Here is a 144,179-nt window from a genome sequence, read left to right as displayed (position 1 = left end):
CGTCAAAAATCATGAAAAAAAGTCATAGTATAGCATGTCGTCCAAAATCATGAAAAAAGGTCACAGTATAGCATGTCGTCCAAAAGTATGAAAAAAAGTCATAGTAAAGCATGTCGTCAAAAATCATGAAAAAAGTCATAGTATAGCATGTCATCAAAAATCATGAAAAAAAGTCATAGTATAGCATGTCGTCCCAAATCATGAAAAAAAGTCATAGTATAGCATGTCGTCCAAAAGTATGAAAAAAAGTCCTAGTATAGCATGTCGTTACAAATCATGAAAAAAAGTCATAGTATAGCATGTCATCAAAAATCATGAAAAAAAGTCATAGTATAGCATGTCGTCCCAAATCATGAAAAAAAGTCATAGTATAGCATGTCGTCAAAAATCATGAAAAAAAGTCATAGTATAGCATGTCGTCAAAAATCATGAAAAAAAGTCATAGTATAGCATGTCGTCCAAAAGTATGAAAAAAAGTCATAGTATAGCATGTCGTCAAAAATCATGAAAAAAAGTCATAGTATAGCATGTCGTCCAAAAGTATGAAAAAAAGTCATAGTATAGCATGTCGTCCCAAATCATGAAAAGTCATAGTATAGCATGTCGTCCAAAAATCATGAAAAAAAGTCATAGTATAGCATGTCGTCCAAAAGCATGAAAAAAAGTCATAGTATAGTATGTCGTTACAAAATCATGAAAAAAAGTCATAGTATAGCATGTCGTCCAAAACCATGAAAAAAAGTCATAGTATAGTATGTCGTTACAAAATCATGAAAAAAAGTCATAGTATAGCATGTCGTCCAAAAATCATGAAAAAAAGTCATAGTATAGCATGTCGTCCAAAATCATGAAAAAAAGTCATAGTATAGTATGTCGTTACAAAATCATGAAAAAAGTCATCGTATAGCATGTTGTCCAAAATCATGAATAAAAGTCATAGTATAGCATGTCGTCCAAAAGTATGAAAAAAAGTCCTAGTATAGCATGTCGTTACAAATCATGAAAAAAGTCATAGTATAGCATGTCGTCCAAAATCATGAAAAAAGGTCATAGTATAGTATGTGGTCCAAAATCATGAAAAAAAGTCATAGTATAGCATGTCGTCAGAAATCATGAAAAAAAGTCAGTATAGCATGTCGTCCAAAATCATGAAAAAAGGTCATAGTATAGTATGTGGTCCAAAATCATGAAAAAAATTAATATTATATCATGTAGTAAGAAATCATGAAAAAAAGTCAGTATAGCATGTCGTCCAAAATCATGAAAAAAGGTCATAGTATAGTATGTGGTCCAAAATCATGAAAAAAAAGTCATAGTATAGCATGTCGTCAAAAATCATGAAAAAAAGTCATAGTATAGCATGTCGTCCAAAATCATGAAAAAAGGTCATAGTATAGCATGTCGTCCAAAACTCATGAATAAACGTCACAGTATAGCATGTCGTCCAAAATCATGAAAAAAAGTCATAGTATAGCATGTCGTCCAAAAGTATGAAAAAAAGTCATAGTAAAGCATGTCATCAAAAATCATGAAAAAAAGTCATAGTATAGCATGTCGTCCAAAAGTATGAAAAAAAGTCATAGTAAAGCATGTCATCAAAAATCATGAAAAAAAGTCATAGTATAGCATGTCGTCCAAAAGTATGAAAAAAAGTCATAGTATAGCATGTGGTCCAAAATCATGAAAAAAAGTCATAGTATAGCATGTCGTCCAAAATCATGAAAAAAAGTCATAGTATAGCATGTCGTCCAAAATCATGAAAAAAAGGTCATAGTATAGCATGTCGTCCAAAACTCATGAATAAACGTCACAGTATAGCATGTCGTCCAAAATCATGAAAAAAAGTCATAGTATAGCATGTCGTCCAAAAGTATGAAAAAAAGTCATAGTAAAGCATGTCATCAAAAATCATGAAAAAAAGTCATAGTATAGCATGTCGTCCAAAAGTATGAAAAAAAGTCATAGTATAGCATGTCGTCCAAAAGTATGAAAAAAAGTCATAGTAAAGCATGTCATCAAAAATCATGAAAAAAGGTCATAGTATAGCATGTCATCAAAAATCATGAAAAAAGTCATAGTATAGCATGTCGTCCAAAAGTATGAAAAAAAGTCATAGTATAGCATGTCGTCCAAAAGTATGAAAAAAAGTCCTAGTATAGCATGTCGTCCCAAATCATGAAAAAAAGTCATAGTATAGCATGTCGTCCAAAAGTATGAAAAAAAGTCCTAGTATAGCATGTGGTCCAAAAGTATGAAAAAAAGTCATAGTATAGCATGTGGTCCAAAAGTATGAAAAAAAGTCCTAGTATAGCATGTGGTCCAAAAGTATGAAAAAAAGTCATAGTATAGCATGTGGTCCAAAAGTATGAAAAAAAGTCATAGTATAGCATGTCGTCCAAAAGTATGAAAAAAAGTCCTAGTATAGCATGTGGTCCAAAAGTATGAAAAAAAGTCCTAGTATAGCATGTGGTCCAAAAGTATGAAAAAAAGTCATAGTATAGCATGTCGTCCAAAAGTATGAAAAAAAGTCCTAGTATAGCATGTCGTCCCAAATCATGAAAAAAAGTCATAGTATAGTATGTGGTCCAAAATCATGAAAAAAAGTCATAGTATAGCATGTCGTCCAAAAGTATGAAAAAAAGTCCTAGTATAGCATGTCGTCCCAAATCATGAAAAAAAGTCATAGTATAGCATGTCGTCAAAAATCATGAAAAAAGTCATAGTATAGCATGTCGTCAAAAATCATGAAAAAAAGTCATAGTATAGCATGTGGTCAGAAATCATGAAAAAAAGTCATAGTATAGCATGTCGTCCCAAATCATGAAAAGTCATAGTATAGCATGTCGTCCAAAAATCATGAAAAAAAGTCATAGTATAGCATGTCGTCCAAAAGTATGAAAAAAAGTCATAGTATAGCATGTCGTCCCAAATCATGAAAAGTCATAGTATAGCATGTCGTCCAAAAATCATGAAAAAAAGTCATAGTATAGCATGTCGTCCAAAAGTATGAAAAAAAGTCATAGTATAGCATGTCGTCCAAAAGTATGAAAAAAAGTCATAGTATAGCATGTCGTCCCAAATCATGAAAAGTCATAGTATAGCATGTCGTCCAAAAATCATGAAAAAAAGTCATAGTATAGCATGTCGTCCAAAAGTATGAAAAAAAGTCATAGTATAGCATGTCGTCCCAAATCATGAAAAGTCATAGTATAGCATGTCGTCCAAAATCATGAAAAGTCATAGTATAGCATGTCGTCCAAAAATCATGAAAAAAAGTCATAGTATAGCATGTCGTCAGAAATCATGAAAAAAAGTCATAGTATAGCATGTCGTCCAAAAATCATGAAAAAAAGTCATAGTATAGCATGTCGTCCAAAATCATGAAAAGTCATAGTATAGCATGTCGTCCAAAAGTATGAAAAAAAGTCATAGTATAGCATGTCGTCCCAAATCATGAAAATACGTCATAGTATAGCATGTTGTCCAAAATCATGAAAAAAAGTCATAGTATAGCATGTCGTCCAAAACCATGAAAAAAAGTCATAGTATAGCATGTGGTCCAAAATTATGAAAAAAAGTCATAGTATAGCATGTCGTCCAAAATCATGAAAAAAAGTCATAGTATAGCATGTCGTCCAAAAGTATGAAAAAAAGTCATAGTATAGCATGTCGTCCCAAATCATGAAAAGTCATAGTATAGCATGTCGTCCAAAAATCATGAAAAAAAGTCATAGTATAGCATGTCGTCAGAAATCATGAAAAAAGGTCATAGTATAGCATGTCGTTACAAATCATGAAAAAAGTCATAGTATAGCATGTCGTCAGAAATCATGAAAAAAGGTCATAGTATAGCATGTCGTTACAAATCATGAAAAAAGTCATAGTATAGCATGTCGTCCAAAATCATGAAAAAAGGTCATAGTATAGCATGTCGTCAGAAATCATGAAAAAAAGTCATAGTATAGTATGTCGTCCAAAATCATGAAAAAAGTCATAGTATAGTATGTCGTCCAAAATCATGAAAAAAGGTCATAGTATAGTATGTGGTCCAAAATCATGAAAAAAGTCATAGTATAGCATGTGGTCCAAAATCATGAAAAAATGTCATAGTATAGCATGTCGTCCAAAATCATGAAAAAAGTCAGGATAGCATGTCGTCCAAAATCATGAAAAAAAGTCATAGTATAGCATGTCGTCCCAAATCATGAAAAAAAGTCCTAGTATAGCATGTCGTCCCAAATCATGAAAAAAAGTTATAGTATAGCATGTCGTCAGAAATCATGAATAAACGTCATAGTATAGCATGTCGTCCAAAATCATGAATAAAAGTCATAGTATAGCATGTCGTCCAAAAGTATGAAAAAAAGTCCTAGTATAGCATGTCGTTACAAATCATGAAAAAAGTCATAGTATAGCATGTCGTCAGAAATCATGAAAAAAAGTCATAGTATAGCATGTCGTCAAAAATCATGAAAAAAAGTCATAGTATATAGCATGTCGTCAGAAATCATGAAAAAAAGTCATAGTATAGCATGTCGTCCAAAATCATGAAAAAAAGTCATAGTATAGCATGTGGTCAGAAATCATGAAAAAAGGTCATAGTATAGCATGTCGTTACAAATCATGAAAAAAGTCATAGTATAGCATGTCGTCAGAAATCATGAAAAAAGGTCATAGTATAGCATGTCGTTACAAATCATGAAAAAAGTCATAGTATAGCATGTCGTCCAAAATCATGAAAAAAGGTCATAGTATAGCATGTCGTCAGAAATCATGAAAAAAAGTCACAGTATAGCATGTCGTCAGAAATCATGAAAAAAGGTCATAGTATAGCATGTCGTCCAAAAATCATGAAAAAAGTCATAGTATAGCATGTCGTCCAAAATCATGAAAAAAAGTCATAGTATAGCATGTCGTCCAAAATCATTAAAAAACATCATAGTATAGCATGTTGTTCCAAATCATGAAAAAAGTCACAGTATAGCATGTCGTCAGAAATCATGAAAAAAAGTCATAGTATAGCATGTCGTCCAAAATCATGAAGAAAGTCATAGTATAGCATGTCGTCAAAATCATGAAAAAGTCATAGTATAGCATGTCAAAATCATGAAAAAGTCAGGAGAGCATGTCGTCACAAATCATGAAAAAATGTCATAGTATAGCATGTCGTCCCAAATCATGAAAAAAAGTCAGGATAGCATGTCGTCCAAAATCATGAAAAAATGTCATAGTATAGCATGTCGTCCCAAATCATGAAAAAAAGTCATAGTATAGTATGTCGTCAGAAATCATGAATAAACGTCATAGTATAGCATGTCGTCCAAAATCATGAATAAAAGTCATAGTATAGCATGTCGTCCAAAATCATGAAAAAAGGTCATAGTATAGCATGTCGTCCAAAAGTATGAAAAAATGTCATAGTAAAGCATGTCGTCAAAAATCATGAAAAAAGTCATAGTATAGCATGTCGTCCAAAAACATGAAAAAAGTCATAGTATAGCATGTCGTCAAAAATCATGAAAAAAAGTCATAGTATAGCATGTCGTCCAAAATCATGAAAAAAGGTCATAGTATGGCATGTCGTCCAAAAGTATGAAAAAAAGTCATAGTATAGCATGTCATAAAAAATCATGAAAAAAAGTCATAGTATAGCATGTCGTCCCAAATCATGAAAAAAAGTCATAGTATAGCATGTCGTCCAAAAGTATGAAAAAAAGTCCTAGTATAGCATGTCGTTACAAATCATGAAAAAAAGTCATAGTATAGCATGTCGTCAAAAATCATGAAAAAAAGTCCTAGTATAGCATGCCGTCCAAAAGTATGAAAAAAAGTCATAGTATAGCATGTCGTCCCAAATCATGAAAAAATGTCATAGTATAGCATGTCGTCCAAAAACATGAAAAAAGTCATAGTATAGCATGTCGTCCAAAATCATGAAAAAAAGTCATAGTATAGCATGTCGTCCCAAATCATGAAAAAAAGTCAGGATAGCATGTCGTCCCAAATCATGAAAAAAAGTTATAGTATAGCATGTCGTCAGAAATCATGAATAAACGTCATAGTATAGCATGTCGTCCTAAATCATGAAAAAAGTCATAGTATAGCATGTCGTCAGAAATCATGAAAAAAAGTCAAAGTATAGCATGTCGTCCATAATCATAAAAAAACGTCATAGTATAGCATGTGGTCCAAAATCATGAAAAAAGTCACAGTATAGCATGTGGTCAGAAATCATGAAAAAAAGTCATAGTATAGCATGTGGTCCAAAATCATGAAAAAAGTCATAGTATAGCATATGGTCAGAAATCATGAAAAAAGTCATAGTATAGCATGTCGTCAGAAATCATGAAAAAAAGTCATAGTATAGCATGTCAGAAATCATGAAAAAGATCATAGTATAGCATGTCGTCAAAATCATGAAAAAGTCATAGTATAGCATGTGGTCCAAAATCATGAAAAAGTCATAGTATAGCATGTGGTCAGAAATCATGAAAAAAAGTCATAGTATAGCATGTCAGAAATCATGAAAAAAGTCATAGTATAGCATGTCGTTACAAATCATGAAAAAGGTCATAGTATAGCATGTCGTCCAAAACCATGAAAAAAAGTCATAGTATAGCATGTGGTCAGAAATCATGAAAAAAGGTCATAGTATAGCATGTCGTTACAAATCATGAAAAAAGTCATAGTATAGCATGTCGTCAGAAATCATGAAAAAAGGTCATAGTATAGCATGTCGTCAGAAATCATGAAAAAAGGTCATAGTATAGCATGTCGTTACAAATCATGAAAAAAGTCATAGTATAGCATGTGGTCCAAAATCATGAAAAAAGTCATAGTATAGCATGTGGTCAGAAATCATGAAAAAAGATCATAGTATAGCATGTGGTCAGAAATCATGAAAAAAAGTCATAGTATAGCATGTCGTCAGAAATCATGAAAAAAAGTCATAGTATAGCATGTCGTCCAAAATCATGAAAAAAAGTCATAGTATAGCATGTCGTCCAAAATCATGAAAAAAAGTCATAGTATAGCATGTGGTCCAAAATCATGAAAAAAGATCATAGTATAGCATGTGGTCAGAAATCATGAAAAAAAGTCATAGTATAGCATGTGGTCCAAAATCATGAAAAAAGATCATAGTATAGCATGTGGTCAGAAATCATGAAAAAAAGTCATAGTATAGCATGTCGTCAGAAATCATGAAAAAAAGTCATAGTATAGCATGTCGTCAGAAATCATGAAAAAAGATCATAGTATAGCATGTCGTCCAAAATCATGAAAAAAGTCATAGTATAGCATGTGGTCCAAAATCATGAAAAAAGTCATAGTATAGCATGTGGTCAGAAATCATGAAAAAAGTCATAGTATAGCATGTGGTCCAAAATCATGAAAAAAGTCATAGTATAGCATGTGGTCCAAAATCATGAAAAAAGTCATAGTATAGCATGTGGTCAGAAATCATGAAAAAAAGTCATAGTATAGCATGTCGTCCAAAATCATGAAAAAAGTCATAGTATAGCATGTGGTCCAAAATCATGAAAAAATGTCATAGTATAGCATGTCGTCAAAAATCATGAAAAAAGTCAGGATAGCATGTCGTCCAAAATCATGAAAAAAAGTCATAGTATAGCATGTCGTCCAAAATCATGAAAAAAGTCAGGATAGCATGTCGTCCAAAATCATGAAAAAAAGTCATAGTATAGCATGTCGTCCCAAATCATGAAAAAAAGTCCTAGTATAGCATGTCGTCCCAAATCATGAAAAAGTTATAGTATAGCATGTCGTCAGAAATCATGAATAAACGTCATAGTATAGCATGTCGTCCAAAATCATGAATAAAAGTCATAGTATAGCATGTCGTCAAAAATAATGAAAAAAAGTCATAGTATAGCATGTCGTTACAAATCATGAAAAAAGTCATAGTATAGCATGTCGTCAGAAATCATGAAAAAAAGTCATAGTATAGCATGTCGTCAAAAATCATGAAAAAAAGTCATAGTATATAGCATGTCGTCAGAAATCATGAAAAAAAGTCATAGTATAGCATGTCGTCCAAAATCATGAAAAAAAGTCATAGTATAGCATGTCGTCAGAAATCATGAAAAAAGGTCATAGTATAGCATGTCGTCAGAAATCATGAAGAAAGTCATAGTATAGCATGTCGTCAGAAATCATGAAAAAAGGTCATAGTATAGCATGTCGTTACAAATCATGAAAAAAGTCATAGTATAGCATGTCGTCCAAAATCATATAAAAAAGTCATAGTATAGCATGTCGTCCAAAATCATGAAAAGTAGTGATAGTATAGCATGTTGTTCAAAAATCATGAAAAAGTCATAGTATGGCACATCGTCCAAAATTATGAGAAAAAGTCATAGTATAGCATGTTGTTCAAAAATCATGAAAAAGTCATAGTATGGCACGTCGTCCAAAATTATGAGAAAAAGTCATAGTATAGCATGTCGTCCAAAATCATGAAAAAAAGTCATAGTATAGCATGTTGTTCAAAAATCATGAAAAAGTCATAGTATGGCACGTCGTCCAAACTCAAAAAAAAAGTTATTATAGCATGTCGTCAAAAATCATTAAAAAATGTCATAGTATAGCATGTCGTCCCAAATCATGAAAAAAAGTCAGGATAGCATGTCGTCCAAAATCATGAAAAAAAGTCATAGTATAGCATGTCGTCCAAAATCATGAAAAAAAGTAATAGTATAGCATGTCGTCCAAAATCATGAAAAAAAGTCATAGTATAGCATGTCGTCCAAAATCATGAATAAAAGTCATAGTATAGCATGTCGTCCAAAAGTATGAAAAAAAGTCCTAGTATAGCATGTCGTCAAAAATCATGAAAAAAGGTCATAGTATGGCATGTCGTCCAAAAGTATGAAAAAAAGTCATAGTATAGCATGTCATCAAAAATCATGAAAAAAAGTCATAGTATAGCATGTCGTCCCAAATCATGAAAAAAAGTCATAGTATAGCATGTCGTCAAAAATCATGAAAAAAAGTCCTAGTATAGCATGCCGTCCAAAAGTATGAAAAAAAGTCCTAGTATAGCATGTCGTCCCAAATCATGAAAAAATGTCATAGTATAGCATGTCGTCCAAAATCATGAAAAAAGTCAGGATAGCATGTCGTCCAAAATCATGAAAAAAAGTCATAGTATAGCATGTCGTCCCAAATCATGAAAAAAAGTCAGGATAGCATGTCGTCCCAAATCATGAAAAAGTTATAGTATAGCATGTCGTCAGAAATCATGAATAAACGCTCATAGTATAGCATGTCGTCAAAATCATGAATAAAAGTCATAGTATAGCATGTCGTCAAAAAGTATGAAAAAAAGTCCTAGTATAGCATGTCGTCAAAAATCATGAAAAAAAGTAATATTATATAGCATGTCAGAAATCATGAAAAATCGTCATAGTATAGCATGTCGTCCAAAATCATGAAAAAAGTCATAGTATAGCATGTCGTCCGAAATCAAGTAAAAACGTCATAGTATAGCATGTCGTTTGAAATTAAGTAAAAAGTCATAGTATAGCATGTCGTCCAAAATCATAAAAAACTTCAAATTGTAGCATGTCGTCCGAAATCAAGTAAAAACGTCATAGTATAGCATTTTGTCCAAAATCATGAAAAAAGTCATAGTATAGCATGTGGTCCAAAATCATGAAAAAAGGTCATAGTATAGCATGTCGTTACAAATCATGAAAAAAGTCATAGTATAGCATGTCGTCAGAAATCATGAAAAAGGTCATAGTATAGCATGTCGTTACAAATCATGAAAAAGTCATAGTATAGTATGTCCAAAATCATGAAAAAAGGTCATAGTATAGCATGTCGTCAGAAATCATGAAAAAAGTCATAGTATAGTATGTCGTCCAAAATCATGAAAAAAAGTCATAGTATAGCATGTCGTCCAAAATCATGAAAAAAAGTCATAGTATAGCATGTCGTCCAAAATCATGAAAAAAGATCATAGTATAGCATGTTGTTCCAAATCATGAAAAAAGTCACAGTATAGCATGTCGTCCAAAATCATGAAAAAATGTCATAGTATAGCATGTGGTCCAAAATCATGAAGAAAGTCATAGTATAGCATGTCGCCAAAATCCATTAAAAAAAGTCATAGTATAGCATGTCGTCCAAAATCATGTTACAAAAAGTCAGTATAGCATGTCGTCCAAAATCATGAAAAATGTCATAGTATAGCATGTCGTCCCAAATCATGAAAAAGTCAGGATAGCATTTCGTCCAAAATCATGAAAAATAGACATAATATAGCATGTCGTCCCAAATCATGAAAAAGTCAGGATAGCATGTCGTCCCAAATCATGAAAAAGTTATAGTATAGCATGTCGTCAGAAATCATGAATAAACGCTATAGTATAGCATGTCGTCCAAATCATGCAATAAAAGTCATAGTATAGCATGTCGTCCAAAAGTATGAAAAAAAGTCCTAGTATAGCATGTCGTCAAAAATCATGAAAAAAAGTCATAGTATAGCATGTCGTCAAAAATCATGAAAAAAAGTCATAGTATAGCATGTGGTCCAAAATCATGAAAAAAAGTCATAGTATAGCATGTCGTCCAAAATCATGAAAAAAGTCATAGTATAGCATGTCGTCCAAAATCATGAAAAAAGTCAGGATAGCATGTCGTCCAAAATCATGAAAAAATGTCATAGTATAGCATGTCGTCCCAAATCATGAAAAAAAGTCAGTATAGAATGTCTTCAAAAATCATTAAAAAATATCAAATTATATAATGTATTCACAAATCATGAAAAAAAGACAGGATAACATGTCGTCCCAAATCATGAAAAAGTTATAGTATAGCATGTTCAGAAATCATGAATAAACGTCATAGTATAGCATGTCGTCCAAAATCATGAATAAAAGTCATAGTATAGCATGTCGTCCAAAAGTATGAAAAAAAGTCCTAGTATAGCATGTCGTCAAAAATCATGAAAAAAAGTCATAGTATAGCATGTCGTCAAAAATCATGAAAAAAGGTCATAGTATAGCATGTCGTCCAAAGTATGAAAAAATGTCATAGTAAAGCATGTCTCAAAATCATGAAAAGTCATAGTATAGCATGTCGCCCAAAACCATGAAAAAAAGTCATAGTATAGCATGTCGTCAAAATCATGAAAAAATGTCATAGTATAGCATGTCGTCCAAAATCATGAAAAAAGGTCATAGTATGGCATGTCGTCCAAAAGTATGAAAAAAAGTCATAGTATAGCATGTCATCAAAAATCATGAAAAAAAGTCATAGTATAGCATGTCGTCAGAAATCATGAAAAAAAGTCATAGTATAGCATGTCGTCAAAAATCATGAAAAAAAGTCCTAGTATAGCATGCCGTCCAAAAGTATGAAAAAAAGTCCTAGTATAGCATGTCGTCCCAAATCATGAAAAAATGTCATAGTATAGCATGTCGTCCAAAATCATGAAAAAAGTCAGGATAGCATGTCGTCCAAAATCATGAAAAAAAGTCATAGTATAGCATGTCGTCCCAAATCATGAAAAAAAGTCAGGATAGCATGTCGTCCCAAATCATGAAAAAAAGTTATAGTATAGCATTTCGTCAGAAATCATGAATAAACGTCATAGTATAGCATGTCGTCCAAAATCATGAATAAAAGTCATAGTATAGCATGTCGTCCAAAAGTATGAAAAAAAGTCCTAGTATAGCATGTCGTCAAAAATCATGAAAAAAAGTCATAGTATAGCATGTCAGAAATCATGAAAAAAAGTCATAGTATAGCATGTCGTCCAAAATCATGAAAAAAAGTCATAGTATAGCATGTCGTCAGAAATCATGAAAAAAGGTCATAGTATAGCATGTCGTTACAAATCATGAAAAAAGTCATAGTATAGCATGTCGTCAAAAATCATGAAAAAAAGTCATAGTATATAGCATATGTCAGAAATCATGAAAAAAGTCATAGTATAGCATGTCGCCCAAAATCATGAAAAAAGTCATAGTATAGCATGTCGTCAGAAATCATGAAAAAAGGTCATAGTATAGCATGTCGTTACAAATCATGAAAAAAGTCATAGTATAGCATGTCGTCAGAAATCATGAAAAAAGGTCATAGTATAGCATGTCGTTACAAATCATGAAAAAAGTCATAGTATAGCATGTCGTCAAAAATCATGTAAAAAAAAGTCATAGTATAGCATGTCATCCAAAATCATGAAAAAATGTCATAGTATAGCATGTCGTCAAAAATCATGTAAAAAAAAGTCATAGTATAGCATGTCGTCAAAAATCATGTAAAAAAAAGTCATAGTATAGCATGTCGTCAAAAATCATGAAAAAAGATCATAGTATAGCATGTTGTTCCAAATCATGAAAAAAGTCACAGTATAGCATGTCGTCCAAAATCATGAAAAAATGTCATAGTATAGCATGTGGTCCAAAATCATGAAGAAAGTCATAGTATAGCATGTCGTCCAAAATCATGAAAAAAGTCATAGTATAGCATGTCGTCCAAAATCATGAAAAAAGTCAGGATAGCATGTCGTCCAAAATCATGAAAAAATGTCATAGTATAGCATGTCGTCCCAAATCATGAAAAAAAGTCAGGATAGCATGTCGTCCAAAATCATGAAAAAATGTCATAGTATAGCATGTCGTCCCAAATCATGAAAAAAGTCATAGTATAGCATGTCGTCCAAAATCATGAAAAAAGTCATAGTATAGCATGTCGTCAGAAATCATGAATAAACGTCATAGTATAGCATGTCGTCCAAAATCATGAATAAAAGTCATAGTATAGCATGTCGTCCAAAAGTATGAAAAAAAGTCCTAGTATAGCATGTCGTCAAAAATCATGAAAAAAAGTCATAGTATAGCATGTCGTCCAAAATCATGAAAAAAGGTCATAGTATAGCATGTCGTCCAAAAGTATGAAAAAATGTCATAGTAAAGCATGTCGTCAAAAATCATGAAAAAAGTCATAGTATAGCATGTCGTCCAAAATCATGAAAAAAAGTCATAGTATAGCATGTCGTCAAAAATCATGAAAAAAAGTCATAGTATAGCATGTCGTCCAAAATCATGAAAAAAGGTCATAGTATGGCATGTCGTCCAAAAGTATGAAAAAAAGTCATAGTATAGCATGTCATCAAAAATCATGAAAAAAAGTCATAGTATAGCATGTCGTCCCAAATCATGAAAAAAAGTCATAGTATAGCATGTCGTCCAAAAGTATGAAAAAAAGTCCTAGTATAGCATGTCGTTACAAATCATGAAAAAAAGTCATAGTATAGCATGTCATCAAAAATCATGAAAAAAAGTCATAGTATAGCATGTCATCAAAAATCATGAAAAAAAGTCATAGTATAGCATGTCGTCCAAAATCATGAAAAAAAGTCATAGTATAGCATGTCGTCCAAAATTATGAAAAAAAGTCATAGTATAGCATGTCGTTACAAATCATGAAAAAAAGTCATAGTATAGCATGTCATCAAAAATCATGAAAAAAAGTCATAGTATAGCATGTCGTCCCAAATCATGAAAAAAAGTCATAGTATAGCATGTCAAAAATCATGAAAAAGTCCTAGTATAGCATGCCGCCCAAAAGTATGAAAAAGTCCTAGTATAGCATGTCGTCCCAAATCATGAAAAATGTCATAGTATAGCATGTCAGTCAAAATCATGAAAAAAAGTCAGGATAGCATGTCGTCCAAAATCATGAAAAAATGTCATAGTATAGCATGTCGTCCCAAATCATGAAAAAAAGTCAGGATAGCATGTCGTCCCAAATCATGAAAAAAAGTTATAGTATAGCATGTCGTCAGAAATCATGAATAAACGTCATAGTATAGCATGTCGTCCAAAATCATGAATAAAAGTCATAGTATAGCATGTCGTCCAAAATAATGAAAAAAAGTCATAGTATAGCATGTCGTTACAAATCATGAAAAAAGTCATAGTATAGCATGTCGTCAGAAATCATGAAAAAAGGTCATAGTATAGCATGTCGTCAGAAATCATGAAAAAAGGTCATAGTATAGCATGTCGTCAGAAATCATGAAAAAAAGTCACAGTATAGCATGTCGTCAGAAATCATGAAAAAAGGTCATAGTATAGCATGTCAAAAACCATGAAAAAGTCATTGTTTAGCATGTCTTCCAAAATCATTAAAAAATGTCACAGTATAGCATGTCGTCCAAAAGTATGAAAAAAAGTCATAGTAAAGCATGTCGTCAAAAATCATGAAAAAAGTCATAGTATAGCATGTCATCAAAAATCATGAAAAAAAGTCATAGTATAGCATGTCGTCCCAAATCATGAAAAAAAGTCATAGTATAGCATGTCGTCCAAAAGTATGAAAAAAAGTCCTAGTATAGCATGTCGTTACAAATCATGAAAAAAAGTCATAGTATAGCATGTCATCAAAAATCATGAAAAAAAGTCATAGTATAGCATGTCGTCCCAAATCATGAAAAAAAGTCATAGTATAGCATGTCGTCAAAAATCATGAAAAAAGTCATAGTATAGCATGTCGTCAAAAATCATGAAAAAAAGTCATAGTATAGCATGTCGTCCAAAAGTATGAAAAAAAGTCCTAGTATAGCATGTCGTCCCAAATCATGAAAAGTCATAGTATAGCATGTCGTCCAAAATCATGAAAAAAGTCATAGTATAGCATGTCGTCCAAAACCATGAAAAAAGTCATAGTATAGCATGTCGTCCAAAATCATGAAAAAAGTCATAGTATAGCATGTCGTCCAAAATCATGAAAAAAGTCATAGTATAGCATGTCGTCCAAAAATCATGAAAAAAAGTCATAGTATAGCATGTCGTCCAAAAATCATGAAAAAAAGTCATAGTATAGCATGTCGTCCAAAATCATGAAAAAAAGTCATAGTATAGTATGTCGTTACAAAATCATGAAAAAAGTCATCGTATAGCATGTTGTCCAAAATCATGAATAAAAGTCATAGTATAGCATGTCGTCCAAAAGTATGAAAAAAAGTCCTAGTATAGCATGTCGTTACAAATCATGAAAAAAGTCATAGTATAGCATGTCGTCCAAAATCCTGAAAAAAGTCATACTATAGTATGTTGTCAAAAATCATGAAAAAAAAGTCATAGTATAGTATGTGGTCCAAAATCATGAAAAAAAGGTCATAGTATAGTATGTGGTCCAAAATCATGAAAAAAAAGTCATAGTATATTATGTCGTCCAAAATCATGAAAAAAAAGTCATAGTATAGCATGTCGCCCAAAATCATGAAATAAAGTCTTAGTATAGCATGTCGTCCAAAATCATGAAAAAAAAGTCATAGTATAGTATGTCGTCAAAAATCATGAAAAAAAGTCATAGTATAGCATGTCGTCCAAAATCATGAAAAAAAGTCATAGTATAGTATGTCGTTACAAAATCATGAAAAAAGTCATCGTATAGCATGTTGTCCAAAATCATGAATAAAAGTCATAGTATAGCATGTCGTCCAAAAGTATGAAAAAAAGTCCTAGTATAGCATGTCGTTACAAATCATGAAAAAAGTCATAGTATAGCATGTCGTCCAAAATCATGAAAAAAGGTCATAGTATAGCATGTCGTCAGAAATCATGAAAAAAAGTCAGTATAGCATGTCGTCCAAAATCATGAAAAAAGGTCATAGTATAGTATGTGGTCCAAAATCATGAAAAAAAGTCATAGTATAGCATGTCGTCAGAAATCATGAAAAAAAGTCAGTATAGCATGTCGTCCAAAATCATGAAAAAAGGTCATAGTATAGTATGTGGTCCAAAATCATGAAAAAAAAGTCATAGTATAGCATGTCGTCAAAAATCATGAAAAAAAGTCATAGTATAGCATGTGGTCCAAAAGTATGAAAAAAAGTCATAGTATAGCATGTCGTCCAAAAGTATGAAAAAAAGTCCTAGTATAGCATGTGGTCCAAAAGTATGAAAAAAAGTCATAGTATAGCATGTCGTCCAAAAGTATGAAAAAAAGTCATAGTATAGCATGTCGTCCAAAATCATGAAAAAAGTCATAGTATAGCATGTCGTCAAAAATCATGAAAAAAAGTCATAGTATAGCATGTCATCAAAAATCATGAAAAAAAGTCATAGTATAGCATGTCGTCCAAAATCATGAAAAAAGTCATAGTATAGCATGTCGTCCAAAATCATGAAAAAAGTCATAGTATAGCATGTCGTCAAAAATCATGAAAAAAAGTCATAGTATAGCATGTCGTCATAAATCATGAAAAAAAGTCATAGTATAGCATGTCGTCCAAAATCATGAAAAAAAGTCATAGTATAGCATGTCGTCATAAATCATGAAAAAAGTCATAGTATAGCATGTCGTCATAAATCATGAAAAAAAGTCATAGTATAGCATGTCGTCCCAAATCATGAAAAAAGTCATAGTATAGCATGTCATCAAAAATCATGAAAAGTCATAGTATAGCATGTCGTCCAAAAACATGAAAAAACGTCATAGTATAGCATGTCGTCAAAAGTATGAAAAAGTCATAGTATAGCATGTCGTCCCAAATCATTAAAAGTCATAGTATAGCATGTCGTCAAAAATCATGAAAAAAAGTCATAGTATAGCATGTCGTCATAAATCATGAAAAAAAGTCATAGTATAGCATGTCGTCCCAAATCATGAAAAGTCATAGTATAGCATGTCGTCCAAAAATCATGAAAAAAAGTCATAGTATAGCATGTCGTCAGAAATCATGAAAAAAAGTCATAGTATAGCATGTCGTCCCAAATCATGAAAAGTCATAGTATAGCATGTCGTCCAAAAATCATGAAAAAAAGTCATAGTATAGCATGTCGTCCAAAAGTATGAAAAAAAGTCATAGTATAGCATGTCGTCCCAAATCATGAAAAGTCATAGTATAGCATGTCGTCAAAAATCATGAAAAAAAGTCATAGTATAGCATGTCGTCCAAAAGTATGAAAAAAAGTCATAGTATAGCATGTGGTCCAAAAGTATGAAAAAAAGTCATAGTATAGCATGTCGTCCAAAAATCATGAAAAAAAGTCATAGTATAGCATGTCGTCCAAAAGTATGAAAAAAAGTCATAGTATAGCATGTCGTCCCAAATCATGAAAAGTCATAGTATAGCATGTCGTCCAAAAATCATGAAAAGTGATAGTATATAATGTCGTCAAAATGTATGAAAAAAAGAAATATTATAGAATTTAGTCCAAAAGTATGAAAAAAAGTCATAGTATAGCATGTCGTCCCAAATCATGAAAAGTCATAGTATAGCATGTCGCCCAAAAATCATCAAAAAGTCATAGTATAGCATGTCGTCCAAAAGTATGAAAAAAAGTCATAGTATAGCATGTCGTCCCAAATCATGAAAAGTCATAGTATAGCATGTCGTCCAAAAATCATGAAAAAAAGTCATAGTATAGCATGTCGTCCAAAAATCATGAAAAAAAGTCATAGTATAGCATGTCGTCCAAAAGTATGAAAAAAAGTCATAGTATAGCATGTCGTCCCAAATCATGAAAAGTCATAGTATAGCATGTCGTCCAAAAATCATGAAAAAAAGTCATAGTATAGCATGTCGTCCAAAAGTATGAAAAAAAGTCATAGTATAGCATGTCGTCCAAAAGTATGAAAAAAAGTCATAGTATAGCATGTCGTCCCAAATCATGAAAAGTCATAGTATAGCATGTCGTCCAAAAGTATGAAAAAAAGTCATAGTATAGCATGTCGTCCCAAATCATGAAAAGTCATAGTATAGCATGTCGTCAAAAATCATGAAAAAAAGTCATAGTATAGCATGTCGTCCAAAAGTATGAAAAAAAGTCATAGTATAGCATGTCGTCCCAAATCATGAAAAGTTATAGTATAGCATGTCGTCCAAAAATCATGAAAAAAAGTCATAGTATAGCATGTCGTCAGAAATCATGAAAAAAAGTCATAGTATAGCATGTCTCCCAAATCATGAAAAAATTAATAGTATAGCATGGCGTCCAAAATCATGAAAAAGTCATAGTATAGCATGTCGCCCAAAAGTATGAAAAAGTCATAGTATAGCATGTCGTCCAAATCATGAAAAGTCATAGTATAGCATGTCGTCAAAATCATGAAAAAGTCATAGTATAGCATGTCGTTACAAATCATGAAAAAGTCATAGTATAGCATGTCTCAAAATCATGAAAAAGTCATAGTATAGCATGTCGTCCCAAAATCATGAAAAAAGTCATAGTATAGCATGTCATCAAAAATCATGAAAAAAAGTCATAGTATAGCATGTCGTCCCAAATCATGAAAAAAAGTCATAGTATAGCATGTCGTCCAAAATCATGAAAAAAAGTCATAGTATAGCATGTCATCAAAAATCATGAAAAAAAGTCATAGTATAGCATGTCGTCCAGAAATCATGAAAAAAAGTCATAGTATAGCATGTCGTCCAAAAGTATGAAAAAAAGTCCTAGTATAGCATGTCGTTACAAATCATGAAAAAAAGTCATAGTATAGCATGTCGTCAAAAATCATGAAAAAAAGTCATAGTATAGCATGTCGTCAGAAATCATGAAAAAAAGTCATAGTATAGCATGTCGTCCCAAATCATGAAAAGTCATAGTATAGCATGTCGTCCAAAAATCATGAAAAAAAGTCATAGTATAGCATGTCGTCAAAAAGAATGAAAAAAAGTCATAGTATAGCATGTCGTCCCAAATCATGAAAAGTCATAGTATAGCATGTCGTCCAAAAATCATGAAAAAAAGTCATAGTATAGCATGTCGTCCAAAAGTATGAAAAAAAGTCATAGTATAGCATGTCGTCCCAAATCATGAAAAGTCATAGTATAGCATGTCGTCCAAAAATCATGAAAAAAAGTCATAGTATAGCATGTCGTTACAAATCATGAAAAAAAGTCATAGTATAGCATGTCGTCCAAAATCATGAAAAAAGTCATAGTATAGCATGTCGTCCAAAATCATGAAAAAAAGTCATAGTATAGCATGTCATCAAAAATCATGAAAAAAAGTCATAGTATAGCATGTCGTCCCAAATCATGAAAAAAAGTCATAGTATAGCATGTCGTCCAAAATCATGAAAAAAAGTCATAGTATAGCATGACGTCCAAAATCATTAAAAGTAATAGTATATCATGTAGTCCAGAAATCATGACAAAAAGTCATAGTATAGCATGTCGTCCAAAAGTATGAAAAAAAGTCCTAGTATAGCATGTCGTTACAAATCATGAAAAAAAGTCATAGTATAGCATGTCGTCAAAAATCATGAAAAAAAGTCATAGTATAGCATGTCGTCAGAAATCATGAAAAAAAGTCATAGTATAGCATGTCATCAAAAATCATGAAAAAAAGTCATAGTATAGCATGTCGTCCCAAATCATGAAAAAAAGTCATAGTATAGCATGTCGTCCAAAATCATGAAAAAAAGTCATAGTATAGCATGCCGTCCCAAATCATGAAAAGTCATAGTATAGCATGTCGTCCAGAAATCATGAAAAAAAGTCATAGTATAGCATGTCGTCCAAAAGTATGAAAAAAAGTCCTAGTATAGCATGTCGTTACAAATCATGAAAAAAAGTCATAGTATAGCATGTCGTCAAAAATCATGAAAAAAAGTCATAGTATAGCATGTCGTCAGAAATCATGAAAAAAAGTCCTAGTATAGCATGTCGTCCCAAATCATGAAAAGTCATAGTATAGCATGTCGTCCAAAAATCATGAAAAAAAAGTCATAGTATAGCATGTCGTCCAAAAGTATGAAAAAAAGTCCTAGTATAGCATGTCGTTACAAATCATGAAAAAAAGTCATAGTATAGCATGTCGTCCAAAAATCATGAAAAAAAGTCATAGTATAGCATGTCGTTACAAAATCATGAAAAAAGTCATCGTATAGCATGTTGTCCAAAATCATGAAAAAAAGTCATAGTATAGCATGTCGTCCAAAAGTATGAAAAAAAGTCATAGTACAGCATGTCGTCAAAAATCATGAAAAAAGTCATAGTATAGCATGTCGTCAAAAATCATGAAAAAAGTCATCGTATAGCATGTCGTTACAAAATCATGAAAAAAGTCATAGTATAGCATGTCGTCCAAAATCATGAAAAAAGTCATCGTATAGCATGTCGTCCAAAATCATGAAAAAAGTCACAGTATAGCATGTCGTCCAAAATCATGAAAAAAGTCATCGTATAGCATGTCGTCCAAAATCATGAAAAAAGTCACAGTATAGCATGTCATGATTGTTGTTTTTTTCATGATTTTTGACAACATGCTATACCATGATGATTTTTAGTGATTTTTGACGACTTACTATACATGATGTTTTAACATAATATTTGATGTCATTGATGACTGTTTTTCATGATTTCTGACGTCATACTATACTATGACTTTTTTAATGATTTTTGACAACATACTATGACGTATTTTCATGATTTTTGATGAGATGCTGTACTATGACTTCATGTCATGATATTTGACGACATACTGTGACGATTTTTCAAGATTTTGGACGACATGCTATACTATGACTTTTTTTATGATTTTTGACAACATGCTATACCATGATGATTTTTAGTGATTTTTTGACGACTTACTATACATGAAGTTTTTTCATAATATTTGATGTCATCTATGACTTTTTTCTAATGATTTTGGACGATATGCTATACTACGACATTTGACGTTCAAATCCTACCTTACCGACAGATCTCACTTTGTTTTTCATAATGACTGCTCTTCAGAACGCATAAAGGTCAATTATGGTCTACCACAAGGGTCTGTGCTTGGTCCCATTCTCTTTAACATTTACATGTTACCCCTCGGTTCATTAATCAATAAATATAAACTTGGTTCCCACTTTTATGCAGATGACACTCAGCTCTACATATCCATCAAGTCTGACACCTCTCATCAACTGATCCATCTAGAACAGTGCACACAAGAAATCAAACAGTGGATGTCGTCACACTTCCTTCTGTTAAATAATGATAAAACTGAAATGTTAATCCTAGGTCCAAAGCAAATCAGAAACAAGCAATGCAATCTCACCTTAAGCTTAGCTGATTCTATCATTTCACAAAGTCCCCGTGTTAGAAATCTACTACACTATGTTGTTTTTTCATGATTTTGGACGACATGCTATACTGTGACGTTTTTTAATGATTTTGGACAACATACTCTGACGTTTTTTCATGATTTATTACGACATGCTATACTATGACGTCTTTTAATGATTTGTAACGACATGCTATACTGTGACGTTTTTTCATGATTTTGGACAACATACTCTGACATTTTTTCATGATTTATTACGACATGCTATACTATGACGTCTTTTAATGATTTGTAACGACATGCTATACTGTGACGTTTTTTCATGATTTTTGACGACATGTTATACTATGACTTTTTTTCTTGATATTTGACGACATGCTATACTATGACTTTTTTTCATGATTTATGACGACATGCTATACTGTGACGATTTTTCATCATTTTTGACGACATATTATACTGTGAGGATTTTTCATGATTTTTGATGACATACTGTACTATGACGTCTTTTAATGATTTGGAACAACATGCTATACTATGACGATTTTTCATCAGTTTTGACGACATGCTATACTATGACTTTATTTCATGATATTTGACGACATATTATACTGTGAGGATTTTTCATGATTTTTGATGACATATTGTACTATGACGTCTTTTAATGATTTGGAACAACATGCTATACTATGACGATTTTTCATCAGTTTTGACGACATGCTATACTATGACTTTTTTTCTTGATATTTGACAACATACTAAACTGTGACGATTTTTCATCATTTTTGACGACATGCTATACTATGACGTTTTTTAATGATATTTGACGACATACTATACTGCGACGATTTTTCATCATTTTTGATGACATGCTATACTATGACGTTTTTTAATGTTATTTGACGACATGCTATACTGTGACGATTTTTCATCATTTTTGATGACATGCTATACTATGACGTTTTTTTATGTTATTTGACGACATGCTATACTGTGACGATTTTTCATTTTTGATGACATGCTATACTATGACGATTTTTCATGATTTTTGATGACATGCTATACTATGACTTTTTTTAATGTTATTTGACGACATGCTATACTGTGACGATTTTTCATTTTTGATGACATGCTATACTGTGACGATTTTTCATGATTTTTGATGACATGCTATACTATGACTTTTTTTAATGTTATTTGACGACATGCTATACTGTGACGATTTTTCATTTTTGATGACATGCTATACTATGACTTTATTTCATGATATTTGACGACACGCTATACTGTGGCGATTTTTCATTTTTGATGACATGCTATACTATGACTTTATTTCATGATATTTGACGACACGCTATACTGTGGCGATTTTTCATGATTTTTGATGACAAACTGTACTATGACGTCTTTTAATGATTTTGTACGACATACTATACTATGACATTTTTAAATGATTTTGGATGACATACTATACTACGACATTTTTTCATGATTTTTGACGACATGCTATACTATGACATTTTTAAAATGATTTTTGACGCATGCTATACTATGACATTTTTAAAATGATTTTTGACGACATGCTATACTATGACTTTTTTTAATGATTATTGACAACATACTATACTATGACTTTTTTTAATGATTATTGACAACATACTATACTATGACATTTTTAAATGATTTTGGACGACATGCTATACTACGACATTTTTTCATGATTTTTGACGACATGCTATACTATGACATTTTTTAATGTTTTTGGACGACATATAATTTTGAGTCAGGTGGTCTTGCTCGCTCTGATTGGACCTCCGTTCAGGATTGGTGCAGGCTGTTTGATTGACAGCTCTGGGATGTTGCCACCTGTTCAGGTGAGAAAAGGGTTCTTTCAACAACCTGGAGTTCGATGACCTCATAAACTTTCACCTGAGCAGAGTTGGAGAGGGACAGGATGTTTATTTGTTTATTTGTTTTTGTTGTTGTTGTTTTTCCCAGGTTCACATTACCTTTTTGTGTGCATCCATATTTCCTGCATGAAGCTGATCGTCTTCTGAAACCACAGACTTGCTGTTGATGCAAGAAAAATCAGAAAGTTGCAGAATCCAGATTTGAAGGAACAATTCAGACGGAGATCAGTGTCACGTCTGTGTTTCAGAGTCAGAACACAGTCGGCTCAGCATTTAGAAAGTTCACTAACATTTCTTAAGTTATAAACTCTCATCTCATTTGGTTGAGTTGTTGGAGCGAACTCCGCCTCCAGCTCTGTACTAAACACACAGATATGAGAAATGGTTCCTTCAGACATCTCACAGAGGATCAAACATGGACGCCAGAGTTACAGCTTTGTTTAAATGTTTGTTTATTAAAAAGGAAATACAAAAAAAACAACCTGTAGAAACCTACAGCTGAGACAAAGCAAGCAGACATGTTGATCATCGGGTCAACGACACACAGCAGCTCATCGCGTTTCTAAGCATTCCTGTTACTACAACTACGACTAACTATTTGCTTCACCTGCGTCACGCCGAGCTTGGCGCCGGTTCGACAGCTACAGGTCTGTCCTGTCTGAGGTCAAAGGTCACCTGTGGCTCCCTAGGATTGTATTTGTACACAGGCATTAAGACGACAGCAGGAGCACGACGAGGAGAAACAGTCGAAGGAAAGTGAAGAAGATTTGAGCATCATTTTGTTCAGCGAGCCGAAGGAAGACAAAACTTCATCAGCGTGAAAATAAAAAACATCCACAGGAAAAGAAGATCGAGGAACAACAATCGTGTACACAGGAGAAGATTTCCTCGTATTGCTCACGTCTTACTGGACAGCTCGGTATCAGTGGAGTACCCTGATTGGATAAAAGAGGACCACGAGGACACGAAAACATCCTGTTAGAAAACCACAGAGGATTCAAGACGTGATGAAACGAGATTAATCTCCATTTTCTGAGAAAACAATCCAAGATTTCAATCAGAACATTTTTATCTCACAATTTTAAGATTAGTCTCGTTTTCATGTGTCCGCGTCCTCCAAAAAAAATATTAAAATAAACCAAAATAATGAGATTAAAGCATGTCAAACATAAATACAGAACCATATTATGCATATATTATAAATCAGCCACATCTGGAACTGTGGGTTAGAAAATAATCTCAAAGTTTAAAGTGCAACGTTACAAAGAAACAATAAAAGAAATACTGTGATTGGAGAGCGTATACTGTTTGTCGGGTCAGAAATAAACGTTACGGAGGATTAGTTCAGTTTAGTTCAGTTCAGACGGGCAGATCTCCAGAACGTTTCTCATCAGAGTCACTTTATGTCTTTAAATGTTCATCATCACAGCAACAAGAAATGTTTGGCCGCGATCTCCGCTGACAAGAGTCTTTGATTTCAGATTCATCTGTTAAATTCCCATCAGTCTTTGCTCCTTCATCAGGGGGTTAAATAATCTGGTGAGGACAGGAAAGACGACGTGTCCAGCAGGGAGACGTCTCAGAGTGTTGGCAGACACCCTGCAGTCAGAGACGGACGTCCCCGCAGCGTCGCCTCCACGTCTCTCAGGCCGTCAGCTTTAATCGTCCTGCAGAGACAAGCAGACCGTCAGTCAGAAGTCATGTGACCTGTAGTCATGTGACCTGTCAGATCATGTCCACACTGCCGCAAATAAATGTGAAAACTCTTTTTATTAAACACCAGCAGATGAATATCCATCGATCCCCCGTTTTGATTCAGATAGAAATATCAACAACCATCGGATGGATCGGCGAGAGAGAGTTTGTGTCGACGTTCCTCAGAGGACGAATCCTGCCGACCTCAGTGATCCTCTGATGTTTCCTCCTCCAGCGTCATGAGGTCAAAGTTTTAATTTGTCCAATAAAAACTAACAAGCAACCAACAAACATCCAGCCTCATCTGCACTTTGTGTTGACTGCTAAACGTTAGCTAAAATACAAAACTTAAAAATCAAAATTAATTATAAATAATTCAGGTAAAAAAATCTGTTATAACTCAAGTATGGAAGCAAATAACAACCATAAGGATTTAAATCTCGAGTCAGATTTCAAGTGAAATATTTTAATAGTATTTTAATTTCAACATCGAGTCTTTAGCAGAGATTAAACGTAACAGTTAGATATTCAGTTACTTTAATTCAAATCCCTGAGGCCGTCACCTGCTTCCAGCTGGACACACACGATGATTCATTTACAAACTATCTGGACAGTTGTTACACTTTCTGAAGCATCAGTGCTGTTGCTATGGTAACCTGCAGTTTAACTGTTGTCGGAGTCCTGTGTCAACATGTAAAGATCTAAGAAGAGTGTTTTCAGATTTATCAGTGTGGACATGGAGCTACAAATCCCACAATCCTCAGCTCAGCAGCGGGACGCCCGGCGAGGCCACAGAGCAGCAGAGACGAGGGAGGAAGAGGAGGAGGAGGAGGAAGAGGAGGAGGAGGGGAGGCACATGACTCATTCAGACACCAACTAACTCTCAGCACCCTCACACTCTGAAGTCACAAGGAAAATATTCAGGATTTAAATCAGTGGTTCTCAAACTGTTTTCATTAACGTCCCCAGTCTCCCTCCTGACCAGCGACCTGCAGTCTGGCTGGGATAAAAAAAGTCTACAGATCATTTCAAGGCCTCCTGCAGTTGCTAGGAAACAACATCGTTGTTCCACTAAGGTCTCGTGTTCACCAAAGCCTTTCGTTTCTGAGCTGAAGACCCCAGGCGCTCCTCAGGAAACATCCAGTTGGGAGAGTATGAGAGCGCTTTGGAGGCGTGGCCAAGAGGCAAATCCAGTCGCAGCAGTCCCACACAGGTCGAGTGTACACTGGAGCGGTTCTAGGATTTGACAATATCAGGGGCTCAGCTGGGTGTGTGTCTGGAAGCTGCAGACCCTCCCTGACACTTTTTACAAAGATAATCGAGCTCTATTCTTGTGTTTCTCTGACGCCTTCTTTACAAACAAAGTACAACTAGAATCCCCGCCCCACTGATGTACGAGTCACCAAATGTCTCCCGTTCTGTTCCTGAGATAACTACTGTATGAATTCTTTGACCTTTGACCACCAAATTCTAATCAGTTTATTCTTCAGTCCAGGTGGACGTTTGTGTTCTTGAGATAGCGTTCCCAGGAATGAGACAGATGCGATGTCAAACTGACCTTTGACCACTGAAATCTAATAGAAATCCATAAATTAAGTATCACTGCCTCAGAATGAGCTGTTTCTATCTACACAGGGAGCAGGTCCTCGTCTACACAGATCACCATGTTGCACCTCCATGTTTCTACGGTAGCCCAGAACAGACAAACCAAACACTGACTCTAGATGGAGACATCCATGTTTTCATGTCGGCCACAGTACGTAGTTAGCGGCCTCTCAGTAACGAGCAGTGATGGAAAAATACAGATTTTTTTGTAACGTGAGGCGTCTTTGTTCAGAGTGTTTCCTGTTGTCAATCAGCTGGTGTGTGTGTTTCTGAGGGGAAGAGACCTCTGAGGATAATTCAGCTCCTCAACAATCAACACTGCAGGAATTATAACCAGGAGAAGCTGGTTGTAATCTGTAATCTGTAATCTGTAATCTGTAATCCTCACTGAGAGACGCCACGTACACCCTGCAGTAATACGAAGTACCATAACCTCATCTGAAAAACCCTGATTTAAATCCTTCAAAAGGTCTGATACAGGTTTAGCCTAGCTTAGCACAAAGACTGGAGGAAGTAACAGTTCCCCTGCTTCCTGTCTTTGTGCTAAGCTAGGCTAACTGATCCTGGATGTTTGTCTGTAGCGACACACAGACATTAAACTGAAACAAGTGTGCGTGTGAGTAAACGTGTCATTTCCTTGTGACTTGAACACACCGTTTCACTCAGCATCAAACAGGCGACACAAACAGCGCAGTCCACTGGGTTCTGTGGGCCCTGCTCACGGCCCTGCAGGCGCACAGACAGAAGCTCTCTGTGGTTACAGGTGGGGAGTGTTAGATGGGTGGAGGGGGAGGGGGGGAGGGCACCATGCCATGCTGAGCGCTTCCATGCCAAGCTGTCCACCAATCAGCATACAGCCCCACCTACCTGCCCACCGTCCCCCACCAATGGGCTGGCTCTGTCTACCTGTCTGTCTGTAAACCAACCAATCAGACCACAGAGTGAGGACACAGAAGAAGACGGAGGACAGACTGACGGCAGGTCACGGTGGTTTCCTGCATTTCCCACAATGCCTTTTGTCAGCCTCCAGAAAAGTGTGAAGGAAGACCAGAGGTCTGTTACATCAGAGGTCATTTGAGACTTTTGTTTTAGAAACTGTGATCAGTTAATCAATCAATGAGCTCAATAGATAATCAATCAGTGACACTTTGAATGATTGACTGTATCACAAGTGTTCTCCAATAAAAACGGGTATTTAAGTAAACAAACAAACGCCAACAGTTGAGCTAATGCTACGACCGTTACTTAACAATTCACCTGTGGAGAGTTGTGTGTATTTATACTGTGTGTGTAAATGTACCTGTGCATCTGTCTCTATTTGTACTGTACCTGTGGAGAGTTGGGACTGGGACCTCCTGCGGGAGCTGCTGGGAGTTCTGGAGGCGGAGGAGAGGGTGGAGCCGGCGCTGCTGGCCCGAGAGATGGGGAGAGGGACGGGGGTGACCGGGGGTGAGTCCAGCTGAGGAGAGGTCAAAGGTCACGACAGGTTATACATCATTAATACATTGTGTTGTAGGATTCTTATTCGGTCTTATAATTTTATTACTAATTTTATTTTTTGTTCTTAATTAAAGTAAATCTTTATTTTTTTATTACTTTATTTTAGTATTTTATTTACAGGTCATATCATAATTATATTGTTCCTAATATTCATCACCACTGTATATTTTTATTTACAGAACAAAATTATTCCATTATATTTCATATGAGCTTGAACTGAAAGCTAAGACATTGATGCCAATATAAATTTAAGTAAAAACATTCTGTCCTCTGTTTTATTGTGTAGAAAATATAATATAATATAATGACTTTCCAAATGTAACAAGACTGAATCTTTTAAAGGAAACTGATACAAAACAGGAAACATAATGAACCCCGTCAGCGTCCGTTACCTCGACGCTGTCGTGGGTGGGCGAGGACGAGGTGGACGAGTTCTCGTGTCTCCTGGAGGACGAGGACGAGGAGCTCAGCTCCACGCTGCGAACACGCTGAGCGAACTTCAGCGAGCAGACCGACTCGCTCATGTTAGCAGCCAGTGGAGACACCTGAACACAGCACAGACAGCAAGAGTCACATTCATTCATTCGTTCATCTGCTCCTGAAGGAATAACCTGTTGACACTTCAGTCTGCTTTTAAAACAAGTTCACATCCTGTAAACTTCACACTCCTGTTAATCACCCTTCAGGTTTCAGTTCATGTGTCATAACACAGAGTTTTAATCGGTCAAGTTTATAAAGAGACATTTTACTGCTTGTCATCATTTCATGTCGTCACTGGCAGCTGTAGAGACGAACATAAGTCACCTTCACATTTACAAACTGTTGGATATCAGAACAAAGTAATGTAAGAGATAATGGACGCTTTGTTTTTGTTCCACTGTGGGAATTTTGAACTTGTTAAACGTTCTGTTTACTTGTATTCTTATTGCCTGTGGTCGAACACCTTGTAACATAACTTAAAAACGGAGACTTTCACTGCCTGTGGACTGACTTCAACTTAAAGGACTCAGAACAAACTTTTCTAGGATTATCTGCAGGATGTGACATTTTTTGCCTCTCAGAGTGTCCTGCATCTCTTCTACGCCACTACAGCGCTAACAGTGTGCAGCAGTAGCTAACATTAGCTATGAAATGGAGTCTGCTAATGTCAACAAACAACTGGCACCCACCACAATACAGAGTCCACACATGCTAAGTTCTGTTACATCATGTGTATATTTGAGCGGTGGCCCGGCAGAGTCAGACCTTCACTTAACGCACTGTAGCAACTTGAATTCAGCCGGAGCAACACCGAGCCCCGAGGCTCTGATCCCGGACCGCCCTCTTGACCACCCCGAGTTTTCCGCTGAACAAAAAAACTTTATGTTGCTGCCATTACACGTGACCCTGCACTGATGCTGCCCACCAGCCTGCTGTGAACCCAAGGCTGGGGTTTGATCTGATGAACAGTAAACGCATCAAATTCAGTGCTGAGAAGAAATCCCACCATTAGAGGAAACAATGACATGAAATATATTGTGATGATATGGTTTAAGCCAGTTAATGTTAGCTGCCGTGAGCTTGCTAGCTAATGCAGATAAATTGCTAGGTAGCTAGCATAGCAAAATACTGTACTGAGTGATTAATGTCATTTAACTGATGCAGACTCTGGGGCTGTTCTGGCAGGTCAATTAGTTAGCTCGCAAAGTTTGCAAATTAATTTCTTCAGCTTAAGTTATGAAGCAACCAACACCATAGCTTAGTTAGCAGCTAGCTGGCTAACCTTAGCTTGCTTGTGAACAGTAGAAAAATACAGATAGAATATGTCAGTTAGCTACGTTGCTAAATTACGTCTCCAGCTAACGTGACCAAAGATGCTCATTATGTATTGTGACAAATGCTGTTGATTTAGCCAACAATAAATGATGTAACGGTACAAAGAGCTTTCTATTAGCCAAGACTGATGCTGGGGCAGCCAACAAGCTAATCATAACCTGAGCTAATGTAAGCCAGCTAATTGTTAGCTACTCTACATGGATCTGCCTTCAGTTGCTTTATAACATCAGCTGATGTAGAAAATATCAAACAGCTGGTTAGTTTCATGGAGCCAATGGTCTAAATGACATACAGTCTGGTGTTTGACGCTGCTTTGGCCGATGCTCAGATGCTCACTTGCGTTTTTAAGACGTCGCCTTTGGCTTTTGAAATTTTTATTTTATAAACCCAACTATTAATTGCTTAACAGAGTAATTTAGTCCCTTCAACCTAAAACCAAATCATTGTTCAGTTCTACCTGTTAAATACACTCAATCATGTGTTTGAGCTGAAACCAGGAGCGACCTGAGGGTTAGAAAATCAAACAGTATTAAACATGAACAGCCTTTGTAGATTTGAAACCTTTAGAAACAGCAGACTGCTCCTTTAAACCTCATCTTGGTCTTACCTGCACCATCATAAGCGTCTTGCTGTCTCCGTTCAGAGAGTCCTGCAGCAGGTATGTGAGGCGGGAGTTCCTGAACGGGACGTGGGAGTGTTTGCTCCGCAGCGCGTTGATGACGTCGCCGAGCGCTGACAGAGATTTGTTGATGCACTGAGCTTCTCTGAGGCGACTGCCCTCCGCCCCCGACTTACCGATCCTTTCCGAGCCCGCCAGGTCCACCAGGTTCAGCTTACCTGCAGACAGAACACACAGAAACACACGTACACAAGGTCAGATTATCAAAGCCGTGTTCAACACACTCGTTTGTTGACCATTCCACACTGGTGACGGCTGCATTTCACCAAACAAGTGACGCCATGTTTGTTTGATGATCGTGCATTAAATTGGTTATCAAAGGCAGGTTGTTATGAGACCAACGAGGTACCACAAGGTTTTGTACTGGGCCCCTTACTGTTCACACACTACGTAAAAATTAGAATCACACCAGCACAGACTTACGCTGAGCTCACACTACACAACATTTTTGTCCTTTCCGACAGTCACTACGTCAGATTAGGTGATAATGGATTCATAAAATCTTGCTGTAATTTCACCGACAGACATGACAGACTACACGATGGTCTGAAACTTATCATCCTTGGTCATCTTTCATGACATGCGTGAATGCTAAATGGTGTGGTGTGTTTGAGATGCAGCTGGTAGCCTCAGCAGCTGTGCTGAGTAAAGGCCCAGACACTATCCGTGAGTTTGATTCCTTTATATCCTCCATTATGAAGAAAGAACATTCTTTGCTAGCTTGATGCTAATGGCAGTACTCAGCGGGTTGATAAAGTGCCTCTGCTGTTTCCTCTTTACTCTGTGTGCTAACGTCCCTACAGGAAATATCTAAAAGGCTGGGCTGTTGTTGTCCTACAGTTTCCATGGAAACAGATCGCTCCGTGTTCCTATTGGTCAAAGTGACGGCTGTGATGGGAGAAGTCGTGGAAGACAAAAAGAAAATCAGACATGCTAGACTTTCTGTTGGAACCTTGTGAGGCGCCCCAGATGTGGCGTAGTAACAAAAAGGGAATTATATTCTATCATCTTTATTTCTAAAGATCTCCTGCCTCAGTTCATTTATTTCTTTTTCATTTAAAAGTTCGGTGTGTGTGTGTGTGTGTGTGTGTGTGTACCTTGTGTGCGGTTTCCAGTGGCCGTGTTGAATCCAGACACAGTGATGATGAGCAGAGCGTGGGAGCGAGAGCTGTGTTCATTCAGGTTGGTGCAGGCTGTCGCTCTGTTCATGTGACCCAACTCAAACACCTGACGACAGGTATGTTCACAAACACAATTTGTCATAACCACTTCATCTGCAATATTGCTTCTGATTAATTGTTCAATCTATGAAGTGTCAGAAAACAGTGAAAACAGTCCAAATTAAAATATTTAAATATCTTTCGTTTGTCTGATAAAGAGTCAAAAACTCAAAGAGATTAAAGTCATTTCATATTAAATGAAGAAAACCAGAAAATATTCAAACCTAAAAAGCCAGAACCTGAAATATTTAGTTTCTGTTTGTTTTTTTTGAACTGAAACAATGTGTAATAGTTAATAGATGGTTTCAGTTCTTTCCTGAATTTTCAAAGATCCAGAAAAGTAAGTGGACCTTGAATAAAATATTTTCCTCAGATGACTGTTTTCAGGGTCTTTACAGTTACGTTATGAGGTCACAGTGGCAGATAAAGATCAGAGAGCAGAAGCTGGCTTGAGGTGTTTTATACTGAAAAGACAAACACGGCAGGAAGTCCTCACCCTGTTGATGTCCTCGGGGCTCTGGACGGTGATCTCGGTCAGTCCGGGGACGTAGAGCTGTCCGCTGCCGTCAGGGTTCATCTTGATGTCCAGCTTGTCGGTGGGATTCTCCCCCAGCAGGTTCCTGATGGACAACACAGACATTTACAACCTGCAGACTCGACTCAGGGCAACACATCACACCTGTGAGGGGGCGGGGCTTCAGGAAGGATCAGTGAGGCAGATTCACTCAGTGAGTTTGTTTTGAAAAATCTCCCCTGAACTCACTGCTGCTGTTTGAAGCTCAGAGTTGCGTCTTCACAGTGAGTGAAACCATCGTCCACAGACGAGGTTGTGATAAACTGACGTGTCCTGAGCTGACTGATAATCTGAGACTTTAATCCGACTCAAGTGTTCTGGACCTTTCAGCCAAAAACTGTCAACCCAGCGTCCAGATGTCGAGGCTTTTACACAGATGTTCAGTTACACAACTGCTGGACGGATGAACTCAAACAGATGATAATTAATATGATCCTGATTTTACATAACTGCTCTCAAACTGCACTGAACCTGACCTCCATGTTGTTTTATCTTCATCACAAACCAGACAACACAGACGACTTTCATCATCGTAAACAGCAGCTAACAGTGATGTTTGTCCTGCTGGTGGCGCCACAGAGAGGCTCATGTTGTGTGGTGGGTCGTGGTGTGTTGTGCTGATAGTAACTCATGTATCCTGGAGCCGACAGCAGAGACGAGCAGCCGCCTACAGGAGCCCCTTTTCCACTGGACGATAAATCCACTAACGTCTAGATTTAGTGTTCAGTGTGAAAGGTCACAGTCAGCACTCACTCAACAGCAGCAGATTCATCTTCTGATCACCGTCAGTGTCCGAACTAAATGTCCACTCCAGTAACGTACTGAATCGTAATCCGTCTGATGGCTGCTGAGAGGTTTCAGTATGTGTCTGACTGACTCAGGATCAGCTCAGTGTGTCTGACTGACTCGGGATCAGCTCAGTGTGTCTGACTGACTCGGGATCAGCTCAGTGTGTCTGACTGACTCGGGATCAGCTCAGTGTGTCTGACTGACTCGGGATCAGCTCAGTGTGTTGGCGTCTCTCACCGCAGCGTCTCGTTGTAGATCTCCACCATGCTGACGGAGATCTTGTAGTCCCAGTCGGGAGCTTTCTCCGTCACCTCAGAGAACAGCAGGCGGAGAGCTCGCTGGTTGATGCCGGGGTTGTCCACCTCACCCTGAACACACACACACACACACACACACACACACACACACACACACAGATATGTACTATTATTAAATCAAAGACGTCTGTTGGACCGGACCTCATGGTGACAACATTAAAACACTGATCGTACCTCCATGGTGTAAGTTTTCCCCGAGCCCGTCTGTCCGTAGGCGAAGATGCAGACATTAAAGCCGTCAATACAGGAAGTGACCAGAGACTGAACCTCCAGAAACACCTGATGGAACAAGTATAAATTTGAGGTTCTTAACTTGAGTATCTCCGAGTCATGAAACTCGACACTTAAGTGATGTAAAGACTTCCTGTCCCCCACCTCTTCCTGCGTGGCCTGAGGAGGGAAGACTTTGTCCAGTTCAAAGGTCATCATTTTGCCCTTGTTGGAGAGGTAGAGGACGGCGTCGTCGTCCGAGTCAAAGCTCAGCATGGTTTTGGCGTCGGCGGAGTCCTGCTCCTCCTGACTGACCGGCCGGACGCGGCAGAAAACACGGATGTTACCTGGGAGACAGAGGACACAGTGAACATATCCAAGTGTCGCACTAAACATTCAGACACTGACGACAGCTTACAGAACTTGTTTCTTCTTTTTCCACAGCTGAAACATTTCTGAGTCTGATTCTAGTCTCTAATTGAGTTTCTGATCGTATGATGGAGCCTTTGAGGCAGCGTGTGGCCCGCCATGTTGGACAAGAACAAACAAACCACAACACTTTATTTTATGGGTCTGTGATTTATGTGGAAGTTTCCAGGGAAGAACGATTTAATCTGCCACTAACTACACATCAGCATGTCTGAAGTCCTGCCCGCCAGATTTCACATAAAATTTAACAGTCTGAAAACTTGATCCAAACTTTATTTGTTGTCATGTGAACAACAGTTAGAGAGGAGCAGTCGTTAGATCTCAGCTCCCTCTGATACAACTCCTTCAATAAGTTTAAAAAGAAATAATAAGACACCAGTAAAAGAGAAGAGTCTAAGATATAAAATCAAAATACATATTTGTGTTGTACAGCATTTACAAAGTGAATGAACTGTAATGGAAACAGAGATATGTATGTATATATATATATATATATATATATATATATATATATACATATATATCTATCTATCAGAGATGTAAACAGGAGTAAACAGAGAGTGAAGGTGTGTAAAGGTGGGGTAAACAGGTGTAAACAGCTGAAGGTGTAACTGTGTGTGAATGTGGTGAATTTCAGACCTTTGAGTCGAACCAGCTCGTTGTGACATTTCTTCCTCAGGTTCATCTCTCTCTTGTATTTACGCAGCAGCTCCTGATTGGTGCTGCTGACATCACTGATCACCTGACAGATCTGACACACACACACACACACACACACACACACACACACAATTGTCAATATCATAACACAGTTGTTTCTTTACTTTAGTCAACAATCAATAAACTGTTTCTGTTGGAGGAATGAAGATGTGAGGAGAGAGGAAGACAAGCAGTGAGGACAGAAGGAGTGAGGACAGAAGGAGTGAGGACAGAAGGAGTGTGGACAGAAGGAGTGAGGACAGAAGCAGTGAGGACAGAAGCAGTGAGGACAGTAGGAGTGAGGACAGAAGGAGTGAGGACAGTAGGAGTGAGGACAGAAGGAGTAAGGACAGAAGCAGTGAGGACAGAAGGAGTGAGGACAGTAGGAGTGAGGACAGAAGGAGTAAGGACAGAAGGAGTGAGGACAGAAGGAGTGAGGACAGAAGGAGTGGGACTCACCTCCTGCTTGGCCTCTGCGATGGCCTTGTCCAACATGAAGGGGAACTCCTGGACCTGTCTCTTCAGACAGTTGTAGTCACAGGTGAGAGTCCTGAGGGCCGGCTGCAGGCTCAGCAGGTTCATCCGCACACCTGAGACACACACACACACACACACACACACACACACACACACACACACACACACACACACACACACACACCGTGAGAAGACACACACCCACACAGCGACACACACTGTGACCCAGGAGGACAGAGAGGACACTGACCTGCCAGGTTCTCGTGGACGGCCTTCATCTCGCTCTCGGCTCTGATGAACGCCTCCTCGATCACGCGGTTCTTCTCCTCCTCCAGATTCTGCATCTCCACCTCCAGCTGTCCCTGAGCCCGCTCCATCTCCCCCTCATACACCAGGATCTGACGGGGGACAGGGAGGACGTCGTTACAGGGGACAGAGAGGACAGAGAGGACACGGAGGACAGACTCTCTGCAGTCACTTTACAGTGAACTTCTGCTGTCCATCTGATGATCACAGAGTCAGAGGACAGAGAGGACAGAGAGGACAGCGAGGACAGAGGACACAACACTAACGTCACAGAGTCATAAAATCCTGTCTCACAGAACTATGAACCTCAGGCTGGACTTCCTGTCCTCACCTGTATCTGTAACAACACACCTACAGGACGTCCCTCACAGCCCCAACACATTCAACCAAACTGCAGGAGACATAAAAGTCCTCTCTTAGTTTGAAATCAACTTCACTCACGTTCTCTCTGATCAGAAACACACACACTGAATGATTTAAAAATAACACACTGCACTGCTTTGAGATTATTATATGGTGTCAGAGGGAGCATGAACGAGTGACGTGGTGCGACATGGCGCTGTGATGTCATTCATGATGTCCAGTAAGAAAACCAAAAGCAGAAGCTGAAGGAGTCAGAATGAGAAAAAGATGGACATGTGTTAGTGAGAGCTGGAGCGACACTTTACTGTCAGCTTTAATATCTGTTGACGGTAGCATGCTAACTGGCGTTAGCCTCAAGGGCTAATGTTTACTGTAGCTTGGCAACACCATCAGCTGCTCTGTGATCATCCAGCTTTACAAACTCATCAGACTGGATCTGTCAACTGTTCAACTCTTTGCGACCAAGATCTCAGATCAGACTGTCAGGAGGGAGAATCAGTCCTGAACCTGCTGCAGTCTGTCTGTCCTCACTCATCGTCTGGAGACACAGAGTCAGTATGAAAACACAATATTTTCAGATCTTTAGTTTCACTGAAGATTCATCTCTTAATCACCTGTATGGACACATGAAGCTGCTACCACTGGAGAACACTCAGGTAAATACGACCACAGGCGCACAGGTTCAGGAGGAGGAGTCAGAAACAGGAAGGACACATTCACACTGCAGCCGAGGCCTCGTCCACATGGACACAGGATGTTTTTAACAGTTTTCCTACTTTAATATAAAGAAACAATTCGGGCCCACACTCACAGTCAGTTATAAAAAACTTTGCCCGAATGGAAACGCACAAACACAATAAAACCAGCAGGCAGTGACGTAACAACAACACTAAGGAAGAAGATGCTGGCCAAACAGAAACAGCAGTTAGCTGAAGTTAGCTGTAGCACTGACCTCTGACCTCTGCAGTCTCATCTCTCAGTGATGTGCTAAATGCTTAGCACAAAGACTGGAAGCGGGGTAAACTGTTAGCCTAGCTTAGCACAAAGACTGGAAGCGGAGGAAACTGTTAGTCTAGCTTAGCACAAAGACTGGAAGTGGGGGAAACTGTTAGCCTAGCTTAGCACAAAGACTGGAAGCGGGGGAAACTGTTAGCCTAGCTTAGAACAGAGACTGGAAGCAAGGGTAAACTGTTAGCCTAGCTTAGCACAAAGACTGGAAGCGGAGGAAACTGTTAGCCTAGCTTAGCACAGAGACTGGAAGTGGGGGAAACTGTTAGCCTAGCTTAGAACAGAGACTGGAAGCGGAGGAAACTGTTAGCCTAGCTTAGCACAAAGACTGGAAGCGGAGGAAACTGTTAGCCTAGCTTAGCACAGAGACTGGAAGTGGGGGAAACTGTTAGCCTAGCTTAGCACAGAGACTGGAAGCAGGGGTAAACTATTAGCCTAGCTTAGCACAAAGACTGGAAGCAGGGTAAACTGTTAGCCTAGCTTAGAACAGAGACTGGAAGCGGGGGAAACTGTTAGCCTAGCTGCATTCACATTAACATTAATGTGTATGTTGAACAGATGCAGAAACAGAAATGTCAAAAAGTTTAGCAGCAGTTGGCACCAAAGCTGTTCATGTCTATAACTTGTAAAGTTAAAGTGTAGCTAAAATGTAGCTCGTTAGCAGGTCAGCTGCCTCACTTGCTATCAGCTAGCCTGATGCTAACACGTTAACTTGCTGCGTTCCGGTTCATATTGTTGAAACAAATGTGAAGAACAGAACTGATCACGTCCGTCTCGTGGTTGTAATTCTGATTATTAACACTAATAATGTTGATTCATCTGATTTATGAAGAGTTTTATATCGTTGACATCTGGTTTTACTTGATAAATAATCATATTAAGCTTATTCTATTTACATAGTGAGTTTAGTTTCTCCCTCTGTCCAGTCTGTGTGCGCTGAAGAAAAACCATGAAGTGAAAACCAAATAAATAAAATAAAAATGAAATAAAATTCAGATCTCAATAATAAACGATCCTTTAATCTCAGCTGTAGTGTGAACGCAGCCTCGATGGTGTGGAGGGGAACAACAGGGAGCACTGGGAGAGGTTTACTGGGTCCATATCACAGACTGGGAGATCTGACAGAGTCTCACAGGCTCCAAAGCTTCCCAGTAAAACCAGTTTAAACCACATCATGACTTTGTTTCAGCTGTAAACTCATTTCAGAAGTTCAGAAAAACAAGTGAAGCAGACTGAAACTGTTTAACTTCAGAGGACATCTTTTGTTTTTAATGAAGAACGTGTAGAAATTAAATAAATACATAGAAGTTATTTGAGAAAATAAACAATTAAACAATTTAAAAACATAAATACATTTTCCCAGAAGTTTAAAAAGACTTTAACTCTTGTTTGATATAATTTGTTTTGTTTTAACTTGAGCAAATAAATTTGTTTCTTTGGGTTAAAAAATGATTTAAACTGTTCTCCTGAGAGCTTTTGTTCTTGTGTGTATTCAAGTGTGTGTTTATGTCTTCACACGTGTGACGCTCGTCTCACACAGTGCGCTCTGGTTCTGAATGAGTCTGTTTACACCTGGTTAACGTGTGTGATCCAATCACAAGTGGACGGCCCTAAATAAAAGTCGAAACCACTTCCAGGACCATCTGATGGCTCAACCCACTTGTTGAGGTGCTCTGGGACAAATCTGACCACATGTCTTTTGTAAGATAAGACATGTGTCCTGATGCGTCGCCACGTGAAAACACGTCATTCTGCTGAAACCGATATCTCCAGTTGTACCGACACAACCCGAATGTGCGGACGGAATATCTGTGTGTTTGACCTTCCAGTGTAAGAGACATAGGCAGAAACAAAATCGTGGAGTGGAGACATGTGACAGACGAAGGTGTGGACAGCGATGTGTCTCATTCGTCCACTTCAGTTCTGATCACTGAGACGATGTTACCCGCAGGTGTAAACAGACTCTGCGCTGCTGTCTGAAGCGTCTGTGGTTTATTTGGCAGCTTTGGAGCCCGAGCTCTCAGAGGGTAACACCTCCTCTGCTCTCTGAATCTTAATGATGTCACAGGAGAAGGGGGCGTGGCCAACCTTGGACAACCTGCGAACCATCTCGCCGCTGCCCCTGCCGACAGCCTTGCAGAGGAGGCCGCACAGACGACTTCGATCGGCGTGCAGCTGAAGCCGAGCACATGCAGAAAGAAGAGGGTTAAAGTGCAGAGGGGGAGTTTAAACCAGCCTCAGATCAGTCTGTTCATCCACCTGACATCATCACACTCCTCCATCCTGAGCTACATCACCTGTGGCTCTCCACGTCAACCACACCTGGGCTCTGTATCATGACCCCACATCAGTCTGGCTTCATATGGACCTGCTGCGTGTCCCACTCTGCACTCGTCAGCTCCCATTCAGAGGAAGCAAGGACTCGCACAAAACGTACATCTAGTTTTTAAAATAAATCTGATTTCATGTGAATCACTTCAAATGTTTGTTTCACAGTCTGATGTAAAATAAACAGCAAGAAGCCGCCATGTTGGTCAGAACCTTCCTTTTAACTTGAAGGTTTTCTGATGTCATGACGCTTAGTTTAAACCAGAGCAGATCACCAGCGTCACCTAAAATTAATCTCAATAAATCTTCTTCTTTTTTTATTACTGAACATGTCATTCAGTTATAAAATCATTCCCACACTCATCTACAGCCTTATTTATAATATCCTGGAATTATTTCTGGTGTTTCTACAGTTTCCTGTTTCACTCTGCTTGTGATCATATTGTTGATGTTTTAATATCACTGTTTAACACTACAACAACCTCATTTCCTCTGAGGTGATCAGCTCCTCCTCTCACACTCACAGCTGCTCAGTAAACCAACAGAACCAGTTAATAACCAGCTTCATGACACTGGTTTATATCCAGGACCAGTGATGTGAGGACAAACAGAGCAAACAGACTGAGCTGAGCTTCATGATACAGACTCCAGGTCAGTGTGAACACAGTGTGAAGGGACAGTCAGACACACATGAGGAAAGAAACATCTGATTATAAGATTCAACACCTGCTGTCAGGTGAGAGAAGGAAAAAAACCCAGACACCAACAATAATGAACCACGGTCAGTGAACTCTGCAGTGAAGCACCTGAACTCATCGTAATGTGAAGTGATGGTTTAACAGAAGAACGACAGGCTGTGATTCTTAATGAGACATCAAAGAGCACCAATTCAGTATCTGACCAAATGTCTCCCCTTCTGTTCCTGAGATATGACGTTAAAACATGATGATGTCAGAGTCAAGCTGACCTTTGACCTTTTGACCTTCATTTGTTAGACATTTGTGTCAAGTTTGGTCAGAGTTAGTGAATGAATTCTTCAGTTATGGACAAAAACATGTTTTGTGAGGTCACACTGACCTTTGACCTTCGAGGACAATATTCTACTTAGTTCATAGTTTTCCACGTGTCCTTGTGGACGTTTGTGCCAAATTTAAAAAGTTTAAATCTTGAGATCTCGTGTTCACGTGAACGGGACGGACAGTCAACCTGAAAACATGATGGCCCTCATTTATCCATCCTACAAGCCAGCTCAGATGTGAGCGCAGAAATTATCTTACAACAGGGCTCACGTGTGATTCACCAATCACAGCGTAGCATTATTGACAACTACGAGCAATGAAGCTATTAAACGCTGCAGCTCTACCAGCACCAGTCAGTATCTGACCGATCTGATGAGCTCTTCTGTTTCTGTTATGACAGTTTTTATCTGACCTATCACATCCTACAGCTCTGGACAGACAGACAGATGGACACGCCCAGAATGAGCCCCTCCTCCGTTTATTTGGTCACTGTGGTGATGAGTCCCGCCTCATCTGACTGGCTGCTGGACGCTCAACTCATTTGACGCTTGCTCTCTAAATCCACACGGCTCTCTGTTCACTGGAGACAATTTTAATAAAGACGCGGACGCTGAGACAAAAAGTGTGGACAGAGTGGACAGACACCATGAGACACTTCATGCAGCGGGCTGCAGACTCCCTGTGTGAGGCTGGTTATTATTGTTGGTGAATCTCAAACTGAAGAAGACAGATGGACAGACAGACAGGGAGACAGAGAGACAGGGAGACAGGGAGACAGGGAGACAGATGGACAACAGCTCCTGATGTTACCTGCGTCCTGAGCTGAGCGCAGGTCCTCTGAGACTCGTGCAGCTGCGTCTCCAGCTCTCGGAGCAGCTGCCTCTGCACAGACAGCTGCTCCTGCAGGCTGGCGTTCTTCGTCTGCAGCTCTGCCAGCGCTCTCTGAGAGTCAGCTGACTCCACCTCCACCGTCTGAGTCACATACTGAGGAAAGACAACTCTCATTAGATCTCCTGTGTCAGTGGGACCCAGTCTGACCCGTCTCTGACGAGCATCTCCTCACCTTGACTTTGGGGGGCGTGGCCGCCTGCCTGGCGAGCTCCTCCTCACACTCCTGCAATCGGAGGCTGAGTTTATGCTCGGCCTCTCCCTGCCTCCGCCTCGACTCCTCCAGCTGCCTCCGGCCGTCGTCCAGCTGCCTCGTGGACTCGTCCAGCTGCAGGCGGAGACTCTCCACTCTGGAGGTTTTCTCCAGCAGCTCTCGCTCCAGCTCAGCCAGCCGCCGCTCCCTCTGGCGGGCCTGGCTCTCCCAGCGAGACACCTCCCTCTGCAGGGACTCTGCATCCTGCGGGACACAGTCAGAGGTTATACGTCTCCTACCTGAGATGACTGAACCGCACAACTTTATTTGATTAGAGAGCAAAAGAAACAGTTTGTTATCTTGTGAGTGAACTTCCTGAGAAAAATATCAGGCCGTCCTGCCGGTTAACACACCGGGAACCTTCATCACACCTGGGATTACCTGGACAAATATCTCTACAGAATGTATCTCTACCTGTCTGTGAGGGCAGTGTGTACACCTGGGTGTGTATATATACAGTATCTACCTGTCTGTGAGGGCAGTGTGTACACCTGGGTGTGTATATATACAGTATCTACCTGTCTGTGAGGGCAGTGTGTACACCTGGGTGTGTATATATACAGTATCTACCTGTCTGTGAGGGCAGTGTGTACACCTGGGTGTGTATATATACAGTATCTACCTGTCTGTGAGGGCAGTGTGTACACCTGGGTGTGTATATATACAGTATCTACCTGTCTGTGAGGGCAGTGTGTACACCTGGGTGTGTATATATACAGTATCTACCTGTCTGTGAGGGCAGTGTGTACACCTGGGTGTGTATATATACAGTATCTACCTGTCTGTGAGGGCAGTGGCTGCAGCTGCAGCTCTCTGCAGCAGCAGCGGCGGCGTCGAGGCTCTGAAGCTCTGAGCTCCTGCATGACTTCAGCTCCTGCTTCAGACGCTGGTTCTCCACCACCAGCAGCTCCAGCTGCTTCTCCAGGTCTGTCGCCCCCTACAGGACACGAGGACACAGTCAGGCGGCTGTGGCTCAGAGGTAGAGCGGGTTGTCCACCAATCGGAAGATCAGTGGTTTGATCTCCGGCTCCTCTGGTCTGCATGTCAAAGAATCCGCCAACAGCAGCGCCACAAAGCATGTTGTGTACACCAGTGGGTCCCAACCTTTTTCCTTAAAGGAGCCCTTTACTATAACTGAGTAAACTGACGACCCCTGACAAAGTGACACTTCATATTATTCTCAGTGAAGAACGACTGATAATCTGTGCTCTGGTTTTTGTTTTTTGTTTTTTTTTAACAAATTCAATATTTTACTTGTCTTTTGTTCGGCAGTTGTTCTTTTAGCTTTTCAAATGCACAATGAGGCTGTTCAGCAGAGACTGAAGGTGCTGTGATACAGTCTGTGTTCAGGTCTTCAACGCACCCTGATCCTATTTTTAAGAACGTTCTGCAACACCACTTAAAATCAAGACCCCCTCCCCCATGAAGCTCTGCCGACCCCTAGGTTGGTAACCAGTGGTGTAAACAACTCCCCATGTCCTAAACATGAACTCGCATGTTCCATTCGAAGGGAGCGTGTGTGTGGGTGTGTGTGTGTTCATGTGTGTGTCTGTTTCCCAGGGTTCCTCAGGAATGCAGTACAGCAGGGTCTCACCAGTTCAGAGCGAAGTCTCTCCACCTCCTGGGTCTGATCCAACAGCTTCTCCTCCAGCTCCTCCACCTGCAAACACAACAAACATCCATCTGAAGAACTTGACACATCAGCTCTGCAGAGAAGTCACACACACACTTTTAAATCTGTGTGCCTTTTACTTTATTCGCAAAAACTAAGATCTGCAAACACTTGACAGGAATCAGAGTTTTGACTTGAGTCAGTCTGTGTGATGTGAAATATTCAGACACGTCACTGAAAAACAGAGTCACACGTCAGAAAGCTGCTGAACAGACAGACTGTTCATTACATCAATAAAACAAACCTGACAAAGAGTCACACTGGTTTCACATCTCATGCTGATGCTCACAGATCAGTCTGACAGCTGAGACGTCACCTCTGATTATTCACGTCACAGAGAGCTGTCACACACCCTCGACTATGTTCAGTCCAAACACAGATGTCTCAGCCCTGACTGACAGTCTGACAGCACTGATACTCGACTCTTATTAACCAGGTTACAGGTTTTCAAACTGTGAGAGAGTCGAAGTAAAGACATCCTGCGAAGCCACACGGGCAGGTGCAACAGGAAGTACACGGCAAACTTAGTATTCAGCAATCTGAACAAATAAAGACCAAAAGAAACAGGCTCAGGTTGCAGCCTATAGCTAACTGACCATTACAACAATATACTTCCTGTTGACATGCCCTAAAGCATGATGGGAGGAGGGTGAAGCAGCTGTACAGGTGTGATGTCTCTCCTGGAGACCACGGCTGCTGAGCTGTGTTTTTCAAAGGGCCGTATCTCCAGACAGCTATGGGCCCGAGGGCCCGACAGTTCCCTGAGCGTTTATCCTCATTCTGTACACTCGACACAAAACAGCACGACTTTTAAAAAACTGAATTACAGATTACATCTGCTCACGGAGCCACTCGTCACATGAAGTCTCTGATAAAGCTGTAATTAAGGCATTTTTGGGCAGGTTGTTGTGTTCAAGGACAGTTAGGCCAACTGCACAGGAACACTCCGCTGGTGTGAAGGATTTATTGTGACATCATTTTTTTTAATCTATTTTACTTATTTGTAAAGAGAACTGATGGGCGGCCACAGCCGGCCTGCGTAGACATACCTGTGTGCGCAGCCGAGTAACGAGCTGCTCTTCTTCTGGACAGCTGAGACGATCCAAAGGTCGTTCACCTGGCTGCAACACCCTCACACCTACACACACACACACACACACACACACAGTCAATGTCAAAGAAATCTCATCAATGTCTAACCCTGTGAAAATAAATGAGTTTAGAATAATGTCTACAGACCCTGTGTAACATCAGGTCTGCAGCTGTAACCTGTGTAACATCAGGTCTGCAGCTGTAACCTGTGTAACATCAGGTGTGTTCTCACCGTTGGGCTGAGCCGACTCCTCCAGCAGCGTCTGAACACCGCTGACACACGTCTTCTCCTGAACGCTGTGCTGCTGCAGCTGCTGGAGCAGCAGGTGACGAGTGACTTCCTCAGAGTGAAGACGAGCCTGAAACTCACAGACTTTGTCCTGTAGAGTCTAAACACACACACACACACAGAAACACAGAAACATGAATGAATGAGCGTCAGGTTTTCAGTTCTGTGGAGCTAAAGGAGCTGCAGAGGTCATGACACACGTCTACATCTGTCAGTCAGTGAGGAAAGAGAGGATGAAATGACAGGTAGGAAAAGGACACGTACAGAAAGAAAAGAAGGAGGCTCTGAATGTAAGCAACAGAAACTAGGAAACAGAGGCAGAATGAAGGTTTTTACGTTGGCAGGAGTCCACCAGCAGGACCAGGTGACCCTCTGCAGACAGACGACAGCATGGAAACATGGAGGACAGCAGAATGAGACAGAACCAGAGACATATGAGCAGACATGTGGAGAACAACGCAGATGAAACAGTGAATGTTTCTTTGAACGGGAAGGAATCTGACTGATATTCAGACTAAGGAGTCACTCATCATGTCCGGCTGCTCTGAGGTCAGTTTAAATCTACAGTTTCTCTGATACTTGTAAACGTGAGGGCTGTAACAGTTTGTGTGTTTGTACCGAGCCGTCACAACATTACAAGTTAACGTTCCACCTTAAAAGTTGCCGGCAGTCGGCCCAGTGAATGAAGTGATTTTTTTCTCTTTCATTTTATAGTTGTAGTTTACTGATGTATGAACAGAGGTTACATAAAACCAGAGTGAGCGTCCTCTACTGACCAATCAGACTGCAGGGTTTCTAGCTTCACCTTTTAGTACCAGATCTGTGTGCTAGGTACCCCAACAGAGGGGGGACCAAACATGGGGACGCTAAGGAACGCTTCTGTTGGGACCATCCACAACTTTCACTGTGGAGACAGAAACAAAGCAACTAAAGCGGACTGCTCGGTGGAAACTGCTGCTGTGTGTGTGTGTGTGTGTGTGTGTGTGTGTGTGTGTGTGTGTGTGTGATGAGGAACATGCAGAGTTACTCAAACATCAGAGTGGATCTACTGTAATGTCACAGATGTAATGAGCAGGTCGACAGGAAGTGTCCCCCGAGGTGTAAACAGAGTTTGTGCTAATGTCAGCGGTGAGTCAGCAGTCTATCACTACACGCACGCACACACAGTTACCTGGATGAGCAGCTGCTGGCTGGGTGTGTTTGTTTCGGTCAGCTCTGCAGACAGAGAGGGGCGCTGTGAGAAGGCGGCGGTGGGCAGAGACAGGAAGGAGCCGTCGTCTTCACCATCACTCATCAGGAAGTCCACTGAGCTCGCTGCGGGACACGAGGGACAGACAAACAGCAGCAGGTGAAGGACATGCTGACGGACACACTTCCTTCGTATGATCAGCGTTAAAATATACTCTTCCTGTCAGCCCGACCTGCTGTCAGCTGATCACTGCTGCACACACATAATCACTCTGGGACCAGGTCCAAAGTTCTGGACTCAGTCTGTCCTGACTGAGGACAAACATTCAGTCTGACCTTCAGCTGCTGCTCTAACAGCTGCAGGCTGATGCTGACTGCAGGTGGAGGTAAACAAACTGACATCATCTACAGAAATACTGACATGTTTGTACAACTACGACCCAAAGATCCTGACACGTTTAAAATAAAGCCAGTCGACAACTTAAATAAGGTTTTAATCTTTTCCACTTTTTCAGCATCAGACTTGTTCAAACTAGGGCTGCACGACACGAGGAAAATATGCAGGAACTACAGTTAGATATATATCGGGCCAATAAATCATCTGCCAATAATGAAATGTTATTACAATTATGCACTATTTCGATAATTAAAATTAAAGCCGTTCAATAAAACTATTAACACAAAGCCAGACTGCTTTACATGACTTAACAAGGGCAGCATCTACACCCCGACACAGTGGGTGGCGCTACATGTACCTTTAAACTTGGGTTGTGAGACGCCAACAAACACAGAGAAGAAGAAGAACACGTGCAGCACGCTGTCTAGAAGACAAAACGTGGCAGTGTGGTCATCTTTCACAGCTCCAGAGGAAGACAACAGGACTGTGTCGACGGTGTGACCTCTGACCCCACAACACCCACCAGATCAACAAACTTCCTGGCCTGAACTGAACGCAGACAGCACCAACGGTCACATGTCTGAGTGCAGTTTTCTATGAACACTTTTAAATGATTAAAAAAAGACAAACACACTTTTTGTTCACGATGTGTTTATCGCACAAGTTGACAAGTTAAAAAACTGATTTCTAATTCAGATGATGAGTTTCACCACACTCACACAGACACACAAATAATCAGCACGTCAGAACTTCTAAACAACAGTGTGGAGGTATTTTGGGAGGATTCAGCTGCTGCAACAGAAAAAAGGAGAGCAACTTCAGACAGATGAATTCAAACTGCCGCCCTGATGAGAAGTGCAGACTGAAACCAGCCCGTCCCGTTAACTGTACGATTGTTTCTGGATCAGACCTCCTGATGTCGGTGTGTGTAAATCTCTTAAGGAGAAAAGAGTGAACAGAATGAAATCAGTAAGCAGATTGTTGGTGAGATTACCGAGGTCAACGTGCAGAAAACTAGAAACAACCTCAAACTGTTTCCTTCCTCTCCTGCTCCTGCTCCTGCTCCTGAGGAAACCTGCACTCCTCAACACCACAAAAACCAGTCTGACCAGATAACAGCTGATAACCACCGCCGCTGACATATTAACCTGCTGCTCTGTGTGTGTGTGTGTGTGTGTGTGTGTGTGTGTGGTCACAAGTTTCTTGTACAAGGCCTCAAATCTTATCAACCTGAGAACAATCTGCACTCTGTGGGAAAAATCTGAGCATTAAACAGACTTAACACACACACACACACACACACACACACACACAGACTTATACCTGCTTTAAACCAAACACTGTTCTGCAGCAACACACTGAACAGGATTACACACACACACACACACACACGTGAGAAAACGCTGAGCGTTTGTTTTTCCTGGACGACAGTAAATGTGACACACTGCTGAAAACACAACACACAGATAATTCAAACACTGAGAAGTCTCAACACACACACACACACACACACACACACTTCAAAAAAATCCCGTCCACAGAATAGTTTAAAAAACAAAATGAATGAAAAAATTGAAAACACAGGTAGCGACGTCTGCAGAGGGGTCAGTGTTATGGGAGTGTTGTAACATGGAGCAGTGACCTCTGACACTCATTCTGACGTCTCCAATCCTCAACATGGACGAAGAGTGACGGGACATTTGTGTAAAGCCTCCCGTCAGCAGGTCAGAGCAGCGCCATGTTGGTCACGTCAGACACCGAATGAAACATCAACTCACAGAGGAGACAACAGAATACACTGATATCACATCCAAAAACTCAGTTTTCCCTCGCCCCTTTTACACCGCCACCTCAAGGCGGGAATTTCACACAGTCACTCTGCCTCGCCATGCTGTATAAAAAGGTACAAGGTGGAGCGGACAGACAGAGTCAGCTCTCCTTTAAGGCGGGACGGGAACATGGACAGGACGGGGGTGGAGTTTTGACAACGTGTTATGTTTGTGACTCGAGACCACGGGAGACCTAAAAAGTAGCTGATAGCAGTTAGCAGCTAACTCAAACAGTGAGGTCCAGAAGCTCCTTACCCTCCGAGCAGAGGACGAGATCAGCCGCCATATAACAGGGACGCTACATGATTATTGACATGTGACGTCATTGTTATTGTTTATAAAGAGCTGCTGACACGTATGTTATATGTCACACTAGAGACCGACGCTGTTGTGTTACATGTCACTCCTCTTTGGATTCTGTGATGTCATCACGCTGTCTGTAAACACACACTGGAGCCACATGATGCCGCTGTTGTTTGGTTCTATGTAAACATGTAACGGAGACATAAAGACGGGACGTTGTTGCGTCTCTGTGGCGCCATCTGTGTAAAAAGGGCTTCTGTCTACACGTGGACACCTCTTCGCTCTCGCCTCTTTTAAAAAGGATCCGTTTTCAGTGACCTCGAACACAGTCTGTGTTTTATAAAGAACCAAAACACACAGAAACTATCATATTAATATTGTCACAGAATCTGAATCTCACTGAGTTACTGTTGTTGTTCACAAACTAAAGAAATGTTTCTTCAGTTTTTACTGAATACTAGAAGCAAACTGTGAAACTATATCATTTATTTTGTTGCAATACTGTTTTCTTAAATTGATAGATAATGAATATATATATATAATTTCACTAATTTGTCAGATCATCAAGAATATCGTTATCACAAATATATCCTAAAAATATCCTGATATTATTTTAGGGCCACATCGCCTACTCAATAAACCAATCGAGTGGAAGGTGTCAGCCCTACTATTTTGTTGATTAATCAATTCAACAGTTTGTCTATAAAATGTCAGAAAACAGTGAAAAAGGTGACGTCTTCAAACGTCTGATTTTGTCCAACCAACAGTCAAAAATGTTCCGAAAACAGAGACAGACAGCAAAGTGTTGGACGAGTTGAAACAGTTTCTGACTGATCCTGTCAGCTGTGAACAAACCAAACCTTTTCATGACTGACACGACGGCCGGGAGGAAAATGATCTTTGATAGAAACAGAGAATAAACTCAGAATAATGAGACGAACACAGAGTCCGAGCAGAAACAGAAACTCTCTGTGAGTCTGTGACAAAAGCTGCAGTGTTGTTGTTAACCTGATCTGTCGTCTCCTGAGAGTCCAACTGTAAAACGATCAGCTGAGAAAAACACACACACACACATACACACACACACACAGAGCCAACAAACACACACACAGATAAACAAACAAATAAATAAACATGATGTGATCTCACCTGTTCGTCTACGCTCACACACACTCAGCTTTCCTCTGCTTCCTCTCACTGCTGAGCTCCATTCATTTCTAACAGGTATGACTCACCTCTACACACACACACACACACACACACACACACACACAGACACACAGTCATGCCAAAAATGCAGCCACGCTGGTGTTTTCTGTTCCTCCTCCTCTGCGACAGACGTCTGACTCACCGTCCAATGAGATATCTTTCTTCCAGAGCTCCTGCAGGCAGGGGGTGTGGCTAAGGTCCCAGGTCTTTCTCGTGCTGAACATGACCGCCGGGCTGAGCAGAGCGCTGGACCGCTGGACCGGCTGCAAACACACACACACACACACACACACACACACACACACACACACACACAGGAAAACAGAGCGTCACACCTGGGCCTTTCAGAATAAAGCTGACATGATTAAAAACAGTCCTGTGAAGGAAGTGAAGTTTTCTCTTTGTAACAGCAGCTCTGCTGAACCCTGTTCACATGTTTATGTCACCTGAGGGCCACCGTAGGTTCACTGCAGGGTGGGGGAGGGGCATTTAATCTGCAACCTCACAGGTACATGTTACTGAATCCTACACACCCAACCAGGGACGTCAGTTTCTGTTAATTCTGCTCTCAACACCCGTTTACTGCCGACTGACTGGCTCATTGTTCAGGAAACATAAAAATAAAACTGAGCTTTAGCACCAAATTTAGACGTGAAGACATTTTAATATGTTGTGATGCAAATGTTTTTGGTTTGGTTTTGCCGACAGATGGTTGGTTAGCTGCATTAACGTGAAAAAATGGCGCCCTATGCCCAACCTCTGTTCTCTGTTTAGCTAACGTTGGCCTCTGTACTGCACACCAGCTGGTGCGGGGGGAAGTTAGCTTGTAGCGCCACTCATTCGTGATTGCCGCTAGTAACTGGGATGGCATTGCAGCAATACATGGTGGCAACTCTCTGATCTCCCCCTGGTGGCCACGGTGAGTAAGCAGCTTCATTTTGAGCTGCAAACCCCATTGAGCATTGTCAATTATGTTAGCACAACTATCTGTGCTGACCCTGCTAACGGCACTAACAGAGCTAACAGTGATAATAATGCTAAGGGGGGTTTGTGGCTTTGAGCTGCTTCATCTGCAAACACATCGGCGCTGCCGCAGTACGTCATGTGCCTCCCCAAGCACACACTGGACGTGTCGCACTGCAGTTCGTCAACAGACGACCACACAAAGTTATTACTGCTTTTACAAAAAGATTGCTAGCTTAAAATGATGTGTGGACTAATTAGCCCACAGAGTCGTCATCATAAAGACCATGCTCTTAAAGATACTTCTGGTGAGTCACAGCTCTGGAGATCGGCTCTTTAGGGAGAAATTAACTTTAATTAGTGGCTGTTCACGCATGATCTGAAGCTAACACACAGGTGGAGGAAGTACAGGTCTGTCAGGTAAAGTAGTAACAACTTTGTGTGGTCGTCTGTTACTGAGCTGCAGCACGACGCGTCTGGTTTGTGTTTGGGGCAACACTGTTGGGTCAGGACGGCGTTACAACCAAGTCCCAAGGAATGGTGTTCAGCCGCACGGCAAATTTGTTCCGGTGGCCACTCACGGTATTACAGTGAAAAAACCCCCCATCTGAATAGAAAACAGCAGATAAGTGCAGTACTGTAAACGTCCATGATGGAGGAGAAGCTCCTGGACCAACTGGTGGTACTCCCCATGATCCAGCCTCTTTTTTAGGGTCTCATGTACCCACACAGATCTCTGTTTATCTGCTGACAGCCTCTCACCCTCAACCAGAGCTACACAATCATAGTTTATATTTGATCGATCTGCTTCCATCCTCTCTGTGTCCGTGATGAGTGAGTACAATCTGTAGGTTTGAACAACTACCCAAGAGCCAGTGCAAAATCAGCTGGATGATGTCCAGAGAGATGTGAACGCTGGCTTCATCCCACAGACTACACACACATCGTTATCGTACAGAGATGATTTAAAATCTACACCCTCGTGTCACACAGGTGAGGTCAGCTGTGTTTGATTTAATAAATCACTATCTCCCAACTCGTCTGTCCTCATCCCGATCCTTGACAGCCTCCTGTCCCGTCTCACCTGTGAGAGCCACCAATCAGACGACAGCCTCTACACTGACCCTGTTCCTTTTTGTCTCACCCGTCCATGTCCGCGGCGAGCCTTCAGCTCCAACGGATGGACGCAGCGCTCTCTCTCCAGCCAGCTCTTGTTGATCAGAGTTCCCACCCAGCCCAGCATGCTGCCGCTCCACACTCACATCCTGCGAACTGGTCCCAGTCGGCCATTCACACAGAACCAGTGACCTTCTGCCGAGCTGAGCCGACCCAGATCCACCTGACCTGGAGTCGGTTAACCCACCTGCAGTCTCTGTCCTGAATCTCAGCGGGATTAGCAGCACCTGATCTGAGAGCAGCGTCAGGACGGACGCAGCGTGAACGTAATCTGTTAATCCTCGGAGCAGATGGCCTCGTTAACCCTCGACTGACCGCAGGACGCAGCCTCAGGCCTGGTTTACTATCAGATCACACTAAGAGGTTAATGAATGACTCAAACTCTCACTCACACATTCACCTCTCAGCGGCCGCTTTATTAGGTACACCCGGAACATCTAACTCAGTCCAAAAGTATGGAAGCCCTGAGAAGAAGAAACAAATCTGAGAGTTTATAACTTAAAAAGGGAAAATAAAAAGGTGTCATGGGTGCACCATAGTGTCATCTTCAGATCAACATTTTAATGTGTCCAATGCTTCGGTTTAAGACCAAATACCTGCAGAATTGATGACGTTCATCAGCCTCAGCTGGACTCTGTGTTTAGTGATAATTAGCTAATGTTAGCATTAAGGATGTCACTTTTTGTTTTTTTTTGTGATAGCCTGAAACACCCAGAAACCAGTAATCAGTTGAAGACATAGCGTATGTACGGCCTTCTATACATCCATGGCCAGACCGATGCTACTAGCAGTAACTGCCAAATGAGTGGCAGCGAGCTCCCATCAGACCCAGATGGTGTTAACACATCTGTCAGCTGACTAACAGCGTCACATGAAAACATTATTAGCTTTATTTTAATGTGATACGACAAAGTGCTGAGACTAAACTGAGAGGAGCAAAATAAAGCTGCAGACGGACACGTGCACCCTGTCAAAAATATCCTCAGCAATAAACTGATGAACCGTTGACATCTCCAGCTGCAACTGATCATATTTTCATTAGTGATTATTTTTATGATTAAAATCAATGAATAACCATCAAAGAGTCAAAAACCTCAAAATCTATAAAAATAAAAACACATAAATATGTTTCCTGTGGGTTCAAACATTCGGCAGGATTTCACAACAACTGACTTATTCTTACATCGACGTTCCTTTGATGGTTAAAACCTCCAGGATACGAAGGTATTACACACACACACACACACACACACACACACACACACACACACACACACGATGCATTGTGAGTGTGGATTAAAGCTTTAAGGATACAGTAAGATGCTGGCAGCCACACACACACACACAGTATGACAGAGTTATTAATGTTGACAGCTGCTGACACATTTCTCCCTGCAGACTGTCCACACTGCAGAGCTCAGCTTCACCTTAACACCCCTCCCCCAAAATACATACACACACACACACACACACACACACACACACACACAGCGAGTTTGGTCTCAGCTCGGTTGATATTTTCAGTAGATGAGGAACACGTGGAACGATGACTTTTTTCCAGCCAAAGTTTCCAACCAGCCGAATGTTTCCTCAGAGACATCTGCTGCTGTCTGACACCTTCACACTCCACACACACACACACACACACACACACACACACACACACACACTGACTGTGGATCAGTCTGAACGCACACACACACACACACACACACACACACACACTCTGGATCAGTGTGACAGTTTACAGGTGAAACTGATCACCCAGTGATTCTGTAGCAGGTCACACGACGCCCCCTGGTGGTAAAGAGTTCATGTCACTGTGAGTTAACCGTCTCAGTCTGTTCTTTAACGCTAAAGCAATAAAAATAAAATGGTGGGCTCTCCTGAGGCAAAGTGGTCCCAGGGGAGGGGCCACACTAACAGTGATTCAAGTAGGACTTGATGACGTGGCATATTTGGACTTCCAGTGGGCGTCTGGTGCCCGGGCCTTGAGCCATAGGGCCTAACAGAGAGCTGCTGCTCAGCAGGCCCACCACCTGCAGGGACTGGGACACCTGCAGGTGCAACACATACATCTGTCTGAACCACTGCACAACACACCACTGCATTTATATTAGAATTAATCTTTTAATTTAAGGATCCCAGGAAATTAATTAATCAGTGACTGACATCAGCAGCTGTGTGAGGCTGTGCTCAGACACAGTGACGCTGAGAGCTAAATGCTAACACTGATGAGTAATGTCTTATTTATGGTGTTAGCATGCTAACATTAGCTAATTAGCACTGATAACAGTCGAAGCAAAAAAAAAAAAAAAAAAATAGAGACAAACTATATTTATAATTATTATTATTGTTACAGTTTAAAATTATGGTGCAGATTTATTTTAATTTCTCTTTTTTAAGGTCATTTCCTCCTTAATTTGTTTAACTCTTGTTTTCTTGTTTTTAATTTTCTCTTTACTACTTTCCTAATTTTTCGGGTCATTTCTTTTCTGGTTGCTCATCACCTCATCACCTTGTTTATAAAGAAATGAAGTCAATCAGCTCAGGTTTCAAAGATGAGCAGAGGGATTTATTTTATTCAGCTGAAACAGTCTGATGATGACGAAGACATTTCTTTAATCATTACAGAAAATCAACATTTAAACTGAAATATTTCCCCCAACACTTAACGTCACAATATTAAAACACTGAAAATAAACCATGAAATCTGCAGCACATCATCTCTGCTCTGTTTCCCTCCTGGAGACACTCTAACATCCCTCCTCTTCATCCCTCCTCCCTCCTCCTCCTCTCCTCTAAACTGGGTCAAATCATCTCATTCTGTTGTGTTTCAGTCTCCATGTGTTCACAGTCAAACCCTGTCTGCACTCTCTCTCACACACACACACACACACACACACACCAGAGACTCCACACAGACAGAGTGTTTCTGTAGCGTGAGGTAAATCAGATCAAAACAAACTGTTGGTGTGAATGAGCTCATTAAAACATGATCATCAGTGTTTGTGTTATTTTCAATGATCTGATCTGATCAGCGTCTCCTTCTTTGTGTCTCTTCGTCCGTCTGTAAAAACAGGAGAGACATCTTGTGTTTCATCGTCAGCAGCAGACGAGTCTGTTCGCTGAGCCGCAGCAGGAGAAACCGCTTCATTACATCAGGCAGAAAAATGCTGGAACAGCTTTTATGAAAAATAAACATATTTAAAATATGAGCCTCAGATATGAAGCAGTAACTGTTGATGTCTCTGCAGCCTGATGATATTCAGAGTTTCTCCTCTTTCTCTTCTGACACAGCGTTTACATTTCATTTGGGTTTTTTAACTGTCTGTATTTGGTCTGTTATATTTTTTTCTGTCCTAGGATGCTCCTCCATCCCTGTGGAGGTGGAGGGAGAAAGGAGAATGATCGATCATCACTCATCACTGGTCGTCTTTCACAACATGTGTGATGTCCTATTATTATTAGTATTATTGTTGTTGTTATTATTATTATTATTATTATTATTATTATTATTATTATTATTATTGTTGTTGTTGTTTTGTTATTGTTATTATTATTATTGTTATTTATTTTTTATTGTCTCAGTCACTGTGTCTGTTCATGTTCCAGCTCAGCTGTTACTGTAGTATCATAAAATGTGTCACCAGATGGGCGGAGCTACATTTGAAGTACCGCATGACAGTCACTGAATCCTCCACAGGAAGTTCCTGCAAATGTTTCACAATAAAAGCTTGTTAAGGCCCATACACATGCCACGTTTTTTTGCGCCATAAAATTCATTGTTTTCAATGTAGACGTGCGACAGACGCACTCAAACGTCAGAGCGACACCACTGCAGCAGGGCATGCATTCCTGAGCGCCCATTTTTCAGTTTGAGATAAACTGAGTTCAAATTATGGAACGCAGCAGTGCACACCTCATGTCATGTGATGAGGACCAACCAGTCACAGCTGACAGGTATCTTTCCTTCTTCAGTAAATATCAGTCTGTGATCAATGTGAGAAGACCTCAGATGCAGCCTGCCGCCACGCTCTTAAAAGCTGCCACAGAAAAGGCACAAGAGTTGCACCCAGCGCCGACCTCTTGTTTTCCAGGTGGTTAAAGATGCGGCGTGTGGACGGCCTCTTAAAAAATGAAGGGATTCTCTCAGCTGAAACGATAAAGGGCTTTTAATTTGAAACAGATACAGGAAGTGCTGAGTTTGAAATGACGGCACAATGCATTAAATTTAACAGGACAGGGACGCCCAGTGGGTAGAGCAGGTGTCCCCTGTACAAAGGCAATGTCCTTGCTGCAGCAGGCGTGGGTTTGATTCCAGCCTGCTGTCCTTTCTGCTGCCTGTTTTTTTTCTTTCTTAAGAATAAACTGTTAGTCACAGGTTTCTGAGTCCAGCTGAAGAAAATGATGAGCGTCATCAGCTCTGCAGGTTTCACCAGGTCAATGGTCTCAGGCTGTCAAAGGCAAAACTGACTGAAACCCACATCCCAAGCTGCAGCAACATATCTTTACATCATATTAGAGACACGTCTGTCCACAGCAGCAAACAGCTCTCTACTAACACACACACACACACACACACACACACACACACACACACGTACATCAGGGGACAATCCAGGGCTCAGTGTCCTGCTGAAGGACGCCAAAACACAGTGGAGACAGCGACCAACCAACCAAACACTGAACACACGAGTCACTCCGTTAGCTGCAGCCTGAAACTAAAACCTTAACAGGAAGCTAAACCCCGCACAGCACAAATATCAATGAGATATGAATCACACACACACTCACACACACACACACACGCACAGCTGAATGAAGTCGATGAAAGCTCCACGTTTTGACCCACTTTAACAGTGGCTGAAATCACAATGAGACCTGGAGAGTCTAAAAATACCAGCGTGTAGCTCCGCCCACACCTGCTGAGACAGGAGGGAGCGTGAGACCGCCGCTGCCTCTGAACGCCGCAGGCTGACACGCTGCATCCATGATCATTTTCAACCTCTCCTCTCCCTCTACATGCTGCAGTTTGTCCCTCATCTGCACCTATCGATGGGTTACTGAACGGGCCTATCGGGCACAGGCCCTGGGGCCCAAACTGTCAGAGCCCCCGACACACCCTTCCCCTGCAAAATGTTGAAGGTAAAATCACAAGTACCGACCAGGAAGAGACTCAAAAGGACCACAAAGAGACACAATCATAATCCCCGTCCTGTGGTTGTATGACTCCGCCCACCAGTCCACCCTGTGGTTGTATGACTCCGCCCACCAGTCCACCCTGTGGTTGTATGACTCCGCCCACCAGTCCACCCTGTGGTTGTATGACTCTGCCCACCAGTCCACCCTGTGGTTGTATGACTCCGCCCACCAGTCCACCCTGTGGCTGTATGACTCTGCCCACCAGTCCAGTGTCTCTGACAGTCTCCATCCATGTCAGTGAAAACATGGATGCTTCACACACAGAAGATCTATACAATCAGCACAGTTTCAAGATTAGAGTCACCAATTCAGTATCTGACCAAATGTCTCCCCTTCTGTTCCTGAGATATGACGTTAAAACATGATGATGTCACAGTCAAGCTGACCTTTGACCTTTTGACCTTCATCAGTTTATCCTGTTAGACAAAAACATGTTTTGTGACACACTGTCCACACTGACCTTTGACCACAAAACTCGAATCAGTTTAGTCTTCAGTTGGATGTTTGTGCCAAATTTGAAGAAATTGCCTTGAGGCATTCTTGTGATAGCATGTTCATGAGAACGATACAGACGGCAACCTGAAGACATAATGCCTCTGGCCGTGGCTATCACCGGCATGGAGGCCTAATAACCGTGGATGATCATGTGACTCCTGAAACTGACGTGTGATCAGCTGATGGTTTCACCAGTCAGGAAGTCTCACTCTGTTGGTTTGTCTGGACCATAAAAATTCTCTGACCTTCTTCATGCATATAAATCTTATATATTTTCCAGGGTCACAGCGACCTTTGAACCTCGACCACCAAAATCTAATCAGTTCATCCTCGAGTCCAAATGAACATTTGTGCCAAATTTGGAGAAATTCTCTTGAGGCGTTCTTGAAATATCGCATTCACGAGAATGAGATGGACGCATGGTCACAGCGACCTTTGACCCTCGACCACCAAAATCTAATCAGTTCATCATTGAGTTTAAGTGAACGTTAGTGCCAAATTTAAATCAAAATTCCCCCATGGTATTTTTGAAATATTGTATTCACAAAATGAGACAGGGGAGGTCACAGTGACCTTGACCTTTGATCTATGACCATTGAAAACTAATCAGGTCATTGTTACGGCCAAGTGCATGTTTGTGCCAAATTTGAAGAAACTCCCTTCAGGCGTTCTTCAGATATCGTGTTCACAAAGACGGGATGTACGTATGGACAACGTGAAAGCATAACGACTCCGGCCATGGCTGTCGCCGGCGTGGAGAGGCGTGTCCTGTTCCTCTGTAGGAGAGGGGGTGGGGCCCTGAGTGTACCTGTGCCCAGGGGCCCACTGTCTCATAGTCAGCCCATGTCTGCACCTGTATCCTGTGTCCTGTGTCTGCACCTGTTCTGCAGCGTGGTGTGAACATGTCCACCTTTGTTGGCGTGAGACGAGCTGGACAGTGAAATTACAACGAGAAGCTCCGCCTCTAAAACAAGACGAACGTTAATAAAAACCAAAATCATCAGACCTGCTTCAGCGAGCCGCAGACAGACGCTCGTATATGTGAGACACAGAGACGATCACAGCAGGCAGAACACAGAGAGGAAACGTTACCAGACAAAAGGAGGATTATCAGGACGAGTGAGGACGTCCACACGGGGACAGAAATCACACAGAAAATAAAGCTGCACGCCGCCGTCCCTCTGAACACACGACACGTATTCAGGTCATCACTGGAAACACAAGCCGCTGCATCAGGTTACAGCCAGACCTCCATCTCACCCACTGCTCCCCACCTCTGTTCAACATGTCTGTGTTCTCCTCTCTATCCTGAGACCTCCGTCCCTCTGTCCCACCATCGCTCCTCTTTGTGTCCCTCCGTCCCTTCGTCTGCTCCTTACCTCCCTCCCTGCGGCCTCGCCGTCTGCATCATCGCTGCATCCTCCTCGTCCTCGCTGCAGCTCCACACACACACACGCAGCAGGATCAGTGTCAACGCCACCCGTAGACCCCCTCAACACACACACACACACACACACATGCACACACACACACACAGCTTCCTCCCTCTCTGTTCCCCTAGCAACAGCACAGCAGCATCACACCTCCTCTGGCCCCGCCCCCTCCTCCTCCTCCCTCCTCCCTGATAAATATTTCAGCGTCAACTGAAGCGTGAGGAGCAGCTCCTCCCCCGACTGAAATATTCAACAGCCCTGTGTGTGTGTGTGTGTGTGTGTGTGTGTGTGTGTGTGTGTGTGTGTGTGTATGTGAGACTACAATAACTTAATCTTAGAGTTTTTACTTTTATTTTGTCATTCTGTCTCTAAAGTGTTACATCACATCCTGTTTTTATATTTCTACACTTTGTTTATGTTTATTGTTCTTTATCGTAGCTTCCCTTTAAATTAAATAAATACAATGAAATTTAAAAACTGTCCTCAGCTTGAAACTTTTTGGCGGTTTGAGAGAAAACAAATCATTTTTTGGCCTGAAATCATCCGTCACATTAATATCTTAAATAGTTAAATAAATATTTAGATGGAATTCACAATTAAATATTTTAGAATCTTTCTAATCTTAAAACGTAAAATATAAAACCATAAATGAATAAATGCTGAAATCAGAAGAAATGTTTCTGGTCACATTAATGGTTATGGGAGGAGGTCTGGCAGAGATGAATGCACCTGTCATGTTGTTAAAGCATCAGGTCATCACTGACCTGCAGTTTGGTCGAGTGCATCAAATAAAGACGCAGTAAAACTACAGTTAGTCCAGAACAGAGACGCACGACTGAGCTGTGACAGAAGAGCTGACATCATCAGACGTCGTTTGGTCACTGGTGAAGGACATGATGGTTTTTTCTCGGCTCAACAAATCCTCCAGGAAGCTTCAACTACTTCAGCTTCTTCTGAACATCATGTTGTTACAGGTGAATCTTCTCCGTTGCTGTCAGGCTGTCCTCACATTTTACTCAAAATATTTAATCTGTTGTCTTTTAAATTCTCTGTAAATATTTGTTTTTATGTTTTTTAAAATCTCTTTTATAATAATTTTTCTATTAACTTTTATTATTTATAGATTTGTTTGTTCCACTGAACTCCAGATTATTATTTCTGTTTTTAACTTCATTACTCATTCATGTGTGTTTATATGTTACTGTATGTTATAGTATGTGTGCAAGGCGAGCTGCTGCCCCTGGTGGGACTAATGAAGTTGTCTGAATCTGATTTATGAGAAATATTTTATTGTCTAAACTCCAGATATTCTTTAACAGCAATTTCTTACAGTAGTAACGGTGATTAAATCAACACTTGGCGTGAGGCAAGAGGGTGTTTTTCACTTCCACCATGCTGTGGTGATCAGAGGGATGAAATTATGGGATGGTTTGCCATCAGACATCACACATGTAACAAGTGCAGCTGTTTTCCAGAGAGGTTAAACAAACAAGAGGGTGTTTGTTTATCTCGACACAGTGTGGATACTTGTTGTCATTGTTGTCATTAATAGTTTTATTGTGGTTAATCTATTGGTTTGTTTTTTGTTTCATTTTGTTTGTTTGTTTTTTTGATTCCTGTTTTCTTGCTGTATTTTGCTCCTTTGTGCCTTGGCCTTATAAAGATATATTTGTGATACACTATGACGTAATGTTGGCTTGTGTGGACCCCAGGAAGAGAAGCTGCTTCTTGGTAGTGACTGATAAACAAATAAACACGTGTTTAAAAGCAGGATGTAACAAACTGACCGTAATGTAAATACTTTAATGGAGCTGCAGACAGTTTGAACCTGACAGGTAAAAAAGAGAAACGCTCATTCCTGAAGTCAGTTTAATAGAAACCTTCACAGCTGATCTTTGATACAAGTACACAAGGGTTTTTTTGGGGCTGTGCAGGATCAGTTTGTGTCGTCAGAGATCAGCGGTCAGATTATCATCATCAGATGATGAATGTGTGGTTACATAACTCCTGATCTGACGGACAGAGACTCCACACACACCAGCGTCCACATGTAAAAGGATTTCAGCCTCTAAACATCATGTGATCAGAAACATTCCTCTGCTGACGACCGCAAACCTCCCATTTCACTGAAACGTTGACCAGGACACACGCACGCATGCACGCACACACACACTAAAACACACAACACACACTAAAAGAAACGCACAGCAGCAGCGTGACAAGTTTCAGTTCTAATGTTTCTCCATATGCAGTGAATCAATGACAACCAGCGGGATCTCTGTCGTCCAATCAGAACCTCCATAAGAGAAATGTTGAATTTAGTCCTCTGGCTTCACAAAGACTCTCTGACTGATACACACTCTGATACACACTCTGATAAAGAGCGACATCACCACGACCACAGACAACGTTTATACATGCAAACGTCTCTTTGTATGAAACAGGCATGTTTTATCCACCACTGCACATAAAGTCAATATTTAACAGAAGCTGAATTTGTTTCAGCTTCAGATCAAAATCAGTTTCCTGCAGCTTCATGAACCAGATTCATAAAATACAGAAAAAGTCAAACAACAACAAACACAAGAGAAGTTTCAGTCAGAGGCTGATAAACTCTACACCATGTACGGACTCGACTCACATGACTCGGGTCCCAAATTTGACAACTTTACACTCGACTTGAAAAAAAATCAAAAAGACTCGATTTGGATTTTAAAGGCTCATTTATGCTCAGCGTTAAATACGGATCCGGATACAGACGGAGCCTTCTGTCCGTGCTCTGCGTTCATTTCGTCCGTATTTCTGCACGTTTCCATAAAGCTTACGGATACGGGCCAAACGGAGCAGTACCACCGGGAACCGTGTTGCTGTCACTACCTGATACGTAGCTCTAGTGAGACACGAAGAAGAAATAACAATTCAATTTCTCTCATCGGCAGTACTAGAGAAAAGAATTCTCCGTCCTCCAGTCGCGATGTATTTAACGGCCTCACCGCCCACCGCCTCCTACAACGCTGCCTCTGTTTATGTCTTTTATGCAAGAGGTACATTATCAATATCTCCTCCACAGTCGCCATGTTTGTTTTTGAGTTTGTTGTTGTCATAAACTTTTGACTCTGGGCTGCCTCCTGGTGGATATATTGGTTAACATCCATGCCAACGTAAAGGGCGCATGGAAGCATGTGGGCAGTGACGGTAACATCGTTTGAAACGGACGTATACATTTTCGTACGTAAAGGGAGCATAAATGAGCCTTAACACTGATGACTCGTGACTTGACTTGGACTTGCCACCTTCCTCCAACCCAAAGATGAAAGTCTTTAATGAATTTTCCTTCACTTCCTGAATCAACCAACATATTAAAACTGTTTGCTGTCAGAGTGTCGTCACTGAACTGCTCAGATGATCCACTTTGTTCATCATCCAATCAGGCTGCAGGAGAGAAGAACTGATGTTACGTTACTGACTGCCAGTTGAAAAAGAAATTAGTACTAAAGATAATTTAGCTCACGTGCAAAAACTTCATGGTGGTCAACAAAGAACAGGCTGCAGTATGTAATACGTGCAGGTTTTGTTGACGAGATGAACTGTTGGTGGTGGACACACATAATGACTAAAATGTCATAAAGTTTCATCGACTAAAACATTTTGAATTTTTGTCAACCCAAATTTTTTTCTCAATTTTCAGCGACTAAAACATTTTGAATTTTCGTTCTCTGATAAGTGGACGAGTTTGATAAACTGAGGAGTTTCACAGGCACATTGGAGATTATGAAGATTCTCGTAGTGACTTCCTGTTGACTCGTCTCTGTACACAGGTGGAAATGAGACGTAATTCGTCCATATTTGTGCAGGTTTTCTGAAAGCTCACAGATACACATCACATGGAGCAGAACCACCAGAGATCATGGAGGCAGAGCAGCGTAGTTCAAGTGAGATACGACCAGAGGAGACGATGACGAAATTCTAACAGACGTAATGAATCAGTAATATAGGGAAAAGAATCCTCCGTCCACACGTCAGGATGTATCTGATGACCCCACAGACCTCCGCCGTCCACAACAATGCCTCCATTTAAAGGTACAATATTACGACCTCGTCCACGGTTACCTCTTTAGTTGCTATGTGAAACTTTTGACTCCGCCCTCTGGTGCCATCTATTGGCTGTTTCTATGGCAACATAAATGACACATGGAAGTATGAAGACGGGGAACTTTGCAGCGTTTGAGACAGGATTTATTTTCATTCGTAAAGGGAGAATAAATGACGGCGTTAAACTGTCGACCTGAACTGTGTCCGAGGTGGACAGACAGCTGCTGGCCAATCAGAGAGCAGGATTCTACACGGCATAAAATAATTGAACTTCCAGGAAAGTTTAATGTTTAAAGTTTTAGTGTTTCGTTTACAGCTGCGGTCGGATCAGATAACGTTATCACCTCTTTTCATCTGGTCATCTGATCTGGATTCATCTGGATTTTGTTCTTTCAAGTCGAGGGTGAAGAAGTATTCAGATATTTTACTGAGGCAGAAGTCGCAGTATGACAAAATAAAAATACTCCAGTACAAGTTAAAGTCCTGCATTAAAATGTTTCTCAGATAAAAGTAACGAGACGTACTCAAAATATCAAAAATAGAAATACTCGGTGTAGAAACGAGTTATTATTAATTATTTTATGCGTTATATATTCATGAGGTGATTCTGTATGTTTTGTTTGTTAAATCTAACTAAAGCTGGAAATACTCGTCTACAGTAAAAGTACCTCAGATCTGTACTTGAGTAAAAGTACTTTCCACAGCAGTTGGTAAAACACAGACCCTCTTGTGTCTGAACCTGATCTCCATCTGCTCACCTGCCCTCGCTTCCTGCTGTCGGGGACGTTACGCACGGCGCCACCTCCTCGTCTCCTCTTCCCTTCAGCCCTGCAGCTCCTCGCTCCTCTCCGCTCCACCTTCACTGCATCATCTCCTCCACGCTGAGACCTGGACGCCCCCCACACCTCAGGGACGCCTCCATCCTCAGGACGGTCTCTCTGTCCTCCACCCTCAGACCTCCGTCCAGACTCCAGCGCCTTGTTGTTCCAGCTCTTGAGGAGGCTGTGGAGGGTCAGGACCGCCAGGGTGCACAGGACGTACATGACCTTGTCCCACAGGTCCAGCTCACCTGGAGGAAACCGCTCAGACCGAAGGTTACTCTCTGTGGATGATCAGCCCCATCGTATCAGGTGAAGACGAGATCGTCCAGGTGAGAGACGGCAGTGTTTCCATCCCCTGAGGTTTGAATTCAGCCTCTGTGTCCTCGTCTGAATATTTTCCCTCCAGCTGAACGAAGCTCATCAGCTGTTTTAATCTGCTGCACTTTGTTTAATCCGCTCTCCGTCTCTGCTTTTATATCTCACCTGTTTCCCCTCTGCACTGAGCCCCGCCCCCTCACAGTCCACAGCTCCTTTCCACAGAACTGATAAACACCAGTGGACCTTGTCCCGTCGTCTCTGTTGTTGTCACGTCCTCAGCGATGTGAACAGTAACCAGAGCCAGCAGCTTCAGTTTCTCAGTAACTCAAGACTCGCACAGCGATCTGTCTTCATGTCAGGTTAAAGTCGCAGACACGTCATTTTCACACTTATTCAACATCTGCACGCTGAGCAGACATTGAATAAGTATTCTTATAAACACAGAAGAGTGAGGGTCAGTTCAGTGTCACACAAAAAGGACAAAAAAATAAAGAACAATTGGGCTGGATTTGGATTTTTGTTTGACTTAAAAACGTAATGATTTAAACAGGAAGTCACCGGGCAGGAACAGAGTTTGACCTCTGGTGTTTCACTTGAAAACATAATCTGAAAAGAAAAAAATAAAACTAGATTTTTGTTTGTATATGAAAAAATATAAGACCAGAATAAAACTAAAACAAAATGCAATGTTTCCAGCTAGATTTCAATTTTTGTTTGACCAAAAAAAGAATTAAATGGGAAGTTGCAGAAACAAGATCTGACCTCTGGTGTTTGACTTACAAAAAAATTGTTTTTCTAGAAAATACGTTTAATTTTTTTTTTTTTGCATTAAAAAACTTTAAAAGCAGGAGAAAAAAAAGTTATTTAAGCTAGGTTTGGATTTTCGTTTGACTAAAAAACTTTAAGTGAGAAAAAATATTTTTTTTGTAAAATTATTCAAACAAGAAATTACATTTAGATTCTATTTAAAAAATTGTTTAAAAGAGCAAAATAATTTAAAAATGTATTCTGTTGGCAAAATTTAGATTTTTGTTAAATAACAATTTAAGTGAAATCGGTCGAAGGAGAAAATACATTGATTTTTTTTTTTTTTACTAGAAGAATCTTTTTAGCTACATTTATATTTTTGTTTGAAACAAAAAAAACGATGATTTAAATTTTTACCTGGCAGAAAGCAACCACTGGAGTGCCACTTAAAAAAAAAAAAACGCTTTTATTTCAACCTGTCAAACAGAGAAGAAAATATATTTAGTTAATTTAAAAGAGTTTAATTTGTATAAATAGCGTGCTTTTCTTTTAGCTAGATGTAGATTTTTGTTTGACTAAAAAAAAAAAAAAAAAAAAAAAAAACCCCTAAGTGAGTAAAATAAAAGAATGTAACTTTTAGGCGAGGACGCAGAGCTGTGCTGCAAAAAATAAAACAGAAACAGACTTTAGTTTTATCGACACTTAAAGAAAGCTTCCCTGTTTTACAGTAAAACTGTAAAATGAGCTCAAACTCAGTTTCTGCAGTGATACAGTTACTTCCAACATCTCCACTTTCCCAGCGGGTATGAGTCTGAATAAAATCCTGCGTGACGCCGATTTAAATCAGGAAATGATCCAAGGAACAGAAAACAAGACGTTGCAAACTTCCTGAAGTTTGTTCTCCAGCCTGATGGTAAAAATCCAAATCATCTGCCGAGTCTGAACTTCACGTTTGTTCCACGGTCGAGCTCCCAGTGTTCGACTCCATCCTCCGGCTGCTTCGTTAGTTCATTAGTCCGGTTTGCCCTCTGATTGGACGAGCAGCAGGTCTGAAGGTGAAAGTAAAGAGCTGCAGGCTCGTCCCTCGCTCTCATTATCCTCTGTGACAGATTAAAGCCGAGTCTTCACCTCCATCAGAGAGAGAGACAGAGCCCTTCACTCAGAGTGCACCTCTCTGGCCCCTCCCTCCCTCCCCGTCCTGAGACCATCTGTTGTTTCTGCAGGATAAAACTCTGCAGAGGACGCTCGCTGATGATGTAACACGACATCATACCACAACATGGCTTTATGTTCAATATCTGCAGGAGATGGATCTGTTACTCTCAGAGAACTCACTGATGCAACAAAACAACTTTTAAAGTTCAGTCATTTCACATTTCAGACTTTTGTATCAATAATTTCTGTCATATAAACAGAAATGTGACTTTAACTCAGACTGGAGTGTGTTTACATCAGCTGATTCACCGATTTGTCACATTTATTTAATTTTTATATCAGACTCATTTCTACATTTGTAAAACTGTATTTACACACTTTATTATAAATATTCTTATTTTAAAGTTGTCACCATGTAAAGCACTCTGGTATCATGTTTTCAATCTCCGTTACACTCCACTACTTGATCCAAATACTGATTCACAACTCATTCATTCAGTCATTCATTCATAATCTGTAACTGCTTATCCTGTTAAGAATTGTGGGGGGCGGAGCCTATCTCAGTTGACACTGGGTGAGAGGCGGGGAACATTTCGGAGCACCTGGAGGAAACCCACGCTGACACAGGGAGAACATGTCAGAGCACCTGGAGGAAACCCACACTGACACAGGGAGAACATGTCAGAGCACCTGGAGGAAACCCACGCTGACACAGGGAGAGCATGTCAGAGCACCTGGAGGACACCCACGCTGACACAGGGAGAACATGTCAGAGCACCTGGAGGAAACCCACGCTGACACAGGGAGAACATGTCAGAGCACCTGGAGGACACCCACGCTGACACAGGGAGAATATGTCAGAGCACCTGGAGGAAACCCACGCTGACACAGGGAGAACATGTGGGAGCACCTGGAGGAAACCCACGCTGACACAGGGAGAACATGTCAGAGCACCTGGAGGAAACCCACGCTGACACAGGGAGAACATGTCGGAGCACCTGGAGGAAACCCACGCTGACACAGGTAGAACATGTCAGAGCACCTGGAGGAAACCCACGCTGACACGGGGAGAACATGTGCGAGCACCTGGAGGAAACCCACACTGACACAGGGAGAACATGTCAGAGCACCTGGAGGAAACCCACGCTGACACAGGCAGAACATGTCAGAGCACCTGGAGGAAACCCACACTGACACAGGTAGAACATGTCAGAGCACCTGGAGGAAACCCACGCTGACACAGGGAGAACATGTCAGAGCACCTGGAGGAAACCCACGCTGGCACAGGGAGAACATGTTGGAGCACCTGGAGGAAACCCACACTGACACAGGGAGAACATGTTGGAGCACCTGGAGGAAACCCACGCTGACACAGGGAGAACATGTCAGAGCACCTGGAGGAAACCCACGCTGACACAGGGAGAACATGTCAGAGCACCTGGAGGAAACCCACACTGACACAGGGAAAACATGTCAGAGCACCTGGAGGAAACCCACGCTGACACAGGGAGAACATGTGGGAGCACCTGGAGGAAACCCACGCTGACACAGGGAGAACATGTGGGAGCACCTGGAGGAAACCCACGCTGACACAGGAGAACATGTGGGAGCACCTGGAGGAAACCCACACTGACACAGGAGAACATGTCAGAGCACCTGGAGGAAACCCACGCTGACACAGGGAGAACATGTGGAGCACCTGGAGGAAACCCACACTGACACAGGGAGAACATGTCAAAGTTCAGTCATTTCACATTTCCTGTCATATAAACAGAAATGTGACTTTAACTCAGACTGGAGTGTGTTTACATCAGCTGATTCACAGATTTGTCACATTTATTTAGATTTTTATATCAGACTCATTTCTACATTTGTAAAACTGTATGTCAGAGCACTTTATTATAAATATTCTTATTTTAAAGTTGTCACCATGTAAAGCACTCTGGTACCCACGTTTTCACAAGAACATGTCACTACTTGGAGGAAATACGCTGACACACAACTCATTCATTCAGTCATTCATTCATAATCTGTAACGCTTATCCTGTTAGGAGAATTGTCGGAGCCTATCTCAGTTGACACTGACACAGGGAGAACATGTCAGAGCACCTGGAGGAAACCCACGCTGACACAGGAGAACATGTCAGAGCACCTGGAGGAAACCCACACTGACACAGGAGAACATGTCAGAGCACCTGGAGGAAACCCACGCTGACACAGGAGAGCATGTCAGAGCACCTGGAGGACACCCACGCTGACACAGGAGAACATGTCAGAGCACCTGGAGGAAACCCACGCTGACACAGGAGAACATGTCAGAGCACCTGGAGGACACCCACGCTGACACAGGAGAATATGTCAGAGCACCTGGAGGAAACCCACGCTGACACACGGAGAACATGTGGGAGCACCTGGAGGAAACCCACGCTGACACAGGGAGAACATGTCAGAGCACCTGGAGGAAACCCACGCTGACACAGGGAGAACATGTCGGAGCACCTGGAGGAAACCCACGCTGACACAGGGAGAACATGTCAGAGCACCTGGAGGAAACCCACGCTGACACAGGGAGAACATGTGGGAGCACCTGGAGGAAACCCACACTGACACAGGGAGAACATGTCAGAGCACCTGGAGGAAACCCACGCTGACACAGGGAGAACATGTCAGAGCACCTGGAGGAAACCCACACTGACACAGGGAGAACATGTCAGAGCACCTGGAGGAAACCCACGCTGACACAGGGAGAACATGTCAGAGCACCTGGAGGAAACCCACGCTGGCACAGGGAGAACATGTCAGAGCACCTGGAGGAAACCCACACTGACACAGGGAGAACATGTCAGAGCACCTGGAGGAAACCCACGCTGACACAGGGAGAACATGTCAGAGCACTTGGAGGAAACCCACGCTGACACAGGGAGAACATGTCAGAGCACTTGGAGGAAACCCACGCTGACACAGGGAGAACATGTCAGAGCACCTGGAGGAAACCCACGCTGACACAGGGAGAACATGTCAGAGCACTTGGAGGAAACCCACGCTGACACAGGGAGAACATGTCAGAGCACTTGGAGGAAACCCACGCTGACACAGGGAGAACATGTCAGAGCACTTGGAGGAAACCCACGCTGACACAGGGAGAACATGTCAGAGCACCTGGAGGAAACCCACGCTGACACAGGGAGAACATGTGGGAGCACCTGGAGGAAACCCACGCTGACACAGGGAGAACATGTAAGCAACCCTCTTGCTTACGAAAATGGATGGATGAACAAACTGACAACAGACAGTTCTGTCATCAAGTTACTGAACTAACAGTACTTGGTGATCAGCTGATCAGAGTAAAGACACACAGCACAGTTCAGTAAAAACACCATCAGCAGTATTTTGTTGTTTAATTTAACAAAACTCCATCATACAGATGAAATGAAGTGATCACGTTCTAACTAAAAGAAGTTGGCGGCGGAGCTCAAAGTCTCAGCAGCTCTCTGCGTTGACACCTGATCAGACGCTGCACTCCTGATCTGGTTGTATGTTCTTTGTACGATGACAATAAAGGCTTTCTGATTCTAATTTTCAGCTTTAAATGAAGGACTCGTCGTGGTGGTCAGACGTGACCTGGTTCTGGCTGTCATGGTAACTTCAACCCTCTGGTCCAGTATACGTGACAGACTGGTGGATCCTGTGGGGACTGGGCTCAGTGGGAGCTGACGGTCTGAATCATGATGCACAGATCATTCAGCTCCTCGCTGTACATCACAGAGACGTACTGTAAAACAAAACCGTTCTGCTGCAACAAAAGAGGATGTTTCCAGTCCAGCGGGCGCTTTCAGGGTCCTAATGAGGGGGGCGGAGTCACAGCAGGAAACTGAGTCAAACTGTCACCAATAAGACGGCTCACATGTTAAACGCCTCTTCACAGGGAGGACCCGGGGGCCGATGGAGAGCTTCAACAGGTCCTGGAGAAGGTCCTGTGAGTCCCTCAAGAGCTTTAGAGGATGTCTAAGAAGCTGTAGGGGATACTACGATCAACTCAGGAAATAGAAATACACAAACACAAAGCTCCATGTCAGGTTCACTGAACCACTCAAACAAAGTCCAGGTGAGGCTGAATGTGAGACAGAGTCCATGTCGCTCCACCTGTAATTAAAATCTCTTCTGTTTCCTGCCAACTCAAACAAACCGTACCTGATAAAGAATAAAATAATAAAGAGTAAACATGGGCGGAGTCAGTTAATGTCTTACTCAGAGAGATGAATGAGGGTCAATGATCAGATCAGCCTGATATGTTTGAGGAAACTGGATCACTCACCACAGGAACATCAAAACAGTCACGTCTTAAATAAAGTTCATCCGAGGGTCACCTGGCTCAGGTCGGCATGCTGTAAACATCTTCAGACCGGGTGTTGTACGCAGGGCTGAGTATCACCACTGATTCCCTGAATTGATTTGATTTTGATTCACAACGTCCTGATTAAATTCAGTATTGATTCGACTGGGGATATTTCAGTTACAATATACATTTTGTATTGCATTTTTCAAGCAGCAACAGAATATTAAAACAGCAAAGTCACAAAATAAACTGAGTGAAGTTTAGAAAGAATAAAGAACACAGACGTCATCATCAGTCTTGTTGCTGAGGAGACTCACTGCCTGCAGGTCACATGACCACAGGTCACATGACCACAGGTAAGTTTTAAGATACGAGACAAACCGCCAGACATAAACAGGCGTTGTTATTTCAGCATGCTATCAGCTGTAAAGCCTCTGTGCTTGTTTATAACATAATATGGTCGGCGGTCCTTTCCTACATGTTAACACGTAGTTGATCAGGTGTATTGATAAAGTATTGACTTTATTTTGTGAAGGTTTTATTGCACTCACAGTAACAAGCGTAGATGTTATCACATCAAGTTACCTTCACTTCCTGTCTCCACTACACTGTGTTCTGAATATGTGTTTGTGTGTCTTACCTTCAACTCAGACAGCATTTATATAGCACTGCTGCACGATCAATCACACCAACACATAAAAACAGTGAGCTAACAGTTACTGATAAAAGAGCCAGCTTTTAAAAATACGTACGTTAATAATTTAGTGCCACGGCTTGTTCACTACCAGCGAGATTAACGAGGTTAAAACTTCACACGTGCATGCAAACAGGCGTATGTTAAAAGATTAATGTTGGATTTTATGAATCGATATCGCATCATTAAAGGAGGATCAATTTGAGTCGGTGATTTGTTTATTTTAAGCTCTAGTCGTATTTGACTCAGCAGCTGCTCCTCAGTGGAACATAATGACAACAGGAAATGAGCGTCCAGCGAGCGTCCCCTAACATCAGAGCTCTCTGAACACACTGCATCCATCAAATATGCACTTCTGTTACATCATTTAAACAAAGCACATAACGATCAGCTGTGAGCTCCACATCAGACTGGACATGGAACCATCACAGTATAATACTGATATACTGCCCAGCCCCGTATGGCGCCTAACTTTAGTGGATCATATCAGGTATGAAATTAATCTGCAGATGCTCCAAGATGAGACCAAACTTTTCTCTGGATGTCAGTTTCTGAGACACAACGGAGGACAGAATGTGTCCCGTGACAGACATGAGGCTCGCTGTTTTTAGCCAAGATGATTTCTGTAAACCTTTCGGCTCCTGTCGGCCTCTGAAGAGGAGCGAGGAGTCAGTGACGGAATAACACGGGCAATAAAACGGGTTTTCAACTATCATCAATCACCCGAACCACAAGAGGGCCTTCCACATACAGTCATACGTGTGCACCAGTAACTGTAAGAACAAAAGTCTTGATGTGTGTAAACTGTGTTCAGCTCGTCCACCTGGACTCACTGCAGCTTTAAACCACGATGACGAGAGAGAGGCTGTTTGGGTTAAGTGGTTTACAGATTCCCAAAATGCACTGCACACGCCCATTTCAGCTCTCCGTCAGAGCTATTTCAGGAGGAAATTACAGAGTGAGCAGCTGGATGGAAACACACACACACACACACACACACACACACACACACACACACACACACACACACACACACACACACACACAGAGTCATGTAACGTGGTTGTAACATGACATCAGTCATCTGGGGAAAAAAGGAAAAGTGGAGGAGAGAAGAGAAAAGCTGACAATGAAGGAAACAAGGGTCTCCTCCTCCTCCTCCTCCTCCTCCTCCTCCTCCTCCTCCAGCTTAAAGGGAGAGTTCAGATCTTTTGTAGTGGGGTTGTATCTGCTTTTCATCCACAGCAGCCCGTCCACCAGGCTGCTGTCCTGCTGTGGACGGGCTGCAGCAACAAAACATATTTTAAACACCTAAAGTATAAATATCAGTTTATATGTACACTGTGTTCAGAATATTTTCACTGCTTTACCTTCAACTCAACTTTATTTATATAGCACCTGACACACAACACCGTTGATCCAAAGTGCTCAACATCATACACAGAGGAAAACAAAAAGCAAAAGAAGAGAAGAAGAGAAAAAGAATAGTACAATCAAAGATAACAGTACAATCAGAATAAGGTGCAACAAAAACCTGGAAGGATAACAGCAGTAATAAAAGCACAATAAAGGCACAGACTTCAGGTTAAAAAAAAACTTGGGGTGGTTGGCTTAGGCACAATCAAAGGCAGTGGAATACAGGTAAGTTTTTAAATGACTCAATCTCAAATCTCAACGGTGGGGGAGAGCTGGATGGGAGGAGGAAGAGAATTCCACAATTCTGGGACAGCGATGGAGAAACTCCTGTTCGATCCACACTGAGTCCTAGATCTCAGGACTGATAAAAACCTTAGCTCTCCGGCTGTGTGATTATGGGACAGGAGTTCTGTTAAGTAGGAGGGGGCGAGACCACTGAGCGCCTTATATGCAAGCATCAGAATTTTAAAATCAATCCTGGAGCTAACAGGCAGCCAGTGTAGTGAGGCAAGAATGGGGGTGACCTTGTCAAAACTCTGGCTGCTGCATTCTGGACAAGTTGAAGACAGGATAAGGAGGACAGATTGATACCAAAGTAAAGTGAGTTACAGTAGTCAAGGCGGGAGGATATGAAGGCATGGATGACTTTCTCCAGGTCAGAAGCACAGGGAAATGATCTGAGTTTGGATTCAGTGCGGAGCTGCATGAAACTTACTTTAACTACCTGATTGATTCGTTTGTCAAATTTTAATGCCGCGTTGAAAATGACTACAACATTTGACAGCGGGAGCTAACGGGCCGAGGTGAGAAGGGAGAGATGGGTCAGACCTTCATGTCAGACAGCAGTTTCTGACAGGAAAATGAAGCTGTTATATCTCTCTCTTCACCGCCAGACTGATTTAACACCAGTGAACTCAAACATATCTGGCTGCTGACCACGTCCACAGCAGAACGTCACTGAACTTCCAGCCTGTTTCTCCAAACTGACGACATGCTGACTGACATCTACTGTGTGTAACACACTGACTGTGGAGAAGTATCTGATACAACCCCACTACAGATGTCCTATCTGTCCCTTTAAGGCCCAGACACACCAAACTGACACCAAAGAACCAGCTGTGACGAAGGCCGACTGTTGCGCGCACCAAGCCAAGACAAAGATGACAGCCGCCAGCACTCTCACACCAGCAGACAGCAGTTATTCATCATTCAAAAAAGCCCTAGTCATTAACTGAATGCAGTTAAACTCCAATAAAACAACATGAGAAGCTTCATTCAGTTTTACTGCAGAGACGTGTTCTTCAAATACAAACTCTAATACTAACTCCAGGAATTTAAAAAGGCTTGGTTGGTTAAAGGTGGCATCCATGGTCATTTCCAATAGCAATCATTTGTTACCTTAGTTTTTACAATTACTTCAGTCCATCATAATAACCAGAAATTATGTTCATAAATGTTTCAGGAGTGTTTGTGTTTTTCCATCTGGTAAGGAAGAGACTGAGAATAATATGTGACAAGAGCAGTCACATCTTAAAGAGACTGATAAAATGATGTCAGCTGAATAAATCAGAATGCTCCATTAAAAACAGAAACAGGTCTGAGGTCAGGACGGGAGGACGAGGAGGAGGAGGAGGAGGAGGAGGAGGAGGAGGAGGAGGAGGAGGAGCAGTCGAGTCAACAGTCCAGTAAAATCAGTAAAAATCTGAATGGAGTTTGGTTCTGTCTCATCAGCTCTGCAGAGGAGCTGAATGAAGCTTCCTGTGTTGTGTTTGTGTGTTTTACTGAGCAGGAAGTGAAGTCAGAGTCCGACTGTCACACAGACAGCAGAGCAGCATCCAGCCAGACGCCCTGCAGCATCATGGGAAATCTGGCTCAACAGCTCCACCTGCTGGACTCACAGAGGATCAGTGTGACTGTCCGCGGCCGTCTGGTTTTAATCACACACACACATTACATAACAGCTGGATTCTCACACACACACACACACACACACACACTGCAGAGTCGTGCTCTTCTGATGCAACCTGAGTTTCTTCAGTTTCAGTATTTTTCTTCATGGTAACAGTTAATTTCCTGTCGTGTTGTGTTCAGGCTCTCTGGATGAAGAAGGTCTGACATCATCATCATCATCACATCTAAAAAGACGTTACGTTTAAAGCACCACACCCACAAACACACTGCAGACTGAGAGCAGCGTGTCAGTCAGAGTTACGTCTGACGAGAAAGTCGAGTTCACCAAACAAGTCCAACAGAAATTCATAAAGACAGAATATGAAACTCATTAAGGTGCAGTGTGTGACTCTGCAGGAAGAATTTAATTGAACTCTAATTCAACTCAAAACACACACACACACACACACACACACACACACACACACTGTATTTCTGTTTCACTACTGTAGTGAGGACGGTAGGTGGGAGAGGAAGAGAGAGAGAGACAGAGGGAGAGGAAGAGAGAGAGAGACAGAGGGAGAGGAAGAGAGAGAGGAAGAGGAAGAGGTCAGAGATGTGTCTGTAGTGCAGCTAACAGGACTTCATGGCAACAAAATCATTTGCAAACATTGTGCGGCGTACAGAGCGAGCAACAAAGCCAGTGATATAACTTTACCTAATGTTAGTTATAGTTAGCATTAGCATATGTTGCTACAGTTGCTGCTGCAAAGCTAACACACAAAGAGGACAACACAGGCTGTTTCCCTGGGCCAGCACACCAGCTCCAGACAACACTACTCACAGCTGACCTGCAGGTCTGTGAAACAGCAAAACTTGTGTTACCCATCTTTGGAGCAGAAACACAGCAACCTCCACCCTAACGCCTTTCATCTCTCACAGGTCTTTCCTCACTGACGTTGAAGCAGCCATTGGCCCTGACCTGATCACATCCCTTTCTTTTATTTTTTGTTCCTCTGACCTCCTCGTCTGTGGCCGTTTCTCAGCCGTCACACTGTGGATTGTCTGTTACCCATTTACAGAGCCAGGGTCGTGTTTGAACACCAGATTTTTCCCGTGCACACAGAAGAGACAGCGAGCAGACTGTGAGAAGAATAAAACTGATGAGTTTCACAACAATTGTATTGGATTAGAATCAGACTCCACCTTCACTCAGATTAAATCCAGCTGATAGAAACAAAAACTTCTGTAACCAGGGTTGCCAACTCTCACGCATCTGGCGTGTGACACATGCATTCACTTTCCATCTCTCGGTCTCATTTCTCACGCCAGCGACGAACGCTGGAAAAAAGGCTGGCAGATGAGTATTCTAAATTAATTTCAAACAGTAGGCATGCCAGGTGGGCGGAGTTGAAGTTTGCAGCCAGACTTCAGAGAGAGGAGAGGACCTGATCGGCATACTGGTTGAGTGAAATGGAGTGCAGCCGAATGTTTCTGTGGAAAACTACTCTCTGATTGGACAGCTGTCAGCCGACTACGGCAGGGTTGCCAAGTGTCATGCATCTGGCGTGTCACTCTCTCAAGCCCGTTTAAGAAATCTCATTCCACCGTCTGCGAGTCCTTTTTTTTTTTTTTCCCCACGTCCAGCCCATTGTGTGGCTTCACCGGACCGCATGCTGGATGTCCACTGGATCCATCACGTGCGCAACTTGGCCATGGCGCAGACTCGCTCCATCCCGTGCCAGGCATCAATGTCCACTGGAACTGTAATGGCGCACACGCGAGCGGCTGGAATTATCAGATCGTGAGATCATAATATCATGCGATAATTTGCAGAAACCCTGGAGGTATAAAGCAGGGCTGGACTGGGACAAAATAATGGCCCGGGCATTTTTGGCTATGGTGGCCCACTATGACTGGTGAAATGCCATACACACACTGAGCTGTTACCAAAATTCAAATAAATCTCAGTAGTACCCTACGTGAAGAGAAGAGAGTACCAAGGCTAGAAAGTCAATGTGCTCATTCACTTCTCATAAACATCCCGGTGGCAGCAGATGGCCCCGGAGCACACAGTGCCTATGGTGAAAGCACTTGCCAAAGAAACTCTACAAGATTCATCAGTTCAATTTTTAATAAAATGTGTGCAAGTACAAATAAGATATATTAATGTCGGCATTTTTTTTGTCCCAGTCCAGCCCTGTACGCAGGTCACTGAAAGTCCTTAAATTGATCTATTTCTGTATGAAATTACATGACATTAAGATTTCGCCGTGTGAATTTCTAAATTTTCCCCCCAAGAAAATCTTTCTGTTTGTCACAACAGGACATATTACTGGATTGTTTAAGCAGATGACTGTACTACCATAGACTGATGAAATCAACCTTGATCTGTGCCGTAAAACAAATATACATCTATGGACGTATGTGGGGCTTAGGCCTATAAATATGAATATGTAAACATACACTCATTTCTTCTGTTTGCCACATGTGTATATGAACTCTTTTAAGGTTAAAAAAACAAACAAAAACGTGCCGCCGTTGATGACCACGCACGCACAAGCAGATATTACATCACAAGCTAAAATCTCACTCCGGCCCTCTGACCAAAGTTGGCAGCCCTGCATGACCTCACTCACACATTTACAAGTATCTTAAAATATAATGTTATTCTAAATCTGCAGAGTCAAACTAACATCATGTGACGTTACTGTCACATGATGTTTTCATTCAACAGAATGAACCCACAGTCAGCACCAAAAAGGAAGTGATGTCATGTGATGCAGGAAAAGGACACATAAGGATCAGAGCGATCATAGACTGACAATAGTGTCATAATGTAATGTATATATTCAGCACCAGAGGACACACAACACTATATCATCACAATACTTAGGTCATGATACGATATATTGTGATTTATCATCTTTTTATCCAACTGTAAATTATTTCTCTAAAAGGAAAACTTTGTCAGTTTCAGTTTCACCTCCTGAGATCAAGTCTTCAGTCTGTTCATCGACTTTAATCATTTTAATTGCAGCTAAATGTGACACAGAGCAGACAGACTGACCAACAGCGTCATAACACCTGTCAGAAGTGCTGCATACACCTGACAGACTGAGCTGTGGGCAGATTCTACGCCCTCTGTGAGAACAGATAAAACGCTGTGACTTCAGTGTCACCAGTCGATTGTGGATCTGTCGGCTCAGTGAACATTTAAACACAGACTCTGGATCAGCTGTCGGCTTTAGCTCCTGAAGAGTTACACTCTGAGGTCACAGACTGATGATGTCATCAATGAGCTCACCTCCTCTCAGTGTTGAGGAGCTCGTTTAACATGTTACCACTTCCTGTCTCTGTGACACAAATCAAAGAACATCTCAGCTCATTAACTGAGTCAATAAACCAACAGGCTCCACCCAGTCCCAACTGTCACACTGCTGCTCCCTCCAACACCCATTAATTCTCCATCACATCAACTCTAACCACAAAAATCCTCCACTCCAACATCAGCAGAGCCACGTTAGCTGTCTGTCAGTCCGTCTGTGTCCGTCCTTCACTTCGTTCCTGACTGAAACATCTGTTGGATGATCTGTGATGAAGTGTGCTTCATCGTTGATGTTCCCCTCAGCATGAACTGTAATAACTTTTCTTCTTCTTCTTGCATGGTCACTGTTAGCATGTTAACATGTTAGCATCAGAGCAGTTAGCATGGCTGCAGGCGTGTTTACACACAGTGCACATATTTTACACTTTGCTGAGTTTCACACAGACGTATTTATAGGTTTAGTAAAAACATATGAAGAGATGTTTCTCTGAGTGTTCTGATGTTTATAACTCTCTGAAGGACCAAGAAGATTTCCTGAACCTTTACTGCACCCATCACTATGATTCACTCACAGCACACTTTAATTTAAAAATCTATTTGTAGCATCTAACCTTCAGTTTTCCTTAAATGTACAAGAAGACATAAACTCCACAGACTTACGGCTGAACTGACACTCTGTCACTCACTCAACACTACAGTTTAAATTGAATGCAGCAGAATCACATTATCTTTTTTATTCCATGTGTTCTTCTTCCTCATGAAAACCTGAGAGATGAGCAGCAGCTGCAGAGGTCTCACTTCTCTCTGACTCCACACCTCCAGATAGTTTTACTTCTCAATCTTGAGTCGGCGCCAGTCGAAGACTACAAGTGACTAGGGCTGTAGTCTCCTGGTCGACTAGTCGATTATTTGGTCGCTATGCTCTCATCCGACCAAATTCTTATTAGTCAAATAATCGCCGTGTTACTCTCATAAGGAGAAAAGTGCTACATCAACAGCTTTCCAAGATTAATCCATTATTTCCTGCGGCGGGAGGACAGGCTAAGTTACCTGTGAAATGTTGTCAGAAAGTTGAACTCGACCACCCTCACGCTCAGCGTCACCTGTCTGTCTCTGTAAGCTGACACCATTTCCCTCAGTGGAAACAAAGCTTTGATTTACTGTATTTCACAGATAAGAAACAATAAATTGTGAAGACAATAAAGCCTCCACAGCATTTTAAGTCGTGTGTGTGATTTATCCTGGCTTCATATGAACAGAGGAAATCTCTGCTTGTCGCTAGGCTAATTTATACAATGTAAAATGCCATACAGCGTTAATAACGTTAGCATGTTGTATTTGCTTGGAAAACGTATTTAGTATCAGACAGTTGTTTTGTCAGTGAACGTTGTGAGTTGTAACGGAGGGACTCAGTAAAAGCAGAATAGAACGATTTCATGATCGCATCCTTAAAAAAAACAGCCGTTGGTTTGCTGCCTTGTTGTTGTTTATAAAGAGCTGCTGACACGTATGTTATATGTCACACTGGAGGCCGACGCTGTTGTATTACATGTCACGCCTCCTTTGATTCAGCGATGTCATCATGCTGTCTATAATCACACACGTGATGCCGCCGTCGTTTGGTTCTGTGTGAAAATGTAAAGATGGCGTAAAGCGGTAGCGGCTCTGTGGCGCCACCTCTGTGTAAAAATGGCTGCTGTCACAGTTTGGCACTGACTTTCTTTTATTTTGAAATCTTTTCACCCTCACTCTTTATGTGTTCAGACAAACTGCTGCAGTTTAGAAACAGAAACTAAAGGTTTTAAAACTTTTTTCAGTTTCTGTTGCCAGAAAATAAAAACACATTTTAAAAGTCAACATGTCCTGTTTCATTCAGACAAACTCTCTGAGCTCTCCTCTCGATCCTTCACGCTCCTCAGTCTGCAGTTTTTCCCACAACTCCACACACAGTCCGTCGTCTGAAACTCTGAGGGACTCGATCTGATTATGAAGCAGTAAATCACATTTCCACAGACGAGCCTGAACCTCGTGCTGCTGCAGTTCGTTCTCAGCTCATCTCTGACAGACTGAAAGAGCTCTGGAGACATGAAGACAGGAACTCTGCTGACTTGTTGTCATTAACAACAGTCCCACCTGCAGGTGTATTAACACAAATATTACCTGTCAGCAGCTCTGACTCGACCCTGAACGCAGCACGGAGCAAACACTGAGTTAATCTTTAATGAAGTGTGAGCGGCCGCAGTTGGACTGAAAGAAGCTGCTTCCTGCTGCTTTGTGTCTTTTTACCATGTAAAGCAGAAACAACTGCAGGAAACACAGCTGGATGCCACAGAGTCCCACTGTTATCTAACACCAGTGAACACATCACATGCTGGTCGGTACTGTGTGTGACAGTTTTACAGTCAGAGAGTCAAAACACAACTTCTTATCAGAGGAATGTCAGCGCTGCCCGGACGAGAGGGAGGAAAGGTCTGAGTCTGGAATGTAACATGAAGCTGAGGGACCTGTTAGCTTAGCTGTTAGCCTAGCTGCTGCTCTCCAGCTGGTCAGTGGTCTTGTCTCTGGTTACATGGACCAGTTTTTCTTCTGTCAGTTGTCTTTAATCTAATTCTATACCCACAAAAACACCATCAGTCATATTAAACAAAGTAAAAACAAGGACCCATGAATGTGTCGTAAGAGCTGGATAATGGATCCAAAGATGGCGGCCACTAACTTGAACGGAAACTGCTTGCCGAGTGCATAACATGGATGTATTAAGAGACCCAGAAACAGTGTTGGAGTCAGGACCCCGTTCGCTCCTATAAAAGTTGCTCAGAGGTGCATGAACATGTCTCCACTGTGTGACATGACCTGATTGATTGGTGCTGCTTACACATCATTGGGCCCACAGAGCAGGTGCATTAGAGACTTCCACCAGCTGAGCCGACTTCTTCTGGTTCAGCAGTACGCTAACTTAAATGGGAATGAGATCATTTAATCTTGTGGCTCCTATTGACGTCCTAAATGTTATTGGACTGAATGGATTCAATCCTGACAGTGAAGCCAGTCATTTCACAGGAGCTGTGACACAGACTGCATACAAAGATGGACGACATGACAGCTCCCCAAAGTGAAGCCAAAACATCTGGATCGCCCCCTGGTGGCTGGCTGCAGTAGTGTTCAGTCAGTGTAGCAGTGTTTCTTATGCTTGGTCCACTGACTTTATGTTGAGACGTCATAACAAATACAAAATATCTGTTGGTTAAAAAAATTAATGGAACAGATGTAATAACTGGACATGTCCTGTCAACAGCTTTACAGACGTCTCTTTTATGATGGAGGTCTATGGGGAAAATGAAAGGAGACTGGGTTTAGTGTTGGACGCAGGGCCCTGTCCATTCCTATGAAAGCTGCTCAGCAGCACATGAAGCCAAAAATAGTTTAATTTCTGGTATAAAATTACACAGATCTTCCTAATCCGTGCAGGCACTAGCATTTCCTTTAACCATGCCTCCCAGGTCGTGGACTTGCTTACATGATGAATGACTAAAGATGGATTATTTCCAATACCAGTGCTAAAACCATTTAAAAATAATACCAGTGCCTAAATGGTGCACATCAGCACGTTATTAACTGAAAGCAGAGTGGTACATCTTCTCAGGAGAAGACCTTTGACTGAACTGAATCAGCTATATCTGCTCAGAAACTACAGACGGTCACACGACACACGGCTGAAGGTTTTAAATCAGAGATATTCTGAGCTCCACGTCAGTAAAACGTGCTGAGCAGGTCGTCAGTGATGTGGCTGCTGCTGCTGCTGCTGCTGCTGCTGCGGCTCACTGATACAAGACACAAAAAAAACCTGCAGACAAAACCGAGTTTATTTATAGAAAGATTTGTGCTGGAGCGGTCAGTCTCTGCAGACACACCCTGCAGGCCGGCCGCCTCCTCAACCAACACACTGATGTTACTGTCATCATCACCGCACACACACACACACACACACACAGCATGAACAGGAAACCAGAGAGAGTGTCTGCGTCCCAAATGTCCTCATGAGGACAGGAAACACATAACTCACTGCAGAGTGAGGACGTCCAGCAGCAGCTCCTTTAACGAGTTGTTTAACGTTCAGACTCGGAGGTTTTTAATCAGACTGAAGTTCAGAGAATCAAAGGAGCTGCGTTAACGTCCTCACAACAACATCTGCTCCTCACAGGACGATTTACAGACATGTTTTTTAACCTAACAGGATCCGACAGCTCACTATCTGAGTTTCACTCCACCGTCCTGTCAGAGCTCCAAAACTTTTCATGAGTTAGGAAAAAAGCAGCTGCTGGAAACACTGAGACAGGAAGTGAAACGCAAAACAAAAACTGGAGCTAAAAGAGGCTGAAAAACTGTACAGAGCTGCAGAGACAGAGAGGATCAGGCTGCACACATCGCACATGTCCTCTGACATAAACACAATACAAGCAGCTTCAATGACTGATAAACAGTTTGTGGCTTCAGAGAAGAGAAGAAGTCATTACTCCATCTATCAACACTTCTAATAATCAATTATTTGTTTCGTCCTTGATGAAGCAAATCTGTCAAACGTTCTTTGTCTGCAGCTTCTCAAATGTTCAGATTTGCTGCTTCTCAGTTTTCTAATCACAGTAAACTGTTGGTCAATAAAACAAAAGAGGTGGGAATCACCAGTGGCTCCCTGAGAGGACAGCATCAACGTATCACTGCGATATTAAATATTTTGCAGTATGCTGAGTATTGCGCTAACATATATCGCAATTTATTTTTTTCCAGTGGCAACTTAAAGTCAACATTTGTTTTCATCTAATAAAGTTTTAGTCTTTTCGTCTCTCTTCAGTTACTGAAACAAACTGTTTCTACTGAACCAAAAAAAGAAATTGATTTTATCATTCTCGTAGGCTACTAAAGTTTAATAATATGTATTTGCAACATTTAATCATTTATGTAATGAAATACTGATACTTGGCGTTTATGTATCTGTTCGATATGGCCACACAAAATACCGCAATACTATGATGTGTCAAGTTTTCTCCGCCCGTACAAAACAAGACGTCTGAAGACGTCACTCTGGACTCTGAAAACTGTGATCGACAGTTTTCATTTTTCTGACTAAACTTTCAAGTTTGTTTTGCTACATACTCAACACACCTTCACTGCTCCTCTAGTACTGTACTTTATAATACACACAACAAAATAAATATGTATACAATGATGATAATGTCTTAAATATCAGGGGCTGACCCGAATCCTTCAAAGCTTCAACTGGTGCCAAGCAATCGATGTCCAAATCAGTTGTTCTTAAACTCAGTGATAGTTTTGTGACTCAGACTTGCTCTCATCTAAAGTCAGTCACCATTAGAGTTGGGTAAAGAAACTCGGTACTTTTTGTACTTGGTACCGATTCACTTAAAATGAATGGGTGCCAAATTTCGTTACCTGAGGTGGAGGTGGAGCGAGAGCACACGACTGGCACCTCAGACTCAGCAACTTCCAATTTAAGGAAGTGTATTTATTTCTATTTAAATCTTTTTATTGAATTTTCAAAATAAATGCATGTGCAGACCAAAGTTAACGTGCAGCACTGTTCCTAAATGTTCAATAAAATGTTGAAACTGAGAAGTTTAGACTTAAAAAAGTACTGAAATAATGTACCGTTTGGTACCAGTACCGAATTCCAGATACCGGTACCGGATCGGCTCAGTTATGAACGGTACCCAACGCTAGTCACCATCAGTTCATCACAGTCTGACCACATATGACAGGCTCACAGATCCGCCAGCAACATGTCAGAAACATCTGGAATTGTTTCAAAATTTGCAGCGACAATCTCCAAAATCTCGAGTGCCAGATATGCCAAAGGAAACTGGCACAAATCTACGAGCTTTGATCAAAAGCAGATATTTATCACTCAAGCTTCGATGCACAAAAACTGGTGCTCTGATTAATATATAAATATTAAATGCATCACACACATATTAAATATGGTGCAAATATTAACAGGACACAGAGGAAGAGAAGAACTAGAGCGCAAATGGATCAAAACCATTTTCTGCAATCAGTCAATTAGGAGCTCAACACAAAACTAATCAGCAAAATTCTGAGAATGGATTTGGTGATTTTACAAGAAAAACTTTGATGTTTTTATCATTTTATTTTATAACAACCTGAACATTTGGTGGTTTTGGAAAGTTAGTCGTAGAAAAACGAGACATTTAAAATGTTGGCTTTGACCTCAGACAAATGTGACGGGCGTGTTATAGAATTAACATCCTGATAATTACTTTGGTGATTTCACAAGTAAAAATGCAAAATATTTGACAGTATCAGATTCTCAACTGTGACCAACCTTTTTCGTCATTTTACATTAAAACAAACTGAATATTTTAACTTTCTGAGTGCTGGTCAGATAAAACAAGACTTTTATAGACTTTTAAATTTGAACATGATTTATTGTTTTGTGACAGAGTGATCGATTAATGGAAGAAATGAGCGATAATGAAAATATGTGTTTGCAGATATGACTGATCGATTATTGAGTGATTATTTGATTGACAGACCTTTGTGTTTGTTTTGTCCATTTACCAGTAAAGTTTTATCTTTTCACTGTTTGTAAATGTGATTTTATTGAGTTTCAGGTTGTTGACAGACTGACAGCAGCATGTGCTTTACCAATGATCAATAAATATGTTGATCCCTCTGTAGCCCACAAACACAGACACGTGCATGTGTGCGTGTGCGTGTGCGTGTGCTGACCAGGTGAGGCCGTGTCCCTTTTGTCTGACAGAGAAAAGCGAGCAGTGAATGAAGCGGTGGAAGCTGCTGGACGGTCCCATGAAAAGAGTCAGACAGACACAGCGAGGTGAATCAGATCTGCACTGTTGGACACTTTTAACCGCTGGTTCATTAAGAGGACACCGACAACACACCGACACTGCGGGGACAGGACACCGCGTCCCCGTAAACCACCACAGCCAGACTTTGTGCCACGACAGTCGGAAGAACACAAAGTTTGAGGAGTCCAAACTTTTCCTTACCTCCGGTCCCAAGCAGCGACTCCTCTCCCTCCTCTTCCTCCTCCTCTGTCCGCGGCTCCCTCTCAGTAAATCCCTCCAGTCTCTGTCGGACAAACAGCTCAGCTGCTGAACCGTGTGTTAACAGTCTGCACCGGGCTGTGGGGTCACGGTAGCTCCAGGTTTCAGCGGGAGAAGGTCGGTGTGTCTCCCCGCTGCTCTGCGTCTCTCCGCCGCTAAAAGTCAAGACTGCTGCCTGGCTGTGCTGCCTTCACGGACGGTCGGACATGTGGAGGCTCAGAGGCTTGAGCGCGCATGGGCGAGGGGAAAAACACTAAATTTATAGAAACGAGGGCGGGTCGGGTTTGTGGCTCTGGACCACATGAAGAGAAGTTCCAGGATTCAAATAAGGAGAAAAGTTCTGACATGTTTTCATTAATGTAACTTCAATAACTAATTCACTAATTTATATTTTATTTGTTCACAGAAACTCAGGATTACATCATTTATCCACGGTCATGTCTGTCTGTTTAATAAAGTTTGATTTAAATAAAACTTCAACGTCAAGTGTGATTTTTCTTCTAAAGGAGCAGTTCAACATTTTGAGATAGTCTCATGTCTACAGTGGACCGCCATGGGACCTTCTTTTGGAAAAATCAAGGGTGTGATTTAGGAGAATCTGGAGGAAAAAATCAACAAAAACAATAATAACATAAATAAATAAATAATTGCAATATTATTTTCTAAGCGCTTTACATGTCGATAATTTAAACAGACAAGACATGAAAACAACAACTTTTAAAAGAACTGATAAAACAGAGGAAAGAAAAGTTTAAATTAACTTCAAACTGGTCTGAATGTCAAAGACGTCTTTCAACACATCACAACATCAACGTGTCAAAATCACAGATTTCTTTATTATGATAATGTGTTCAGCTGTAGGTCAAACGAGAGATGGTAAGGACAGGTGCGCAGGTATTTCTCCAAATTCATTTTGCACTGGTAGGTGAAATATGGTATCAAAGAGACGTAACTTCAACACATTTAATGTGGGACGTTAAGTCGTGTGACCGTGGAGTAGTTTGTTTACGGCCTGGTTGTGACGTTAAGTCATGTGACCGTGGAGTAGTTTGTTTACGGCCTGGTTGTGACGTTAAGTCGTGTGACCGTGATGTAGTTCGTTTACGGCCTGGTTGTGACGTTAAGTCATGTGACCGTGGTGTAGTTCGTTTACGGCCTGGTTGTGACGTTAAGTCATGTGACCGTGGTGTAGTTCGTTTACGGCCTGGTTGTGACGTTAAGTCGTGTGACCGTGGTGTAGTTCGTTTACAGCCTGGTTGTGACGTTAAGTCGTGTGACCGTGATGTAGTTCGTTTACGGCCTGGTTGTGACGTTAAGTCATGTGACCGTGGTGTAGTTCGTTTACGGCCTGGTTGTGACGTTAAGTCATGTGACCGTGGTGTAGTTCGTTTACGGCCTGGTTGTGGCGCTGACGTTAAGTCATGTGACCGTGGTGTAGTTCGTTTACGGCCGGTTGTGGCGGTGACGTTACGTCGCGTGACCGTGGTGTAGTTCGTTTACGGCCCGGTTGTGGCGGTGACGTTAAGTCATGTGACCGTGGTGTAGTTCGTTTACGGCCCGGTTGTGGCGGTGACGTTAAGTCATGTGACCGTGGTGTAGTTCGTTTACGGCCCGGTTGTGACGTTAAGTCGTGTGACCGTGGTGTAGTTTGTTTACGGCCCGGTTGTGGCGGTGACGTTAAGTCGTGTGACCGTGGTGTAGTTCGTTTACGGCCCGGTTGTGACGTTAAGTCGTGTGACCGTGGTGTAGTTTGTTTACGGCCCGGTTGTGGCGGTGACGTTAAGTCGTGTGACCGTGGTGTAGTTCGTTTACGGCCCGGTTGTGGCGGTGACGTTAAGTCATGTGACCGTGGTGTAGTTCGTTTACGGCCTGGTTGTGGCGCTGACGTTAAGTCATGTGACCGTGGTGTAGTTCGTTTACGGCCTGGTTGTGACGTTAAGTCATGTGACCGTGGTGTAGTTCGTTTACGGCCTGGTTGTGGCGCTGACGTTAAGTCATGTGACCGTGGTGTAGTTCGTTTACGGCCGGTTGTGGCGGTGACGTTACGTCGCGTGACCGTGGTGTAGTTCGTTTACGGCCCGGTTGTGGCGGTGACGTTAAGTCATGTGACCGTGGTGTAGTTTGTTTACGGCCCGGTTGTGGCGGTGACGTTAAGTCATGTGACCGTGGTGTAGTTCGTTTACGGCCCGGTTGTGACGTTAAGTCGTGTGACCGTGGTGTAGTTTGTTTACGGCCCGGTTGTGGCGGTGACGTTAAGTCATGTGACCGTGGTGTAGTTCGTTTACGGCCCGGTTGTGACGTTAAGTCATGTGACCGTGGTGTAGTTTGTTTACGGCCTGGTTGTGACGTTAAGTCATGTGACCGTGGTGTAGTTCGACGGCCTGGTTGTGGCGCTGACGTTAAGTCATGTGACCGTGGTGTAGTTCGCACGGCCGGTTGTGGCGGTGACGTTACGCCGCGCGTGACCGTGGTGTAGTTCGTTTACGGCTCGGTTGTGGCGGTGACGTTAAGTCATGTGACCGTGGTGTAGTTTGTTTACGGCCCGGTTGTGGCGGTGACGTTAAGTCATGTGACCGTGGTGTAGTTCGTTTACGGCCCGGTTGTGACGTTAAGTCGTGTGACCGTGGTGTAGTTTGTTTACGGCCCGGTTGTGGCGGTGACGTTAAGTCATGTGACCGTGGTGTAGTTCGTTTACGGCCCGGTTGTGACGTTAAGTCGTGTGACCGTGGTGTAGTTCGTTTACGGCCCGGTTGTGACGTTAAGTCATGTGACCATGGTGTAGTTTGTTTACGGCCCGGTTGTGATGTTAAGTCGTGTGACCGTGGTGTAGTTTGTTTACAGCCTGGTTGTGGCGGTGATGTTAAGTCATGTGACCGTGGTGTAGTTCGTTTACGGCCGGTTGTGGCGGGGATGTTAAGTCATGTGACCGTGGTGTAGTTCGTTTATGGCCTGGTTGTGGCGCTGACGTTAAGTCATGTGACCGTGGTGTAGTTCGTTTACGGCCTGGTTGTGGCGGTGACGTTAAGTCGTGTGACCGTGGTGTAGTTTGTTTACAGCCTAATGTTAGCTTTTTCCTTCTGCTGATTGAATTAATTCTTCAATAACCATCAAGTTCATCAGTGAAGATTATCTCCATGAACAAAACCTGAAGGATCAGAAACATTTGTTCGTCGCAGAGTTTATTTTCTGTAATAATCCAAACCTCATTGGAAACATCCTGTTGGCTTTGTGACGAGGGAACCAGGGCGACACTGTCTTCAGGCTTGGCCCACAAAAAAATCGTCATCCCCTCTGTTCAGTGTGACACATTTCTTCTTCTGCTCTCATTAATCAGCAGTGATGATGCGGCTTCCTGTGTTCAGCAGCATTGTTTCTGTTTTCCCGCCTTTTCTGGTTCCCTGTATTTCCTCTGCGCCTTAGACCGACACAATGAGAGCTTCCTCTGCTTCCTCAAGCTTTTCCTCTTTTTCTAAACATGGGAGTCACCGACTGTGCGCTCCAAACCCTCCACACCACCAGACGATACAGTACGCCAGAATCAGATTTAGTATGTCCTGGGACACAGCAAACGCAGTGTGCATAAAAATACCAGGATGTTTGACTGCATCTGGTCTGATTTTGCAGTATGAAAGGCGACAGAGTGGACGATACGTCACAGAACCACAAACAGATGTTAGTTTGACAGGACGTGTGATGAGGCCACATGATTTCTGATCCCAACGTTTTGTATTTTCAGATGTTTGGAGAAAATTTCCCTAAATCATTTTGTGTTACTGATATCTGACCTCAGGGAACGCTTCTGTCTGAATGAATTAAAATATGAACATGACTCTGAGAGACATTTTATATTTGGACACTTTCTGTCCCACTGCATTGATCAGAGACACTGAGCCTGGACACTGACTGTTAGATAATCCCGGCTGAGTCTGACAGTCTAACACTCTGATGATCCTGACTGACCTGGAAACCAGTGGAGTAAAATCATTAAAGAGCTCAGTTTGTGTCAAAGTTATCGACAGTGGAAACAGGAAACAGTCACAGCTGGACGGAGCAGAGACACACAGTCATGTCTCATCACCTCAGAGCTGAACCTTCACTATCTGACCTCGAACAGGCGACACAGATTTACGATGCTGCAGCCATGACCTCCATCACTACCTGTGTTTTGGCAATAAATAAATAGATGAGCAAAACTTTTTTGAAGGTAAATGAAGACAAAACTAAAATCCTGCAGGATCACACCGAGAGATGTAACCTCACATTTAATCTGGGGCTGGGGACGAGCTGCGTCACTAACTCCCTTGTTAACTCTTTGCCTCCAAGAACACTGCGATCATCTGCTGCTGGTTTATTGGAAGAAGATCAGGGACACAGCGCCGTCAGTGACGCCCCAAAGTTATGAACACACGACCTTCAGATATCAGAGAAGCTGCTCGCTAAATATTTTTATCTGTTCACTTTAGACTTTAACTCGCTCTGACTCTCCTCATTCAGCTCTGACACTCGATTTATGATTTATGAATTTGAATCACTCATGCTCTTATTGTGAAGCTCTCTGTGCTGCATTTCTTGTATGACAGGTGCTATAGCAACAACGTTTATCATTATTAATATTATCCTAAGTAGTAGTAATAGTAGTATTATCAATAACAATAAAACATTAACAATAAAAACAAAACTATGAACTTCTCCATCGTCATCATCTTCACCACACAGAGAAACACAAACTGCCTCAGGTCTTATATAATAATAATTTTTCATGGACAGATTTAAATACGTCGTCAGCAAACGTCACCTGTGGTGTGTCATAGCTGATATGATCCAAACAGTAACACGTAACTCCAGAACAGGTTGAAGTCAAAGGTCAAAATTTATTGAAAAAAGATCTTTGTAATCATTTCCAAAATTAATTTGTCTATCAAAATATTCTGCTTCAGTCTCTATCCGTCTGCGTTTAGCTTTTAAAAACATTTCCTCTGTGGTCTGTTCTTTAACATCGGGCCGGCTAACAGCGATCTAACGACACCAGATATGATTTTCATTAAAGGTGATTTTAATCAAATTCAACAACGAAACCATCCGACTGGTTTTATATTCAGCTGCGTTCACACTGATCTGAGCACGCTCTCAATGTCTAGTTAACCAATCAGATCGTCTGACTGGATCTACGTGTCGTACGATAACTTTACAGCAGCAGTTTATCCTCTCTAAATATCTGCAGTACAGTTCATCACAGACGAGTTAAAGTCGACTGACAGCTGACGTCTCAGGTCACTACTTCCTGTTTCCTCCTGCGTCCGTCCTCACGGCCTTCAGAGGGACGTGAGGAAAAGAAACAAGTGAAGGAAACAAGGAGACAAGTAAAAAGCGAATGAGAAGCACCCAGAGAGGAGGAACATTTGAGATGACATCATGTGTGTGACTGTTCTCAGAGTTCTTCTTCTGCACAGATTTAAAATGTGTCTAACACCAGGAGGACGAGGACGTGCGGAGAATCCACCAGAGAAGAAGAAACAGAGCTGGCAGGAGGAGGACAGGGACCATGATGCTCTGGGGTCCGTCGTGTTTCTCTCCACCTCCACCTGAAACCCACGTCTCTTCTGCGGAGGCTGCTGAAAGGCATTCTGGGAAGCCGACTGAGTCCTGAGAGGACGACAGCTTCCTGTCTCCTCACTCCTTCTTCTCCTCCTCTCCGTCCCCAGGCGCCACCTCCACAGTCAGCACCTCCTCCCCCTGTGGTCGCGGCGTCATCCTGATGATCACCGAACTGTCGGCCGTCTCCGACACGGCGTCATCATCGTCCTGAACCGCGGTGAGAGGGACCGGAGAGCGGCGGTGCATCGGAGAAGGAGGGGGGACCGGAGAGATGGAGGGAAGAACCTGGGAGGGAGGAGGAGACGACAAGAGGAGAAGATCAATCTGTCTTTCTTTTTTTATTCTTTCCTTAATTTCTTTTATCTTTCTGTCCTCCTTCCTTCGATCTTTCCTTTCTTCTATCCTACCTTTCCTGTCCTTCCTTCCTTCCTTACACACTTTCCTCCTTTCTTTCTTCTGTTTCCTCTTTTCTTCTTCCTTTTGTTCTTTTTCTCCTCTTTTCTTCCTTTACATCCCTCCTTCCTATCTCATTTCTTTCTTTCCACTTTCCTGCCATTCTACCTTTCCTCCTTCCTTTCCTCTCCTCCCTTTCTTTCTCCTGCTCTTCCTTCCCTTCTTCCTGTCTTTCTTTTGTTCCTTTCCTTGCTTCCTTACTGTCCTCCTTTCTTTCTTCTGGTTTTCCTTTTGTTGTTTCCCCAATATTTCCTCTTTTCCTTCCTTTACATCCTTCCTTCCTTTCTCATCTTTTGTCCTTCCACCTGTTCTACATTTCCTCTTTCCTTTCTTCCCTTTTCCATCCTTATTTCTTCCTTCCTTTCTTTCTTTCCTCTTTTCTTTCTTTTGTTCTTCCTTTCCATCTTCCTTCATTCTCATTTTTCCTTCTTTTACATCCTTCCTTCCTTTCTCATTTCTGTCTCTTTTCATCTTTCTGCCACTCTACCTTTCCTCCATCCTTCCTCTCTTTCTTCTGTTCTACCCTTCTTGTCCTTCCTTCTTCCGTTCTTTCCTCTGTTCTTCTTTTCCTTCATCATTTTGTTCTTTCCCCAGTATTTCCTGAAACATTAGCTAGCATGCTAACGTTAGCGCTCACATGGTGCCAAATCACCACAGACTCAACAAACATCACTGACGGCTTTAATTCAGCAGCAGTTTTGGTGCTTAGTGCAAACACACATGTAACTCTCAGGCTCCTTGTTGTCTCCAGCTGCCACATGTCAAGAGTTGAAAAATTTGCTACGTCACAAAGATGGCGACCGTTGAGGGTGAGAAGTGTAAACCGCCAGTTGTACGCTGCATTTTCATTTCCTGTACTCTGCAGTGTGAATGGACTTTGTGTCTAAAATCTGATCCTTCTGTATTAATTATTTAAAAAATTAAAAATTAATAATTTGAGTACGCTCTGTATTAAGCTAAATGTGTCAGTTGGCTAGCTCGCTAAATTACTTCCCCGGGCTAACATGATCCATGATATTAACTTATGTATTCTAACAAACATTATATCGGTTTAGCCAACAAATGATGAACAGTACAAAGTGCCTTTTAGTCAAGAGCGATGCTGCCGCAGCTAACAAGCTAACTGTAACCTGAGCTAATGTTAGCCAGCTAGCTGTATTTTAGCTACTCACACACGCTTTGTACCGTCGACTACTTAAGTAATTATTAACAGTAAGCTGGTTCAAACCAGGGAGCCACTGGTCCAAATGAAATATAGGAACATTACAGATAGTTACATACTCTAAATATGACTGTAATTTATTTTAAACATGTTGACAGTCAATCTAAGTCACTCGTGTTCGTCAGTGTTTTGGTCGATGCTAATGGAGGCTGATCAACAGGACGCTGACAGAGGAGGTGTCACTGGTAACAGTCACACACAGAACCTTTAAACACAGTGAAACAGAAACACGTCCATGTTCTCCCTCTTTGTTGCTGTTTCCTGACACACGACTGTCTCTCTGCACGTTGCTGCCCCCTGCAGGCGGTCAGCGGAGCAGCATGAAACCAGGTAAACAGAAGCTGAATGAGTCTCACCTCTGCTGAGCTCTCAGACGGTTTGTAGCTTGTCTTCAGTTTGGAGAAGACGCCCTCTATTCCCACCTGCTCCGTCACCTTCAGTGCTGCCTTGAACATCTCAGGGGTGTCCGGTCGGGGCGGGATCACCTGCACCGCCTCTTTACCTGCCGCCTTCTCATCTGGCTTCTTATCCTTCGTCAGCATCGTCCTACAAACACACACAGTCACAGTCACACAGTCACACAAAACATTGGAGCTCAGCAACATTCAACACTTTCTATAAAGACGTTTCTACACAAACAGCTGCTCAGATAAAACAGACAAACGACGGCGCATTTCAAACCCTCACCACCACCTACAGCACCTCCATCCAGCCTGCTGCAGCACCATGATCTGACTGAGCAGATCAGCTGAGAGCATGAAGCCCAGCAGGAGGACCGCTCCGACCATCTGACCCCATTCCTTCACCGTCTGCCCCACAGAGCACGCCGACCTGAGTGAGCAGATTATAGAGCCGAGTCTAATCCTGTCCAGGACAGATGAGACGGAACAGACGGGAGGAACGTGACGGAGACAGAAGGAGGGTAGAGCAGGCAGCAGGTGGGCTTCTGATTTATTGACTTATGCTTAAAAGTCATAATTCCACATTAATGATCTCTGCTGTTTCTTTGCAGCTTCTACTGTCTGTTTCACATAAGAGCTGTTGTTAATGTGACCATCAGTTTCACTTGTCATAAACAACACCCTCCTGACTCTGGTGGACTTCCTCCCATTCTGCAGCGAGCGCCTCACACACGTCAGGTCATATTTGTTAACACAAACTGGACTGTTTCATCAGCTGCAGGGAAACACCAGCAGGAACACAGGTTCAACAGACACGCCCACTGCAGAGCCTCACGTGCACGCTGCGGCCAATTTAATTAACTGGCTCGTCTAGACAGGAAGTACTAAATACCTCACAGAGCTCTAATCTTCCTCTAAGGCTGCTGCTGCTGCTGCTGCTGCTGCAGAGTCTCTGCTCTTTATCTGCTGGTGTTGTTGAGCTGCAGTGAGATGCTTTGTTTGTTCTGTCACGTCACTGAGTGTTAAACTTCAGACTGATGATCCTGTGTTTAATGCACAGGTACGACAGCAGGTGGGGAAACATCCTGAAGCTTCCTGCTGCTTAAATCACCACGTGTCCAGATGTCGATCACCAGGCTTCAAGATTCAAGCCACTGATCAGACAAGTGTGCACGTGACTTTGATTTTGACAAAAGATTTAGCACTACATTGACAAATGACGGTGATGTTGAAAAGTAATATTGCACATTAAAAATATTTATATATTTTTAACTCTGTTTAATATATTGCAGTGCTACAGTGTTTTTCACCAACAAACCTGCTCTCTGCTGTCAGCTGCTGCCCCCTGATGTCTGCTAACAACCCTTTAATTTAATTTATGTGTTTTGATCCTAAGAGTCTGACTCTGAGTAACCTGTCCTCCGACTCATTAACAGCTCGCGTCTGTGTCAGTGTGTGAATTCATCTTCTGAAGGGAACTCTGTTTGTTTTAATGAACTCAGTGAACTTGATGAGTGTATTCTTCCTCAGGTGCTGTTGCTGACGATTTGTTCTTAAGTTGTCCAGGCAATATTTCGGGGACAGGACTGGGTCTTACTTGGCCTTCTTGCGGAGGAGTTTCTGGGACTCGGGGTAGTGCACCAAGATCTCTGCCAGGTCCTTCTTATCCAGGATGAAGAGGTTGGCGAATCCGTGCGCCTTCACGTTAGCTGTACGTCGATTCCCTCCGCCTCCCGCCAGCAAACTGACCAATCACAGAAAGGAAAGAGCCGTCAGACGTCAGTGTGTCGACCTGCTTTAAATTTAATCACACAAGTCATCACCTTTTTTTTTTTTACAGTCAGGAACGTGTAGTTTTTAGATTTACTGATGAAGGTAGACTTTATTCTCTGACTGGAAATATTTTCAGAGCTGGAGAAAGTAAAAGTCTGGAGTCGTGCTGGCGGAGAAAGAGTTCATCCTCAGAGAAAAAGTCACGTTCAATAAATCAAACAAATTAGCATATCCACATTCCTAAAGTACAGCCCCAATCACACACACACTTACGGTGCCTTCGTTTTGTACTCGGAGGTCGGAAATTCCCAGTTCCCAGTCGGAAGTTTAAACTCAAACGCACCCTGAGATCGGATTTCCAACTTGGAAACTCGGAGCAACCGCATCAACCCCAACTTATGAATTCAAGATGGCTGCCGGTCACACACACAGTGAGTAAACACTCTGCTAAACTACTGTTTACAGCAATTTTATCTTATTTGTTTCACATCAGGTCAGCCTCATCTGCGGCGTTCATCAGTTGGAGTGCGTGATGGTTTTAAAGCTGTCTATACTCCCAAAGTGTGAGGGCAACAAAGGCTTTCTTGCGGGCGTCCATGTTTTTTCCGACTTGTCCACTGTTGTCAACTAGAATGCAAAAATTGTTGTCAACTCAGAGGTGACGTCATTCCCACTACTGACCTCCGACCTCCGAGTACAAAACGAACGCAGCATAAGCATCTTAGCAGCTGGAGGTGGGTTTTTTTTATAGTTTTCAATGAGAATTAAGTGTTTCGCTGCTGTTTTTATGCTGCTACACGCCTCGTGTGTCTGCGCTCTAGGTGTCTGGCAATTTTGCCGGAGCGTTCTGAACTCCTCGAGTTGAAAAAGCTTCAACTCAGAGCAGAGGGGCAGGGCTTCTGAGGTGGCCATGACAACAAGTTTACAGTTGGTAACCAATGGAGGAGAAACTGGTGGTAGTGGTTGCTGGATACCCAGAGCTATACGACTTTACAAAGCACAGTTAGCACCATCTGAATAGAAAACAGCAGATAAGTGCAGTACTGTAAACGTCCATGATGGAGGAGAAGCTCCTGGACCAACTGGTGGTACTCCCCATGATCCAGCCTCTTTTTTAGGGTCTCATGTACCCACACAGATCTCTGTTTATCTGCTGACAGCCTCTCACCCTCAACCAGAGCTACAGACAGCACCCTCTGCCTCAACATGGCAGCAGCCACACACTGATCACTGAGAAAGAAGTAGGTAGTTTTGGCGGGTGGTTGCCTGGCAACAATTAAAAGGTGCAGTCATACCATTACTTTGTATTGAATCTAAACAGATTTTGTGGTATTGTCCACCCTTGCTGTAAAGGTTGTGTGTTTACAGGTGTTGGAGAGTTTTGCTGCACCTTCAGTATCTCAGTGTCTCCACAGGAGCTGTGTGACGTCTGCTATATGTCCGCAAGTGATGTCACTCGAGTCAGCGTCAGTTGAAGACAACAAGTTTGAAAAGTTAAAAAATCTGGAGGTGTGGAGTTTGATTGATTCTGCTGTGTCGATTTTGATCCTGTTTTTTTTTTTACGTGTCCATCATGAGTCTGACTCCGTTACAGGAGTGTGATAAAAGTGTGAAGAACTCTTCTAACACATCGTTCTGACAGGAAGTAAACTGTGTATTTGTGCAGGACATCATCTCTCAGAGTCACCAGTGGAACTTCATGACATTTAATGAATGTTTCCCTTGTCCGTCCGTCCACACAGACGTCCCACAGTGAACCGAGAGGACCTAAGACCACCAGGCCGCCCCACATACTGACTGTAAGTGAGTTAATAGGATGACAGGAAGCAGCTCTGACCTGATCTCTCCGAACACCGAGCCGGCTCTGATGGTGACGAACACCGTCTGCAGGTCGGGACCGCCCACCACCTGAACCTCCCCCTGTTTAATGATGTACATCTCCCTGCCGATCTCCCCCTGCAACACACACACACAGCAGGTCAACACACACACACACACACACACACACACACACACACACACACACACACGTCTGCTGCCTCAGCGCTCACAAACAGTTCACACAGGTGTGTGTTCACCTTTTTACAGACAAAGTCTCCGGGCAGGTACACCACAGATTTGAGCCTCGTCAGCATGTCGAACACCATCTGTCGGTCACAGCCCTGAACACACACACACAGACACACACAAACACACACACACACACAACTTCAAATATCAGTTTTGTTTTTTGTGTCTGTCTCCACATCAAACAGAATCTCTCAGTTTGTCTCTCAGCGTGTCTCACAGTAAAAAACACAGCATCTATTTTTGTCTTCTGACCTGAAACAGGGCGACTTTACTGACGATGGAGTAGTTGACGTCCACAGCGATGTCGAGCCTCATCTTGGCAGGAAGTTGCACCAGCAGCTCCTGTTCATCTGCAGAGAAAACACCACAATGCTCTAAATATACGTCCATGCAAAAACAAAGCAAGAAGCTGCTGCAGTATTATCAGCAGCATTGGCTAAATGAATCTTGTTTGCAGCTCAGCACTAAAAAGACTGCATGTATGTTTTTCTCCCATCAGTCAGCAGAGGGCGACCAACCCTCTGTAGTGGTCAGTGGAGAGAGCCTTGATGCAGAGGAAGACTTCAAATATCTTGGAGTGGTTTTTGACACAATTTTAGCATTTAAAGCACGTTATCATCAAATTCAACCTGTCAAGTTTCCGTCATATAAGACCTTCTCTTGCCTCCAAGACAGCTAAAGTCTATATGCATGCCATGATATTTTCACACATAAATTATTGTTTTACAGCTTGGACACACACAACAGAATGTACATTAAAACCCATCAAGTCTCTCTTCAAGAAGGCAGTTAAATGTTTGGATAGGAAACATCCTCATTTTCATTATTGTAATATTTTAAAAAAGTTTAATATTCTTGACTCAGACAGTTATCAACTCTTCATGGATGTTTGTCTCATTTTAAATTTAGCATTTACATTGATGTTTATTGCATTAGTGTTGATTAATGTGCATTGTCCCAATTCAATAAATGAATAAATGAAAATGAAAAATGAATGTACCTGAACTAAACACGAGACGTTCAGGGACAAAGTTTACTTATGTATCTTCCTGTAAGTTCCTTATAAACATAGCCTACATCACTTTACATGAGGTACATAACTTAAAGTTTAGTAAATAACGTGACGACACTTTCACGTGGCGTTAATTTGTTATATATTACACGTACCAGTCAATTTTCAAAAGTGATCTTATAAACTGTTTCATGAGGAAATGTTGTGTTAAGGTCTGTAGCTTGCCAAAGAAAAACCTCCTGATTTACTTTCTGACATAACCTTAAATAAAATATGCAGAAATGTTAATATTGAATATCCAACATTCTGTTTCCAGTTTCTGGAATGAGCCTTTAATCTCATCTGTTTTCACGTTTTAAATTTGAAAATGAATTTTCTACTATCAGAGTGTGTCTGGAGTCGACGTTTGTTAAAAGTACCATCATCGACCAAACCAAATCTTTGGCTCTTGCATCGTCACGTCTCTGTTATCCACACGTCTTACTGTCTGGTTTGCTTACCCAGCATGCCCTGGCTCTTCCAGGTGTAGTCGTACCAGGTCTTGATGCGGTTCTGGACCTCTCGCGGGATGTTGTAGGAGGTCATGTACTTGATGGTGCTGTCCATGCAGGCTCGGTAGTAGTTCTCACCGGCCGTCGCAGCTCCGAACACGTCTCTCATCTGAGACCAAACGATCACAGTCACGTTCATTACCGCTCAAAGAATCAGACCTTTATCTACTTTCATTGTTTTTAATCCTTGATTTACTGTAAAGAACTTTTTAACGTTAATTATTATTATAAACAGCACACAGAAATTAAAAATGATTAACTGACCTGACCGATCATGATGGAGAACGCAAAGACGCCAACAAAGTAGTTAATGAGCTGGAAGCAGATCTCAAAGACAGTGGTGGGGTCCGGCAGCCCTCCGATGGTGATCAGCGTCTTCACGGCAAAATAGTAACAGCGGATATAACTGCAGGAGAGAAACAAAAACTGAACGTGAAATGTATAAATGTATAAATGTACACAAAGAAATTCTTCTCACAGTGTTTATTTAAAGTAACATCACATCGCTGCACTCAGCTGAAAATCATGTTTGTTCAAACGGTAAACTCTCCAGTAAACACGTCTTGTTTTTGGCTTGATACGGTGGCTTTGACAGGATGTGTTGCAGAAACAGAAAAATGTTATCGGCTCATAAAGAACATGTCAACAGACAAAAACTTTCTAATCACCAAACTTACAGATGCGTGAATTTTGTTTCTGGAAATTAATAAAATCAGTAACTCGCTAATTTTGCTTGCCAATACTTTTCATGTTTTCACAAAATGAACCGTTTAATCTCTTTAAGAGACACTTAAGCACAGATTTATACATATAGCTGCTTTCTAGCTCTGTGCTCATGTTATTGTTCCCTTCAGTCATCCTGCTGTTCTCTGCTACTGATCTAGAAAAGAAAATTCATCATTGTCATGGTTCTCTGCTGGAGAACGGTGGATTGTTCCCTCTGGGTTGGGAGAGAGTTACTGCCCCAACAGAATAAGTTCAAGTATCTCGACGTCTTGTTTACAAGTGAGGTCAGAGTGGAGCATGAGATGGATTGATGGTTTGGTGCGGCGTCTGCAGTAATGTGGGCACTAAGCCACTCCTTCGTGGTTCAGAGGGAGCTGAGCCAGAAGGCAAAGCTTTTGATTTCCTGGTCCATCTGCGTCCCAACCCTCACCTGTGGTCATCCAGTTTCAGCAGTCCAAGCAAAGTTCCCCAGACACCCCTCTCCTCAGCGACACTTTCCGGGGCTCTGCCCCGGGGCCCTCCTACCAGCTGGACCAGGAGGATCCTGATCAGATGTTGAACCACCTCAACATGAAGGAGCAGCGGCTCTACTCCGAGCTCCCTCCAGACGTCTGACTCCTCCCCCTATCTCTAAGGCTGAGCCCAGACACCCTACAGAGGAAACTCATTTCAGACGCTTGTATCTGTGACCTCATTCTTTCAGTCACTACCCAGAGCTCAGACGCAGATGGACCAGGAAATCCACATTGTGCAGTCGAGTGGTGGAGGGTGTCAGGTTCGGTGACGGGAGGATCTCGTCCCTGCTTTTTGCGGATGACGTGGTCCTCCTAGCTCCATCAAACAGTGACCTCCAGCTCTTGCTGGGTCGGTCCACAGCCGAGTGTGAAGCGGCTGGGATGAGAATCAGCACCTTCAAGTCTGAGGCCATGGTTCTCAGCCAGAAAAGGGTGGATTGCCCACTCCAGGTCAGGGGGGAGGTCCTTCCTCAGGTGGAGGAGTTTAAGTATCTTGGGATCTTGTTCATGATTGAGGGTAGGATGGAGCGGGAGACTGACAGGCAGATTGGGGCGGCGTCAGCAGTGATGCGGGCGCTTAACCGGTCCGTTGTGGTGAAGAGGAGCTTAGCAAGAAAGCTAGGCTCTTGATCTACGTTCCAAACCTCGCCTATGGTCACGAGCTCTGGGTAGTGACCGAAAGAATGAGATCGCGAGTCCAAGCGGCTGAAATGAGTTTCCTCCGCAGGGTGGCTGGGCTCAGCCTTAGGGATAGGGTGAGGAGCTCGGACGTCCGGGAGGGACTCAGAGTAGAGCCGCTGCTCCTCCTCATCGAGAGGAGCCAGTTGAGGTGGTTCGGGCATCTGGTAAGGATGCCATCCGGACGCCTCCCTTGGGAAGTGTTTCAGGCATGTCCAACCGGGAGGAGACCTCGGGGCCGCCCCAGGACACGCTGGAGGGATTACATCACCCGGCTGGCCTGGGAATGCCTCGGGGTTTCCTGCGGAAGAGCTGACGGAAGTGGCTGGGGAGAGGACTGTCTGGGCTTCTCTGCTGAGGCTGCTGCCCCCGCGACCCGGACCCGGATAAGTGGAGGACGACGAGTACGAGTACGAGTATCAATAGGCTAAAGATGTTGTACCGAAATTAAAAATTCCAGTATGGTGACAAACCAATGAGTGATGCCACAGTGGCCACGTTCTTGATTTTATAGAGTCTATGTGACTGACTCATAAAAACATTAGCATTCACTAACATGGCGCTATAGTGGTCAGAACTCTACAGGACACCTGCAACTCCACCGCCCTCTTTAACTCCACCATCCTCCCTCTGTCTGACTTCTTAAAAGTGGAACATTTCTGTTTCTGTCACTTCCAAACAAACACAGATCCCAGATCAGGGTCCTGTATCACGAAGCAGGATTAATGTCTCAGCGAGGTAACTTCAGGGTTAACCCTGGGTTTTCAGTCTCACGAAGCCGGTTCAGTTCTTATCGGGGTAGATCACCATGGTAACTTACTCTGAACGGCTATCCTGCTCCGGAGCAGGGTAAGTTCAGGGTTGAATCTGATCCTATAAAAAGCACCACCCACTGGCCAATCAGCTGTTGATGGCTGACAGAAATGCAGCCCAGCCATGACGGGAAGTTTAATTCATTTGATTGATTTTGATTTGAAAGTTTATTTTGAACATTAAAAAAGAAAAGAAAGCAACAACAACAGACAATGAAAAGATTGTTCAAAAAGGAGTGGAGAGAAGTGGAACTTTCATCCCACCCCTTCATAAGAAAGAAACTGATCATTAGCGGACACTTAATAGCACCATTAATTAGTGCCAACATTTTGTTTTGTTGGCGGAAATGATCCCTGTTAAAGATAATGGGCCTAACTGACAGCTTTGCTGCTGGAAATGTGGAAAGTAGCCTATCATGTCTACACTTCATGGTGTTTGAGGGATTTTCCTTTTTGTTTCTTAAAGAGGGACACTAGGTATATTTCTGCACAGCTGTTAATTTCTAACACAGCTCAATATCAGGATGATTTTATTCAGACTATCAGTTTGGTGTTGATATGATTTAACTGTGGCGTCAGCTTTAAGCTTTATTGTAGCATATATAACGTTATGACAAAGAAGACCAGTTTATCAGACGCAATGATGTTAGACGATAATTGTAATACACGCAGTTCATCTGCGCAGCATTGATTTCATGGGATTCAAGGGTGTGATCAGTGTCAGATGTACAGGTACAGGTACTGTAGCTACTTGAACCAGTGATGAGTCATTTAACCTACACATCATTTTATTTGCTGCCTTGTGTTGTCTTGATTTTTCCCTCTCTCCTCCTCTATTTCTTCTTTCCTGACCCGTTTTATTCTTCTTCTCTATTATGTGATTTCATTGATGTTTTGACAGGGAATTTCTTTGATAAGCTTTTAGTGGCTTCTAACCTCTCCGGCACTTTTCTTTTTTTTAATCTTGTAAATGTTATACTGTCTGTTTTTAACATTATGTGCAAATAAACTAATCTAAACTAAAACTAAACATTATTCATCCCGTTATGTGTTGCCACGCATGTTTCCTCCTCCTGCAGCTGCCACGGTGTTGGCCTTTTCTCTAATGTTGCTTTTCTCCTCCTCATATTTTAGTAGAATTAATCTCTGATCCTCACATGAGAAATACTTTTTCCCCTCACATACGGCGCTCTGTGAGGACGCTCAGTGACGCTGCGCTTCTCTCATGATTGTGATTGGTCCGCTGCGTGCGCGTTCACGGCTCTTGATAAAGCAACCCTGGGTTGAGTTACCGAGTTGACATCCAGCGTCGTGATACCGATTATCCTGATTGCCATTGTTAGGGTTAGTCAACCCAGGATAGGTCTGGGTAACCCAGAAAAGGTTGATCTCGCTTCGTGGTACAGGCCCCAGTACTGACGTGTATTAACAGTGTAATTTGGAGCCAAAGCATCACAGACTTACGCGTTGCCTTTTCCATTGTAAACCCACTTGGTGGATCCGAGTCCTTCGTAGTCTGAGCCCCAGTAAAAGAGACAGGCGTTGATGTGCAGAGAGTACAGCAGGTAGGTGGAGGTTCGGATCACCCTAACACACAACAACAACATCAACAACAACAAATATACAAGTGGAAGATTAAATGAAATGAATCCACACTAACACATGCACTAAAATAATTACATGTGGGGTTCTTCAGGGATCAATTCTGGGGCCACTTTGCCTCTGAGACAAACAGGGCCGACATTCCTGTCTTTAAGAGGCTGTAACAGGCTGAGTTTTTATGCTAGAGTGAAGATACTGATATCAGGTGAAAGTGTATGAAATAAGAAGACCTAATGAATGGAGTGGTACCAACCACAGCCTGTCAATAAAACTCCAATGTAAGGCAAAATTTTGGCGAAGAAAACTGACATCTGAAAATTCTTTTATCTGAAATCTGAAAATCTAAACTTCCAATCAGCATTGAGATCCTCCATGGAAGTATGATGCTGAGGACGTACCAGCAGAAGTTCATTCATCGATTCAGCGATTTCACGCGTGTATGAAGTGAGTCAACACAAAATACTGTAGCGTTCAAACCTGTGTGAGTAATTGCGTCGCGTTTGGTGTGAATACATTACTTAAAAAAACCTGCAGAGAAGGGCCACGCAGAGGGTTAATATTTCACCAGTTATCCGTTAATTTTCACATCAGATGTTTCCTGTTTTATGAGGCGCTACAAACACGTGTCTGAACAGCTGCACCAACCAGAGGGCGGTTGGTAGTTTGTTTGTTGTCCATCTGTTGTTGTGATAAATAACGCGTCTCTGTGATGAAGCTGTTCTCACCTGTAGATGTACGCCTTCTTCATCACAGCCTCCATTCTGTCGTTGAACTCAGAGAACACCATGTACTGAGAGGAGAGACACAGTCAGTGGTTTTTATCTTCAATGCTCAATGTGAACATCAGCAGGAAGATAAAACTCATCCTGACCTTCAGCAGACGAGGGAATCTCAGCAGAGAGTTCACTCCAGTGAAATAGTAAAATATCTCCATAGGAAACAGGCTGATGATGTCCATCTGCAGACACACACACACAAACAGTGATGAAACACACACTCACTAAACTTCTCAGTACATTTCCATGACATCAGAGAAACTCAATTTATTGTGTCAGTCTGACTAAAACCAGACCTTATAAATCCCTGTAAACATGTCGGTGTGAGTGAAATGGTCCTGCAGTGAATGTGTCACAGTGGGACTAACACACCCAGATCATGTGACTCCTGCATGTATACAGTCAGTCAGACCCAAACTGGCCGAGGCGCTCTGAGCATGCTCCACAGTTTCCGCCCCGGGCTTTGACCCGGAAGTCCAATAGCATTAAATGTGTAAGAGAAGAAGAAGCCCGTGACAACATGGAGAAATCTACATCCAGAGCCGTGACTTTTTGGACGCACCAAATGTACAGAGCTGTAAAGTTGTCCACCATGGTAGCAGTTAGCTGCTAGCTAACCGTAGCTAACTTGTTTATCCATTGTTTGGTCTGTGACGTAATAGGTCAACAGGAAAAAGGTCCAATACTAACAAGCTGAAAGGGGGCTTCCAGGTGTCAATCTTACCTTAAATCTCTCGGTCGTCATGTAGTTTTCTCTCATGTCCTTTTTATCACACTGAAATCAAAAGGTTTCAGGTTAAAGACATCATTTGTTCTGAATTCAAACCAAAAACAGATTTGTTTTGTTTCTGTCGATCCACTGACCACGATGTCTCCTCCACGGACGAACTGCAGTCTGGGCTGGAAGACGAGGATGTCGGTGATGTAGATGAGGTCGCAGGTGTAGTCCACCAGCAGCCACAGGTGGATGTTCTCGGGGGTTTGGTATGGAAACGCCCAGCGGACGGGGATCAACCACACATTCCAGTTCCACGCTGCCACCACACAGAAGAGCCAGAGCACGTAGATCAGATCTGTGGAGATGTGGACAGGAAGTCCTCATTACATCAGGTCAACATGGTGGAAAGTACATTTACTAAAGTACCGGACTTAAATACAGTTTTGAGATACTTATTCTTTATTTTCCATTTTCTACTTCTTTCTCCTGTTTTAGATGAAACAACTCAGCAGTTTATAAAGTCATTAAAGTGAGCGCCACCTTCACCAGATGATCAACTTTAAACTGATCAACACATTCACACATCAATAAAACAATGATATCATAAATATCATGTTTATGATATCATAATGATATCATAAATATATTACTCTGCTTAATCAGTACCTTTAACTTTTTGTACTTTTACGTATCTATCGCCGGCGTGGAGGCATAAAAATTCTACCTCCCAAGTCTGAAACATTTTTAAGACTTTTGAATGATTGATTTGAGACATTTTAAATACTTAAGGAAGTCACCGCCTTTTAAGACTTTTTGAGATGATTTTGTCTCTGCTGATGTGTCCCTCTGAACCCTCCTCACTGGATGTTTAAATGAAGCTTTCACAGCAGATATTAAAGTCCTGTGGGGAGAAATAAAGGCTCACCACCAAACGGGTCGATGCTGGAGGGGAAGCGGTACTCAAGGATGACTCGGAGCCAGTCGGGCATTGGGGGAAGTTTGGGCAGTTTGGGAATTTTCACTGGACGTCCCAGAAGTTCAAAAGGGAGCACATACTCCTTCTCGTCTTCTTCTTCTTCTGCTGCAGGGGTGTCATCCTTCTTGTCCTCTGGTGGAGGAGGAGGAGGAGGAGGAGGAGGTGGAGCTTTGCTCGGGGCTGCAGCAATCAGAAAGAATCTAGATGTTGATGTGTTTATAATTTAGATGATTCATACAGAGTTTCACTCACTCATTGTTGGAAACAGCAGTTGATAAATACTCTCAACTCAAAGTCCAGTTTCCTGCTCAGTCTGAACCTTTTGACCATTTAACATGGTCCTCATCAGTTTGCTCAGTTGCCATAGAGATCTGAGTCTGAGCCAGCATGGACGGATCTGTTAGTCTGAGCTAATTTAATTTGGTTTGTACATCATTAAACAAAGACAGAAACATGAAGAAGATAAAAACCTGGTGCAGACTAATGTCTGAGACAAAGTCTGTAAGACGAGTTCTTACAGGCTGAAGGACTCTCCTCCTCAGACTCGTCGGGGTCCACCAGCCGCTCTTTGTGACGCTCCGTTCGACCTCTAAACATCCTGACAAGGTCACTGAGACGGTCCTGGATCACGACGCTGCCGACACTGGCTGCTGACAGAGGGCGGATCCTGCAGGACAGACAGACAGGACGGTGAATGTGGAGGACAGAGGTGACTGGGACGGAGGACAGAGTGTGTGTCTGTGTGTGTCTCACTCATTGTCTGCAGTCAGCAGGTCTCCCTGACTGGACCAGGTCTTCAGGCCGCTCTTCAACAGCTCATCATCATCCTCGTCTGCAGACAGGTCACCTGAGGGACTGAGGGGACATGGCAGGAGGACATGAGGACATGAACATGGACACACAATGATCACAACAACAAGGGAACAAAGTAGAAGAATAATTCTCTCACAGACTTAGCTTTGTGATGTGCTGACTGTGAGATGTTTTATGATTTGTTGAAACACTGTTCAGTGTCGTGATCACAGCTGATCTTTCTCTCTGTCACCTGACTTGTGTGTTAGAGCATGACACATATCGTTTACCTGTAACTGCAGGTTTTAACATTTCATTAAACCCTTATCATGACAATTGTATTTCATCTAGGTTTACTTTCTATTGCTGCTCTGCATGTCTGAATGTGATGCTAATCTGTACGTTGCTGCTTCATGTTGCTCGCTCTGCTGTTGCTTGTTGCTTTGCATGGCTTCTGTTCCATCTTGACAATTTCTAATTGCTGTAGTTACTGCTGTCTTTATGTCTTTATGTTGTCTTTGTCCTGTGAATTTCATCCTGTTATTGGTTTCAAAACATCTTGCCAACGGACTGCAGTTGAAAATTAGCCAGATAGCTAACACTGGCACATTTACAGCAATGTTGATTAATTTGCATTGTCCTTATAAATAAAATAAATGAAATAAATAAAAGAAATGTCAGGTTTGATGGTGGCAGAGTGTCCGAGGGCTTTGTGTGCATATAGTGTTGCCTATCGTCAGCATAGCAGTGGACAATGTGACCATGTCGATGTATAATATGTCCAAGAGGGAGAATATACATGATAAACAATAAAGGTCCAAGAACTGAGCCCTGAGGAACACCACAGGACAGGGGGGATGAGGGAGATCTAAAGCCACTAATGGAGACAAACTGTTGTCTGGATGTGAGGCTGGATCTGAACCAGGATAAAGGAGTACCAGTAACACTGAGTAGAGTTTCTAACTAGTTAAACCGAAGATGATGACAGACTGCATCAGAAGCAGCAGTGAGCTCTAACAGTATGTTTAGGTGACCGGGGTCAGCAGCGACAAGCAGGTCGTTGATGACCTTGGTAAGGACAGTCTGGTTACTGTGTTTAGCTCTGAACCCAGACTGAAACTCTTCCCATAAACTGTTATTGCACATAAACATATAAAAGTGATAATAATTAAACACGACAACATCAAGACAAATACATAGTCATGAAGAAACAGATAGAAACACAGAACATGAACTTAGAATAAAAAAGACATGACGTGAACATGTGTGTTTAGCACGGTGAAGACGTGTCTGTTACCTGAGCTTTGACAGAGGGACATTGGGGACACTCAGAGATCTAAACTCTGGTTCTGAGGTGGTGATAATTTTGGGGATGTTCAGGCCTTTTTCCTGCTCCACATCCTGATCCACGTCCTCCACCCTCAGCACCGGAGCTTCACCCAAACAAAGAGCAGATAATCTGTTGGACTGGTTCATGTCTCTGATAAACTAAGTTAAATGTCAGGTTTAACTTTCAAACACGTTTATCAGACACTGTTTAATATTCATCTTCTGTGTAAATGAATCATTGAATTATCAGTTTATTTTGCTGCACTGGACTGTAGAGCTGTTTGTAGTCATGTCTCTGTCTCTTTGTGTCTCTGTGTCACTGTCACTGAACCAAATGTCCCTTTGAGGTTAAATGTTTATATTTAAGAAAAGGAAACAGTCAAAAGCAGCAGAGGAGTCGAGCGTAGCACAGCACAGACATCACCTCCTGTGAGATCACCTGCGGGATGGCGAGCTGGCAGCTGATGGTGAAGCAGTGTGGAGCTGTGGATCATGATGGGAGTGATGATGGGGAGGGTGAAGGCTGTTATCAAGGTCCGTTAGGCACTTTGAATGGTTTACGTCTACACAACAGTGAGGTGTCTATGAGGTCTTTCTAAAGGGTCTGCAGGAGGAGGGTGGGGTTAAGGCTGCTGAGGCTGCTGGGAGGTGGCGGTAAGGCGTGTGAAGCGGCTGGCGATGCTCATGCAGCATTGGCGCGCCTGCTTGGGGAACTGCGACAGCTCCTGGGTCAGCTGGGCGAGCTCCGGCGGTGGAGTTGGCATGGACAGTTTGGACGGCGTAAGGTCATGCTCATGCATCAACCTCCTGCAGCTCTGCAGACACTCGGCAACGCGTGGGAAGCGAAGCAGAAAGCTCGTAATCGAAGAACAAATGTCGGGAACTAGTCAGAGAAACAGTCAGAGAGCAGAGGAGAAGTGTGACATCCTGAGGGGACGATTTTGTACACAAACACTGGACTGAACTGGACTTTAGCCTAAATTCTTCAGGTTTATATAATCCACCATAAATCTTCACTAAAAGTATTCACTTTAAAAAAATATATAGTGTTTACACTGTCCTGTTTTTTTTCTGAAAAAGAAAAACATGTAAAACATGAATATTTGAAGCCACTAGGAGACGTTGAGAGGGGGATACATGTATGTAGGAAAAAAAACGCCGGGCCTGGGACTGAAAGGGTTAATTGTGATTTTAAATTAGTGTGACGTGTATTTCTGTTGCTCCTTCAGGTGCTACTGAAATCAAGTTTCTGCTCTCACCTCTACATTCACCCTCTGCTGCAGCGGCCTGAGAGAAGAAGAGGAAAGAGAAACATTTTATAAACACTCTGCACATAAAGAATGAAATAATTTACCTTTGTCAGAATTTAAATGTAAACTGTTATTATAGCATCACCCTTCATTCTTTTGGCCTGAACACATGCCAGGCTTTTTGGATCCTCAGATCTGTTTTCTTAATGTAGATGCGTAGAAAGCATGTTCAAAAGCAAGAGCACGTTGTGGTAGTGTTTCCAGGAGCCTGTTTTTCAGAATAGATGTCTCTGCAGACCAGAGACTGTAAGGTGGCGTGGCAACTGGCAAACATTTTTTAATCTGGCCAATTAGTTTGTAGTCTGTAAGTGTTTGCAATTGCCTGCTTAAAGTGTAAGTAGACAACTTTTCCACTAGCTAACACACTAGCGCACTAGCTACGCTATGCTAGCAACCTACAGTGGTCCCTCTAAAATAAACCTTGTCAAGGTTTAATGTCCAGAGAGACAAGTTCAGCCCCCTGGAGGGTAGGGGCACTAAATCGCTAGGGAAAAATATGACAAAGTCCATGGCTCCACATCCAGGCGTGTGTGGAGCAGATCACAGCCTGGGGCAGCAGGGTCTGATGGAGGCTGTTTAGGAGCTCAGAGCCAGGACGTGTGTCATATTTTCAAGATTCAAGATTCAAGATAGCCTTTATTGTCATTGCACAGACACCTATACAACGGAATTGGGAGTGCCACAACTGAAGGTGCATTAGGAATAAATATAAGAGCAAAAATAAAACAAGTGGAGACAACCCAAGACAAACAAGACGAACGAGACAAGAGCATACAGGTCATGTCATCATAAAAACAATAAGTAAAAAAAATTGTATTGCACTTAATAAAAGAAGGTATTGCACTTAAGTCTGTAAGAGTCTGTAAAAGGAGGCATTAGTGACTCATGTGAGCATTGAGTGTCCTGACAGGCCACGGAAAGAAGCTGTTTTTCGGTCTGTTTGTTCTGCTCTTTATGCTCCTGTACCTCTTTCCAGAGGGCAGCAAGCTGAGCAGGTGGTGTCCTGGATGGAGGTGGTCGCGAATGATCTTCCTTGATCGCATGAGGCATCGGGAGCTAGCAATGTCATCCAGGGAGGGCAAGGGACAGCCAATTGTCTTTTCAGCTGACCTTATCACCCTCTGCAGCCTTTTCCTGTCAGCCGCTGTGCAGCCAGCACAGGCAGGGGTGGCTGCACAGCGGGTTTCCTGTCCCTGTCCTCTGGATGGACAGACTTGTTCCTCCGAACTGTTTTAGCACTAATCAAGTCAAAGTATTGACAGACGGCAACATTTTCAACATTTTAATGTGGAAATAGACAACTTATCAGCTAACCAACGCTGGGTTTAATGATTGAAAGAGGAAATTTTAAGTCTGTTATTTTTGTGTCATCTGATGACTTTCTGCTGACTGATCCACTTTCAACCAAATCTATAGTGGTTTTTCATATTTTGGGTAAGTGTGATTCTCTAAAGTTAAAGAGCACTTCTTTTATTTTTGTAGTTTTGTCCATCACTTCTAACAGTAACACTATATTCACAGATTTAATATCTTGGAGCTCAGAGCACAGCAGTCAGAGAAAAGTAAACCAACAGTTTATCTAAACACCTTCGTTTGGAGGTTAAACCTCTGAACATGAATGTCTGTAAAATTCACTCCTTACTAACAGAAATGATCAAAATGAGACTCAAGTTGTAATAAACTGAAATTATCATCAAGCTGCCAATGAGGTGTCAGTGTCTTCTTTAAAGTGACATCACTATACCAACCAGTAAGAGGAGTTTTAACTTTAAGCCCTGACGATCAGATATATTAATAATAAGGATGATACGTCAGAAAATAAAGAACACCCTGCAGCTGATCAGAGCATGGCTCTGTCTGTGGCCATACAAACGTTACATATCTGCTGCACATAAAGAGTCTCATAACCTGCTTCACCTGATCCGTGGTGGTAGTGGAGGTTGGTGGTGCCTCAGCTTGTGACTCTGGTTGCTGGGTGATGGTTTGGGAGACTGGACTCTCCAGGTCTCTCCTCTCGGATGCTGGTTCCACGTCTGTTGATGAGGGAGAGGCCTCGTCTTCAATCGGACAGACGTCCATCATGGTCCTAACGGACGACAGAAGAGCAGAATAAAACCTCCTGAGGATCCCCAACTGGTGTCCTCGGTGTCGATGTAACAGGTGGAGGCGGAGAAGTAACATGGTTGGTCAATGATTTGTTCATAAATTATTCCCCCTGCTTAAAAATAACCCTAAGAGACCAGCTATTGGCTGTTTAATCACACTGTGCCCATCACATACAGATATTACAGGAACAACTACCTGAAAATATGTTTTCAATAAAGATTCAAAATGACCCAAAGACACAGATCCAGTGTTCAGTCTGTGAGCTGTTTAGCTGACGGTAAAATTCAAACCTACCTTTTGAGTTCTGCCCTGAGTCACGGAGGAAAAGTTAGAAAAAAACAACACAGAATAAGTTAAACCACGAGGAGACACTGTGGAACGAGACAAAGCTTTTGCAGAACAGACCTGCAGCAAACTGTGTGAGCATAAAGAAACTATTCAGAGTCAAAGTCCCATCCTGTTCCAAACTAACACCAAGCTAAGAAAGCTAAGAAACGTGGATAACTAGACCGGACGCAAATGTGCTTTTCCTAGGACAGCGAAGGCGTGACCCGCTCTACTCTCCTTCTGATTGGCTGGTACTTGTTGTCTTCGTTGGTTGGATTGATTCTGGTTAGAGTAAGAATGTCACACACATAGATCAGCAGGTAAGTTAAGATCTTAAACCTCAAGCCCAGCTCCATCTGCTCACATCGTGGTAGGATGAAGCATAGTAAAGAGACCTGGTGGAAACCTCGCACCTCTATGGCAGGCGTCACTGATCACCCTTTTTCACCTCATTAGATCTGGCTCTTGAACCGGGCCCGTTCAGGATACTTTTAACCTTGGTGATATCTAGGAGCCACCCACGTTTCCAACAGTTTGTCATGCCATCAACAGAGGGCGCCACACAATGCACAACAGACGTAAACAGTAGTAACAAGATGGTGGATCGCATTGATTACCTGCATTCTTTTGTTCTGTTTTACAGTTAAAAAAAAAACATTGGCCGACTGTTACTGAGACCACCTCTTTTTCGCTGACGACTTCTCACTTGACTTCTCCAGTCTGAAGAATATGACATGCCCACTGATGTTGTTACGGTTCAAACTTCAGGTTAAGAAAAACGTCCTGTTTTATGGTTCCAGCTGAGAACCAACTTTTCAGGTTCTGAAGCAAACATGTTGGTCACAATTCGGTGAACGGGTGACACGGTGGTGCAGTGGTTAGCATTCTTGCCTCACAGCGAGATGGTTCTGGATTCGAATATCCCGGCCAGTCAGGGCCCTTATGTGTGGAGAACAGAAGAACAGAGTCTTTTCCATGTCAGTGGAAAAGAGGTAAGAGGTAGCCAAAAAGATCAGCAGTGGCAAAGTGCCCAGGGAAGATGAGATACTAAAGGCTCTACCAACTGTTTGTCCGCCTTGGTTGACATCCCTGTTTAATATGACATGGAGGTCAGGGGCAGCGCCTGTGGACTTCTACACCACACCAACCAAATGGGTGGTGGTTCCCATTTCTTAAAGAGGATCTGAAGGTCTATACTGACCCTGTCAAGAAAGCTTATTCTGAGGAGCTAGAAAGGATCTTAGGCCAATTCCATACTGGTTTTGGAACAATGGACGAGAGGAAGACACTAGGTGAGTCATGAATGTTTACCCATCTGGTCTACATGTGTTTTGTGTAAATGGAGAAGGCCTGTGAACCCAGGATGTCTTCCTGGGGATGTTCGGGTTTGGGGTTAGCACTTTGCCAAGGTCGTAAATCATCTCAACTCTCTTTGTCTGAGCTGCACCCAGAAATTCTGTCTGGGTGCAGCCAAGGAATCAAGAACATCCACATTTTACAGGTGTCCTGCATTAAGAGCAGATATTAACCTGGAACAGGGCGGGACTTCGGCTCTCTCTAAAGACCCGCAAGAAGTAAAAAGCTCAGTAGATCTGATGGTACCAAAGTACAAGCACTCAGTGTGAGCTAATGCACAGGAAAAGTGCAACCTATATAAAAATATAATTACACCTTTCTCACAAACCTCCACACTGAGATGATGTAAATAACTATATCAAAGACACTCATTAATGATGGTCTACAGATAAATCAGATCTAAATCAGAAGTATGGGAGCAGGGGAGAGCCTTTATCTAAATGTAGCAGAGCTTACTTATCAGGTTTATTCTCTTCCTCCACAGCTGTTTTCTTAATTTCTTCAGGACACTTATTGTCTGTGCTGTCGTCACTGTCCTCCTGCAGGTTCTGCAACCTGAACGGTGTGCAGCAAGGGACAAACAAGACAGAGATCCCCTGTCAGCGACTCAAAGCAAAAATATACATATATATATATATATATACATATATATATATACATATATATATGTATATATATAAATATATATAGCATTGTACGTTTCTGCAAACTATGGGGAGGAAACATTTGTATGTTATTATGAAGAGGATACATACTTTGATTAGATTTGATTTGATTTTGATTAATGTGGTTCGGTCAAGGTACGAAAACCACTCAGTTACAGTTTGAAAAGGATCATGTTTTGGCTTGAAATACCCAGTTGTATGGGCACAATCCCACCTTGAAAACCAGTGATGTCTCAGTAAAAAACAGTTGCCTTTTGTGCTATGATCCCTGCTGGTGCCTAAAAATGCACTGGAAACCCAGTAATGACTGTTTATTGGTGTTGAACAGTGGTCTGCAGGTTGCCAGGTGTCACACCATCCACCATCCCCTCCACCTCTTGATGACAAAGTCAGCTCAGATACGTCATTTCAGAAATGTTGATATGATACATATGAAATGCGCAAATGTAATGTATCTGTGGACTGAAGAAACGTACAATGCCAACATCACCTCCTGGTGACTGGGCTGCTGTCAGACAGTTCAACTCATTGCTTCAGAAAGCAATTAGTTGCTAAAGGGAGCAGCATCTAAGCCAAGCAAAGAGCAGTAGAGCTCGAGGTGAGAGCTTTTTTTTTTTTTTAAAACAAAAGAGGTTATGGAGGTTGAAAATTGCAGCAGAGAGTGCTCAAAGAAAGTGCATAACAAAGCACAGCCAAACGCTGTACTACACCCATGTTGACAATTGGCATGGAGTCAATAAGGAGCCCCTTGGATGATCCCACATACATGTAGGGCCCATTTATTACCCACAGGGCCCCACATGCAGATGTTGGCGGGGAAGTAATAATCCAACCAACCCTCTGAGTATCTAACACCTCAGAGTCAAACCAGAGGATAAATATCAGTTTCTTCCCTTTTTGATTCAGTACAGAGACCACAATGAAAATAAACCCAACATAAAGTGTGTCAGTATGATGTTGTTCCTCCACAAGACTAAGCAATCAGCAGTGAGCCAGCATCTGACCTGCACGTCATTTTCAGTCGACACAGAAGCTGTAACTATGAGCAGTTAACTCAATATAGCAGCAGGTGACGGGGTGTGTTTCAAGAGGACTTACTCTGGGTCATCTTCGTTTTCCTCCTCCAGGATGTTGGGCAGTCTGTTGAGGACAAACAGGAGGACAGTGTCTCAGGTCGGGCTGGTCAGTGTCTTGGATGTGTTTGTCTCTGTGTGTACTTGTAGCATCTAATGTAAACGCACTTCCAGTTTAATTTGTCTTAAAATTTAAATTCATCTCAGATTCAGCTTTTTTTCAATCTGGAAAGAATTCATCCAGAGTTGTGAGCTTCTTGTTCACAGAGCAGTTAGGAAATACAAGGTTTTGACTGGAGAGTTAGTGCATAAATGTGTCCTTATGCTGAGTGTGTTAATGTGACTTACTGCTCGTTGGACTCTGGCAGCGTTTCTATGACTATCTTAGCCGAATGCTCCACCTCCAGCTGTCGGACCGCCTCCTCTGCTGCCTTCCTGGCCATCTCCTCTGCAATTCGGGCAGCCTCCAGACGACCCTGCTGCAGTCTGTCCAACAAGGAACAAGCTCAGTTACTCACCAACATTCAAGGAAATTACAGTCTAAAAAACAGCACCTGAACAAAAGACAGACAAAAACCAGCCTGTGCGTCCTGATACAGTCCCATAAGTGCTGCAAATTTATTACATCTTACAAATCAAAGGCCAGAGTGTTGGACGGAGAGAACAACCAGCAGATGTCTTCATTCTTAGTGAAGAAACAGAAAGAGGTAGAAAAGGAATATAAAGTGAAATAGGCAGACATCACTACCTCTCCTCCATTTGAGCCAGAAGAGCCCCTCCAACCTCCTCCTTGATGCTGACCGTCAGTGGAGCACTCTGATCCATCTGGGTCTCTGCATCTCCTTTCTGCAACCAACCAAAAATTTCCTCACATGAAAAATCTCTGTCAAATACAATTTGAGTGCCTCTTCAAATATTATAGTAACAATGCCATCATCACCACGGTACCTTCTATGTCATGGTATCTATCATGGAACTTATCCCCTTACCCTCTGAAGTACCATGGTGCCTACTCTGGTGCAACTCTGCTACCCTTTGAAGTATGATGGTAGCTGTGATGGGACTTGGTACTCTCAAAGAAGCACAGTAGGTATGATAGCGCTTCAAGGGGTACTGCAGTATCTGCCTATCCCCTTGTACCCAAAATGCTACTGTACCTACTCTGATACTACTATATTACCCTTTGAAGTGCTATGGTACCTACTAAAGAACTACCATAGTACAGTAGTACCCTTCCCCATGGTACCTACCATGAGACTGTTCTTGTATACTTTAAAGAACCACAGTAGATACCCAAGCATTTCAAGGGGTACTACAATCATAGTAACCTTGTAACCGCTATGCGATAGTACCTATTCTGGAAATACCATAGCACCCTTCCCATGGTACCTACAATGGGACTATTTTTGATACTCTCTAAAAACCTACAGAAGGTACGATGAATTTCAAGGAGTAGTATACTTACAGTCCCCTTGTAGCTGAAATGCTGTGGTACCTACTCTGATACTACCACGTTACCCTTTAAAGTGTTATGGTACTTACTGTGGAACTACCTTAGTACCCTTCCCCATGGTACCTACTACCATGGGACTGTTGTTGGCACTCTCTAAAGAACCACAGTAGATCCCATAGCACTTCAAGGGGTACTACAATCATAGTACCTTTGTAACTGATATGCGATGCTACGTATTCTTGAACTGCTGTAATACCCTTGCCTAAAGTACTTACAACGGAACTGTTGTTGGAGCTCTTTAAAGGACCATAGTAGAACCTATAGTACATGCCAAAGTACAATCATGGAAGCCTTGAAGCCAATATGCAATGGTACCTATTCTGGAACTACCGTAGTACCCTTCTCCATGGTACCTACTATGATACAATCATAGTACCCTTGTAGCCAAAGTGCTTTGGTACCTACGCACTTACTACCATGGTACCCTTCAAAGTGTCATGTTGCCAAGTGCTCCAATAAATAAGTAGCAGTTCAGGTTTAAGTGTACCGTTGTGGCAGGGTACCATGGTACACTGTAACTTCCTACTGCTACTTTACTACTATGGCACCTTTCAAAGTCCAACAGTTGGTATTTTCAGACCAAACAGTTCTGGGGACTGTCTGAGAGTAACTGCCTACTGGGAAGCTCCCCCTTAGAACTACTGAACCTGCAAGGGCTTTTTTTCTCTGTTTGCATTTGCACTCCCAATAGGAACGTTGAAATGAGGCATGCTGGCTAAGATTCTTGTATTTTGCCTAGACGAGTCAAAACTGTGTGGTACTTTCCCCATTGCATACATGCTAAGTAAAACCTGGACTTGACTGTTGGTCCATTTATGTTTTTTTTCTCCATTTTTTTGTATTAGCTGTTGTTTGTGTTTTGTGTTGTCAGTTTTTTCCACAGTGAATGGGTTTTTAAAAATGGCGTTTGCCATAGTTGCATTGGCTCGTGTGTTCGACCAATCACTTTACACTTACATACTGTTCCTCTTGTGTTAGGAGAGTAGCTACCTACTCTAAAGTAGAAATGCAATGGCCCTCTAACTACGATTGTTCCTAGTTCTTGCAAACATAATAAAAAAGGGGGTTCTAAGAATGATGAAAAAGTTCCTCCAGTCCAAAAATGGTCAGTCAGGAAACAGTCGTAATCTTCCCTGAGACTGGTAGTCTCTGAAGTACAGCAGTACTTAAGCCTGTACTACCATGGTACCTTCAAAGTGTGACGAAACCCTAATACTGCTGTGGTACCATTCTCAGTGTCATAGTACCACCTCTGATAATATCATGGTACATTTTGAAGTACTCTAGTTAGCAATATAACATGCATGCTACTAACTACTGGATTTAAACATGCTACCATTAGCATGTTAGCATGCTATGTCTTGTGCTCAAATTAAAAGAGGTTGACAGAAAAGTAATTTGTAAGAAAGGCTTCCTGTCATGAACTGAAGTGTTGGACAGTCGGTAGGACTCATCCTCTGGGAAGCATGAATGTCTGAATCAAATTTCACATTTCTGAGAGAGGCTGGTCACTGTCTTAATAAATGTTTCCTCAGAGTTCAGACAGAACAGGGACAAGTCCGGCTCACCAGACTCTCTTTATTCTGCGAGTCCTGTCTTACCTCCTTCTCCTTCTGCTTGACCTCCTTGACCTCTTCCTGTCCGATGTCCTCCAGCACCAGGTCTGTTTTCTTTTGTACAATGCTGACTGAACGACACATGGCAGGAAGAGCAGGGTCGAAGATTAACTGTGTGTCTTGTTAACATATCAACCACAGGAAATTAATTAAATTCATGTCACAGAGAATTCTTGTGGTTATCGTCTATTTTCTGGAGTGTTTCTACTGGCAGAGCTCACATATCTTTGTATCAACAAATTTATCAGTTAATCAGTTTTGAATCTTAAATGAAAATGTTGATGTTGTTTCCAGAGTTTGCTCATTACACAAAATATCAATCAGTACACGTGACTTGACAAGATAACATCAATGTTTTCCAAAGGCTCAGTGTTACACACAACAGTAAACAGAATTATGATAAATCTTCACCACATCTGCTTTAGTGACTAAAAACTGTTCACAAAAATATGTGTATACATATAGACAGGACCTTATTTTATGATATGGGGCACTGACTTTATACTGTATATCAGACCAAAAATGACACAAGAGTTAGCTAATGTAGTTTTGGCCTCACATCTGCTGCTCGGAGACAATCTGCTCAGGAGGAACGTGGACAGCAGCTCCAGAGACGGACCTTCAGTCAGCGGCTCTAATTCAGTCAGCACAAACCTCAATGCTACGTGAAGGTTCATCTCCAGGCTGCCGCTGCTAAATGTAACTGAAACACAGCACGTGTGGACTCTGTTGGGTGCCGGTCATTTGTTGATGTTAGCAGATTCCATGTCTTAGCTAACGTTAGCAACTGCTGTTGGGGAAAGTTTGCCCAGAAGGCTTTTTGCCAGAAGGGATGTCTTGGTTAAGGTTCATCACATTCTTTGGATTTCCCTAAAAATTTGTCCTTAACATGGAACTCTGTCCAGAGGCCGTCACAAACTGTTGAAAAAATGATGTAGAAAGTTACATACAGAACCTTTAATAACTGTTTGATAGACCCATTGATTGATTGATTGATTGATTGATTGATTCCCTTTCCCAACATGTTCAGGTTTACCAACCAACACAACAAAAACACTCCACAAAGTTCTTTTATTTTCCAGTTCATGTCTTTATTTTCATGAACATACAGCAACATGCCTTAGTGAGTTGTGACGTCTGTTCTTAGTTAGCTGCCTTCATCAGCAAAAGCCTTTAGATAACACAGCAGATGTCCTGAGCTGTCAGCGGTCCAGATCTCAGAACTGTAACTAATATATTATGCAAGTTTCCATTGAGTAGCACAGACAGCAGAATAATCCCTGTTAAAAGGTGAACTCCAGTATTTCTAGTAAACCTGGAGCGTTTTTCCATGTTTGGTTTTCTCTTGTTCAGGTGACTAATGGGAACAAAAGTTTTGGAATTGGACAAGTGTTGAGAGAGAACGCTGCAGTATTGAAACAGGCTGTAATGTAACACCGCCCGTGTCCGTCCACTAACAGTGTTTGTTTTTGTCACTGACAGGCTCAGATTGTTATTCTAAGTGTCTGACAGCATTATGAAAGGATCCCTACAGAGATAGAGCTTTGTGTTAAAGAGTAAGATCCTTTTTGTTTAACCAGAAACAGCCCTGAAATCACCGTCACCAAACCCACCAGACTCCGTTTAAATAAACAGTCATGTTAGTGTGTATAGAGGCAGCATGTTGTCACAGCTAACTGGTGAATTAAGTGTTAATTTAAACCAAACCAGAGCTGGTGACTGTTGGAACAATGGAGAGATAACCAAGATGGTTTCTGTTGGTTTTAAATGAAGTGTGTTTTATGATGATAACATGACTGTTGTTGCAGCTGCTGGCTGCAGTGCTCTCTCTTAACATTGGACCAACGTTTGGTCATTAAGGCTGCTGTCAGCCCTAGAGTGGTCTCCTGTGGTCTGAATCAGGGACTCATGTTGTTCCAAAGTTGTATAATTGCCTAGAGTTGGTTGGTGTTCTCACGGCAGCATTTACAAGAGGACCAGATCAAATGCCTTGTGTGAGAAAGCTGCTCTTGATTGGTCAGAATTTCCATGTGGGAAAAATCCAGGAAGTAAAGCAAACGTTGAAGAAGAGTACACTTGCAAGATAAATGTGACACTTTCTAATGTCACAATGGAGGGACAACTACGCAGGTTGATTTTAGCGCTGCTCATCGTGGACTATATTGCTGTCATTGTTCATTTTAGTCAAAGCATACAGTTTGAAAACGAGGCAAACGCGGCTCCAACTAGAAAACAATGTTTTGATGCATTGGATGTGCTGAATGTGCATATTAAGGCAGTACAGGAGGAGGTGCACATTAATAATCCTCCAGGACTGTAACATGCTCATGTTTAACCCAAACAATGTGTCATGTGACTGCAGTTGCTTCACATCCAGGTCGCAACACCTTCTCACCACAAACCAACCGCACCAGAGTTCCTTTGGAACCGGACTGAGACCACCTCTTCAAGAAGGTCTCAGTCCGGTTGTTTTGGTGTGTTCACACCTGCACAAAGGAACCGCACTGAGGGGACAAACCAACTGGAGTTTGACTGAACTGAACCAAACAGGGCAGGTGTGAAAGCAGCCTTAGACAATAAACATGGAAAACAGGCTCCAGGCTGGAAACTGAACTAACTACTGAACTAACCCTGACAGCTGAGCTGGGCTCAGTGGGTAGTTACTATACTGCAGCATGGATTATTGAACCAGGTAGTCCAATAAAGACTTGCTGTTATAACTGGTTCTTTGAGATACAAAGGTTTAAATAGATTCACAGCCAAACTGTGGATCTCACACTGTATTTTCATTATTAAAAACATCAGAGTGAAAACTGGGGAATTTAATACAATTATGTTCCTGATCCATACAGGTTTGAATGTGACATCATAGAGAAACAATTTCAGATTTCACTCTGTGTGTTCTGAAGTTTTTTCAGTTACATTTAGTAAAGAAAAGTTAATGATGCATCATAGCTGTGCAAAAACCTACAGCAGAGCAGCTTTTAATCACTACAGGATGAAGTTAATGGGGTCTGTTTGTGTGTCTGTGTGTCTGTGTGTCCTTCAGTCAGTCAGTGTCAGTGTGAGCGACTCTGTCCTGCTCTTCCTTCTCCTTTTATTTTAAGGGGCTCTTGCCGCCTTTCCCCCCTGAAACAGAAGGAGAAGAGCAGCCCGGTTAGAGTCTGCCTCATCACTGACACCAACCTGCCAATCAGTACACAGCTAGCAAACCCATCATTTAATCAATCAACCAGTCAATCAATACATGTGTTAGCTATTGTTAACACAAGTCTGACACCTGTGACCACACCCAGCAGTGATGTCACAGTGTATGGACACACCCTGAGGTGCACGTCTACATCACTGCTGCAGGGTGGGAAGTTAAACCACTGAAGGTAAGAAAAAAATGCAGCTGCTGTAAAGCTGCTTTTAAATAAAGTTAATAAGTTTCAACACTGGATGTAAATGAAAGTAATAAAAGACTCAAAGAAAAGTAATTATCTACAGCCATAGTTTAATTTACAAAAGCTTTCTAGATGTGACGTCACCACATGACCGTCTAGTTGAACCTTTTTGTTGTAGTGAAGTTGTGTCTGTAGCTTCTGTTTATTACCTGTAAATATTATCTGTACATTAAAGAATAACTAAAACCAAAGCACCTTCTTTCAGCTGAAAACCAGGGTATCAAAGTATTTGGTAGTGTTTGCTAAATCTTGACACTGTAATGCAAATTATTTGAATTTTCAGCCAGTCACCAGATGAAAATACTGGCAAACTACGTTTACACGTTTCATACGTATCATATTAGTGTTTCTAAAGGCCCTGACACACCAAGCTGACGGTCAGCCGTCGACCAAAGTTGGGCCGTCGGTGAGCGTCTGTCGGCCTAGTTTTTGCGGTGTGTCCCGCACCGGCGGCACTTCACCATCGGGGGCTTTTCGGATGATTGAGCATGTTGAATCGCCGGCGGAGCTTGTCGGTGAGAGAGATCACTCTGATTGGCTGTTCAGGTTTTATTTCCTCGCCCCTGTAGCGAGTGAATCTGCCTGTAGTGAAACCGGGGCTAACCGGTGCTTCCTCCTCAGGCTCCACTTCACTCAGCTGCCCCACAGACCCGCTGCTTCTTCACACTTTAACCTGAATAACAAACCGGAGCTAGCTGGGAGCGGCTAGCAGAGCGTTAGCCACAGCATGACCGGAGGGAAGCACAGCCAGTTAGCCTCCGCTAGTCTCTGAGCTAGCCCCGGCTCTCCGTTTGGATCCAACCGGAGCACCGAGCCCTGGTTTGTTATTCAGGTTAAAGTGGGAAGAAGCAGCGGGTTTATCGGGCAGCTGAGTGAAGTGGAGCCTGCGGAGGAAACACCGGGACCGTCTGGATGTAATAGTCCGTGGAGGTGCTGCGGTGCTCGGCTGCACAGATAGGAAACCCCTCGGCTGACAGGATGTACCACTCTCTCACTCCGCTCTCTCTCACGCAGGCGCAGAACGTACGTGCTACTTGGCCGTCGGATGTAGTCCGTGTAGTGTGTTCAAATGCAACTGACACAGGGCGACGTGAGGCGACGTAGATGACACAACAGTTGGCTTTCATCGCTGCTAGTTCTTTGATGTCGGTTTGGTGTGTCCGCACTTTAAAGTGTCGTAGTATCTGAGCTGACTGTGTCATCAGGAGGTGGAGGGGGTGGTGGATGGTGAGACACCTCAGAGAGACGCCTGCAGAACTGCAGACATTGTTCAACACCAATTAACAAAACCTGTTGTGTTCTATTGACCCATCGCTGCATTTCCTTTCTGATATAGTGCCACAAAAAGTGTTTCTTTTTACTGAGATAACTGCAACGCTCCCTGCCAAGGATGGTGCCACAAAAAAGACAGTTCTTTTTACAGAGGTGTTGCTGCGTTTCCTGCCAGAGAAGTGCAACTAAAAGTGATTGTTTTTTACCACAACATCACTGCATTTCCGTCCAGAATAGTGACACTAAAAGTGATTGATTTTAAACAAGATATCGCTATGTTTCCTGTCAGAATAGAGCCACAGAAAAAACCCAACCACATTTTCTGCCGCGATAGAGCAACGAAAAAAATACCTCTTTTTACAGAGATACTGCTGCGTTTCCTGACAGAGAAGTGCAACTAAATTGGTTGTTTTTCACAAGACATTGCCACGTTTCCTTGATGAATAGTGCAACTGAAAAATCAGTTCTTTTTTACAAAGATATGGCTGCATTTTCTGAAATTATAATGACACTGGAAGCAGTTGGTTGTAAACAAGACATTGCCATGTTTCCTGTCAGAATGGTGCCTCGAAGAAAGACAGGTCTTTTTACAGAAATTAAAGCAGTTGTTTTTGACGTGACATTGCTGCGTTTCCTGCCTGAGAAGTGCAACTAAAAGCAGTTGTTTTTACATCTCCAGATATTTTAGGCCCAAACATCATCTTTTCCAAACCGAGTGTTTTTTGTGCCAGCACACATTAACCACAGTGATGTTAAAACAAGTTTCAACTAATCGCCGACACAATATCGTACAGATGTTGTGTATCTGTGGTTTGTACAATGCCAACATTTATTCTGGTGACTCAGTTGTGAATTCTTTTTATTGTGTTATTAATATACACAGCGACTGCCTTTGTTCAAACCTGACTATTAAAATGTAATTTTGGTTTTCCCGTATCTGGTGGCAGGTGATGTATTTGGTGGCAGCTTTAGTCGCCACCCCCTCCCGTCCCATCACAGTCTGAAGCAGTGAGTGGGCGTGTCTCAGGCCTCTCTTTGACCTCTGCACATGTTGATACCATTTTGCGTTTCAGAGGTATTTTTCAGTTTCCCAGGTGACAGATTATTCAGCCCAAACTCTAGGGTTTAGTTCCTCTTTAAGAAAATCCAGCTGCCAACAGCTGTGCACAGTGATATCAGATATGAGAGTAACGTGATTCTCCGCCCAGCAGAGTGTAACGTGTCAGTGTGTGTGAGCTGTGGAAAGCTTCATACTTACTGTTCTGCACCTCATCGCTGCTCGAGTCCTGCAGGAGGAGAACAAATGTTATAATGACATAATCAGTGACGGTCAGCTGTCCTAATGTGGATCTATGTGAATTACTGCGGCGACTCACCTGCTTCTGTACAGGCTGAGGTAACATACGACCGATCTCACTGACGATCCATCCCATCATACTGTCAACACAACACAGAGCAGTTAGACCTCATCAAACACTGTCTGTCCAAAGTCACTGGTCCTGACCTCAGACACTCGGGTATGTCAGACATTATGGTCACAGCCTTAGCTGTGTGACGTTAGCCAGCATGTCAGACGGTCTTATGTTCGCTGAGGATAAAACATCTACACTCAGCATCTCTCACGTTTTACTTCCTGTTTCAAATCTGATGTTACGATTCTGCTGTCTGACTTTAACCAGAGAATTCACACATCATCCACTCATGTTAAAATGTTCTGCTCATAATGTCTTTTTAAAATGTTGGAGTTTTATTTCCAGAGAATAAACTCCATCTGAAGCTACGAGCTCTGATGCTTGTGTGATGTTGGATCAACGTGTTTCCACCTACTTGGGCTGCGGCTCTGCTTCTTTGGGAGACCTATGAGGACAAAAGAAAAGAGATCAGTGTTAAACAACCGACACTTTGACACCTGTAGTTAGCTGTGATTCCAACATGGCTGATTCTCCACCTGAACCTGACTGGACTCGACCCAGTTGACCTGTGGCTAAGCCCCGCCCTCAAACGCGATGAGCCAATCACAGTGCGTATAGCCATCCCCATACACTGGGACATTCTCTGCCTGGACGTCCATTGAAATGCATTACAGAAAGTCAGTTTGTTCGGTTTTATGAGCTTTTTCTGAGATTTGAAGTTTAAAAATGGTCAAACGGTGTGCATGGGGTACATGCAACTCTGACACAAGGTATCCTGAGAGGCTGGGCGACCAGGTGTATTTTTACACTTTAAACCACATCTCAAGCGAGAAAAGTGTCTCCTTTGGATAAAGTTGTGTGGTAACGTTAGACCACAACATCAACTCAACGTGAATAAGATTAACAATGATGTCTACATCTGTTCTAAGGTAAGTCAACATTGTGTTTGAGGCAACATATTGTCACTTTGCTGCAAAGAAATATAAAGTTATCTTTAACATCTCTAACTAACGTTAGCTAAAGTTAGCCTAACGTTAGCTCCTAGCTGCGTTGTTCATCATGTCACCTTGTTTGCTGGGAGTTCATTAGCCTATTTTGTTCTAGTTTTGTACTTTGGTGATGGTACATCATTGTTAGCTGTTGTCCAAAGGGCTCTAGTTAAGCTAACGTTAACTTCTGGAGCTTAGCTTCATTAACTTATCTGTAATGGCAGAGATAACAAAGGTTGGCAAACGTTATGCTGAATGATTCAGTGTAAATACTGTAGCACCAAACTAACGGAGAGACACTCTTGGTAAAGATGGTAAAAAGGCCGTTATCCTTTTCTCATATTCTGAGCCAAAAACCTTAACTTCAGTGGCACTTTAACTTGTTGTCTTTGATGGTGACGGCAACCAGATGCGGTTCACAAGCGTACACTGTGACCTGTAAATGTTGGCTTGTAATTTAAGCTTTTCATCGACCTTCTCAACAATAAAATGATGAATATATCCCTCCAATGCGTAGTTTAGGCCCTTTTGGTTACTTCTCAATGACATCTGATCGTTATGTTCCCAAAAATCATCAGTTGCCTCCTGTGAAATGCCGTGTACTGTGACACCTGCCATAGCGCCGGGCACTGAATGTTGATATTTTGTCCAGGTGAGTGGAGGGGGCGTGGCTTAGCCATAGGTCAATTGGCTTCAGGTCAGACTCCAGCTTTAATATACCATATGTGGCATATGACTGTTTTTGAGTGTTCATAACGTTCAGGAGGAAAAGGTTGTGTTGGAGATTGTGTCAAAAATGTCTCTTACTGCACTGAGAAGACTTAATCTTATGTTTGGTTTTAATTTTAAATCTCCAGTGTGCAGGATTCAGGGAAAGGAATATAGTATAATCAGTCTGTTGTCTTTAGTGTATAAACTATAAAAATATTAGAATGAGACGTTTATATCTACACAGGAGCAGGTCCTCGTCTACAGAGGTCACCATGTTGCACCGCCATGTTTCTACAGTAGCCCAGAACAGACAAACCAAAAACTGATTTAAGACAGAGACATTCATGTTTTCCTGTTGGCCACAGTAGTTACAGTCCCTCCATCAAGAACAGCGTTGTAAAAAAGACAGATTTTTTTTTTTTTTTGGTAAGATGATTATTCAGTGTTTTCACCTGGAGCCTCATTTATAAGCACTGCGTACGCACATAAACAGGACTGAAATGTGTGTGCGCCATTCTCTAAGCATAAATTGGGGTTTATAAAGATACAGGTACATTTAGGGAAACTCTGATTTTGGAAATGGGAAATTGGCAACACAGATGGTGAGGTGATGAACTGAAGTCAGACTGTGACAGGGATCATTATAACGACCTCTCACCCATTTTAATTCACCTCACATCACACATTTCTTAGAGACCCACTTCAGATGCAGCAGTGTTATTTGTGTTTGTGCCAGTGAGACAGAACTTTTCCAAAAGCACCTTCTGGTTGTAAAAGACACGTCAAATCAAATCCTGCTCGATACTTTGCTGTCTCACCACCAATCACCCCTGGTGATATAAACCACTAAAAAACACTGAATAACACAGTTTCATGTGTTTTGCAGACACTCTTGTCACAGAGGGGCCGCTAACTACAGTAGCTGACACGAAAACCTGAACGTCTCTCTCTATAGCCAGTGTTTGGTTTGTCCTTTCTGGACTACAAACATGGCGGTGTAACATGGTGATCTCTGTAAAAAAGGACCAAACACTGTGTACACACAAAGTGAGGTTTGAAAGAGGCGTATGCCACCTCACAAAAACTTTGACCCATGCTTACCAACTTTTTGGAGACAGGAAATGGGGTGACGCAGACGGTGAGGTGGGAGCAACATTTTTAGTTTGGATCCTACACACTGTTTTATAAGTGAGACTCTTGCTCCCAGTGTAAATATAAATGTCACCTAAATCCTACACACTGGAGCTTGAACTGCACATACTGCAAATATAAATCAACATGTTTCTCTCTAACAGAACTGTCCACTTGTCAGCCCTCCATGATCTTGACCTTTGACCTTCACTCTGTCCCTCTTTGAATCCCTTTCTTTCCCTCTCATACCTTCAGATATCTCTGTCTCTGACTCGCAGTAATTCAAGTGTGTAAAGTTCACCACACACTGACAGGGATCTGACTCACTTCTGTGTGTCGTCGGCAGGTTTCGGGGCAGGTTTCGGGGCTGGAGGAGGTTCTGGTGCCGGAACAGGTTTTGGTGCCGGAGTCTCGGCTGTTGACAGAAACAGGAGACACTCGGGTTTAACCTCTGATGCTATGACATCACTGTGAGGTAAGAACATGTGACATGATGCTGTGAGGTTGACCTTTAGGCGCAGCAGGAGCTTCAGTCTTCTCGCTGACTTCTGTCTTTGAACGAACAGGAAGCTCCGGCTGAGGAACCACCTTCTCTATCCCCTGTTTGATCCAGTCTATCATCCTGTCGGTCACACAAACATGTATGTTCTGATGTCACACATGATCCTGAGTGCAGGCTGCAAAACTCGAAGCGCACTGCCTTTTGTTTTTAGGTGAATGCCACTAGGAGCTATCACACACACACACACACACACACACACACACACACACACACACAGACCTGGGTGGTGGTGGCGGTGGCGGTGGATTGGTGTCAGTTTTGTCCTGTTGGACTGATTTCTCTGCCACGACAGCGGCCGGCGGCTCTGCAGCTGAAACAAACCACAGTATGATGTCATGATTTATCGTCCACTCTGAGTCTCTGCTGTGTCTGCATAAACATTCACATCTGTCTCACCTTTATCAGCCACTACTGTCGGACGCACCTGAGGAGACACACACACACACACACACACACATCAGGTCACATGACCAGCAGGTGGAGACGTGGCTAAGTTCTGACATTAAAGGACCATTCCACTGATTTTACACAGTTAGTTTAACTCAGCCTGAGTTAATAACATCTGTATCAGGGACATCTGGACAACTGTACAAGACAGAGTCTGCACTAGAAACCTTTCATCAGGTGAGGTGCATCATGGGAAATGTAGGATCACTGATGTTTTTCCCTTTTTAAAGAATTATCTATTTATTTGAGTTGTTCAGGTTTTCTGGTTTATCTCTGAATTTCTGGGATCGTTTTGGTCTCCTCAGGGTTAGTCTTGAGTTTCAACATTAGTGAAGGTTTTGTTCGGGGTTTCCGTGGAGTTTGACGTTTTTCAGGACATATGCTCACAGGCTCCTTTAAATCAATGTTCTTGTTTTGCAGAGATATAACATGTTCATTACTGAACTTTAAGCTGGAGATACATTAACTATGTCTTCACACGTGCATGATGGCTGCCGCGTGTATCCTGCATCTGTCTGGTGTGTTGACATGATGCATCCACAAGACGCAGCACGCAGATGAACGGTAGGGGCAGCGTAGGGTTGGTATGGTGACGTGGCAGGGTCAGGGGTCAGTCAGCATGTCAACAGCTTTGAGGAAAAGCTAATACACCAGGTCCATAACTTCTCACATCTGTACCATGTTGATTTGAATTTGATTTAATTTCACATCATCATGAGAACAAAATATTTGTCTTGCGTCCCAAGACGTCAACTGTTTCACAGAAGTACAACAAAACCATAACACAAAGCCCACACATCACATCAGACATTATGGAGAGTGGATGCAAAGCAACAAATGATCATTCTTATTACATTCAGTGTTCAGCCACACTGAGGCGGCTGTGTGTCACTGACACGACTGATTTGTAGTGGTCTTCATACATCTATGATGGCACCACTGTGATCTCAGGATTAACAGTATAGTTATGTCCTTCAGTGTCGTCGTGTTTATCTTTTACATTATGTAAACCTGTAAATGTCACAGGTATCAATGTACGAGGTTTCTATGTGTTTTCAGATGATGGACACAGGTCTGCTGCTCTCTGATAAAACCACAGGAGTGTATTTCTGTCCTGTCTGTGGTGCAGGACGTCGTGCTGTAACTGTGATGTACCTCGGCCGGCGGCTCAGCTGCTGCTGCTGCTGCTGCTGCTTCTGCTGCTGTTTCCTTCTTGTTCAGTTCAGGCTTCGGAACGACTTTCTCCAAACCCTGAGCGATCCAAGCGATCATCCCTTTTCTGAGGTGAAGAACAAACAGAGACACAGAGTGAATGGACATCAGACAGCTGCTGAACAGCAGAGGGTGCTGCAGAGACGCTACAGAAGCCAACGACTGGAGAGCAGAGGTAGAGGGAGGAGTGGCTCATGACACACTTTGTTTTGGTCTACAGGCAGTGCACAACAGCAAACCTAGCAGTGAAACGATTTCGCTTTTTGCCCCTTTAAAGTGGAAGCAGAAAACGTTTCCACTAGGTAGCGCACTAGCTCACTAGGTAATGCTGTCTGCTTATCAACTCCTCAACGTTAGATCATTAGAGCCTCACAGGCACAAAAAATCTTACGAGCCTGTGATGCCGATGAGAACGAGCTAGTTGAAATGTTGACTCGTCCCACTGCTGTGAAGTGACTGGTTGAATTAAAAACTGAGAAGTTTTTGACTGACATGGGATTGTAGGTCTCTGATTGGCCACATTAAAAATGACTGACAGATACCTTGCCCGCTCGAGTTTATGTACGCACACGTGTAAATCGGTGGCTCTTCAGCTCTGCCGGGGGATGATGATGCAGTGCCTGAGCGTGCGTCTGTATGTACGGAGGCTCTGTGAGCTCAATACAGTGTGACAGAAATGTCACTGAACAATCGTCTGTTGTTTTTGAGGGGCGAATGGCAGAAGTTCGGTGACCTCCACCACCTTGTGCTGCATTCATGTACCTCTGGAATAATCTGCAAAGTGAGTTCTGGATCATACGTCTCACCTGATCCGTTTCCTTTGATCATCTTCTCTGATGTTGTTTCCACACCACAGCGTAAAGCTCATGAACACACCTAAGTTTGAAAAGGAGCACCTGAACGCACCAGCAGCCTTGGCTGGTGGAGGTCTCAACTCGAGTCTGATTAATTTCTCCTCATTCGTCGTCACTGCGTTAAGACATGTATGATGAGCACTCAGATTTATTTCTTAAAGAGACGTTCAGAGCGATTGGTTCGTTCGTTTCTTCCGTCACTACAGCCTGAAACTTTGACGATCTGAGACATCGTTGGAACGAATGTGACAAAGATCATGTGATCAACAGAAGCAGCTCTGAGTCTCTGAAGGTGATGAACTCAGAGTTTAATTAAAGGCAGGAAGTGTTTCATTGAGACTCCACTTAGTTTCTAAGATTTAACGTTTTAGAATATTTCATTTTATATTGTTAAAGTGGCGGCTGACGGTTCGTCCACAGACTGAAGGTGAAACACAAAGTTTGACTTTAGGATTTTATTTTTATTTTTATTTTTTTTAAAGATCACTATTTGGCATTGTGCCTGCTGATCGGTTAATAAAGCAGCTCACTATTTGGCATTGTGCCTGCTGATCGGTTAATAAAGCAGCTCACTATTTGGCAGTGTGTCTCACTCTTTGGCATTCTGCCTGTTGATGGGCTTATAGGCAAGCTCACTATTTGGCACTGTGCATGTTCAAGGGTTTTAAAGCAGCTCAGTATTTGGCATTGTCCCTGCTGATGGGTTAATAAAGCAGCTCACTATTTGGCATTGTGCATGAGCAGCCCAGTATTTAGCTCTCCGTTTGTCAATGTGTTTGCAAGGCAGCTCACTATTTGGCATTGTGCCTGGTGATGGATTTTAAAGTAGTTCACTATTTGGCATTCTGTTGGTCAATATGTTGGCAAAACAGCTCACTATTTGGCACTGTGCATGTTCAAGGGTTTTAAAGCAGCTCAGTATTTGGCATTGTGCATATGCAGCTCAGTATTTGGCAGCCTGCCTGCTGACAGGTTTTTAAAGCAGCTCAGTATTTGGCAGTGTTTCCTGTGGTGGTTACTCACTCGTCTTCAGGTTTACTGTCGTCAGAGGAAAAAACAGAACGCAGAAGAAACATCAGGAAACTTTTTACTGCGACACGTCAGAGTCATAAAAACCACAGAGTTTACAGAGAAGAGTCAACCTGAAATATTAAACTCATCCTCATCAGTACAACATGACACGCTGAAGACTCGAGACATGATTTAGTCATTTTAGGACTTGAGATGTGACTTGGACTTGTTGTCTACCCTTAGGTGGGACCAGGACCTCGAGTGTTTCGAGGGGTCACAACAGATTATCTTCTGATTCATCATTTCACCAATGTCCACAGCTGCCCAAGTCAAGCCTGTTGTCTTTATAAAACAAGTCTTAAATCTTATCAAAACAAGTCCAAGTCAAGACTGGAGTCTTTCAAAACAAGTCTCAAGTCTTATCAAAGCAAGTCTAACAGTGTGAGTCTACATAGGGCCTCCTTCAGCAGTAAATCATTAGCAAGACGCTGTGGAGCGCTTCAACCCAGTGCTTTTCACATAACATACTGCGCATGGGTTTTGTTTCTATGACAACAGTATCTTGACATTAACGTTAGCTGGGTAGCTGATGTAACGTTACATTAACCGAAGACTGATGACAACAGGTACGGTGCTAAAAGAAGAACACTCAGCAGTAACACTCGGGGTGCGGCCGAACTGATCCACAGATCTGATTCTGCCGTGATTGTTTCTGACCTACAGCACAACTCAGGTTCGACAGTGGCTGAAGGAGTGGCAGTGACATCACCAACGCCTTCCTGAAAACTGCTGTGCGAGGCACTGTTTGAGATCAGACAAACGACCCAAAGTCAAGTCTCAAGTTTATCGAAGCAAGTCCAAGTCCAAGTGTCTTCATCCACAGTTCAGCCTGAACCCTGCGGACCTGCTCCACCACTCAGGAAATAAACTTCACAGGTCTGAGCCACACACACACACACAAACACACACAAACACACACACACACACACAAACACACACAAACACACACACACACACACACACACACACACACACACACACAGTGTACTTACCTGGGTGCTGTGTTTTCCTCCTGTGATGGACGGAGGCGATGAAGGAGGGAGAAGAAAGGAAGACATTATTAGGTGCATGTGTTGTACCATCTGATCCTGGGTCAGTGTCTGGTCCTCACCTTGGTGGTGGAGTTGGCTCGGCTCAGTTTCGGTGAGAGTGCAGGTTGAGGCAAAGCGCTGCTGATCCACGTCAACACTGCGGGCTGAGACGCAGGCGCTGGGCTGAGGACAGGAAATTGAAGTCATCGTTAGATTTTAACTGAAACACGCTCTGAGCCACAGCTGCTTCATAAGGACAAGCACATAAAGCATGAAATGATGCATTTGGGAGCTAACTGACAACAGTAGCTCTTTTTTTTTTTTTAAAGATTATTTTTTCAGGCTTTTGTCTTTAATTGACAGGAGAGAGTGAAATGGGGGAGTGAGAGAGAGTGGGGGGATAAGATGCAAGAGTCGAACCCGCCACCGCTGCAGCGAGGCATCACCTCTGTATATGGGGCGCCGGCACTATCCACTATCCACTACGCTACCGACGCCCCAAAAGCAGTTCTTAAACGGGCCTTAAAAATAAACCTAACTATATAAAAATAGGATAAGACACAAACGATATACAGCCTGTAAAAAATAGTTTCATTTTAAAATAAACTTCAGAAAATATCTAACAGGCAGATTACACTCTCTTTGGCTGTGAAAACACGTCTGGCTCGAAGTCAGAAGTGAATCTGAGATATTAGATACAAAGACAGAGATAGAAAATTAAACTCTGCATCTGTTGTATATAAACTAGGTAAAAAAAGTAAGGAAATTTGTGTTTGGCAGATTACTTCTTTGTTGTAACAAAGCTTCTTGGCAATAAATCTGTTTGAAAGCCTGTTTATTTCTCTTTGAAATGGTGCCACATTTGAAAAGAACATGCATTTGTGGGGTGAGCAGCAGAGCTGAGTATGTGGGCTGTGGGCCAAATCTTGTCTGCCAATGCCAAACAGGTTTTTTGACTGTTGCTATAGACTCTTGATTTGAGCTTCTGGTACCCCCAGGTACCTGTGAGCATGGGCCCTGCTACAGTGGTCACTTGGTGTCTGCTCCAAGAATCGGCACACCACATTTGACTGATCTGGATAGGGCCCGTGCGATAGGGCAAGTCAAGCTGGTGTTCTGTGAGCCCTAGTACCCTCTGCAAACTGAAGCCCAAGTTCCATATAACTCTGTAACGGCGCCCCAAGAAGACCGTTTCCTCATCCTGTCAGCACTTAGGAACTGTAGGCAGTCTTCTACAGATTTGCAGTCAGGGTTTGTGGGATGATATGGCCGACGGCTCTCTGCCCAGACAATCCAGAACAGACTGTACACAGCCAATCTCTGGTCTCATAGGGCTGCCAGGAGGCCTGCCATGACTGCCCATCACCGTCACGCCTGTTTGCACTCGTGTCTGCAACATGTGCACTGGCACCTGAACATGCGGAGGAATGTTATGTTAAGCAATGTGTCCAGATTCTGCCCCCGCGGCTCAGAGGTAGAACGGGTCATCCCCCCATCGGAAGATCAGCGGATCGTAGGGTCAGAGTGTGGAGAACACTTTGCTGATTGCTGCACTGATAGAATAACATCTTTTGGTGGAGGCGGTGCGGGGAGCCATCTCCCTCACTCCCCCCCACTGCCATTGCAGTCTCTTTCCACTCATTATCTACTGCTACTTTATTAGAGTGCAGGGCACTAGAACTGTCATATAAATGGGGGTGTGCCTGTACCAGTTCGCAAAGTTTTTCCTCCTCGCCCGCCATATTTCATACCTACTTCTTCTGTGAATCACAAAAAGTGGTTAATTTCAAGTACATCACTTGCATCATCATCCCTGCTGGCAACGCATGGTATTACACGCGTCGCAACACATTTTGAGATGCAAGCACGCATCATGGCAGCCAATGCGTCTCGATGCGTCCCAATGCGTTTGCGTCTGCGTGCCTTTGCGTCGACTATGAAACGGCCCTAACTCTGATAACTTATGTTGACGTCACTGTGGACGTCAGCTGGACTCACCCGTTCTCCTCCGCCACCTGGACTTCCTGTTTGGGTTTGTCAGCTTTCGGAGCTGTTAATAAAAAAAGGATGAATATTTATGTTTAATACGAGGGACGTGAACTGAAGCAGATGATTTTCACTGTGTGAGCCGTCTTACCTTCATTTTTAGTCTCATCCTGAAACGTCACTTTCTTCTCCTGTGGAAAACACAGAGTGATGTCATCATTACAAAGTTATTATTACAGTAATACATCATGTCTTATTTATCTAAAACATAAAATCATCTGTGTGTGAGATTACAAATTCTGACCATTTTTATTGATGGAACAGTCAGTATATCCTGATTCAGCAATTTATTTAACATGGAAATGTCTGTCAATCAAAACATACAAATATTTTTGAACAGTTTTTTGATGACGTGAAAGGACAGCTTCTTTTGTCGGTGACGCCGGAAGCCACTGACCAAGCGCCACTTTTCGTCGACTTGGCAGTGAGACCGGATTGAACACGCACACCTTCTGCTTATTCAGTGGTGCAGAGAATCAGGTGCCCCAGAATAGTTAACTCAATGAAAATAAAAATATAAAAATCAAAATGACAGTGTAACAAATAAGAGGCGTGGCTTACAGGAACAGGGGCTGGGGCAGCTGCAGGAGGCGGGGCAGCAGCTGGGGGCGGGGCAGCTGCAGGAGGCGGGGCAGCGGCTGGTTTCTCCTCCTTCTTCTCTTCAGCTGTTTTGGGTGGAGGCTCAGGCGGCTGGGGAACGACTTTGACCACCCAGCTCAACATCCTGGCAACAAACAAACACACAGACGCCATCACTGCTGGAAACATGTTCAACCATCAACCAATAAAAACAGATGGGAAAAAAATAAAATAACAGCTGGTCAAATTAAAACTGGAGCTGATCTTCACATTTTGTGTCTAAGTGACAAATGGAAGGAACAATTCCTTAAAACTGGTCCAGTATTGACAGAGACGATTTGAAGCACCGTCAGTTTGCGTCCACCAAAGCTTGTTTTTTTGTTTTTTTGTACCTGTCGCGGTGTCGTCTGCTCGCTCAGGGTGAAGTCTCTTTGTGTTGTTACCGACTTGTTGCAGGAAAATAGTGGAAACACTGGTGATAGTTGGAGAGAGGAGCTCCAGGTACAGTTCAACGTGTTGGAGAACAGAAAAACCTCTTTTCCACCAAAATGAGCTCGTGTACTCAGATTTTTTAAACACGAGTAAACCTGCTAAGAATATGTGACTCTTTTCCCAGTGCGAGTAGATCAGAGCTGTGCACACGACTCTGCAGCAGACGGTAGGCCTTTCTGTGTGCGTGGGTTTTTTGTTGTGTCTCGTTCGATGTCACGGACAAGCCGAAAAGCAGGTTATTAAACAGTAGAAAGCAGCAGGAGGCCAGAGAAACATCTTTTTTATATGACTTACATTCAGTCTCTCATTCCAACTCAGTGCAGACTTATTTGGAAAAGTGTTTCAACGCTGTTCAGGTGGAGACAGACAGTATTTTGCGGCGGCCTGTCATTGCTGTTTGAGGGAGTTGTTGTGTTTCCATAAATGCTGATCAGAGCTGAAGCTGATTAATCCCAATGACTACTGCAGAGTCATTTGACTCGGGAGTGAGTGGTGATCTCTCTCTTCCCATTACGATAAAAAGCCAGATGCGGGGCTAAAGTGCAGCTCAAGTCTGTTTCCCTGTGGGCAACACCTTAAAAAATAAATAAAAAACCCAAAAATCTGTTTTTGTTTGTTTTTTGTTTTTCCACATTAAAAAAAGCATACACAGACGTATTTTAGTTTTTTATCTTTTAAGTGTGATGGCTGAATATTTGGCTGATTTTCATGATGTGGGAAAGTCAGCGGCGTTACAGAACGAGACGCCTCCCAGTGCGAGACTCAATCACACACATCAACAAACAGAGCAATGAGAGGCGACAAAAACAATCCTTTCCACCATGCTGTCACACACTCAGATTAACTGTCTGAGCCTGTTAGTGGAAAAATAAACAATACAAAAGAACAACAAACAAAACAAAAATAAACAAACAATGAACTCTTTTACTGGATGTACATTGACGGTGCACAAATATCTGTCAGCATTACATTTAAGCCTGAAAAAATATTAACAATAAAAAAGTTTTCCTTTAATTTATATTTAAGGCTTCAGTTTCTTTCTTTAAACCAATTTTCACCCAAACAAACAAACAAAAAAACAACATAAAAAAGAAAATGGAACTGTTTTCCTCTTTTTTACCTTTTTGACTCTTGACTTCCTCTCGTGTATTCAAAAGTCAGTATGACACGATGATAATGACCTCACCACAGGCCATCGCTGACTTGACAAGAAGCCAAAAAGGAAAAATGAACATTTGAACATCAACAATTAAACGACACCTGAGAAACGACCTTCTGATGAGGTTTTAAAGCTCCAGTACAGATGTAAACACAGTTTGAGGTGAGACTGTTTTTTCACTTTCACTGAAACCAAATTAAAAGGTTTAACACACAACTCATTATGTAATGTTTGTCTGCAGCAGAGCGTCACATGAAGATATCACGTATCTATAAATGTTACTCAGGTGAGTGTTTGTTGTTTCTGTGGAAAATTTGGAATCTATAAAATTAAAAACTGAGAGTTTAATAAATGAAATCTGAACTTTGTTGGATTTATAAACAAATAAAAAACTAAAATAATTTTCTTTGTTGAGTTCAGAACTGACCCTCTTCTCTCCGCCTGGTGCTTAGAGGTGTTTAGATCACGCCTGGCTGAGTGTCAGCTTCAATTAGAGCTGACTGATGATGACCCCAATCCACCGCCGTCGCAGGAAACAGCTGTGTCACCATGGTAACAGACGTCCATTTAAACTGGCGTCCAGTTTGACACTTTCACTTCCCAGTTTGCCTTTCAGCCAGATTCAGAGTCGACCAGTTGCAGTCGGACAGGTTATTTTCCAGTTGTCATCAGGCTGGTTTACCAGTTTACCAGCCAATAAACCAGTTAATGAGTCGTCCAATCAGAGAAGCTGCCAGTATCAATCAGCCAGGTAAACAGATGGGCAGAGATCCAGGTAGAAAACCGACCGGACACTGAGCTGATTGGTGCGTTAGCCCACCAGCTGGCAGAGAAGTTAGCCTGTTAGCTTGTCAGCTAACTGGTTAGCTCATCAGCCAGGTGAGCAGTCAGCCAACAGGTAACCCGTCAGTTAACCAGCTGGTACCAGAACCCATTTGCACCAGCGTGATTAAAAAAACAGATTTAAAATCTCACAACTAATGAGAAACGATATTGAGTTGTTATGTTTGAAGAGTTTTTTACTCTTTTTTGTTTCTCATTATTTTGAAATACAAAGTCATGTTTTGTATGTTTTTATTATTATTTTGATAAAGTTTGTCATTATTTCAAAAAGTATTTTAAGACAAGTCATTAACTTGACTGAGTCATTATTTACTTATTTTGACATTTTTCTTTTAGTTTTATTATTTTGAGAAAGTTTCTCTTTATTTCAAAAAGTATTTTCAGACATTAAATTATTATTCTGAATACTAAGTTATTCCATTATTTTTTACGTTGGTTTTTTTTTTTTTTTTTAACTTTTTTATTATTTTGAGAAAGTTTCTCATTATTTAGAAAAACAAAATCTGAAGATATTAATTCATTGTTCTGAGATAAATAAGCCATTATGTTTGACTTATTAGGACATTATTTCAGTATTATAAGAAAATCATTAGAAAAAGTTTCTCATCATTTTAGTAGTTATTTTGAAATACTGAGTCATTATTTATTTATTATATAAGTCATTTATTTATTTTGAACTTTAAGTGTTTTTTTTAAGTTTCCCATTTTTTGAGAAAGATTCTCATTTTTGAAATGTTTGAAAATTATTTTGAGATATTAAGTCATTATCTTATTATTTTGAGTTAAGTCATTTGTTTCAAGATGTTTCTTCATATTTTAAGATATTAAGTCTTTATTTTGACAGACTTTACTTCAACAAAGTTTTTCATTAAATTTACAGGATATTTATTCTGCCATCACACAGGTAGAAATGGTCGTCCACACAGATCTGTCCACAGTGGAGCGAAGACTCTGCTCACCAACAGCAGAAACTGAACTGGCTCAGTTTGTGTCTGAGTGTCGGCACGCTCGGCTGTGCCCCAGGAGAGGAGGGCCGAATGTGATGCGATGGGTCTCTTTGAGTTTGTGGACTCAGAACAAACTGCAGTTATCAGCACTCTGAACAGGTCGGGAGCTGTTTGGCAGATTGTGGCTCTGTATCTATCAACTTAATTCAATTTAATTTGTACAACTTAAAATCACACATCTGCCTCACAGGGCTTCAGTCTGCTCAGCAAACACTCTCTGTCATTACAGCCTTGTAAGTCTGCCATGGGCGCAGCCAACATGATTCAGGTGGTGTCGGTCCAAATCATCTTGGCTCAAAGTTACATGAACAAACAAGTCTGTTTCCCCAAACCGAAGCTGATACAGCTGGTTTACTGCCACAAAACATCCCAAACTTCAGGGTCTGGTGTGTCTCTCAGTCTCGGCTGTAAAGGTCCAAAATCAGATCCCAAACTCTGCACTGACTCCAGACTGATGAGACGCTGTGAGACGTTCAACAGCAGCTGTTCAAATGTTTTCTCACCTGGTAACTGAGGCACAGGATCAGTTTTAGGACTGTTCTGGTCCTGGTTGGTCTTTTCAAACTCATCAAACCACAGTTTAACCAAAGAACATCACGTTCAGTAAAGAGAACTCTAAAACCAGACGATGCAGACACGTTTCAGATGAACCAAACTCAAACAGACAGAAACAAATTGTCTGTGCTCTGCAGTGTGTCCGCAGCTAGCAGCAGCGGCTGTAGTACCATTTTAGGATGTAGCGTGGAGGTGTGGGTGGTCTCTTGTCCTACCTGAGTTGTTCAGTCCGGGTCCAGCAGCATCCCACAGAGCTGCAGTGAAGAAGCTGTGAAGACCTGCAGGGATCTGAACGCTGTGCGAGGATTATGGAGGAACTCTGCTAACGGGATTACTGAGTAACTGAAGGGCAGAGTGAGACAGAGCGGGTCGGGCCGGGGGCTCAGATTAGACTCCCAAAAGCTGAAACGTGAAGGGAACCTCAGGACAGACAAAACAGTCGCACGAGTCCAGCAATAAAAGACAAGAGAGACGAGATATGAGAGAAAAAAGACAGAACACTGAGGTTATTTACCGTCCTCTCCAGATTGAGATGAGCCGATGGACTTCAGTTTCATCAGTCTGTGTTCACCACAGAGACAGATTCATGGACACGTTAGCCTAGCTTAGCACACAGAGGATGTGGGACGTTTGAAGGTTTTCCACATAAGGCAGATTAATTTGTGTTGCACTATTCAGCAAAATCATTCAAAGTAAAAAAAAAAATAAAGTAATTAAATGTTTTACACTCAACACAAACAGACATCAGGAAAACATCCGACAGTAATTTGAGATTAAAAAGTGTACATCAAATAAAAGATAAAATTAAACAGATCAACCATCATCATCCTCACTGTGACCTCGTCACATGTCCACGTTTGGTCATGGACTTTCCACGTCCACATATGACGTCCAAGGTACCCTGGGTGTGTTGGTTGTTGACGTTCTGGGACGCCGTGTCAACTTCAGCCTGTTACATGCATTGTCTGTTTTCAAAATACACTTCTGTTTTCACAGGAAATGTACAGTTTGATACAGTCTCTTTCAAAATAAAAGCACTACGTCGGTACAACACCACCAACTGATGTTTTTTCCTTCAACGACACACACACGGTTACGTTTAGCCAACACGCACACACACGTGGTTGGGTTTAGGAAAAAAGAACAGGGTTTGGCTTTACAATCTTACAGGAAGTGAACACCGGCCTCCTGGGTGAAAGTCAGTGGTTATTGGACCCAAGCACCCCCCCCCCCCCCGACCCTACTAGGACTTCCACTGCTTTAACTTTTGTTGCTGTCCCGCTGTGTTTCCCCTGACGCCGGCCGGCGCTGCTACACATTAACTGTGACCGGCTGCGTATCACGCCCACGTGAAAAGACGTCTTTTTTCATCAGTGTCTGATACCTGAAGTCACTGACCAAGAGACTGAGGTCATGAAACAAGAGCATAAAGCACCGACCCAGTCACCAGAATAAATGTTGGCATTGAACGTCCACGGATATGTCACATTTGTCCGTAATTATGTAGTGGATATATGGACATTTTACGTTTCACCAACACTGTGGTTAGCTTTAGGTGCAAATCCATTTGGTTATGGTTAGATCATGTTTTGGCTTTAAGTACCTGGTTGTGGTAGCACAATCCCTGGTGGAAACACAACGACAAGCAACAAAAAAATTAATATTAATTAATTCATTCAGGCTGCTGTCAGCCCTAGAGTGGTCTCCTCTGGTCTGAATCAGGGACTCATGTTGTTCCAAAGTTGTATAATTGCCTAGAGTTGGTTGGTGTTCTCACGGCAGCATTTACAAGAGGACCAGATCAAATGCCTTGTGTGAGAAAGCTGCTCTTGATTGGTCAGAATTTCCATGTAGGAAAAATCCAGGAAGTAAAGCAAACGTTGAAGAAGAGTACACTTGCAAGATAAATGTGACACTTTCTAATGTCACAATGGAGGGACAACTACGCAGGTTGATTTTAGCGCTGCTCATCGTGGACTATATTGCTGTCATTGTTCATTTTAGTCAAAGCATACAGTTTGAAAACGAGGCAAACGCGGCTCCAACTAGAAAACAATGTTTTGATGCATTGGATGTGCTGAATGTGCATATTAAGGCAGTACAGGAGGAGGTGCACATTAATAATCCTCCAGGACTGTAACATGCTCATGTTTAACCCAAACAATGTGTCATGTGACTGCAGTTGCTTCACATCCAGGTCGCAACACCTTCTCACCACAAACCAACCGCACCAGAGTTCCTTTGGAACCGGACTGAGACCACCTCTTCAAGAAGGTCTCAGTTTGGTTGTTTTGGTGTGTTCACACCTGCACAAAGGAACCGCACTGAGGGGGCAAACACACTGGAGTTAGACTGAACTGAACCAAACAGGGCAGGTGTGAAAGCAGCTCAAAAAACACCCAGGTTTGGTGCATCCATGTTTTTTTTTGGCACAATCGAGGTAACCTGAAGACAACCAGTTTAGCTGTTTGTTGGTGTTGAACAGAGGTCTTCAGCTTTGCTAACGTCACACCATCTCCTCCACCTCCTCACTTTACATTTATACAGTCAGTTTGTAAATAATTAAACTGTGTTTGTCAGTGACGTGACAGATGTTAACTGTTACAGCTGGAATATCAAAATATGGTCTTTACCTTCAAGTCATGCACACAGAAACACCGCAAACCACTTCTTCAGCATAGAAACATACATTTCCCTGCAGCACTTCTGTGTGTGTGTGTGTGTGTGTGTGTGTGTGTGTGTGTGTGTGTGTGATCCCGAGAGCCGAGTCTTGTTTTAATGTTGAAATTGGATTGAAGCTTCAGTCCTGAAGTCGACCTGATGTCCCGTAGCGACTGAACACCGACGAGCTTAACAGCTGCGAAGACCAACAACCAGAGGTAATGTGACGTGTACCGTGTGAGGAAAGTGACGTGTCATGGTGAACAACAGGTAAAGGTACCTGGCCTGACTTTACCTGGGTACGCTGCAGCTCACAGTCCGCACCTTGAAAGAGTCCTCTTGATTACAAAAACTAAGACGAAATCTGTTTCGTTTTCGTCAACTAAAACCTTTTCAATTTTTGTTGACTAAGACCTTTGGAATTTCATCAACTGAAGTATTTAAATTTTTGTTTACTAAAACACTTTGAATTGCTATGGACTAAATTTTTTAAAAAATTTTTGTCGACTAAAATGTTTTGATATTTGTGACTAAATGTGACCAAAACTAATAAACTAATACATTTTAACTCTTTAAATTATTACTTATAATTGTTATTAATTCTGACTATGTGAGACTTTTATTTCAGTGTGTTTAAACCTGTATAACTTCTAAAAAACATCTGACAAAACGTAACGTCAACTTCAAAAACTTCATGAGAACGTGCACGTACATGTACGTGCACTAACAAAAGAACAAGAACAGCTTTCAGTTTATTTTGGGTTTTAGTCTTGGGCGAATTTAACCGGATGCATTTGAGGTTTTAAACACGCTGCTGCAGTTTTTAAATGTTTATTTGATTTTATTTACCTGAGCTGTGACACACACACACACGCACACACACACATGCACACACACACAGAGACACACAGGTGGTGGGCATGGTGTTTGCAGTGTGTGTGCCAGCCTCTCGGTTGGGAGCATATTGCGGCGGCTCCAGGTTAAAGCTGTTAATGTGGCCCTGAGGAGGATTAGCTGCTAACGAGGTTAAGTCCAGCGTCAGCGAAACAGAGGATTGGAGCTCAGGTGCTGCAGCTACCTGATCCAGATCACAGACCTGAGGACAGACCCGGGGGGGGGGGGGGGACACGTCTCTGCCACGACGCCTGAAACCATCATTGAGACACTTTGAGACACTTTGAGGTATTTGGAACTGAGTGTCTGTGTTTTCTGTTTCAGGAAGTCGGGCCGATGTGTCCTAAACTTTGTTCTCAGAGATGAGAGATTAAAAACGTGGATTTTAAATTTCTTATTTAAAATGACAAAGTTAGACAAACATTTATTTTGGTCTCTGCTGTCTAAATTTACAAGACAAAAAAAACTTTTCTTCTTTCTCCATCATCTTCCTCTTTCTTGTCTTTCCCATCACATCCTTTCCTTGTCATTACTCCTTGTCTCCTCTCCTACACTGTCTCCTACTCTTCTCTGGATTATAAAAACGTTTTAATATTTTTCCTACAAAGATTTAAGATCTTAACTCTACAATAAGGTGGTTAAAGGTTTCGTCCTGAGGGGTATTCCAGAAAACTCAGAGTAAGTTAACCCTGAGATGAGGGAAACTCTGGGTTATCCATTCCAGACAGAGAGGTAACTGAAACTCTGAGTCAGTCACCATGGTAACAGACTCTGTGAACATAACCTGCTCGCTGACAGGTTTTCTTCAATAAACCCTGAGTTTCTCTCTGTCTCCTCCCTCTTACACGCTGTTTCATTTCCTCATTCATTCAGTCCGTGTCAAAGCTTGTATCGAAGCGCATTCATTAGCGGAGATTTACCGTCTGTCACAGTCTAAATCCTGCTGGATATTAGTTTGTTACTCAGGACTGTCTGAAGTTACTGAATTTATGCACATCAGTCATTTCTTTGGACATCAGCTTTTGTCTTTACATTCAAATATTACACAGCGAGAATTCACCCTCAGCTCAGAATCAAACCTCTGTCCTTTTTATATTTATTATTTTTATAACACTGTGCACAAGGATCAGACTGTCAGTCTGTCAGAGCAGCTCCCACATGTTTATTGCACATAATGTGTAGGTCTAATTATTTAAATGTTAAAATGGGTATGAAGCTTTAGACACGTAGTATCAGTGACTAATGATCTCTATCACTGATGTCACTGGTCGCACTGATGGAACATAACTCCTATAGCCTAATATTGGGGATTATATGTTCATATTTCTGAGTGAGCAATGGTGCAGCATTTCACTGTCTTTACATTTACTACATTTGTAGCTGAAATAAAGTCACTGAATGCTGTTGAGTCAAGATACAAATAGATGTGCAACATTTTCAAATCTACTGTATTTTAACCTCAACGTCTTTTCAGGTGCAAATCACCAAACATATTATTACTGGGTCAGACTGTGAGTTTACAGTCATGTCTTTATGTCTTTGATCTATAGCCTAGCCTATATGTTTGAAATCTTCTGCCTCCTGTGTTTTTCCCCATCAGATTAAATCTGAACAAATATATTATTGTATATTATTAATATAATGTAATGTATCTACAGCCTGATACACAGTCAGATTCCACCACTTTATCTTCATTAAGGAAATGTAAGTCTGATAAATGATGAATAAACTTTTTTATTAACTTTATGGTTAACTTATTGACACTTTCCTCGCTCTGACTCAGGCTCTTCTTTTAAAGATAAACGTGCACCGTCTGCTACACATGCATTAATATCTCTACATCCACTGGATTAAAATGGAGGCGCTGTCTTTTATTGACCTGTTGCCATGGTGAATCGTGGAGTCGGAGCTCCATTGATGATGGCTTTTTATTGTCGGCTTAACTCAGAGTGAACATACTCAGAGTTGACTGAACTAACTCAGATCAGCTGTTCTGGAACCGCTAACTCAGAGTTTCCCATCTCAGGGTAAATCAGCTCAGAGTTCAGGGTTAGACTCAGAGTTTGTTGAACCTCCTACCTGGAGTACCCCTCAGGTCGGTTTGGGTCAGTAAAGTTTGATTCTCTGCTGTTTGGATGTCAAATAACATCCTCAGCACTTCCTGTTTATCAGCAGACCTGAGAGGTGACGTCAGCCCACAGCGCCATCCTGTGGACAAACTGTTCACTGCAGCATCACTGAGTCTGTTTCTAGATCAGGTTAAGATGTAAAAAGAGAAAAGAAACGAGTGAAAGAAAAATAAAGTGAAATGAAAAAGAAAGAAAAAGATAGAAACAAATAAAGAAAGAACAAGTAAAATAAAGAAGGAAAATGATGGACGAAATAAAAATAAATAACGAGCAAAATAAAAGAATGAAATATAAAATTAAATTCAAAATATATATATAGACGGATGGATGGATGGATGATGGATGGATGGATTTTTTTTTAGTGTACATTAAAATATTATCCTGTTTTTTACAGTGTACATTCAAATATTCCCCTTGATTTTTTTTAGTGTACATTCAAATATTGTCCTGTTTTTTACAGTGTACATTCAAATATTCCTTTTGATTTTTTTACAGTGTACATTCAAATATTGTCCTGTTTTTTACAGTGTACATTCAAATATTCCTCTTGATTTTTTTTTTACAGTGTACATTAAAATATTGTCCTGTTTTTTACAGTGTACATTCAAATATTGTCCTGTTTTTTACAGTGTACATTCAAATATTCCTCTTGATTTTTTTTTACAGTGTACAGTACAATATTCCCCTATTTTTTAAAGTGTACATTCAAATATTGTCCTGTTTTTTTACAGTGTACATTCAAATATTCCCCTTGTTTGTTTTTTACAGTGTACATTCAAATATTCCCCTTGTTTGTTTTTTACAGTGTACAGTACAATATTTCCCTTGTGTTTTTTTAAAGTGTACATTAAAATATTATCCTGTTTTTTTACAGTGTACATTCAAATATTCCCCTTGATTTTTTTTACAGTGTACATTCAAATATTGTCCTGTTTTTTACAGTGTACATTCAAATATTCCCCTTGATTTTTTTTACAGTGTACATTAAAATATTGTCCTTTTTTTACAGTGTACATTCAAATATTCCCCTTGTGTTTTTTAAAGTGTACATTAAAATATTATCCTGTTTTTTACAGTGTACATTCAAATATTCCCCTTGATTTTTTACAGTGTACATTCAAATATTGTCCTGTTTTTTACAGTGTACATTCAAATATTCCCCTTGATTTTTTTACAGTGTACATTAAAATATTGTCCTGTTTTTTACAGTGTACATTCAAATATTCCCCTTGTGTTTTTTAAAGTGTACATTAAATATTATCCTGTTTTTTACAGTGTACATTAAAATATTATCCTGTTTTTTACAGTGTACATTCAAATATTCCCCTTGATTTTTTACAGTGTACATTAAAATATTGTCCTGTTTTTTACAGTGTACATTCAAATATTCCTCTTGATTTTTTTAGTGTACATTAAAATATTGTCGTTTT

The 144,179-nt window shown here is 42.0% G+C and overlaps 2 protein-coding genes across 7 annotated transcripts; both read right to left on the bottom strand.

The window, feature by feature from the left end:
• Positions 1–23,393: 23,393 nt before the first annotated feature.
• On the bottom strand, positions 23,394–84,462 carry kifc3 (kinesin family member C3). 6 transcript variants are annotated; one of them, XM_049563618.1, is made up of 22 exons: positions 84,223–84,462; positions 49,250–49,370; positions 45,353–45,495; positions 44,125–44,281; positions 43,850–43,938; positions 42,723–42,788; positions 41,907–42,065; positions 41,051–41,332; positions 40,798–40,971; positions 35,214–35,361; positions 34,946–35,076; positions 34,427–34,538; positions 33,524–33,705; positions 33,323–33,427; positions 33,069–33,199; positions 31,965–32,088; positions 31,346–31,475; positions 30,177–30,406; positions 28,147–28,299; positions 27,584–27,713; positions 27,122–27,168; positions 23,394–24,621 (listed from the first exon to the last, which is right to left on the bottom strand). In XM_049563618.1, exons 2-22 carry the CDS (start codon positions 49,329–49,331, stop codon positions 24,613–24,615), a joined length of 2,784 nt encoding a protein of 927 aa, XP_049419575.1. In that variant the 5' UTR covers positions 49,332–49,370; positions 84,223–84,462; the 3' UTR covers positions 23,394–24,612. The 6 variants fall into 6 exon arrangements, with proteins under 6 accessions (XP_049419575.1, XP_049419557.1, XP_049419600.1 ...); XM_049563600.1 differs by lacking the exon at positions 84,223–84,462 and adding an exon at positions 63,230–63,940; XM_049563643.1 differs by lacking the exon at positions 84,223–84,462 and adding an exon at positions 58,326–58,480.
• Positions 84,463–89,227: 4,765 nt separating this feature from the next.
• On the bottom strand, positions 89,228–133,153 carry cngb1a (cyclic nucleotide gated channel subunit beta 1a). The gene is made up of 35 exons (XM_049594095.1): positions 132,992–133,153; positions 132,522–132,561; positions 132,383–132,434; positions 130,465–130,567; positions 130,346–130,365; positions 127,349–127,495; positions 125,717–125,829; positions 125,535–125,622; positions 122,792–122,821; positions 122,341–122,401; positions 122,223–122,250; positions 116,232–116,317; positions 113,866–113,963; positions 113,466–113,603; positions 113,143–113,184; positions 111,836–111,934; positions 109,508–109,676; positions 107,540–107,567; positions 106,249–106,384; positions 104,913–105,014; positions 104,678–104,826; positions 104,109–104,339; positions 103,330–103,538; positions 103,190–103,240; positions 102,561–102,647; positions 102,415–102,479; positions 101,552–101,674; positions 97,621–97,762; positions 97,306–97,465; positions 96,046–96,143; positions 95,802–95,885; positions 95,561–95,679; positions 93,548–93,694; positions 91,906–92,095; positions 89,228–90,159 (listed from the first exon to the last, which is right to left on the bottom strand). The coding sequence occupies exons 1-35, from the start codon at positions 133,151–133,153 to the stop codon at positions 89,950–89,952; spliced, it is 3,807 nt and encodes a 1,268-aa protein (XP_049450052.1). The 3' UTR covers positions 89,228–89,949.
• Between the last annotated feature and the right edge of the window lie 11,026 nt (positions 133,154–144,179).

The sequence above is a fragment of the Epinephelus fuscoguttatus genome, linkage group LG2 (genome assembly GCF_011397635.1).
Source record: "Epinephelus fuscoguttatus linkage group LG2, E.fuscoguttatus.final_Chr_v1".
Taxonomy (NCBI): domain Eukaryota; kingdom Metazoa; phylum Chordata; class Actinopteri; order Perciformes; family Serranidae; genus Epinephelus; species Epinephelus fuscoguttatus.
This window is presented reverse-complemented; position numbering and strand designations above follow the sequence as displayed.

Coding starts and splice junctions, on each gene's coding strand:
- kifc3 (XM_049563600.1), bottom strand. CDS start 63,514: ATGTACGTCCTGTGCACCCTGGCGGTCCTGACCCTCCACAGCCTCCTC. Junction 43,939..44,124: donor GGAGTCGGCTCAGCCCAACG/GTGAGAACACAC, acceptor GTGTGTGTGTAG/GTGTGAGGGTGTTGCAGCCA. Junction 27,169..27,583: donor CCAGTCCCAACTCTCCACAG/GTACAGTACAAA, acceptor GTTGGTTTACAG/ACAGACAGGTAGACAGAGCC.
- cngb1a (XM_049594095.1), bottom strand. CDS start 133,153: ATGTTGAGCTGGGTGGTCAAAGTCGTTCCCCAGCCGCCTGAGCCTCCA. Junction 109,677..111,835: donor GAAGAGAATAAACCTGATAA/GTAAGCTCTGCT, acceptor GTCGTCCGTTAG/GACCATGATGGACGTCTGTC. Junction 106,385..107,539: donor AGCAGAGGGTGAATGTAGAG/GTGAGAGCAGAA, acceptor GTTTGGGTGAAG/CTCCGGTGCTGAGGGTGGAG.